Source organism: Sinohyriopsis cumingii, unplaced genomic scaffold (genome assembly GCF_028554795.1).
Source record: "Sinohyriopsis cumingii isolate HCF-2022 unplaced genomic scaffold, ASM2855479v2 utg000160l, whole genome shotgun sequence".
NCBI classification, from domain to species: Eukaryota; Metazoa; Mollusca; class Bivalvia; order Unionida; family Unionidae; genus Sinohyriopsis; species Sinohyriopsis cumingii.
In genome coordinates, this window is record NW_028315873.1 from 12,009,611 (window position 1) to 12,153,789 (window position 144,179).

General features: G+C 35.8%; 5 protein-coding genes and 1 long non-coding RNA gene across 9 annotated transcripts; 3 read left to right on the forward strand and 3 right to left on the reverse strand.

Annotated features, from left to right (window-relative positions):
• The first annotated feature begins 7,676 nt into the window (after nt 1-7,676).
• Nucleotides 7,677-8,330, forward strand: LOC149774789 (uncharacterized). Its single transcript, XM_089945006.1, has one exon. The coding sequence runs from the start codon at nt 7,677-7,679 to the stop codon at nt 8,328-8,330; it is 654 nt and encodes a 217-aa protein (XP_089801132.1).
• A 2,785-nt stretch (nt 8,331-11,115) lies between these two features.
• LOC149774790 (uncharacterized) lies at nt 11,116-12,716 on the reverse strand. The gene is made up of 2 exons (XM_089945007.1): nt 12,359-12,716; nt 11,116-11,213 (listed from the first exon to the last, which is right to left on the reverse strand). The coding sequence occupies exons 1-2, from the start codon at nt 12,714-12,716 to the stop codon at nt 11,116-11,118; spliced, it is 456 nt and encodes a 151-aa protein (XP_089801133.1).
• A 22,700-nt stretch (nt 12,717-35,416) lies between these two features.
• Nucleotides 35,417-76,819, forward strand: LOC149774791 (uncharacterized). 4 transcript variants are annotated; one of them, XM_089944806.1, is made up of 9 exons: nt 35,417-35,538; nt 35,804-35,948; nt 52,442-52,595; nt 53,189-53,279; nt 64,502-64,570; nt 68,205-68,281; nt 69,758-69,808; nt 74,560-74,633; nt 76,360-76,819. In XM_089944806.1, exons 2-4 carry the CDS (start codon nt 35,832-35,834, stop codon nt 53,221-53,223), a joined length of 306 nt encoding a protein of 101 aa, XP_089800932.1. In that variant the 5' UTR covers nt 35,417-35,538; nt 35,804-35,831; the 3' UTR covers nt 53,224-53,279; nt 64,502-64,570; nt 68,205-68,281; nt 69,758-69,808; nt 74,560-74,633; nt 76,360-76,819. The 4 variants fall into 4 exon arrangements, with proteins under 4 accessions (XP_089800932.1, XP_089800928.1, XP_089800931.1 ...); XM_089944802.1 differs by having other exon boundaries at nt 52,442-53,279; XM_089944805.1 differs by lacking the exon at nt 53,189-53,279.
• Nucleotides 76,820-87,616: 10,797 nt separating this feature from the next.
• On the reverse strand, nt 87,617-107,248 carry LOC149774792 (uncharacterized). The gene is made up of 3 exons (XR_016416731.1): nt 107,115-107,248; nt 90,674-90,787; nt 87,617-87,835 (listed from the first exon to the last, which is right to left on the reverse strand). It is a non-coding gene; the product is annotated as an uncharacterized LOC149774792 (long non-coding RNA).
• Nucleotides 97,277-100,714, reverse strand: LOC149774793 (uncharacterized). The gene is made up of 5 exons (XM_089944945.1): nt 100,357-100,714; nt 99,926-100,195; nt 99,463-99,741; nt 98,660-98,791; nt 97,277-98,429 (listed from the first exon to the last, which is right to left on the reverse strand). Exons 1-5 carry the CDS (start codon nt 100,712-100,714, stop codon nt 98,068-98,070), a joined length of 1,401 nt encoding a protein of 466 aa, XP_089801071.1. The 3' UTR covers nt 97,277-98,067.
• Nucleotides 107,249-123,198: 15,950 nt separating the features above from the next.
• LOC149774794 (uncharacterized) lies at nt 123,199-127,987 on the forward strand. Its single transcript, XM_089944914.1, has one exon. It carries the CDS (start codon nt 123,331-123,333, stop codon nt 124,963-124,965), a length of 1,635 nt encoding a protein of 544 aa, XP_089801040.1. The 5' UTR covers nt 123,199-123,330; the 3' UTR covers nt 124,966-127,987.
• The last annotated feature ends 16,192 nt before the right edge of the window (nt 127,988-144,179 follow it).

The following is a 144,179-nucleotide window of genomic DNA, read 5'->3' on the forward strand; positions in this document are numbered from 1 at the left end:
TTTGCATACAGGCATCAGTGAAGGTCTCCTTACATGTTCTTAATAGCTTTCTTATGCATTTAGGTGTCAGTGAAAGTCTCCTTACATGGTCATGACAACAAGCTTTTCCATACTGGTGTCAGTGAAGGTCTTCTTACATGCCCATGACAGCAATCTTTTCCATACTGGTGTCAGTGAAAGTCTCCTTACATGGCCATGACAGCAATCTTTCCCATACTGGTGTCAGTGGAGGTCTTCTTACATGGCCATGACAGAAATCTTTTCCATACTGGTGTCAGTGAAGGTCTCCATACATAATCATGACAGCATTCATCAGCACGCAGATGACAGTGAAAGTCATCTTACATAATGATGCCATCTCTCAACACAGAGAAGGTGTTCGAGTACAGTGGTGGTTTCCCCTTGATATATGCATACCTTGATATTGGTTCCAACATGGTTTTTCAACATCGACTTTGTTTCTGAGTATGTTTTCTTTGATATCAACTGTGAAAATGATCCAAATTACATAAAAGCAGGCAGTATTTATATTACTAGATCTGTTCGATTGTCTTAAGATTTCATCTATTGGAGTAATCGGTTATGTAATGAGAATCGCTAGGAGCCTGCTATATGTCACTAGGAATGATGTTCCATACTAGTGGACCAGTTTATTGAAAACATTTTTTAAAACAATTCCTTCTTTGGCCTTGGTAAAGTATAATTTTTACTTCTAACACACCTTAATTTGGAATACCATCAGCATATATTTGATGAAAGATGTTTCTTTACTTAAATGGACAGGACTGGCTTTTCTGGATAGTATAACTTTATACGTTAGTTTTGTTGTTGTTGCAGGGTTTAACGCCATTTTTCAGCACATGATAGACTGTGCATGGTGGCCAGTATTAATGGTGGGGGAAAAACCCCAGGAAGAATCACTGACCCACGAGAAGCTACTTGCAAGCTTTCTCACGTACCCACACTGGCTGAATCCTAGCCTCGAACCCATGCAGACAGAGGTGAGATGGCAGTGATCCATAACAGAGTGCAGACCACTCGGGGCCCCCACATTAGTTTTGCCTTTCTAATAAATATTCTTTCATGTATTGTTGCAATTTTTATATTATTCCTTGCAACCTGGAAATTGTCTATACATTTATCTAGAATTATATGGCATGACATCTTTTTTAGTCTTAAAATTTTCGTTATGTTTGGATTATTGGTATTTCCCTAAAACATATTACAATAGTTCAGATGTGGCTAAATATGACTTTTATAAAAGATGACCCGATACTGAAGATGAATGTATGTTTTGATTTTCTTCAGTAGCCAAAGACAAGAATTAATCTTTTTTGAAAGATGTTTAATGTGAATAGACTAAGATTGTTATCTATGAATACACCAAGAGTTATGACATGAGAGGTCATATTAAGGCTCACATTGTCAAATAGAGCCTGGAGTTTGCCGCTATCTAACCTTGCTCATTTTTGTTGTGTTGTAACTAGTAGGGCTTTTGTTTGTTTTTCTTTCTGTATTTATGATCATACTGTTTTCCTTGCACCATACTTTAAGTCTGTTGAGAGCATCTTGTAAATTATTTTCAAGTACCGTTTTGGTTTTACCCATCTCAGTGTAGTATCATCTGCATAGAGGTCAGTGGAAGAAATTGATGTTTCTATCTTAAGAGGTAAGTCATTGATAAATATAATGAATAACAGAGGTCCATCGATAGAGCCTTGTTGTACTCCACAATTAATACTTTTACTTTTAGAAAGTTGTTCATTTAAAGGAACGTTTTGCAACTATCAGTTAAGTGAGAAGTAAACCAGTTTATGGAGTTTTCATTGCATTGATAGATATTTAGTTTTTCAAGCAAAACGTCATGGCCTTCAAGATCAAAAGCATTACGAAAATCAACCATAATGGTGCCTACCATTTCTCCTTTATCTAATGCTTTCAGTCATTTATCAATCAAAGATGTAAATGTAGTTTCACATGAGTGAATGGTCAAAATCCAGGATGATTATCAGTAACAAGATCATAAATGTTCAGACAGTTGAGAAATGAATCGTGTGCATGTTTTTTTTTATTTGGAAAGACAAAGAAGGAAAGAATAGAGATGGGTCATCTTTTGTTCCAGCTTTATGCATTGGTGTTACCTTGGCAGTTTTCCTTATCTGTGGATATTTATTAGAACTAATAAGTTCATTACAAATGAAACCTATAATCTCTACTATTGCAGGTGCGGTTACCTTTAGCAGTCTTGGTCCAATCATATCAAATCCAGTAGCTTTACAATCATCCAGTTTTTTGAATATGTTTCAATGCAAATTCAGGACTCATTTCAGGAATTTCAAACTTCATATTATTTGGGACTTTTTGAACACATATCTTTTGAGTTACAAATGATCAGATATAGTTCTGGGTTCTTTGAGTTTTTCATTAATTTGAAAGAAAAAATCATTACAGATATTTGAGATGTCAGTTGGATTAATGGCCTAAATACCCTCTTGATTGAGGGATAAAAATTAAGTTACTGTTACACTTCCAAACTCTTTAAGAACTCTCCAGACAGCGTTTGGTTTATTTCTATTTCCATTCTGGGATTTTTTTAGTACGCTTGTTTGGCTTGACGTATAATCTTATTAACTTTTTAGTATGCTTGTTTAGCTTGACGTATTATTTTATTAACTTTGTTCCTCCAAATTCTATATTCAGTTTTATATCCAGGAGATTTTAGTTGGTCTCTGCTTTATGATCTAAACTTTTTGTTGCGATCCAGCCTGGTTGGTGGTTTTCATCCTGTGGGCTTTTAAAGGGACATGTTTGTTTACTGTTTTTATGAAAAAATCCGTCCAATTATCTAAAACAGCATCAATATCTGCAAAGATTTGGACTGAATAGCAAAGCAGACTGATCTGAGAAAAAAGGTATGTTGATTGTTCTTCGCTTCCTGCTTTTTCATCAGGAAGAAGATAAATTCCATTCTTCCTAGTGTCCACCTTTTGATTACTCATCAAACTCTAAAACTATAAAGCCATTTTAGATGGGGTGGTTAGGCAGAGTTTAAAGATCAACAATATTAAAGCCGTTTGAGAGCTAATGTCCATTTGTGCGGGATATATTTTCATTCTACAAAATAAAATGCATCTGACATCCAAGGACCAATTTATCTATTACACAGCTCTGAGCTGTCAAAGCCATCATGTTTGGTCACAAATTACTTGAACTGTCAAAGTCATCATGTTTGATCATGTATTACATGAACTGCCAAAGTCATGGCAATGTCGCCATGATTGTTCCATGATGAACTCTATAACCCAGATCTGATAGGTACCGAATATAAATTTATTAAATTTACCTGTGGCACTGACTATAGCATCTTCCCCCACCTTTGTGCTCATATCTCTACAGCATTGTATCTTACTCTAATTGAACAAAGGAACCTGATGACAATGGAAGAAAGATCATATGATGGGGTAAAAATGCAGTTTCACACTTTATTCTGTCTTCTTTGCAACTAGAAACTGTCTTAAATATTGTAGCATGTACTATATATCAGTTTTAAACTATTTCTTTTCTCTTTTTGTTGCAACAGAAACTCTTTACCACATCCTCATATGGAGAGCTCACCAGTCCCGAGTATCTTCACAATGAAATATCTGGACTTTAATGGACTTCTCGCTGTCTGTGTAGCCACTAGCTGAATATTAAGAGGAACTGGACAAATCATAAGTGTGGAATTTGTGTCTTTTGAAGTTAACTATTGTCAGCAGATCAACATGCACTTCATTGCCAAGGTTACAAACTAACATAAATAGAAGTTAACCCTTGTCAGAAGTTTTTCAATGTGTACTTCACTGACAGTGTTTGGCAGGGTTACAGATCTAACATACGTAGAAGTTAACCCGTCAGAAGATCAGTGTGTATTTTATTGACTGTTTGGTAGGGTTACAAATCTAGCATATGTAGAAAAAAATGGGAAGCAAAACAAGTGGGCATGGGATCTGTTGGAAGAAAAGCTCAGCAAAGCTTCTGGAAGCTCCTGTATTTGAAGAATTTCCATGGCATAATTTTGACCATGTAACTTTAAAGAAAACATACTTAGGGAACTGTTCTGTTTGTTTCTTATCCGTTTGGGAGTGTGTGCCACACAAATCAGTATTATCCAAAATGGAAGTGTGGACATTTTTGTTGTGGAAATTATGACGTTCACTTTCATAGTTGTCACTTTGAATGAAGAATGACCTAGTGTTCTGTTATTATAAAAAAGATTGTTTTGTTCTTCAAATATGGTACCTGGTAATAGCATCTTAGAGGAACTACTACTGCCTCACAGATCCAGCTCTTCCCTGCAAACCATTTTAGTTTTTATACAAAAGCTAAATGTTATTTACCCACCTGGTTGGCAGTTAGGGTGGTCTCCCCTAATACCAGAACTGGCGCAAAGACCCGTTAATATCGCTATGCCAGTCTCACAATTTTATTTTATCTATATGTTTAGTACAATTATTTAAAATGTTGCGTACATGTACCTTGTTTCCAATGATTACGTTGCCTTGAGACGGTTCCTCCTTGAAAGCACATGTCGGCTTTGAATGAGATCAACCGACACTCATTTCATCCATTGTGATGATTATTTCGACTCGTCACTATGTTTCGAGTAACTGTTAGATAATTATGCATTATTAGATGACAATATTTTATTTTGCCTTACTTGTTTACAGTGTATTTTAATCAAATATTGCCTCCCGGAACGTGTTCCGCTAGGTTTGTAATGGCGCCATTGCTCACAGTACTTTAGGTTGCAGAGAGCGAGGTGGTAGCATTCTCATTTCTAACCCGTATCGGAGAACCTTGAGTGTCCCTGTTGTTTATGTTTTTGTAAACATCCAAGGTTCTCCAAGGGTATAGAAAGTATAAATAAGGCCCCCGTCCTTGCAGACGGAAGGCTGACAGCATTGAAGTCATAACCGTCTGTCTCCTTTTGGACCAAAATTCTAAATCCAAATTTTTATCATTCATGACTACTTTAATTTATGTAAAAAACATCTCTGAAAGTGTTATGTTATTACAATATCGAAATTCGGATCTGTCCGGATTTTGATTTATACAAAATTCGGACTTGTACTGATTTAAAGTTATCCAATTTCAGATTTGTCCAAGGTTCGGATTTGCCCAGATTGTGATTTATACAAATTTCAGATTTATCCAAAATTCGGATTTGCCCAGATTTTGATTTATACAAATTTCAGATTTATCCAAAATTCGGATTTGCTCAGATTTTGATTTATACAAATTTCGGATTTATCCAAAATTCGGATTTGCCCAGATTTTGATTTATACAAATTTCGGATTTATCCAAAATTCGGATTTGCCCAGATTTTTATTTAATCAAATTTCGGATTTGTCCAAAATTCGGATTTGCCTAGATTTTGATTTATACAAATTTTAGATTTGTCTAAAAGTTCGGGATTATCCAGATTTCATTTAAAGGTTTTATTTTACAGAATTTCTATAAATAGGGTTAGTACAATCCGCGACCAATAGAATTATACTTTGATGTTACAAAAACATAATCTTCACTATATCAAATTTAGTTTATGAAAGTATTTATGCTAAAATTGTTGTTTCTTAAAATATACATGAAAACTTGTGTATTGAAATTTAATCTTGTTTGGCTTATGTTGCATAGAAGATGTATGGTCATGAAGTAAAATTATTATTGTGTATGTCAATATAATTGTGATCTTGTGAGTATTAGAAAAAGGAAATAAGAGAACACAATAAAAAGTAAAACATAATTTATTCTGTATTTATTTACAACATAAATAGCACACATTTCTTCGTTCTTTCTCTATAATCTCCTCTGTCATTCTAGCCTTGTATTGTACAGAAATATCAATACAAACACCACAATCAAGATGCTACATTCATTTCACCTCAAGCCAATACCAGGCGAACCCAGAATATGTTATGACTGAAAGAACCAAAGCAAACAAACAGTCGTAACAAATGGTGTCAGGTGTGGGGTTCTGAAAGAAGTTTTGTATATTTACTTGTTAACCAGGTATTGGTGGTGAAAACAAAATGGATGAAAGAAGCAAAAGCAATTCCCTAGAAAGTGTTTGTGGAGGTGTATCTCCCTCCAGTGAAATTGATACTGAAAATGAAAACAGAAATATGAATGAAAATTGGGAAGTGAATACTTCCTTTGAGGAAAGGTTGGATAGAAATTTGAGTCAGTTTGCACATGAGGTGCAAAATACAATTTTGTCTATGCGTGAGACAACGAGTATGCAATTTGAAATGTTTCTCACCAACTACATGAAATGCAAGAAAGGATTGAAAACGTAGAAAGTAACTCGTCTATTAAAGAAAACTCAAAAGCAAATCAAGTTTCAAAAGAAACAGAAAGCAAAGTGGTAACATATTATGTGCATTCATTCCATTAATTGCCCCAGAATGGTGGAACACACACAACCCCTAAAATCAAACCTCATTTATTTGATGGAAATATTGACATTGATGAAAATCTCACTCAATTTAACATTGTAGCTGAAATCAATGGTTGGAATAATCACGAAAAAGCATTGTACCTAGCTAGCAGTTTTTTTCCGGGGTAGCACGTTCACTGCTCAGTGAATTGGAAAATGAACAGAGAACAAACTACGATACTCTAGTTAGAGCTCTCATCAATAGATTTGGTTCTATACACAGAGCAGAGATCTTTCAATCAAAGTTGAAATCTCGATACCAAGAAAATGGGGAGACACTTTCTGAACTAGCTCCGAATATCAGAAAACATACAAGATTAGCCTATCCTTCTGCAAGCACTGATGTGGTTGAAATTTTAGCAATATAACAGTTCACTGAAGCTATCAATGACTCAGATATAAGATTGAGACTTGGGGAACATGGCCCAAAGACCATGTCAGAAGTTGAAACATTTGCTGTAAAACTAGAAGCACACAGAATAGCTGATAGACAAAGAAATAGAACGGTTGGTTCTGTTCAAGAGAATTTTGGTAAAGGGTGTGAAGATTGTAAACACAACTGTGGGAGTAATGAACTCAAACAAAACTTCAAAAAGCTTACTGCAACAATAGGTGAACTTGTTCAACAAGTAAAATTAAACCAGCAAAGCAATAAATCACAAAATATACATGGTTCAAGATGTCAATGATAGAAATGATGCTAATCAGTCAAGGGAAAGATCTGGTGGTTTTAACCATCAGCAAAATAATATCAAACCTAAATGGGAAGATAACTCAAGATATAATTCAAATTACAGATCAAATTATGACAATTCACGAAGATTTCAGGGTAACTGGAGAGAAAACAGAAATCAAGGTCCGAGGCAAAACCAGGAAGACTGGAATGGGGCGAGCATAGGGACCGAAACTCGTCCTCCTCTCATATAGGGTCCCCAATAATTAAGCTTAATAGTCTGGGAAAGGATGAAGGATACTTTGAATTGGCCACAGTAAACCATAACGAAATGAAATTGCTTTGTGACACAGGGGGAAGTGTATCTATTTTAAGACAGAGTGTTGTAGAACAATGGTCATATCCACCAAAAATCAATCCAGTAAATAACAAATGACTGACAGTAACTGGAGACACTGTACCATTTTTTTTTTGGTAAAGCAAATGTAGATATTAAATTTGGGAATAAAGTATTTAAAACTGAGATGCTTACTGCAGAAATTCAACAAGAAGAGATCCTGGGAATGGACATCATGAGGATAAACAAATGTGACTTGATGATAAGCAAGGGATGTTTAAATGTAAATGGGGAAAAGGTTACATGTTTCTTTAACAATGTAAAGGGACCTATTTGTTGCCGGGTGGCAGTTACTGACACTGTTGAAGTTCCTCCACATTCGGAAATTATAGTAAACAGCAAACCATTAGGAATTGTGGGAAAAGGCTCCTATGGATTGATTGAACCTGCAGTGAAATTTACTGAAAAGACAGGACTGTTGGTAGCCAAGGTCCGAGTTGATCCTAATAGAAACACATTACCCATTAGAATAGCAAATTTTGGAACTGAACCATACAAAATCTATAAAAATACAGTAGTAGCTGAATATCATCCTGCATCAATAGATCATTGTACCATTTTTTACTCAAATAATGTCTCAGAAACAGATGGTAAAATGAATGAAATAATGCCCAAACACCTAACAGACATGTTTGAAAGTTCCTCAAAGAATTTAAGTGATGAACAAATAAATGAACTAAGAAATTTTCTGATTAAAAAGCAGGATGTTTTCTCCAAAGATTTCACTAACATAGGCCACACTACACTAACCCAACATACAATTAACACAAATGATGCTTAGCCAATTAGATTTTATCCATCCACTAGCAAAATGAAAGATTGCCGAAGAAGAAATTGAGAAAATTGCAGAAGCTGACATAATTGAAAAATATCCCCAAAGTCCTTGGAATGCTCCTGTAGTACTGGTAAATAAACCAGATGGATCTGTTAGATTTTGTTGTGATTTTAGACGCTTGAATGATGTGACAGTCAAGGATTCACAAACTTTACCTCTTAATGATGATAGTCTTCATGCACTTTCTGGTTCAAAAAGGGTGGTCTTGCCTTGACATGAAATCAGGTTATTGGCAATGTGATATTAAGGAAGAAGACAGACCAAAAACTGCTTTTCAATCCCTTGTGGTGAACAGTGGATGTGGAAAAGAATGGCATTTGGTCTTTGCAATGCACCCGCCACATTCACCAGATTGACACAAGTTGTATTTTCTGGTCTAATATGGAAAATTTTGATCCTGTATTTAGATGTTCTGATTTGTTATTCGAAAACATTTGAGGGTCAGCTTGAAAATCTCACCATTATCTTTGAGAGATTGCGACAAGCCAGTTTGAAATTTAATCCCAAAAAGTGTTGTCTTTTTGAGAAGCAAGTTTCTTTCTTATTTGATAACTGAATCAGGTGTTGGGACCTTGCTTGAAAAGATACGAACCATTAATAAATGGCCTGTGCCAAGAAATGCCAAACAAACCAAAAGCTTTGTTTCCCTGTGTTCTTACTATAGATCATATGTTCATAGATTTGCAGATATTGCTAAACCTCTCCATCAAATGGCAGAAAAGAATGTAAAGTTCAAATGGACTTTAGAATGTCAAAGGTCGTTTGATATGTTGAAACAAGCTTTAACAAAAGCTCTGATACTTGCTTTCCCAACTGAAAATGATCCATTCATCCTTGAGTGTGACTCTTCAAATATTCGACAGGGTGCTGTACTATCACAAGTCCAAGATGGAAGGGAGAAGGCTATCTGTTACTTTAGTTAATGTTTTTCAAAACCTGAGAGATAATACTGTGTAACTAGCAGAGAGTTACTGGCCATTGTAAATGCCATTAAACATTTTCACAATTATTTGTATGGTCGTAAGTTCACAGTGAGGACTGATCATAGTAGTTTGAGATGCCTTTTGCACTTTAAATTAGTGGAAGGACAACTGGCCAAATGGTTAACATTTGTGTCGGCATATGACTGAAATTGAGTATTGAAAAGGAAGGATTCATAAGAATGCAGATGCATTATCAAAGAAGACCATGTCATGACATCATCTGTAAATATTGTAATAGAGTGGAAGAACGTTGTAATGAAACAGTGTAAATTGACAAAAACATTGATATCTGCAAAGCTGAAAGTGTTCCTGTTTTATCCTGTAGTGTAGACAGAAATAAAATAGTTGACAATGTTGATAGTGTCACCTGTAAGGATGAAATACATTTTGGTATAAATGTGGTTGGTCAAAGTGTCATAAACGAGATGTGTACAAAGAACTTACTCTATAGCATGATACTGTGTATGTTCCTAATTTTCCAGATGGCTTCAGATACGATGGCAACAATTACTGTCCTCCTCTTTTGCTTGCTCTCAATCTTGGTAGAACACCTATGCAAAAGAAAAGAATGTGAAAAGAATGATTCTAAAATTCATATAGGTCAAGTACGTCAGAAACAGAATAGTACAGAGAAGTCAAAATATAGCACTGATGAATTGAGTGAAGATGAAAACACACTGTAATATGTCTAAAGAGATTAGTACTGAATTAGAGCAGGCTAATAACAGAAATACACATAATAAATGTGCACCTGATTTATCAAATGCTAATCCTGAAAACAGTGACTTAAATGGATGTTTGAAGCCTCAATTAAATGATGGTGGAAATTATAAAAGAAATAATAACACAGAAATTGACCTAGAGAAATTTGACATAGGAAATTTGGATCTCAATGTTCTAGCAAAGTTACAATTACAAGACCCAATTTTAAAAACTGTACATGACTGGTTGAAAAGTAAGAGTAAGCCTGATTGGGCTGATGTCGCTAAGTATGGCCTAGAGATGAAGTACTTTTGGTACAGATGGGAATCTCTGTGTCTTAAGAATAATGTTTTATACAGAAAATGGGAAAGTCGTGATGGAAAGGAAATCACATTTCAAATTATAATACCAAGAAGTTTGAAAACACTTGCTTTGACCCAAATGCATAATAGTGTTAGCAGTGCACATCTTGGTATAACCAAAACCCTGCATAAAATAAGGCAACGATTTTTCTGGTATGCTTTAAGAAGAGATGTAGAGAATTGGTGCAATAATTGTACAATTTGTGGTTCAAGAAAAATGTCTCAAAAGAAAGCAAAGGCTCCACTTAAACAATACCTTGTGGGATTACCCATGGAAAGAATAGCAATTGATTTTATGAGACCTATACCAAAATCCAAACAGGGTAAAAAGTATATAATGGTAGTGGCAGATTATTTTACAAAATGGACGGAAGCCATTCCATTACCAAACATTGAAGCACAGACTGTAGCAAAAGCATTGACTGAAAATTTCATATCCCGATTTGGTGTATCATTACTCATACACACAGATCAGGGATCTAATTTTGAAAGTAATTTATTCCAAGCAATGTATCAAATTCTGGGTATTAAGAAAACCCGAACAACTACTGCAAGACCCCAATATGGTATGGTTGAAAGAGCAAATCGTACAATAGTGAATATGCTTTCAGCTTTTGAGTCGGATTATTAAAGAGATTGGGATGAATATGTACCTTTGGTGATGATGGCCTACAGGTCTTCAGTTCATGAAAGTACTGGGACCAGCCCTGCAGCAATGACATTTAGAAGGGAGATAACTCTACCCATTGACCTCATCCTTGGTGATCCTGAGAAACAGCCATCTGAACGTCAGAAATATAAAACTGATTATGCAAATGAACTAAAAGGGAGACTGAATGAAATACATGAACTTTTCAGAATAAAAATGCAACTTTCTGGTGAAAATATGAAAAACGAATTATGATCTGAATCTCCATAACTACACTGTAGGTGATAAAGTATGGTATTATGACCCCAAAAGAATAAGTGGCTTGAATTCAAAATTACAAAGACCCTGGAAAGGTCCATTTGAAATTATTTCGAAATTTAATGATGTGCTATACAGAATACAAGAAAGTCCAAAGCTTAAGCCAAAAATTGTACATCATGACAAACTTAAAGCATATCATGGTGAAGTTATTTCTCCTTGTTTGAATATTATTAACCACTAAAAAAAACAATAAAAAAACCAATGGTTTCAGATGTACAAATTTTCACACATAGCTAATTCTGCTTCTCTTAGTATCCGATGTACAAATTTTCACACATAGCTAATTCTGCTTCTATTAGTATAAGTCAATTACTGATTTGGTTGCTTAGTGAAGTTTACTGAACAAGAATTGTTTTGTAATTGAATGAATGTAACTTTAATAGTTGGGACAAGAAATGCTCTCCGGGGAACGGGCCTGTTTCTCCCTCGAACCCTTGCATATTCTCCTAAATTACTGTGATCAGATAACATATTTAAAGCAGAAAATAGTTTTTCTGGTAAAATGTTTCTTTAATAATATTTACCCGATCATAATACATGTAACCCATCGACCACTCCAGTTGCCAAGTGGTTAGAGCAGGGGTATCCAAACGTTTTGCAAAGAGGGCCAGATTTGATAAAGTGAAGATGCCAGGGGGTCAATAGTTCATTCTGATGTGTTTTTTAACCACATATATATATATACACTACATATACAAATGCAAATATACACTGTTATAGAACAATAAATAAATAAAAAGCAAATAAACAATAAATAAATAAAACAATTTTCATTGTCACAATTATCTTTATTTTTTAAATGGCAATGAAACTAAATATAAGCCATTCAGGCAGACATGAACAACTCTAAAAACGCAATTCTGCCTTTCATTCATATCTGGAGAGTCAGATAACATTGAACTGTATGTAATACCTTAAATTTTCTACCATTTTCATGACAGCCTTTGATAAATGTACCTTCAGGAAAAGATTTGCCATGTTTAGCTATTAACAAGGCCACTTCGTAGCTTGCTTTGGTGATATTTTCCTTTGACTCACAGGCCCGCGTGAAGAATAGCTGTTGTGATGCCAGAGCAGCTTGGAGTTGCTTCACTTTTTCAGCGCGGTCACTCCCTTTTAGATTGTCGTATGTGTTAGCATGTTTAGTCCGGTAGTGTCTCTTTACGTTGAAATCCTTAAACAAGGCAACCGTCTCGTTACAAATGAGACAAACACAATTGCCTCGATTTTCAGTGAACAAGTACTGTAATTCCCATCTTTCCTGAAAGCGGCGGCCCTCACTGTCAACTTTCCTATTTTTCTTTTCAGTCGCCATGGCAGAAATGAGCTGAGAAGGGTTCGCGTGCTAGAGGGCCATACATAATACATTATATGACTGAAGCTGCGGGCCGTATAAAATCTTACAGCGGGCCGTGATTGGCTCGCGGGCCGGACTTTGGACACCCCTGGGCTAGAGCTTCCACCTCTGATGCAGAAGGTTGTGTGTTTGAATCACGGTCGAGTCATACCAAAGACCTATAAAAATGGTACAAGCAGCTGTCGCACTTGGTGCTCAGCATTAAGAGGTTACTTTTAGGACTGGTCGGCCTGGTGTCAGGATAATGTGACTGGGTAGGACATGATGCTGCATTTCTGAGGTATGATGCCCCAGTGTTAGACATCACTATAAACTGTCACACTGCAGACATCCTAGTGATATGACTGAAAAATATTAAAAACTATGTTAAAACTTAAAATACATACACAACCCTTCCCACGGTTACATCCATACAGATTGCATACCTTCTGTTCCTGATGTAACTGAAATGTTCATGGGATATGGTGCCGATCCTGGTATCAAAGGGAGATTACTCTGTTTCCTAGGTAGGAGATAACTTTAAGTTTAGTTTAACTAAAATGTTTTGCTCTGGTATGGCTGGAATTGCGAGGTAGTAGTGGTTCTGATAACGTATTATGTTTGGGTAAGGATTTTTGAAAAAAACATATTTTATTTTTAAAAAATTGGTATCTACATGTATTATATAATATCAGCAAGCAAATAGTAAAACAATGTTCTCGTAATTTTTGACAATTTAAATATTGCATTTAACATGTCGAGTTTGTTCCCACTCATAAGCGTTAGGTGCTGCTGGGACCGCCGTTGGAATGGCATTAAAGAAAGCAACAAGAAAAGGATTTTATAAAAGAGGACTGGGTCTAAGATTATCAGGATCTCACCGAGGAAGAGGTCTGAGGCTTCCAGGAACACTTCGTTAATTATTCCAGCATCAACTTTTGATTTACTTGATGCTGCCAAACAACTAAAAATGAAAAACTTCAGAGGTGTTTTTATGCTAGATAAATTCCCACAGCGACCAAATGGAGTTGAAACGGGTATTATTAATCTTGATGATAATTCAGGACCATGTATTCATTGGGTATCATACGCAATTTATCCACGTGGAATCGTTTATTTTGATTCGTACGGGTTAGCTCCACCACGTGAGTTTATCAAGTATGTAGCGCCACTTCACGCAAAAGTTTGGTATTCAACGCTACCAACACAAAAAATGACAGATCCGCCAATATGAGGCATCGAAGTGATTAAGGTTATTAATGCTATATCAAAGTCTTCCAATGCACCTCATAAAGTCGTGCATGATTTTACAAGTAACCGTTTCGTTTTAAACAGATCTTAAATTATATAATTGTTGATATTTACAGAAGATCTTTCTCTACCAGCGTTGCGAAAAAAATCGACGATACTGATCTGTCGAAGTACGCGACTAAAGATGAACTTTCTGATATTATGAATCTTGCTGGAGTTGACTGAGATGAAGTTGTTGTTTTTCAGAATAAATACGGTGTTTTAAAAACGATCAACATTAAATGGAATGATATAGTTCGACGAGTAGTCGGTGCGGTCATGGATAACATTCCAGTATTTACCGACGGTGGTAGAACCAGAGACTCATGTATATAGTTTGCAACCATCAGAGATGAAATTGCAAGAAGCGTTGCTAATCGTTTGAAAAACACTGGCGGCACAATGACGTACGAACTCAGCATGAACGGGAATAAGATAGTGGTTTTGAGAAATCCAACATCCGACGAAGATGCCGCAACGAAAAAATACGTTGACATTAACTACAACACCGTAGATGGTAAACTATCCACGTTGCGGGCCGAGTATGATGTTCACGTAAGTGCGTTTATAAATCTCCGTAGAAATTTTCAAAAACTCAATAAAATCGCAGATAAATCCTTTGGTCATCCGTTGACCGTCGATGCAAAACTCTCTGATATCAAGACGAACATTGACACGATTAAAAAAACACTCGAAGACATCGTAATTGGGATTCCTGAGATCGTTAACAAAATTAGTCTGATTGAAATTTCACACAAGCAGATTACCAACATAGCAAGCACAGTATCATCTGGATTCTCGACCTGGTCACAGCAAAATAAAACTCTCAAACATACCGCAACAGTTACTGGTGTGTACAGGCTGTCTGTGTTCAGTGCTGCACAATTTTCGAGATTTTCACAACGTATCCATGGCGGCATTCAACTGATAAGCTTCCTGGAGTTGTGACTATCATATTAAATGTTGTTGTTGTTGTAAGGTTTAACGCCATTTTTCAGCACAAGATAGGCTATACATGGCGGCCAGTATTAATGGTGAGGAAGAACCCGGAAAACCCCCAGAAAGAACCACCGACCCACGAGAAGCTACTGGCAAGCTTTCTCACATAACCACATTAGCCGAATCCCAGACTCGAACCGACACAGACAGAGGTGAGATGGCAGTGATCCGTAACGGTGAGCGCTTTAGACCACTCGGCCACTCGGGGCCCCGTATCATATTAAATAAAGGGGACGAAGAATTATTTATTCTGGAAGCAGCTGATACGAAATTAACCGCAACATCTTACTGGTGGTGTCTAGAATTTGTAGCTGAAACACATCAGTTAGTTACTGTATAAAGTATAATGAGTACCTCAATCTACGTTCAAAAATTCAGGTACAATCAATCACGTGAATGGCAAATAAAATTAAAAGATACCGTCGAACAATACACGGTAAAAATAAAAAAATATCGTAGACGATTAGTTATCGTCGACGTAATCGTTTATTCAGCATCCGCTGTTGTTGCTGGAGCCGGTGTGTTATTATCAACAATGACAATGATGGCACCAGTAGCCGTGACAATCTGTATTTCAGCTACAACAACAATTGCAGGTGTTCTTAATATCATTGCAAAAAAATATGTACTTGCATGAATGAAAAGTTGAATGATTATATGATAAAGTTACACACAGCGACAACAGCATATTCCAAGTTATCTTCGCTGTCATCAGCAAGTGTTTGTGATGGAATAATTTCTGATTTTGAGTTTTCAGAAATGATTAAAATATATCACGATGGCACTGCTATTAAAAGTACAAGTATATTCAATAATGACATCACAAGAGCTACTCCAACAGATCGTGACAAGCACAACTCCGCCATGATGATCTCAGTAAGTTCGACTAATCCTGAATTTAACGTCAACTTTCCAACTGCGATTCCAGTAAAGGAAATCGCACTAGCACAATTACGAGTATATTACAGCTGGCCAAACATCAGATCAAAATCATTTGGTGGATTGCCAGCAAATAATTCGCTTGCATTTACTAATAACAACAAACTTGATGGAACACCTGACTGTGCTGTTGTTGGGATACCAAATGCAGTTATCAGATTGAACAAATTAATGATGAATTTCAGCGCAGAATAAAATGAATAACCGGAAAAGAATCAAAAATATCAATTAAAATTCATGAGCCAACTTTATCCTCTGCAGTTGAAATACACTCGCAAGATTACGTCGTTGATATTTTTCAACCATCATTAAGATTCGTACTAGTTTGGCCCGATGTTCCACTGATGTATGAAAATCCACCACCACCGAAAGAAGATGAATTTTTTACTAACGAATCTAAAATGATAACTATTCCAAAATATCGATTTTCTTATCCATTTCCCGCATGGACAGATTCTATTTCTGCTGCTGGAATAGAACCTTTCCCATTAATAATACCTACCCTTATTGATATTGATCAAAAAACTTCTTACTGAAAGATATTCCAAAATAATGGTTAGTAATACTAAAACTGAATATACAAATACATCCATGACATTGGTACAGTTATTTAAAAAAATATATCCTAGAGTATCCTAATAACGATCTGAAAAGGAAAATAATTGAAACAATACAACCTTTAAATCAAGTTTTGTCAGACATTATGCAAATAAGTATCTCGTTGATTTTATAAATTGAAAAACTAATATAGGTATGCGAGATAAAAGTATCAAACAAACTTATTTTGATCATTAGTAGTGAAGTGGGGCACTCTAGGGACAATGGGAATTACCATTAAAAACACCCTGGGTCACTCTGGGGACTATGTAAATTTAACATGGGAAAAATTGCTGGGTCACTCTAGGGACAAGGGGAATTTAACATGGGGAATAGAGTTTGGGTCTGTCTAGGGACAAGGGGAATTGAACATGGGGAATAGAGTCTGGGTCTGTCTAGGGACAAGGGGAATTGAACATGGAGAATAGAGTTTGGGTTTGTCTAGGGACAAGGGGAATGGAACAGGGGACTATAGTGTGGGTCTGTCTGGGGAATAGATCGTGAGACTGTCTAGGGACAATGGGAAATTTCACATTACGGAAACCCCTGGGGGGATATAGCCTCAAGGGAATTTAACATATGGAAATTGAACATGGTGGGTCTGTATAGCGTCAAGGGGAATTGAACATGATGGGACTGTCTAGGGACAATGATGGTAGAGGGTCAAACACAACAGAGACAGAGACATACATACACTAGTACAAGCGTGAGATTTATATATAAAGCATTACCAAGACATGAAATCTTGCTGGGGTGTTCAAAAATTTGCATAATTGTAATGATGCTATAAATAGCTATAATCAAGGAAATGCTCAACGACAAAATGGATGTGACTAAAAGTAACGCTAAAATGACGAAATTGTCCCAGAATTTAAAGGAAAATAAACATATCCCTGAAAAATAAGTTACAATGGTTTAGACTAAAATGGATAAAATTAGTAACTACGTACAATATCAACTTATGTGACGATCGTGGATAAACACCCATGTATCTATTTATAGCTATAATCAGCTGAAATTCCTATGAAATCTCACTATCTATTTATAGCTACAACTTGTGGGTTATTCCTTTGGAAAACCCCACTATATTTGTATAGCCTCAGCTTGAGTGACGTTCCTGTTTATGAACTCTACTAGTACATATGTATAGCTACAACCTGTGGAAAACCCAAAGTCCATATTTATAGTCTCAAAATTTCCAGCGTCAGTGACGTCACTGTACTGGAAACTAGGGGATAAATGGCAACAGTGTTGCAAGTGGCTGACCTGAATACGCGCTACTGTAGGTAGGTAGGTAGAATGTATTTGATAGGGATAAACGGAGTTTTATAGGGACAAACAGTGACGAACACACACACACACACACGCGCACACCACAGAGGGAAGAAGAAACAACAAATCCAAAATATACTATTCACACAGGGAAGAGGAAAAAACAAAGAAATATATTATCCAGACGTTCTTACACTAACATACACACACACACACACACAGATCGAAGAACAAAACCTAAATTAAAATATACTATCCATACAAGCGTACGCTAACGCATACAAACCCCAAATATACTATCCACACAAACGTACGCGAAAGCATACAAGCCCCAAATATACCACCCAAACAAACTTACGCGAACGTATACAAACACCAAATATACTATCCACACAACGTCGCTAACGCATACAAACCCCAAATATGCTATCCACACAACGTCGCTAACGCATACAAACCCCAAATATACTATCCACACAACGTCGCTAACACATACAAACCCCAAATATACTATCCATACAAACGTACGCTAACGCATACAAGGGCCAAATATACTATCCAGACAAACGTACGCGAACGCATACAAACCCCAAATATACTATCCACACTAACGTACGCGACAGCATACAAACCCCAAATATACCATCCATACAAACTTACGCGAACGCATACAAACCCCAAATATACTATCCACACAACGTCGCTAACACATACAAACCCCAAATATACTATCCATACAAACGTACGCTAACGCATACAAGGAACAAATATACTATCCATACAAACGTACGCGAACGCATACAAACCTCAAATATACTATCCATACAAGCGTACGTGTATGCATACAAACCCAACATATACTATCCACACAAGCGTACGTGAACTCATACAAACAAAAAATATACTATCCACACAACGTCGCTAACGCATACAAACCCCAAACATACTATCCATACAAACGTACGCGAACGCATACAAACCCCAAATATACTATCCAACAAACGTACGCGATCGCATACAAACCCCTAATATACTATCCACACAACGTCGCTAATGCGTACAGACCCCAAACATACTATCCAGACAAACGTACGCGAACGCATACAAACCCCAAATATACTATCCACACAACGTCGCTAACACGTACAAACCCCAACATATACTATCCACACAAGCGTACGTGAACTCATACAAACAAAAAATATACTATCCACACAACGTCGCTAACGCATACAAACCCCAAATATACCATCCACACAACGTCGCTAACGCATACAAACCCCAAATATACTATCCACACAAACGTACGCGAACGATTACAAACTCCAAATATACTATCCAACAAACGTACGCGATCGCATACAAACCCCTAATATACTATCCACACAACGTCGCTAATGCGTACAGACCCCAAACATACTATCCAGACAAACGTACGCGAACGCATACAAACCCCAAATATACTATCCACACAACGTCGCTAACTCGGCAAAGTGCTTAAGATTTTTCAGTTTTTTTTTTATTTCAAGCCCTACAAAAGGAGACCAAGTTTGTCTTGAAAGAGGATTGAAACTCTAAATTACACGGGCGTGAAGGAAAAAATCGTTGTGTTCATTCTAATCATGCTTGCTGTATCTCTTTGTGTTTTAGAGGTCATATTTCTTCTTAAGTAAATACGCGCATCAATAGACAGACAGATTGGGTCATCATCCTTGAGGTTCACTGTACTTTCGGTTCTTTACTTCATACAAACCCCAAATTTATTAGTTTGAAGAAAAAAAGATAGCATGCCCCTCAATACTGTAACACGTCTGTTCTGACTCTACCGACGTGAGTGTGAGTGTTTATGTTAAAATGTTTAAGTAAGATATAAAAAAATGGTCAGCATGAAAACGCGAACCATGAACCATGTGAAGCTCAGTATTTTGATGTGGTAAGAAGAAATAGTACAATACACAAAGAGGGCTTGTAAGTTCACATTCCAGTCTGTCTGCACTGTAATGGTAACAATGCAAGAGCGTTGGGATTATTATGCCACACAGTCCCAGAACAAAACAATGCATCACCTGTTGTAAGCCATTTCATTGGCTATACTTATTTTCTTACCGCGTTCACTTCGAATTGACTTGACGAGAATGGCCATGCTTTACTGGGTCTATCCTATAGGCGATTTATATAAAAAATTATTTAAAAATATTAAATGAATGCACGAACAATGGTACCATGGGCGATCCGATGGAAATTGTGTCCGTCTTATTGCAAAATACATCAACGTTTCATTTAACCGTGCAGATCGCTAGAACAAACCTCTAATAATACACATTTTGAAAAGTGTTGTGTGACACGGATCGCCATTGTCGCTTGGTGTCTGCTTTCTTCTTCGAAAAGAGATCGTTTCGTCTTGACTATAAAAATTTAATTTGACTAAGTTTTACGCACTACTTGAACTCATACATTTCACGTTGTAGGTGTAAGCCGTCGTTCTCAGTTTTCTGGAAGTTCGTTTTTGCGTTTCTCAGATGTGGTACTATTTGTTATGGACCGAAAGAAATTTCTTTTGGCGTGAATCAGGACTCGTGGTTTTGTGGCAGTAATGGAGAGCATTGATTAAAGCTCAGTTATGTCGTCTTCGAAATCGCTGACACGGATTTGAGCTAACACTTCAGGTCTTGTGTGAGGCGACACGGCACGTCATTGCCTTTTACTTTCTCAATCAAATCGTTTCATCTTATTGCAAAAATTACATTTGACTAGGTTTCATACGCAGCAGGTCCCTGTATATAGGGAGAGTGTCTTAGTGTCAGAGTATTCATTCCACTCTCAAACGATCAAGAAGATGGAAGAGTCAGCACAGATCGACCTGCTGGTCAAATATATGCTAAAAGTCATACGAAAGCATAATTCACAGGCGAAAGTGGCAAGAAAACTTACTCTTTTGGTCGTTGATTTGATGAGAGTCATACGAAAGTGTGTAAGTGCTGATGAAGTTTGCTATATCTGCAAAGGTAAATGGGTATTTGTCTCCAGTATACCTGCTTCGTCTAAGAAAGAGAGACAAAAGTCAAGATACCTAATATCGTTGTCAGGAGAAAGGACACTTGGATTAAGAGTGCCCTAAGAGAAAAGAGAAGAAACAGAAACAAGACAAAAAAGAGAAGAGGGATTCAGAAGAAGATGAAATTAAAGATGAGGAAGAACTTGTGCCAGTGAAGACATGGAAATGGAAACATTGACAACGTGAGCTGATGCGTTGGCCCTGATGTGAAATTTCATACTACCTTCTAAAAGAGAATAGATCAGAAAGAAAACGTAAGTGTCTCTTGGTCTTGACATTGTATGATAAGGATGGCGTGTTTTGTTTTTACTCACACTTATGAAATTGTGCTCTTTCAACTCTCTCTATCCCTCTGGATCATGTTTTAGTTAGAAGTGAAATGGAAGGATGTTTTCCTTTACGCACGCTCTTTAGGCATGCAAGTCGGTAAACAATAGTCAGTCTATTCCTCCATCATTTTGTGTCTTGATGTTTCCTAAATCACACACTGATGCCATAAAATAACGAGTTAAATGGTTTTGTAGTGTTGGGGGTGGGGGGTTGGGTGTAGGTGTTTGTCAGAGTTGGTCATTGCAGGTGAGGGCTTAAGTGCTTTAAAAAACTTTTTCTTCTTCACTCTATGTTGATGGAATATCATGGGTTATTTTCTTCACTCTTTGTTGATAGTATATATAAAGGGTTATTTCTTCACTCCGTGTGGATATTGTATAATGGTTTTTTTCTTCCCTCTGTGGTGTGTGTGCGTGTGTGTGTGTGTGTTCGCGTGCGTTGTGTAGATCGTATATTTGGTTGTTTTTTTTCTTCTTCCTCCCGAGTGTGGATAGTATATTTGGGGTTTGTATGCGTTAGCGACCTTGTGTGGATAGTATATTTGGGGTTTGTATGCGTTCGCGTACGTTTGTCTGGATAGTATATTTGGGGTCTGTGCGCATTAGCGACGTTGTGTGGATAGTATATTAGGGGTTTGTATGCGATCGCGTACGTTTTTTGGATAGTATATTTGGAGTTTGTAAGCGTTCGCGTACGTTTGTATGGATAGTATATTTGGGGTTTGTATGCGTTAGGGACGTTGTGTGGATAGTATATTTTTTGTTTGTATGAGTTCACGTACGCCTGTGTGGATAGTATATTTGGGGTTTGTATGCGTTCGCGTACGTTTGTATGGATAGTATATTTGGGTTTGTATGCGCTCGCTTACGTTTGTATGGATAGTATATTTGGGGTTTGTATGCGTTCGCGTACGTTTGTATGGATAGTATATTTGGGGTTTGTATGCGTTTGCGTACGTTTGTATTGATATTATATTTGGGGTTTGTATGCGTTAGCGACGTTGTGTGGATAGTATATTTGGGGTTTGTATGCGTTCGTGTACGTTTGTATGGATAGTATATTTGGGTTTGTATGCGCTCGCGTACGTTTGTATGGATAGTATATTTGGGGTTTGTATGAGTTAGCGTACGTTTGTATGGATAGTATATTTGGGGTTTGTATGAGTTAGCGTACGTTTGTATGGATAGTATATTTGGGGTTTGTATGCGCTCGCGTACGTTTGTATGGATAGTATATTTGGGGTTTGTATGCATTAGCGACGTTGTATGGATAGTATATTTGGGGTTTGTATGCGTTCGCGTAAATTTGTATTAATGGTATATTTGGGGTTTGTATGCTTTCGCGTACGTTTGTATGGATAGTATACTTGGGGTTTGTATAAGTTAGCGTACGTTTGTATGGATAGTATATTTGGGTTTTGTATGCGTTAGCGACGTTGTGTATATAGTATATTTGGGGTTTGTATGCGTTCGCGTACGTTTGTATGGATAGTATATTTGGGTTTGTATGCGCTCGCGTACGTTTGTATGGATAGTATATTTGGGGTTTGTATGCGTTAGCGTACGTTTGTATGGATAGTATACTTGGGCTTTGTATGCGTTAGCGACGTTGTGTGGATAGTATATTTGGGGTTTGTATGCATTAGCGACGTTGTGTGGATAGTATATTTGGGGTTTGTATGCGTTCGCGTAAATTTGTATTAATGGTATATTTGGGGTTTGTATGCTTTCGCGTACGTTTGTATGGATAGTATATTTGGGGTTTGTATAAGTTAGTGTACGTTTGTATGGATAGCATATTTGGGCTTTGTATGCGTTAGCGACGTTGTGTGGATAGTATATTTGGGGTTTGTATGCATTAGCGACGTTGTGTGGATAGTATATTTGGGGTTTGTATGCGTTCGCGTAAATTTGTATTAATGGTATATTTGGGGCTTGTATGCTTTCGCGTACGTTTGTATGGATAGTATATTTGGGGTTTGTATGAGTTAGCGTACGTTTGTATGGATAGTATATTTGGGTTTTGTGTGCGTTAGCGACGTTCTGTGGATAGTATATTTGGGGTTTGTATGCGTTCGCGTATGTTTGTACGGATGGTATATTTGGGGTTTGTATGCTTTCGCGTACGTTTGTGTGGATAGTATATTTGGGGTTTGTATGCGTTAGCTTACGTTTGTATGGATGGCATATTTTAATTTTGGTTTTATTCTTCGATCTGTGTGTGTGTGTGTTAGTGTAAGAACGTCTGGATAGTATATTTGTTTGTTTTTTCCTCTTCCCTGTGTGAATAGCATATTCTGGGTTAGTTTTTTTCTTCTTCCCTCTGTGGTGTGCGTGTGTGTGTGTGTGTATTGGTCTCTGTTTTTCCCTATAGAACTCCCTTTATCCCTATCAAATACATTCTACCTACCTACCTACAGTAGCGCGTATTCAGGTCAGCCACTTGCAACACTGTTGCCATTTATCCCCTAGTTTCCAGTACAGTGACGTCACTGACGCTGGAAATTTTGAGACTATAAATATGGACTTGGGGTTTTCCACAGGTTGTAGCTATACATATGTACTAGAGTTCATAAACAGGAACGTCACTCAAGCTGAGGCTATTAAAAGATAGTGGGGTTTTCCAAAGGAATAACCCACAAGTTGTAGTATAAATAGATAGTGAGATTTCATAGGAATTTCAGCTGATTATAGCTATAAATAGATACATGGGTGTTTATCCACGATGATCACACAAGTTGATATTGTAAGTAGTTACTAATTTTATCCGTTTTAGTCTAAACCATTGTAACTTAATTTTCAGGGATATGTTTATTTTCTTTTAAATTCTGGGACAATTTCGTCATTTTAGCGTTAATTTTAGTCACATCCATTTTGTCGTTTAGCATTTCCTTGATTATAGCTATTTATAGCATCATTACAATTATGCAAATTTGTGAACACCCCAGCAAGATTTCAGGTCTTGGTAATGCTTTATATATAAATCTCACGCTTGTACTAGTGTATGTATGTCTCTGTCTCTGTTGTGTTTGACCCTCTACCATCATTTTCCCTAGACAGTCCCACCATGTTCAATTCGCCTTGACGCTCTACAGACCCACCATGTTCAATTTCCATATGTTAAATTCCCTTGAGGCTATATCCCCCCTAGGGGTTTCCGTAATGTTAAATTTCCCATTGTGCCTAGACAGTCCCACGATCTATTCCCCATGTTAAATTTCCCATTGTCCCTAGACAGTCCCACGATCTATTCCCCAGACAGACCCACACTATAGTTCCCTGTTCCATTCCCCTTGTCCCTAGACAAACCCAAACTCTATTCCCATGTTAAATTCCCATTGTCCGTAGACAAGCCCAAACTCTATTCTCCATGTTCAATTCCCCTTGTCCCTAGACAGACCCAGACTCTATTCCCCATGTTCAATTCCCTTTGTCCCTAGACAGACCCAAACTCTATTCCCCATGTTCAATTCCCCTTGTCCCTAGACAGACCCAAACTCTATTCCCCATGTTCAATTCCCCTTGTCCCTAGACAGACCCAAACTCTGTTCCCCATGTTCAATTCCCTTTGTCCCTAGACAGACCCAAACTCTATTCCCCATGTTCAATTCCCCTTGTCCCTAGACAGTCCCAAACTCTATTCCCCATGTTCAATTCCCCTTGTCCCTAGACAGACCCAAACTCTGTTCCCCATGTTCAATTCCCCTTGTCCCTAGACAGACCCAAGCTCTATTCCCCATGTTCAATTCCCCTTGTCCCTAGAGTGACCCAGCAATTTTTCCCATGTTAAATTTACATAGTCCCCAGAGTGACCCAGGGGTGTTTTAATGGTAATTCCCGTTGTCCCTAGTGTGCCCCACTTCACTACTATCATTATAAATTAATAGAAGCTGAATTACGGACATTTATATTACCAGGATTTGAAACTGAAAAGAATCACTCAACGATATTATCAAATAAAACTTTCCTAAAGTACTCGATGCGTGGGAACAAATGACCCCACCTTCAGTTATTCTTGGATACGATAATAATCCATATGGAGGCGGACGTCACGTCGCACCAAAAATAGTTAATATAACATCAACGATCACGGTTAATCTCGTTTGTGATGTAATCGATGGCAGCTATCAAATAGATCTTGGAAAGTCGAATCAGGCTCAACAAGGAAAACTTTTATACACATTCACTCCGCAAGTACCCCCTGGGAATTTGATCGTGCAAGAACCAACCAATCCTGTTTATGTACGGTGTCATAATAGTGTCTTTTCACGAATAAATTTCAATCTCACCGATCACCTTGGATGCCTAATTGACCTACGTGGAGAGGAATTACTTGTAAATCTGTATGTGAAATTTTAAGATTTTTATCGTGAAAATAATCTTCGTTTTCTGAAATTCATGAAATTTAGTCAAATTTGTCACTTTTTTCGGCTATTTTTCTTTGAAAATAAACTAAAATAGCCGAGAAAATGACAATCGGATTGTCGAAAAAAATATTTCTGATGATAAATATTACAGAATATTTCTGATGATAAATATTCCTGATGATGATAAATATTACAGAATACTTCTGATGATGATAAATATTTCTGATGATGATAAATATTACAGAATATTTTTGATGATGATAAATATTTCCGATGATAAATTTTACAGAATATTTATGATGAAAATTATTTATGATGATAAATATCACAGAATATTTCTGACGATAAATATTACAGAATATCTCTACTCAGCGCTGACAGAAGACAAACATTCATTTTCACTTTCACCAGAGTTACTTTGTACCGCTTCACGATCTGGCATAATTTTTCTTAATTGTCTTTTACGAGTATTAATTGGGGTTTTTCTTGCCTGGTATTCACTGGATAATTCTGATCAAATTTTTTCTATTGCGATATAGAGAGGAATGAATTCCTTCACTTGATCATCTTATACTGTAATTAGGGACTGAAATATCGCCGTCTGAATTCGTTTTACGAACTTGTACTCGGATGGTAGTGTGTATACTCCCTGAGTTTTAGGTTCTTCTAAAATTTCAAAATCAGAAATAATTTTTTCGGGATTCAGTTCATCAGATATATCAATTCCGTTTTTTTTTAATTCTAGTTTTTTAATAGCAGAAATAATATCACTGATTTTTTCATGGTTCATTATACAGTGTATATATATATATATATATATATATATATATATATATATATATATATATATATATATATTGAATGTTGACATAAAATAAACAGTAGCATGATGAGTGGTTATCAATTCATGGGGTCCCTATCCTTCAGGCCTTTGTATCTTTCATGGGTCCTTTTTAGAGATCTTTCTTATGGTCTTCTCGGCACCCCACGACCGTTTCTTTTGGCCGACATTATTTCTGAATGTTTTTGTCGGGTGCCCTTCAGTGAGATTTAGAGCTTACATGCACGGTACTGTTTATTTTTGGGGGCGTCACAAGTTCTTTCATAAACATGCCTCCAGCGAATTTTCTAAGCGAAACGAAATGTTAGAATAATCAGAAGGTTGTCTATGTCTTTTCAATTTCATGCACACCTCCCCCAGGATCAAACCCCAATGCAAGTGCAAAACGCACTCACCACGTTTTTCTGACGTGGTGAGGAAGTGTACATGAAACGCTTTCGGGTTGGCGCCCTCATCTTATATAAGAAAAACTCTATTATCGGTACCGTCGAAAATATGTCTGTTACGAGATTCGAACCACTGACCCCAGAAGGATAATTAGCCACGCTACCACTGCGCCATGTTCTAATCTACTGGTATATGTTTCAGAAATTATTATATAGTTAACCGTTAACAGAGAAATCAATATATTATAAGGTTAACCGTTAACTATTCTCAGTTGGATGGCAAAATACAACTGAATTTTAGTTCTGAACACACGAATTCAGATTTGAACGTATTTCTACCTAACAAATCAGATTTCAAAACTTGGATAATATATGTACCCAAATATAATTCGGGAAACGTTGTGGCCACTCGTTGTTTTGTTAGCTATAATCACTGAAAAAATACAGATGAATCAAGAAACCGAACGAATTTAATAAAACAAAAATATTGTTTTCTTAAAAAAAAATATTTTCTTCTTAAAAAAGAATATTATTTCTTATTTACCCTTACACGTACCGTAATGACAAGTACAGAGGAAATAACAGTACTCTTCCGGTAAGCCAATATCGGCAAACAAGTATAGTTTTGTCGAATTAAGATTATAATATTACGATTTCTCAACTAACCACTATGAACATTTAGACGAGGCGTAAGTGTAACATTCATTCTTATCTTGCATGCACAACAATTGTCAGCTTCACCAGAATGTTTGTTCGTGATAGTACGTGGTAATATTCATCTGCGTATCTATATTTATCCGTAAATATGTCTGTAGGTTTGTGACATGGTCAAGGGGACATAACTCTATTGCACGCGTTCCTCAACGGAGTTATCTCCCTTAAAAAGTTATAATTTTAGCGATGCAGAATACAATTTATTTTTTAAAATAAATGGATTCTAAATATTAAATCCTACCGAGATAGTTTATATCTAACAATAATGGAAGATGATTTTCTGTTTATATTTTTTGAAGGAGCGGATTTGTATATTTTATTTGCTACTCTTTGTACTGAAGGAATGCAGATATCAAAATATTTTGCAGCAGCATTCATTGATTGAAAAATTCTCTCTTCACCAGTCTCTATCTTTATGGATACAACTACTTTGGCACTCTTATTACTACAGCCAGTATTTTCAAATCTACAATTTTGACTTTGCGTGACAATTCTCAGATTGGATAAAGAATTGTTTTGAGGGTCTCTGTCAATATGATCGATCACAAGACCATCCTTGATCAACCTCTTGTAACACTCGTATGTGAATCGATCACAGTAACATTTTTTCTTCCAATCAACACCAAACATGAGATAATCATGATTATTAACAAAACCAACTGATCTTTTCAACCTACAGTTTCTGGTGTCATAATTTGTCCCGATGATTATTTTGAGAACATAGGTAGATAATCCTCTGCACACTTTATAACCCTGTCACTGTCATTATTTTTCTTATCATAATATCTCTTGAGTTCCCTGTATTTGTTTACCACCACACTGTGCACACAACTGTGTTTTGTCTCCAACCCCAACACCACATCGCACGGTATTGGTCCTAAACTTCCATTACGAATGCTTTGCAACTGATACCCGCATAATTCTTTTACACAGGATTTATTACAAGGAGTCAGTGAACCTATCATCAGCCATTGGCATTTACCTTTTGCTTGAGACATTGTATATATAATATTTCAATTTAAATGTTTGTCTTGAATAGAATAAGAGCGAATTCGAGAGATTATCCAGGATCAAGCCATCTAAAGATAAATTTAATCTCGACGGAATATATCCTGACCTGCCAATAAAAGATCTATTTGATCCGAAAAATATAAGTTTAATCAATAAAATTCACGACGCGAAGAAAGACTTTCACAAAGATGGTGTATCTCACGTATGGTCAACGTTCAAAATTATACGCAATGACAAAGTCATCGACGAAGTCATGAACGACAAATGAGCGGTAACTATCATTAACAACCTTGACAATCGAAAATATTTCTTCAGAGTAAAAAATGTTGTGCTAACAGAAACAGATAATTGGATTATCCTTGACAAATATGATCCTGTCTATCATAATGAAAAAATTGCCATACTGAGTAAAAATTCCAAACCAGGAATGGAGACTGGTATTGACAAACAGTATAATGAGCGAGCGTATCCTGTAACAGCAGTTTATGGAATCTATCCGATAAATGAAAAACCAAGTGTTGATAATCTGAAGCCAATGAAAATTTCAAAAATAAATTGTGTAGCCGAACGAGTAACAAAGCATTTTATAAATGCGATGCGTGGAAACGGTCTGACGGATCTACGACGTGAAAAAATAAACGTATGGGCTGATTCAGTCAAGGATAAGAGAGCTACAATACGCGATCTTGCTTAGTTAAAAAAAAATATTAAAATTTCCAATAACCGTAAAAACAATAACAGTATTGTATGAATTGAAATATATATCGAAAGGAGCTCCGATCAATATCTTTGATCATAACGCTCACGCGTGGACCAGTGCAGTAACAGTGTTTCCACGAGATCGAATTGTAAGATTTTACCCAGAAATATTTCATTTTACTAATGAAATAAGTAAAAACGATCCTGTGTCAGTGTGGTTATTTAAAAGTTCAGATGATGAAAAATATGATCAATTTGTACGACCTAACGGTGAAATATACCGTAAAGAATCCCTCCACGAAGAAATGAAAAATCTTGCGCAGAAATTCTCAACAGAAAACATTGACCAATTACTAAATAATTACTTCACTATTCCGTCAGTTGCAGCTCACTTTGCAAGAGAGAAAAATTCGTGGGAGCCAACACGATTTGAACTTCTCGAAGACGTACAATTAAGTTGTTGTGAATACGGACACGGCGGATTGTGGAATACCAAGTATAATTACAACGACGTTATTTCTGTTTATATGGTTGGGTGTTATCCGGGAAGTTTTCTTGGAACGAGGGAGTGTTCTGGATACTTTAAAAGATTTGGACACCCCACAAACGAGATGACAAGAGTATCGATAAATGGGCCATTACCCGATTTTGATTTAACCGGATTCACTCGTATTGTATTATTCGAGTTTGCTAAGAGTCTTGATCCTGTTTGTTATATTTGGTTTGGTAGGCATTTTTCAGAAAAAAATGCTGCGCACCAATAGTGCTGTTACGTTATATGCTTGATTGTAAAATATTTATATCGTTGATTGTAGGTGAGGCAATTATATCATATCAGAAGCAGACCGAAGTTTGGTTACCATCGGATAAAACCGCAATGGATCTCGGTAGAAGAATTGTTGGTAAATTCATTCAAGGTGGAGCATATGAGCATAAACGACGTTATGCACAATTAATTCTAGATGATGTTTAATACGATTTTATAATCGCCAATATAACAGCGAGAAATATATTTGTAAGTTGATAAAACGTTTATTTATCTGACGGAACACGGCTGGGTACAATTGTTGGTTATACTGTTGGCGAGTCACCTCAGTATACTCTTTAAAGATCTTCAATGCTCGCTTATGTTTCTATAAACGTATTATCGATGATAAATAAAATCCCTGACACTGCAGTCAGAGTTGCAACGGATTCGTTTTATATCGAAAAAAAAAAATACTCGAGATTACTCGCTCGTTCAACAAACACTGATGCATCCTGGGGTTCGTGGAGAATAAAAGAAGAAATGTTATATAATTATTTCGAATCCGCAGATGTTACGATTAAGGATATTTATTACAAAAATAATCAGATATCAGAATTATCATCTGCGGCATATGTGTATGATCCAGTATCCTAACATAAGACCGTTTATCTAAACGGACCTGGCGGTTCTGGTAAGATGACTTGAGCGATCTAATCACTTCGACATAATTCAGATATGGTTATTTTACCACCTACACACAGACTAGCAGGAGAAATGAAACAACTAGGAGTGCAATCATGTACCTATAACAGCTTTTTTCTATACAAGGTTGACACAAGGACTCCTGATAGAATGGGAGAGAAATATATTCCAAAGATTATAATTTGGGATGAAATATGTACAGTGTCGTTAGAAACATTAAAAACATTTCTTGATTTTTTTTTGATTTTTTTTATTTAAATACAGCTGTGATAATGTGTGACGATCACGGTCAACCACCAACTTTTGTTGGACCATCTCCACATGATTGGTAAAAGAATTTTGTTGATTATTATGAAGAAATAAATGATGATCATAGAGCACTTGATGTAGAATTAAGGGAGGTTAAAAAATTAATCAGACTACAACCGAATAAAATTCAATGTGAAATAATGCGTGAAATAATTTCAGAGACTTCAATGAACGACTTTCTGCAAACATGGAGACCAAATGTTTCAAGTAGAAAAATAGTTCGTGATACACTTCAACAGCGGTTGTTTCAGTTACATAAAGAAAAGTTTTCAGAATTACCAGCTCCGCTGTGTTATCGACCAGCAGATACGCGACGTCAGAATATTGACGTTGATATAGCAGGACCCTTGACAGAGTCAAGGAAACAGAATCTAGTATTAAATGATATTATTTTAGTTGATGTCAATATTGTTGAGGATGCGCTAAAAGCAAATAAATCTCCATGGACGTTAGGATACGCGATGACAATTCACTCATCTCAAAGGTTAACTATTTCTGATACGCGAGTTTGGATTGTCGATGATCGTATCGAATGGTCAAATTTAGTTTATCTCGCAGTGTCTAGAGTCAGAAGAATATCTCAGCTGCGGATAATTGTCATAGACGCTACAGAAACCACTGGCGGTGTCCTCGATGATAGTGATATAATAAGAAAGAAATTAGCTGGTTATAAACAGTGTGACAAAAAAAAAAGAAAATAAAAAATAAAAAACACCCGATTTTGACCTTAATGTTGAATTTACCACAGCGCTGAAACAACAGCAGAATAATCATTGTGCGAGCTGTAACGCAGTAATGTTGTCGCAGTACTCGAGTAATAATCCAAGACAATTCACCGTAGACAGAAAAGATAATATTCTTGGTCATACACGAAAAAATACGATATTGACCTGTCTTGAGTGTAATCGACGTAAAGGTGCTAGTTAAGAGATCGCATTGGTAATTGCGTGTCTTCGGGAATCACCTGTATTTGCTCACGTGTAAATCCAAGTTGAGGAGCAGTTGAATCCAGTCTTTAGATTGCTGGTCTACCTGTGGATCTTGTTATACTAGATATCTTGTGCATCGTAATGCTCCAAATAAGATCAGTCGCTCTTTTATTACCACCTTCAACCTCACCGGGTTCATATAAATATCTTACAGTCACTGGCTGTGCTGAAAAATCATGCCATTGTACGGGTATATATTTTTTTAAAATTGCATTAATGGGTTTCATGTTGGTTGTTCGAGTAATCTCATTATTTAACAGTTATTACACTTGGTAATCTTGCAACCCATTCGCAAGATCTCGTATCCTGAATTATTCCTTCGCGTATTCGTATCCAAATAACCGCTCAGCAAGTGTTCGATTAAATCGTTCAACAATTGCCTGATCACGACGAATATAAGTATGCCCTCTTCTAATTTTAACGTTATGTCGCTTCATCAAACGATGATACTGGACCAAGAAATTCTTTGCCAGAATCAACCTGTAATAGTTGTGGCCATCGTAGACCACCTCGTTGATAAATTCGTTCAAAAGCAGAAGTTACTTCAGATGATGTTTTAGTTGATAATGGTTCTGCCTCTTTATACCTACTTGCAGCGTCAATGACAGTTAATGCGTATTTGTATGTTATTTGACGTCTTCCAAGTTTGATAGTATCGTGTGATAAAAACAAAATATCTGCTTGATGAACTTCATTAGGAACACTAACATCGAAATGTGCGTACTGAATTCGTTTCGGTGGTGGTAGATACACTGGCCATATTGCCTGTTTGGTTAACCATTTTTCAGCAGTAGAACGTGTATCATTCGCTGCTATACCTCTCCAGTATCCCCCTTGGACTATAATAAATTGATTCCATTTATAACAATTAATTAATTAATTACCATCCCCTAACGCCAGTTTGCTTTTCATCGCAGATTTTACCAACCAGTTAGATAATGATTCTCTGATATTTGTTTTTTTATTATATTGAATTTAATGAATGAATCAACTTTACCTCTGCAATATGTCTATCTTGTAGGTTTTTATTTGTATAAGCCACACCATGAACGTGACATGCTTTATCAATATCATGTTTTGGCTGATCTTGATTGTCAAGCCTGATATCAAGTCGAGTACCAGGACCACAATAAATATATCCTGGTAGATGTTTTTCTCCAGGATATTTAGCCTGGGTTTCCTGGGAATTTTGACATTAATGTAGCAATATCACCACCGTCTTTACGTTGAGTTCTGGGTAAAAACGAAAACTTCTTCCTCTTACATATTGCACATCTTCCAACATATGCTATTCTTTTATTTTTTGTTGTAACAGTGGATAAATCAGTAGTTGGAGTTTTAGTTCTACAACGTAAGCAATATCAATTCATATAATTAGATATAATATGGATATCATTGATTTCTCAGCGACTCGAAAGCAAGAGCCTGTCAAGCACCATCCAGCGCTACCAAATTCTATCCAAATGATAATAATTGGTCCATCTGGATCGGGTAAGACGCAATTGCTATTTAATTTAATAATGAGATGGCTAAAGTGGGATAAGTTGTATTTGGTAGCTCCGTCAGCTGATGTTCAGAGATGCTATGATGTACTTAAAGGTTTTAATGAAAACGCAAGATTTTTGGATAAGCGCGGTGATAATGTCATCGAATTTATAACCGATATTGATGAAGCGCCGTCTGTTGATGAACTTATTACTAATTTTACTAATTTCGTTGTATATGATGATGTGATGCTGGACAAACAATCGAATCCAGCTAGGATTTTTTCTCGAGGCAGACATAAAAATACTGATGTGATTTATGTTACTCAGCGATACACACAAATACCAATAGTTGTGTTTAGTGGAATAGACACACATACGTTGCGAAATATTCATCAAACTTGGTGTGACGGTGACATGGATATAATTAAATTTAAAAACTTCTTTTCACGAGCACAGTCAACCCCACACGGATTTATAACGATAAACTTACAATATCCCAGAACAAGATATCGTGTGGGCCTTGATACAGTATTTGGTTAACAGCGACAGAGAGTGCCCGGCCTCAAATTGGTTCGTTTTCGTAATATATTACGCTCTTGAGGAGTTTTCAGTCAGAGAAAAAAAAATAAAAAAAATGAACTAACCCCCAAGAGGAACTCTTAGAGAGGGAATCCTCAACGTGGTTAGTTATTTTGATTTTTGAAGGTATTTACGTCATTTTAATCTTTTTTTTTTTAGGAAGGCTTATTTCGGTATTTGGACGTTTCTAAAACTGATCTGTTCGCCCTCTCTGCTGCTACGACTAAGTCAGCAACATAGTCGACGACTCTGCGACCCAGTCGGCGACCCTGCGACCAAGACTACTACACATTCGACGACCCTACAATCTAGTCGGCGACACAGACGACGATCCAGTCGACCGCTCCGGTGGCCTAGAGGTTAGAGCGTCCACCTCGGATGCGGGAGATCGTGGGTTCGATCCCCGGCCGAGTCATACCAGAGACTTAAAAAATGGTACTAACAGCTGCCTCGCTTGGCGCTCAGCATTAAGAGGTTAGTGTTAGGACTGGTCGGCTTGGTGTCAGGATAATGTGACTGGGTGGGACATCATGCTACATGTCTGCGGCATGATGCCCCAGTGCTAGACATCACTATAAACTGCCACATTGCAGACATCGTAGCGATATGACTGAAAAATTGTTAAAGCTACGTTAAAAATCAAAGTCACATCACATCACATCACGATCCAGTCGATGACCCTGCGACTCAGTCGACGATACAGTCAGCGACCACAGGACACCCATTCGACGACTGAGTCGGCAACCCAGTCGGAGGCAAGAAGCCAGGAATAAGATGTGTGCCAGCTGGGGTAGAAATCTGTCGCACTCTGGAGAGTCAGTTCTCAAACAGATTCAGCAGGGTATCACTCCAAATACAAAGACCTATCATAAAGAACCCCGAGATAGCGATATTCGGGTAGTGTAGCCGAGTTTCTGCTGAAATAATATTAATAATCCTAAGGAATTAAAACGGCGTTCCTCTCTCAATTGATTTTGCAATTCAGTCGTTATGTCATTTACGCTTTTAACGAAATTTATGCTTTATTTTATGTCGAGTTTTTAATTCATGCGACAACAAACAATTTAAATATCTAAAATTGTATTTATTGTTGATTAGAACGTGCTTAATTATCCAAAACCCGAGAAGCACTCTCATTCTGATGATTGTCTTACTACAGTCCGACAATGTAAGACATCGACCCTGAAATTTATGTCTTGATGTCTAACATTGTGGGACTAAAAAGTCTCAAGAACCATTGATTTCAGCCTTGATGAACATTCATGCTGGCCTTTTCCCTTTCCCCGATGAGGGGACTATTTCGTATTTCGCCGACTAAAACTACAAAGCTTAAATTTTCCATAACACCGGTTTACCGGAAGTTGACGTTTTTTCTATGCCCACGTGTATAAGTGTTGCGAATTCCTGCAGTTTTGATATTTCACAGCTACCGTGTGTCACTGATGGTAGTGGAGCAAAGCTCTTCAGCCTTAGATAGAGCACAGCGATGTAAAGAAACATGGCTTAGTTAAATTATAAACTTTAAATTTATCAATGAGCTTAAAGGAATTTATTCTCTGATTTTGTTGATCACGCACTCTCACAAATTTTGGTCATATCATTTATCTATTGTGTATGGTTATCCTTTGTTAATAATATCAATCCTTTATATAAAGGACCACTACAATTACAGAAAATGCCAGATCTTTTTATTAGAGCCCTTTGTAGAGAATGTAATAAATACAAAAGTGACTAACAACTTTCTGTATTCCAGAAAGCATCTTGATCATTGATGCAGTAAAATGTCTGAGGCAAAGAAGAGACGAGTTCCAGAAAATGGGAAAAGCTCTTTAACTGTTGCTGAAGACAAGCACTCCAGTGACCCTCAGCATGAGAAAAGACCAGTTAGGAAGGTAAAGGTGCTTAATAGAATAAAACATAATTTTGTTTTTATGTTCAAATATCGAATGGGCATTATGAAGAAAAATAGTAGGTATGGGGTAGAGTTTAAATATTTCTTCCACACCCATTTTTGGAGCAATATTTTTTTGATGATTTACTGCATTGATATCTTTATTTCTGTTGGAATACCCCAGTACATCTTGCATTGTTTGATAGTACGTTGATGTCAATATTACGGCTGGAAAATCCATGTGTATTAAGATCCATTTGCTAAATATTGTCAGACTGGTTCCCTACTCAGCAAGAGAATCCTCAAGTCTCAATGATGTTTCATTTAAATAATTTTTTATTTAGTTGGAAAATTGTTAATAATTTGTTCATCATTTTTGTTTATTATTTTGCTGATTCAGGTAAGAAATATAACTGACAGATTTAATACCAATACACAAATATGTATCATTACTCTTTGCAACATAGACATTGCATGTAGAAGACAAATAGACATGGTTGTCATCTGTATTGTGTTATATATCATCAAACTTGCATTGTATCATGGTATGTTGTGTATTGCGGCCCACGTCATGTGTTCTGTCATGGCATGTAGTGTATTGCCACCCAAGCCATGGCATGTTGAATCATGCTTTGTAGTGTATAACCACTGAAGTCGTGCTCAAGTGTTATCAATTACAAATCCAGCCAATGGAATTTTTAACATATTTTATTTACTGTCATTATATAATGTTGATTACAAAATATTGATACGACAAACATGCATGCTTTATTTAAATGATATCCACATGAAAGACTGAATATTATATAAATGCTATAATTTAAAAACTGTATTCAAGTATAGGATTATTTTTTACAATTGAATTTAAAACTATGTCACTTTCTGATAGACCCTGCTACCACATTTTAGTATGGAACAGAAAGTGCTGCTGATACAAATTTAATATTAAGGATATTTTGGTAACTGCCATCCATGACTCACATCCTAAACCACTAGCTGGGGAAGCAGCAGGGGGGGGCGAATCCGACATTTTGTCCAATCGTCATTTGGCTTAATTAGTACTTTCTGCACTCAGCGGATCCGGTGTCGTCAGCGCCTGGTAAAAAGAAAACGACGTCGTCGTCGAGGGGATCGTCCGGACGTCATTTGGTTTAATTAACACCTTCTGCGCGCCGATCTCAGCGTCGTCAGCGTCCGGTAAGCACAGCGACGACCGCGTCGATGTCATCGCCCCCCCCCTGCTGCTATGATCTTACAAACAGAGTGATCACTAACTCCTCCTCTTGCAGATCAATTAGGTTATTTGACTGATCGGTAATTCTAAAATTAATTCTCGTTAAAAACCGATTATGGCATCGCATATAGACCGGATTAATCGGACTCTCAACGATTAAAAATCCCGGAGGGGCTGTTGGTGAAAACGAATAAAGGATATATCCCTGTTGAGCTTGAATTGATTGCTTGGTATCCACCTGGTAACTCCCTTCGATAACATCACACACTAGATTAATCGCTATCACCGATGCGATATTTACGTTGTACGGGGCAATATGCCTACCACCATCTCCGTTATCGTGTTTGAGGATATAAGTTGATGAATCGAGAAAATCATTAAGAGACTTTCTTAGTTCTGGCGCGTTGTATCCTGGAAACTTGAAATCGGGTAAATCGGCTTCTGTGATATTATACTCGGTTAGGAATTTTTGTTTACTACCATCGCTGTTATCGGATATTATTTTAACGACTCGTTCATTGATATATTCCATGTCTGATATAAGTTGATTTAACACCTCAACGTGTTTTAGTTCTTTTGTTTCCCGTAGCTGTTCTAGTTGTAATTGGTAATAATGATTAATCTCGGCAAACATATCAGTGATATCACTTAAAATAAATGTTAATATGGCGACCGATTCAGTAGTTTTCTTATGCTGAAAATACCACTGCATGATATTCCTGTGTTGAAATAAAAACCAACTGGGTGATAACGTGCTTTTTATAGTAGATAAATTATATAGATACCGGGGGGTAATTTCATGATACGATTTCTCATTCGTGTGCAAGTCCGCGGGTGAATTCTTAGGCCATCCTAGTATGGTTCTTATTGAACTGTTATAAATATCAACCATACACCCCGGTGTGCTTATTTCAATCGTCGACGATAACGTCGGTTCATGAACCGTAATAGCGATTTTTGATTCCTTTCCTGTGATAGATTTTATCCTGCGTTGAAATTCCTTATTGATTTGTTCTATTTGGTATGACCCAGTTGGTATTGTAACCTCATTCCAGTCTGGGGTCCCATCGGGCTTATTTGTCCATGCAAAAACCAGCGAGTTATTAGGTTGTTGTCCGTTAAATGCGTCCGCTCGGATATTAGGCCAACTGTGATATATTCGCAATTTTGCCAGCGCTATTTCCTTCACTGGAACCGGCGACGGGAAGTTCACACTGAATTCTGGCCTCGTTGACGTTATCGATATCATATTTGTTTGTACCGGAGTGGTATTCTCCGCGATCCGCTGAAGTAATTGAGACCCTTCGGGGTTCAGCGACATTATTATTATTCGTTGTTTTTAGTGTCTAATTTCAACAACCAGGTGGTTCCGGCTTCCAGTTGAAAATCCTCGATTTTTGACATCGCGGAGCTATACAACTGGACCATCGTGGAGAATTCAACATCGGATATGAACAAATTATCAATCGATAACGAGATCAACCCGGATAATTTCGAGTACGCGTCGGATACTATTTGATGTTTTACTGTATACTCGTCGAGTTTTTTCTGAAAACACGATGATATCTTTTTAGTGATTGCGTTGGCGACTCCAGCAATTGTTGTCATCGCGGAGATAGCGATTGGAACAGCGATCGGGGCTATCGTGGTCACCGTGGATAAAATAACACCGGTACCGGCTACTATACCCGACACCGAGTACACGACCGCGTCGATGGTGGTTATTTTTCTGCGGTATTTTTTTATTTTTGCGCGGTATTGTTCGGAAAGCGTTTTCAAATTCGCGGAGAATTCTTTTGCGGTATCGAATCGATATTGATGTGACGTCGGTGATACCTCTGATTCAATTTCCTTGGTGGTCATTTTTATTTTAAAAGAGCTAGTGTTTTTAATTAATTAGACTCGCTACAAATTCCACATACCATGTGATGTTTGTCCTAAATAGACTGCTATCAACGGCCTTAATTATAAACCGTTCAATTGTATCCTTGTCAATGATTGTTGACACTGTATTGTTAAACCCGGATGAACTCGACGATGATATACTAAACTGCATCGCCGAAATCAATGTCAATCGATAAATGCCCTTAACAGTTGCGGTGATATCTACTGTATTCTGTGTAGGAGTCCAATCGAATGATCCATGCCGAATTGTGTATACTATGTTGATGATGTTCTCATGAGGGATTTTTATTTTTTCGAATCGCTCTGCTACTCTCGGTAGTCCGTCTTTAATCGCTTCAACATCAGTTCTGATTGTTCCTATTTCCTGTGTATGCCCGTCTATACTTTTTTTGTTCGCTGCAACATTAGTTTTGATCGTTTCTATTTCCTGTGTATGCTCGTCGATATTTTTTTTGTTCACTTCAGTATTAACAGCGAGTGTATTTATTTTCCTTACCCACCTGTCTATATTCCCTCTGTTCGCTTCAACCTCGGTTCTGAGCGTTACTATTTCCCCTGCACGCGCGTCTATACTCACTGTGTTCGCTTCAACCTCGATTTTGAGCGTTATTATTTCCTGTGCATGCTCGTCTATATTCCCTTTGTTCGCTTCAACCTCGGTTCTGAGCGTTGCTATTTCCCTTGCACGCGTGTCTATATTCTCTTTGTTCGCTTCAGCATCAGCTTTGATTGTTTTTATTTCCTGTCCATACTCAGTGATATCATTTATAGTTATTGTAATCTCATCCAGCTTGACATTTTTTTTACCAAAGAATTTATCAAAGTTGTTATCGATCCTGTTAACATTTTTTCGTAACGTGTAAAATTGACCCGACAGCGTTGTAAAATCCAAAATAGCATTCCTTATTGTTGCAAGATTCGGTTCGGTTACCGTCGGGGTCCCGAAAAAACTAGCGGTAGTGAGTTGTATATCGGTGATAGATTTTTTCACCTGCGCGTCAAGTTCGGTCACCGATTTATCCAACCTTGTAAAACCGTCTCGGATTAATGTTATCGTCGATAGATGTTCACCCGGTTTGAGTCGTCCGTCGCTGGTATACAACGCGATAGTGTCTTCGGCGGCGTTACGCTGTCGTGTTAAAACGTCATCCAGCGACACATTACTGGATTTCAATTTACCCTGGCGGTCTTGAAATACGACTATTTCACCTGGGTCAACACTGGTTAAATTCAACGTATCAGCGATTTCATCCTCGATTAGTTTTATTTTGTCATCGGTGGCGGGCCTTTCCGTGGGTTTTTTCAGCGCCGAAACCGGTCGTCCCCAAATATCAATCATCGTTATTGTAAAAAAAAACGGCGTTTCTAATTAACCCGCCGGGCCTCTACGACCCCACTAGTGTATTCGTTTACAACCACATGAGGTGGTTTCCGCGATGATGAAATCGCCGCGAGTACGTTCAATACTTCACGGCCGCATATCGGCGGGTCGCTTAACTGCTGTGTTGGCAACGTGGAATAAAAAACCCGGGCTGAACACGCCCGGATATACCGCATGAACTCTTTCGGCGGGGCTAACCCGTATGAATCAAAATAGACGATCGCACGCGGATCAATCGCGTACGCAACCCAATGAGTTCCCGCTCCGGAGGACCCATCGAGGTTAATTATGCCGGTTTCAATATTCCTTGGTGCCGCCGGTAATTGATCCCTCATAAAAACACCTCTGAAGTTTTTTATCGCTAACGCGTTTGCGGCGTCTATTAAATCAAAATTAGACATGGGAGTCATAGACTCTTGCGTTAATAAATGGTTCCCGGTAGTCTTAGACCCTTTCCCGAGTACCATGAATACGGGGTTCCCGGTAGTCTTAGACCCTTTCCGGCTACGGGTCGTTTTTTTTATAGCCTTTCCCGGTTGCCTTCTTCAATGCCATCCCCGCCGCGGTACCAACGGCTCCTAACGCCGCCGCCTTAGCCACTGCTGGTGCGGCCGCGGCAATCAACGCTGGAATCGCGGCTAACAACGGAAATATCCCACCGGTCTTTTCCATGTTTTTAATCGCTGCGGCCGAGAAATCTACCTGAACACCCTTTTTATTCTTCATCGCATTATTGAAATGTTTTATTTGACGCGCCGTCAACGATATCTTATGATTACCACCTGCCATCTGTGACGGCTTCAGCGTTATTGTGGTTCCGCATTGTTTAGCCGACTTTGATCGTAATTTCTTGACTTGACCATCAGTCAACTCTACACTGACGACACTATACGACATTTTATTGTAAACGCGTTTGTGCTTTCAATTACATGTTTTCTACTGGCGCATCAACGATTCTCATTCGTCCACCAACACCTTCCAACAGCATTGATTTATCGCTGAGAATGACAGCAACCGCTCTGTAATTAACACCACCCGGGGCTATACGAGCTCGGAAGTGTATATCAACGACGGATTGTCTCGTTAAATCAAGATGTTCCAGCGAAAAATAATAAATCGGATACAGTTTTTTAAAATCAAGTTGTGATATTTGCAAACCAGTGTCGACGTTTTGATCACGACCCATGTATGACAGCAATCGATGGTACACACGTGCGACATGGTTGTCGCCGTAATTAAGCTGTATATCCTCGGATGGTTCCTGTTGTCCGTTTATTCTCAGCGAAACATCCCTGACTCCTAATTGATCAAATATCATATGGCTGTGTTCTTGACCGCCCAATCGTTCCCTATTCTGTAGCGCTATGAATATATGACGCGGGGCTGAAACACCCTGTTTTGATGCCAGGTGCCATGTAAACGTGTCGGCGACGTTATCCTCTTTAGCATCAGTTGTTACCGCTAGCCAACTCAACAACGATTTCCCTCCCTGTTCCATAAATGATAACAATCGTGCTTCCGTGGTAACTGATGGAGTCAGCACCGGCATCCACAATGCCATTTTAGTTAAAACAACCTTACCGGCAGCGACGCCAGCAGCATGCCATATTGCATTGTTATCATCGCCCCTTCGCGTCAGCGCGATTGTATGCTTGGCCCCATAGATAACTTTTCTGACATTTCTGCAGAATCCAAATATGTGATGGAGTGGAATCGCGCATGAAAACTTTCGGCGTGGTCCTTGCAACATTCCTACTCGTGCTGCGAATCCCATATTGTAATTACCGTTAAGACTTTTTATAATATTGAAATCAGTGTCCGGTTTTGCTCTGCGGTCTGGATTGGCTGCTTCAGCCTGATCACCTGCGGTCTCTTTTTTCGCCAGCACGTTAACGTACTGAATATGGTCAGCGTTATCGGTGGTGTCCTTTGCAAACATCATAGATGGGCCCGCCGATCTTGTATAATCATCCGAGTATCTCGCTAACCCAATTATCGTTGTTGCAACATCAACCTCGCGTTCTATTGATTCAATTTCTCGCCCGTCAATAAGATATCTGGCGCTCTCAAATAACGCCATGATACCGTTGTTAACGAAACCAACTCGAACACGATCGTCATCTGCGTATGGTGCATTATCGGCGGCATTTGTCACGAGTTCTCCCTCAATTTCGATAAACGCTTCACATGGCAGAAAGTATCTACTGGTATCTTGGACTTGAAGTTCAATTCGCGATCGTAGGTCGGGTTGCGCTGCATAATAAGAATAATATTGATAATCGCGGACAGAATCATCCCTGCGCACTGGGGCATCCATATCAAACGCGGGATCAGCGGTTCGCGCAAACATTTTATTATTTATCATGTTGATGTTTTCAATTGCGATTTTCTTTGAATTCTGTTTAAGACCACTCTCCCGCTATTGCGTTCATGGGCGCGTTGGTGGATGACTGAGCCGCCAACGACTCTAGTTTTTCTTCCACGGCGTTATTTATTACTTTACTGACATTTGCAGGCATCACCGTCGTTGATGGCATCACCGGTGGTTTCTGTTTTTTTCTTGAAAATCTCTTGGATTTCACCAACGACATTAGTTTGTCCTTTGCTGCAGAAAGCGCCTTTCCGGCAACGTCTCCAATAGCACTAATACCCTTATCACGAATAACATCAATAGCCTTCATTCCTAATTGTTTGGCTAACGGCGCTACTTTTGGAGCCATTCTTGTAAATAACCCCGCAATGGTGCTACCGAGACCATCTCCATAGTACGCGCGGTAAACAGGCAATCGCGAGTTTACCACGTAGACGAGTACTGGTTTATCGTGGTTGTAGTGTATGATCATCTTTATTATAAAAACACCGGTTTTTCAATTAGTGATTGTGATCATCACCCCTCCCCACCGCCGTGTGGAAAACCGGAATAAATTTTATCAAAATTTCCTGGGGTTTTTGCCCTCGATAAAAATCCGGTTTTTTTTTCCGGTTTTTTCTTGATTTTTGGTCATTTTTGGTCGTTTTTTGTTGCCTATAGTCGTTTTTTTTCGATTTTTCAGCAAAAACATCGATTTTCTCTAAATGATTTCCTGGGGTTTTTGCCCTCAAAAACCAACCAAAAACGGTCAAAAAACGACCAAAAACGGTCAAAAACGGTCAAAAAACGACCAAAAATGACCAAAAACGGTCAGAATTAACAAAAACGATAATTTTTTTAATCATCCACGAGTTCGTCTATGAGCGTTCGATACGCACTAACGTCCATGATACCGCCCGTAAATAACCGCTTGCAAATATCAGCGGCCTCATTGATTATTTCCGGAGAGTTATTTCCGGCTCGTTTTCCTCCGATTAGTACCTCTAGCCGTGATATATCACTGAGAACACTGTTAGGACAGGTAACGCTGTAGGATTCTTTGCCAACAGAGTATCCTTTTCCCTTTTTTTGTTTTACCCTTTTTTCAACTTCCTTGTGGAATGCGTCGTAATCGGGGCCATCACCACGTAGTAATGTATTCTTGTATTCACTCGCTAAATACACTATTCTTGTCCAATCCTTTAACGACTTTATATTTTTCTCGTAACCGCTATTGATATGCTCCTTATCTCGTATGCTCTTAGCAAAATTGTTGGCGGTAAAATCAATTAATTCTCCCCTGCTGCTGCTGAGGTCTCTAATTTGATCTATTGTGCTCTTCTTGAGTATATTCCCCCTTTTCTCTTTTTTTTCCGGTGTTTCTTCCGGTGTTTCTTCCGGTATTTCTTCTTCTGGTTCTCTTGCGGTGGCGCCTGGTTCTTCCTCGTCGGCCATTGTAACATAGGGTTCTTGTGGTTCGGTTATAGCGAGTGGTGGTGGCCTCCGTGTTGTAGCAGCCGCTAGTGTTTCTAAAGACCTTTTTGTTTGTTTTGTCTCCGCCGCTATCTTTTCAAGCGCATCGAGGACGGGTACAGTTACCGCCGTAACATCTTTGGTCGCTTTAGTTACCGGGGCAAAGAGTTGTTCGCTTCCAACAGTAAAATCGGTTTGTAGTTGTTGCCGCGTTTGAAGTTGCTCTCGGACCCTGTCTCGTAACGGTATGAACTTTTTAAGCGCCGCTAGCCGCTCTCTGGCTAGCAGAGTAGTAAGTGATTCGCCTACCATTATTGCAATTGCGAAGCAATTTCTAATTTCTCGCCGGAGTTTTCGTCTATAATCCTTCTAATGTTTTTGATCTTACTAGAAATCTCCCGGCGTCGTTCATAAACACGTCCGAGTTTTTTTCGTATTATTTCAACGGCAGTGAATAGTCCAATGAATGCATTTGCGTCATTGTGGTACAAGTTTTCATTGATCGTATGTTGTAATCGTTTTATAAAAAAGTACTCGCGGGCCAGGGTAAAACGTCCCCGTTTTGATTGCTCGTTAATAATTTCATAATCGGATAATATTTTTTCACTGTCGAGACCATCAGATAATTCAATTCCTTGATTTTTTAATTTTGAAATCTCGGCTAATATATTATTGATGTCTTCGATATTCATTATTCCTATAAAACATTTTGTTTTTAAATAAAAAAAAAAATGAACCCCCCGCGTATCAATTCCGAAGGTGTTTAATAATTCGTTTTCTTCCGGAATGGACAATTTATTGTCATGGCGACTTCGTCAGCGCCATAGGCGCCGGTGACTTCGTATCTATATATAAAAATCGAATTCTATGCCCGGTCTTTTTTGAGATTGCTGTTTGATATACTCGTTCTGCTACTTTTCGTATTGAGGCGATACAAATGTCAAAGTATCTACTGGCTTCATTCATCGACTGAAAAGTTTTTTCTTCGTGAGTTGTTGTATCAAATGACTTTACGGGTTTTGCTTTCTTTGGGTATTTACCGGTTTGGCCTTTTTTGGTATTTTGACTCTGCGAGACAGCTTGCAGGTTTATAAGAGAATTATCAGTCTTATTATTATTAATATGATCAATCACAAGTCCATTTTCGATTAATCCGTTGAATACCTCAAATACCACCCTGTGAACAAGATAAATTTTCCCCCCGGCACCAAATATCAAATACCCGTGATTATTTACGGTACCAACCGGCTTCTTCAGTCCGCGGTTTCTGACAATGCCGTCGCGAGATGCCTCGTAATTGACGAGCACAGGATGCGGCTGAAATTCTTGGTCCATTTATATAATAATACTATTTGTCTAATTTATTATTTGGTTTAATTATGAATCTTTCAACGTAGTCTTGGGGGGTTTTGATGACGAAGTCAGCGGTGGGGTCAATGACGGCGTTTTTAATTCGCTTGTCATAATAGCGTTTTAGTTCCCTGTATCGCCTTCCGCCACAATTAATACACAACTGCGATTTTCCTCTTACACCGACGTGGCAAACCAAGCACGGGAGGGGGCCAAGAGAACCATTACGAACGCTTTGTAAATGGTACCCGCAGAATTCACCTCTACATGATTTATTGCACGGGGTTGTCGACCCAATCATCAACCATTTGCAGTGATTCATTATACTATATTCTTTCATTTAAATACTTGTTTTAATTATATGGATGAGTTCGAGAGATTAGCAGCAATTAAGCCCTGGAAAAATATTAAGTTCAATTTCGATAGAGTCCTCAAGGACACACCAAAAGCGTTAATAAACGATAGAACCCTGTTGAGTAAAATACGCGATTGTATCGATGAATTCAAGCGTGATGGTGCATCTCATAGTTGGTCAACATTTCGAATTGATGGCGTTGTTGATGCTACAATGAACGACAACCGCGCAGCAACGATAATATCACAACTTGACGGTAAAAGGTATTTCTTCAGAGTAAAATTCATTGTCCGGGTGGAATCAGGTGATTGGATCATACGTGATAAATTTGAACCAGTTCTCAGCGACAAGAAAACAGTCATTGTTAGCCGCGACTCCAAGCCGGGGCTGTTAACCGGAGTTGACAGACCATACTATGAACGAGCGTATCCTGAAACAGCAGTTGTTTATGGAATATACCCGTTAAATAAGAAACCTGATATCGGAAAACTAGCGCCGATGAAACAGTCAACGGGGATAAATTGTGTAGCAGAACGAGTAATAGAGCATTTTACAAATGCGTGTCGAGGAAACAAATTGACTGATTTACGACGTAGCAAAATCAACCAGTGGGAACTAACCGTAAAAGAGCGTGGAGCGACCATCAGCGACATAGCGAGATTAGAAACATCGCTGAGATTTCCAATAACCGTTACAACGATAACCGGTGAAGTATTATACGAATCGAAGTACAAATCAAATGGAGCCCCAATCAAAATTATTGATCATAACGAACACGCATGGACGCCCGCGATCACAGTGTTTCCACGGGATAGAACAGTAAAGTATATTCCCGAAGAATTCTCCCGGGATGGTTTTCTCGCGGAGAGGAAACTATTTGATGCTATTGCTTGTTTGTGTAAAAACGACCCTGTATCAGTGTGGTTACTTCGCAGCGCTGATACCTTTGATCAGTTTGTAAGACCAAACGGTGAATTATATCGCACTGAAGCGTTTCACAACAAGATGAAAAAAACCGCCATGGAATTTGAGGAGCATGATGAACAACTGCTAACAAATTGTTTTACGATTCCATCGGTTGTAGCTCATGTTGCAGCGTGGAAAAATGCGTGGAGCCCAACGCGCAAGGAATTTTTACCGGATGTACAATCCAGTTGTTTGGAATACTATCACGGTGGACTATGGAACACTGAATACAACCGCGACGCTATGATCTCGGTTGATATGGTTGCCTGTTATCCAGCGAGTTTTCTCGGGTATGGATCCGCCGCTGAGTATTTCAAACGATTTGGACACCCCAGACATGAAATGACTCGTGTTGCTATTAATGGACCACTGCCTGATTTTGATTTAACCGGATTCGCTCGCATAGTATCATTTGAATTCGCGGCAGGACTTCATCGCTGTTGTTATATTTGGATCGGTAGGCACATGGCTGAAAAGAAGTGGCTGCCAATAGCGCTGCTACGGTATATGATTGATTGTAGCATGCTAGTTTCGTTGATTGTCAGTGACGCGATTATATCATACCGGGCGCAGACTGAAGTCTGGTTACCAGAACCGGAGCGTCTAGATAGCATAATTGACGAATCCAGAAAAAACATCGATGCCGACGAGGAATATATCATCGAATGGTCCAGGAGGATATTCAACCAACGAAACCACGAGGCAAAAGATCTCGGTAGAAGAATAATTGGTAAGTTCACACAAGGTGGAAAAAACTGCGATTACAAACGATATTGCTCACGGCTGATTATAGATGACGCAGAATATGATTTCGTAATCAAGGACGCAGTGGCGAAAAATAGATACGTGAACTGCGAAACAGCTTTCTTGTCCAATGGAACAAGGTTGGGTACAGTTGTTACCTACAGCGATGGAGACAGCCCGGCATACCCGCATTTGAGGGCGTCTATGCTGGGTTATGCCGCTATCAATTTATTCTCGATGATAAATAGATTCCCCGACACCGCGGTTAGAGTAGCCGTTGATTCGTTTTATGTTGAAGTAGCGTATAAGGAAAACGTAGCCGGGTTTACTAGTCCGGACGAGAGTTGGGGTACATGGAGAATTAAAAATGAAATACGACGCGATTATTCCCCGTCAGCAGATGTCACCGTTGAAAACAATTACCTACGCGGCGATAAATTGTCAGAATGGTCTAATGCACCATCGTGTTCTGATCCAATTTGTAGACACAAGACGGTTTATTTAAGCGGCTGTGGCGGGTCAGGAAAGACGACTCGGGCAATTGAATTATTTCGAACGCGGGCAAGTATAATCGTGCTTACACCGACCCATAGACTAGCGCGAGAGATAAAACAACGAAATGTTGACGCCATTACTTATCACAGCTTTTTTCGATACAGCGGCGGTGAGTGGACTCCTGATCGAATGGGTGAAAAATTTATTCCTGAAGTTATCATCTGGGACGAAATATGTACTGTTTCGTTAGATGTTTTACAAATGTTTCTTGAGTGGTTACTGCGCGCGAATACAGCGGTGATCATGTGTGGCGACCATGGCCAACCACCACCATTTGTCGGCGAGGGTCCACATAATTGGTTGAGCGGGTTCGTGGACTATTATGAAGAAACCGATACTGATTACCGGGCACTTGATGAACAACTGCGCGGGGTTAAAAAATTAATCAGATTACAGCCGGATAGAATTCAATGTGAAATAATCCGCGAGGTGATTCCGGAAACGCCGTTAAATGAATTCTGGGAAACATGGAAACCAAACGATTTGATTGTAGCGAGTAGAAAGATAGTCAGGGACACACTTCAGCGGAGGTTGTTTACGTTGCATAAGGAAAAGTTTCCAACGCGTCCAGTGCCGTTATGTTATAGACCCGCGGACACACGGCGGCAGAACATTGAAGTTGAAATCCCGGGCCCGACAGCGTCGGGGACAAAAAAACAAATTCTCGTGCTGAATGATATCGTGCTCGTTGATATCAGCGTCGTCGAGGACGCGCTACGTGCTGATAAATCCCCGTGGACGCTAGGATACGCAACAACAATACATTCCTCGCAGGGACTAACCATCACGGATACAATTGTTTGGATAGTTGATAATCGCATCGAATGGTCAAATCTAGTCTATCTTGCAGTGTCCAGAGTACGGAGGATAAATCAGCTTCGAAGAATTGTTATTGACGGAGTCAGTGACGAAGTCAGTGACGGAGTCACCATCGATGCAAGCGTCATTGATAGAAAACTCTCGGGTTACCGCCAACAGGATAAAAAAAAACAGCGGCGTTTTGATATTGATGCCGAATTAATAATTGCGTTACGACAACAACAGAATAATCACTGCGCGAGTTGTAATTGTGTAATGCGCTGGCGTTATTCGGATAAAGACGCTCGCCAATTTACCGTGGACAGGATCGATAACAGTCTCGGTCATGTCAAAACCAATGTGAGGTTGACCTGTCTTGAGTGCAATAGACGCAACGGCGCTAGTTAAGACCACGCGGGGGTAATTGAGTATCGTCAGGTATCACTTGTAGTTGCTCGCGTGTAAACCCCCGCTGTGGGGCAGTTGAATCCAGTCTATAGATCGGTGGTCTATTAGTTGATCGTGTTATCGTTGATATGTTATGCGTGGTAACACTCCAGATAGGATCAGTAGCTCTTTTTTTACCGCCTTCAAGCTCTCCTGGTTCATACAGATATCTAACAGTGACATCGCCGAGAATCGGCTTGGAAACGCTATCTATTTTTGATCCTCTGGGTATATACTCGTATTTAATCGCGTCGCTGGGCTTCATGTTGATTGCTCGGGTAATCTCGTTATTTAACGCTGCAATTACGCCTGGCAACCTTTTGACCCATTCACGAGATCGTTTTTCTTGGATGAATTCCTTCGCGTATTGATATCCAAATAACCGTTCAGCAAGAGTCCGATTGAATCGTTCAACAATTGCCTGATCACGATGTAGCGCAGTATGACCTCGTCGTACCGCGACGCTATGATGTTTCAGCGCTGATAAAACAGCGCCGCGAAATTCACTACCAGGATCAACTTGTAATAGATTTGGCCAGCGCAGAGGACCTCTTCGATAAATTCTTTCAAACGCAGCGGCTACTTCAGTTGCTGACTTTGTTTTTAACGGCTCCGCTTGTTTGTATCGACTCGCAACATCAACTACGGTTAGCGCGTATTTGTAACCGTTGTCATGCGGCAGAAATAGTATATCAGCCTGATGAACTTCATTAGGTACGCTGACATCAAAGCGCGAGAAGTTGATTTGTTTAGGCGGTGGTAGATAGATTTGCCATATAGCCTGTTTGGATAACCAATTAGGCGCAGTGGCCTTTGTTACCTTTGCAGCGCTTGCAAGCTTACCAATTGCGGCCTTCCCCTTCCAGTATCCTCTCGGAGAATAATAGATGGATTCCATGTTGTTATTATAAACGCTAGCGTTTTCAATTACCAGCGCGAGAAGCTCCGCTTCCAATCATTAATTTACCTTTCATAGCCGATTTTACCAACCATGAGGCCAATTTTTCTTTGACGGATTTATCGGGAATAGCATTTAACGCGTGAATTAATTTTACGTCCGCGATATGACGCTGTTGCAGATCGCTACTTTTGTAAGCAACATCATGAGTATGACACGCCTTATCGATAGCGTTTATTGGATACTCACCGGGTTTGGGCTGATTTTGATCATCGAGTCTGATATCTAATCGTGTTCCGGGGCCACAGTAGTTATATCCTGGGAGGTGTTTTTCTCCTGGATACTTTGCCCACGGGGTTCCGGGGAGTTTTGATAACTTGGCTGCAATATCACCTCCTCGCTTTTTTTTAAAACATCCCCGGGTTTAATAGAAATAAATTTAAATTTCTTTATACCGCATTGTACACACTTGCCAGTAAGCGCCGATCTGTTATTTTTTGTTGTAGCGGTTGTCATATCATTTGTGCCAGTACGCACTCTACACTTTACACAATATAGATCCATAATTTATGTATAGAGACATGAATATAATTGACTTTTCAGCGACTAAAACAAGAGAACCAGTTAAGCATGTTGCAGCGTTACCAAACTCGATCCGGATGATTATCATCGGACCATCTGGATCCCGCAAGACGTAATTGTTACTCAATTTAATAATGAGATGGATGAAGTGGGATAAGTTGTATTTGGTTGCTCCTAGCGTAGATGATCAACGATGCTACGAGGTGTTGAAAGATTTCAACGAGAATGCATCAGCGATCGCTAAAAAAAATGTTATTGAGTTTATTACAGATATCAATGATGCACCAGGTATCGATGATATTGATGGCGACGTTAACAATCTAGTCGTGTACGATGATGTTATGTTAGACAATCAAAAAAACCCAGCTAGGATATTTTCCAGAGGCAGGCATAAAAACACTGACGTGATATATGTCACTCAACGATACACTCAGATTCCAAAAGTAATCAGAGACAACTGTAATATTCTTGCTGTATTCAACGGCGTTGATACACACACGCTACGAAATATTTGGCAGACATGGTGCGGCGGTGACATGGACTTTAATGGTTTTCGAAACTTTTTTAGTCATGCTCAGTCGACCCCACATGGATTTGTAACGATAAATTTACATGACCCTCGGACACGATATCGTATCGGACTTGACCAAATATTCGGTTAAATTGCAAGCAGCAGGGGGGGCGATGACATCGACGCGGTCGTCGCTGTGCTTACCGGACGCTGACGACGCTGGGATCGGCGCGCAGAAGGTGTTAATTAAACCAAATGACGTCCGGACGATCACCTCGACGACGACGTCGTTTTTTTTTTACCAGGCGCTGACGACACCGGATCCGCTGAGTGCAGAAAGTACTAATTAAGCCAAATGACGATTGGACAAAATGTCGGATTCGCCCCCCCTGCTGCTGGGGATTTACAGAATGTGGAAGCTATCTTGTTTCTATGGTAATCATCTGCAATGTGGGGTGGGTCCTAGTTTAGGCTTCTTTCCATGTCGTTCCTAGGATAGAGATAGATGACAGATATATCATATTTGTACTTTTTCAAGAGTTTGAAAACCAAAGTGTGTATATGCGGTCATATCAGGAGAAAACACACACACACACGCATACATACACACATATATATAAATATAACATAGGTTTTGGATTTTTACCTCTTTTGTCACAGTCAAGAAGCAGGTACTAAGGGAGATTATCAATACATGTAACAAAAATATAGAGATCTGAGAAGGCAGGCCATTTAAGTTGCTGTACTCATTTTGCAGCGCAATTCTGAATTATCAGTTTATTCACAGTTCCTGTGTTTACTTTAGGGTACACCATAACTTGTTCATGTTGACCTTTAGGGTACACCATAACTTGCGACATAATCTTCTATACCTTAATTTGCTGGCTTTCAGTGTTGAAATCTTCAGAAAGCTTAACTATATCATATTTGTATGGCTTTGTTTTATTTCAGACCCACGTGGATCAGATCAAGGAGAGTCAGTCACGAGGTTTCATAAAGCATGTTGCCACGGCAGCAAAGGTTTTGGTGGCCATGTTACTCATACCACCATTTCTGAATTATGCAGCATTGCAAAGGGAGATTACTCATCTCAAACCAGAAATAGGTACATGTATGTTGGATCATGAACACAGTCTGCATAAACTTTCCTACACTGATTTTAATTAGCATAGTTTTAAATCCACATATCTTTATAACAACCACTTCACTGCTAAAAATGTTTTTGTTTGTATAATGATGCATATTCAGATAATTGCATGGTTTATTTAATTGCAGAAAATATGCCTTAAAATTCTGGTACAGTTACAATCATTATTATTTTGTATAAAGTAAAATGTCAGCTATCTTTACCTCACATGGGTGTCAGCCACTTGTGGTTAATTAGTTATCTGGATATTATAGTTTTTGTGGAAATGTGTGGCTGTCAATGGATATATCTGGAATTAATTAGTACAAAATTTATATTGTTTCCCATATATGTATTGGTAATTATGCAAATATTAATATTTGTTTGAAATCTGACATGTTTAAGAGCAGAAAGGGTACAAACAATAAAATTAATGTTAGGATATAATAGATACATTGTGGATTATGGAATACCCACTCAGTCTGAAACATTTTCACCAAGTCTAGTGGAAATCCACTCAATCTTGCAAAAGTCTTTCACAGGTTTTATTGGAGCTGTACTATGTTTTATAGCACTCCTCGCTGATTCTGTGATGTTCGTTTCATGAGTCAACACACTAACCAAACAGATGGGAGAAAACCCAACACCATAAACCCGATCATGGCAGGTGCCAGTGTCATATCATTAGCTGTACAAACAATAGTCATTCTTGTGGTATTTATCAGTCGCTTAGCTAGGGATTCATGAAGAAGAATGAATGTAACATATGAGGTTTTAATCTACTTGGATATTTTCGAACATAATCATATACATCATAAAATTTTCCTGGCATTAAAGTACATCCCGGTTGATTTACTACATATGTACATACCTGCTAGCATATACAGAAGTGGAAATTTACATACAGTTCTGCATCAAGCAGTGACTTCCATGTTCTTGCTTGTATTTAGTTATTGTTAGTCTGTGAAATTTGCTCTGATATTCCTTGGAATTAGAGCGTCTATTCCGTAATTTGAGTATAAGCAAAAGGGTCACTTACTTGTCCACAACCTATGTTCCACTTGAGAAGTAGGAAAAAAAACCACTTGTCTGTGACTGCAGATTAAATCGATCCCAAGCAACACTTTTTTAAAATTTCAAAGCTTTAGAGTTATTCCATATAAGCAATGCTTACAGATTATGACATAACTTCACAGTATATATCATGGTCTATCCTTGGCTATGTACACGAATGTTGTGCAATATCCTTCATAAAATACCAAATACCTAATTAATTTTTAAACGATACATTAACAAAATTAATGAATGTATGAATAAAAAGGGGATATGTAATAAATACAAAACCACATAAATGTTTTGTTCCGAGTCATTGAAAGAACTATGATATGGGGTAGGAACATGTCTTGGGCCTGACTGCCTTGACATTCCTAGCTTGTATCAACTAGTTTTTTTCCCTCACTCAGAACAAAATACACACACACACACACACATATATATATATATATATATATATATATATATATATATATATATATATATATATATATATATATATATATATATATATATATATATATATATTATATATATACTCTTTTATGCAGCTGTTGATGGGCCCAGAGTGGTCTAAAGCACTTTCCATTACGGATCACTGATATCTCACCTCTGTCTGCATGGGTTTGAGTCTCAGATTCAGCCAATGTGGGTATGTGAGAAAGCTTGCCAGTAGCTTCTCGTGGGTCGTTGGTTCTTTCCGGGCTTTTCCCGGGTTCTTCTTTCACCATTAATACTGGCCGCCATGCATAGCCTATCGTGTGCTGAAAGATGGTGCTAAACCCTACAACAACAACAACTACATATAGTTTTGTCTGTATATGGCATAGTGATCAATGAAGTTCTATCGTATGTGACATAGTGATACATGTGGTTCTAATGCATGTGACAACGATGCATGCAATTCAGATACATATGACATTGTATATGCAGTTCTAATTCATGGATATTTAATTTGCATTGTCTGTTGTTTTTTTTTTCATTATGTGTTATTGATAATATAATATGGTATGTTGGATTTGTCTTTGTCCAAAGTCAAGTTCATTTTCTATTTGACCTGAAGCCTTGATTTTCTTAATTCTATAAAGAACTAATACACCTCTCACTCGATAACTTGCGCACAGTGGGGTCCACAAACATAGGCCGCACTATAAGCGAGGGCGCGAGTTACAGCGGGACCTCTAAAAATTGAAAAAAGCAGCTTAGACATCAATAAAACCACAGCAGGGGGTACGTGGTATGGAACTGGGCTGTTAATGACTGAATGCTCATTTTACACTCACGTCGATAGTAATTGTTAATAACACTCTTTCAATAATAAAAGTGTTAGTTTTTCTGTATAAATAAAATTTATTTTCAAAATATCCAATGAAAGATCGTTCCAGCTGGTTTCAACAACCATCATGTGCATACGAAAATTTATGTGTATTACATCACTGCATTTTGCTTTCTTGATTAGTCTGGTTCCCGGAGTGCATTTAAAAATATAATGCCATGTCTGGAGAAAAAGTTGCAGGAAAATAGACTAACTGTTGATACACCACCAAACAAGATTCTTTTTTTAAAAATAGATATTTATTTTGTGAGACAATTGGCTACATCACATCTCAATTTTTCTATTGTTCAGTTATTACAGTATTGATATCGTGATTTCATTGAAAGTAAATAGTGAAACTTCTTATCATCCTTGAGGATATCTCTAAGTGCCAGTTTGGGAATTCAATGAAACTCCATTGCCCACAATGGTCCATATCTGTGAAACCAAGCTCTTTGTTTTACGAAGTATTTGTTTTGCTTGGTTGCCTAGATGTCTTTGATCACAGATATTATTGAGTTGGTTAATTTAAAGTAGTTTAATTATGTTCCATACACAATAACATTTATAACAGTGTTCGACTGATCAACTGAAGTGAGGTCACCCGACATATGGCGGGGGCTGCTAGAATTTAAGACGGATTTGCATGCCTTTTAACTTTTCTTTTATTCCACCTCCTTTATTTGATTCAAAATACATAATTAACGTGATAATATAAAGGAGGCCAGCTTTTAATTCAGTTCAACAATACAACAAATGCTTCTACAAGTCAGTTATGAAAGCATGGTCGGCACTTAATTAGGTTCTTGGAGAAATGCATGCGGACATAGCTGTTATGGTAGATTGACACATTTTATGTTTAATACACATTGCATTTATGATGATTACACTTAAGAGGAACTAAAAAATAAAATTAAAACACAAATTTCACTTAATAAAAATTATTTAATTGTCATTTAAATATTAATGTACTGCCTACACTTGGTGTCAGTAACATTTTCGTTAAATGTCTTTAATTATGGTGTACCAAAAATGTCGTTTGGAAAGAAAATGTAACCAATTATATGACTTTTATTAAAAGTTGATGATTTCAAAATATTGATTAAAATTTCCAGGTCCAATAAACCGTTTTTGACCATAAAACGAATGATATATCATTGTTTCAGTTAGCAATTTTGATTGCGATTTTCTTCAAGTTCAAGAAATGGGGATCAATTTTGTTTGTACTTTGTGGCTTAAAAAATGGGATCCACGCCTGACCCTGCATTATAAGTGGGTTCGCGAGTTATCAGGGCACGAGTTATCAAGGGAGTGGCGTACATAGCTAAAATATTCTCTGTGTGTATGGGTTAATTATTAGCATTACATGTATTATCTTTGTCTGTGTCAAGGACTTTGTGTTTACCGTGTTCTTTATTATAATTATTTAATCAAATAAACATTGGGAACATCGGGAATGTTTTTTTCCATTAGGTAATAGTTGTTATTGGAAAAATGTTAATTATGACCTGAGGTCAAATAGAGGACTTTATAATCTTGTTTTTCTAGAAATTATTCTTTTGTGCAATAAGATCTGAGCAGAATCAGTTGTATTTTTGATGTGACCAGTGGTTCATTTTTGAGCAGGAGTTATATTTATTCAAATTATTTATTCACTGGAAATGCAAAGTGCTCAAAAAAAATAACCCTTTTGGAAATAGAGACTTGAGTTTATAGTGAAATTTCGAATAATAATATATTCTTGGATTGTATTATTGTAATCCAGCAAAATACTTTTTTGCACATCACCACTACAAAAGCCACTACAGGCACATCAAACTTCCAGTGTTGGATTTTATTTACATTTCTACTTTAATCATTAGAATGTATGTCTGTAATTCTAGGATTATTTGGGATTTAATTAGCAATACTACTAGTTCCTTTTTTCCATTGTTATTCGTTATTCTAAGGAAATACATTATTTGTTGAATTTTAGAAAGCCTGTAGCTTCTTACATATGACAGTTTAATGCATACACATAGCTGCCAACCCTCACGAATTTGGTGTGAATTTCACGACTTTTTCAGCAATTCACGGATTCACGCCGCAAGCCAAAAATTCACGAATTCTCCAATCCTCAATTATTTTAAATTTTTAATAAAATAACCGATTTCCCGTTAAGCGCTAGACGCGATATTAGTAGATCTACAGCCGATTGGCCCGGTAGCAAGCATTTTAGCCAATTTTAATCTGTATGTATAAGAGTAGTTTTACAAATGCTTTTGAGAGAAACCAGGGCCTAACCGGAATTTTGCTCTGCGCAAGCGTCACTAACACTGATTTGAGTTACGGTTCAGCATCGCATGTACGATTTTGAAAACGTCTTCACCACTAAGAAAAAAGAACTCTATTACTCAAAAAGTGAAGTTTAATTTGGAATAAATAAAAAATTGGCCATGCATTCTGCCATTAAACATCGATATTCATCATGCTTTTTGCACTCAGTGCGACATCGCAAAGACGATGTGAGGAAGCACGTCGGTTGCATAATACACATAGAAGTTGGGAAAATTAAGAATTCGCAGATTTCAGCTCCGGAATATTTTAAACAATTGGCGGAGGAAATGCAGGCTACCAACACTGAAGCATTATTTGTGAGTTTTCTTGTCGAACACAATCTACCTTTATCAGCTGGAGACCATGCTAAACATTTGTTCTGACAAATGTTGCCAGACTTGAAAATCGATTCCAAATTTTCCTGTGGAAGGACCAAAAGTGCTGCAGCTCCTGTGCATTCCTCACAGCAACAGTGCAAGCGAAGTGTATTTTCTCTTGTGAGGAAAAATAAGACTTTAGCCGGCAAGAAGTCTGAACTGTTTAGAAAACAAAGTTACAATCAAGCAGTTGAGGAAGTTTAAGTCTGTCACAGTATCATGTCTTGATAAATAAATATTTCTGCATATATGTAGTGTTTTAGTTTTATATTGCGAACTTTATATAGTGTAGTATTGACGGTCAGAGTGGATGGAGTTATTGTCATGGTATTTTTCACGAATTCTTGTCTAAATTCACGACTTTTTATCCCTACTTTCACTAATTGTGAGCCTGGAAGGTTGGCAGCTATGCATACAGCATGCAGTTCTAATACATACGATGTAGCGGTTTATGCAGGTCTAATACATATGACAGCTATACATACAGTTTAATGCATACAGCATGCAGTTCTAATACATACGATGTAGCGGTTTATGCAGTTCTAATACATATGACAGCTATACATACAGTTTAATGCATACAGCATGCAGTTTTAATACATACGATGTAGCGGTTCATGCAGTTTTAATACAAATGGTGTAGTGGTTTATGCAGTTCTGATACATATGGTGTAGTGGTTCATGCAGTTCTAATACATATGATGTAACAGTTCATGCAGTTCTAATACATACGATATAGTGGTTCATGCAGCTCTAATACATACCATGTAGTGGTTGATGCATTTCTAATACATACCATGTAGTGGTTGATGCAGTTCTAATACATACCATGTAGTGGTTCATGCAGTTCTAATACATACCATGTAGTGGTTCATGCAGTTCTAATACATACCATGTAGTGGTTCATGCAGTTCTAATACATATGATGTAACAGTTCATGCAGTTCTAATGCATATGATGTAACAGTTCATGCAGTTCTAATACATACCATGTAGTGGTTGATGCAGTTCTAATACATACCATGTAGTGGTTGATGCAGTTCTAATACATACCATGTAGCGGTTCATGCAGTTCTAATGCATATGATGTAACAGTTCATGCAGTTCTAATACATACGATATAGTGGTTCATGCAGCTCTAATACATACCATGTAGTGGTTCATGCAGTTCTAATACATACCATGTAGTGGTTCATGCAGTTCTAATACATACCATGTAGTGGTTGATGCAGTTCTAATACATACCATGTAGCGGTTCATGCAGTTCTAATGCATATGATGTAACAGTTCATGCAGTTCTAATACATACCATGTAGTGGTTCATGCAGTTCTAATACATACCTTGTAGTGGTTCATGCAGTTCTAATACATACCATGTAGTGGTTCATGCAGTTCTAATATATACCATGTAGCGGTTCATGCAGTTCTAATGCATATGATGTAACAGTTCATGAAATTCTAATACATACGATATAGTGGTTCATGCAGCTCTAATACATACCATGTAGTGGTTCATGCAGTTCTAATACATACGATATAGTGGTTCATGCAGCTCTAATACATACCATGTAGTGGTTCATGCAGTTCTAATACATACCATGTAGTGGTTCATGCAGTTCTAATACATACCATGTAGTGGTTCATGCAGTTCTAATACATACCATGTAGTGGTTCATGCAGTTCTAATACATACCATGTAGTGGTTCATGCAGTTCTAATACATACCATGTAGTGGTTGATGCATTTCTAATACATACCATGTAGTGGTTGATGCAGTTCTAATACATACGATATAGTGGTTCATGCAGTTCTAATACATACCATGTAGTGGTTCATGCAGTTCTAATACATACCATGTAGTGGTTCATGCAGTTCTAATACATATGATGTAACAGTTCATGCAGTTCTAACGCATATGATGTAACAGTTCATGCAGTTCTAATACATACCATGTAGTGGTTGATGCAGTTCTAATACATACCATGTAGTGGTTGATGCAGTTCTAATACATACCATGTAGCGGTTCATGCAGTTCTAATGCATATGATGTAACAGTTCATGCAGTTCTAATACATACGATATAGTGGTTCATGCAGCTCTAATACATACCATGTAGTGGTTCATGCAGTTCTAATACATACCATGTAGTGGTTCATGCAGTTCTAATACATACCATGTAGTGGTTGATGCAGTTCTAATACATACCATGTAGCGGTTCATGCAGTTCTAATGCATATGATGTAACAGTTCATGCAGTTCTAATACATACCATGTAGTGGTTCATGCAGTTCTAATACATACCTTGTAGTGGTTCATGCAGTTCTAATACATACCATGTAGTGGTTCATGCAGTTCTAATATATACCATGTAGCGGTTCATGCAGTTCTAATGCATATGATGTAACAGTTCATGCAGTTCTAATACATACGATATAGTGGTTCATGCAGCTCTAATACATACCATGTAGTGGTTCATGCAGTTCTAATACATACCATATAGTGGTTCATGCAGTTCTAATACATACCATGTAGTGGTTCATGCAGTTCTAATACATACGATATAGTGGTTCATGCAGTTCTAATACATACCAGGTAGTGGTTCATGCAGTTCTAATACATACCATGTAGTGGTTCATGCAGTTCTAATACATACCATGTAGTGGTTCATGCAGTTCTAATACATACCATGTAGTGGTTCATGCAGTTCTAATACATACCATGTAGTGGTTGATGCATTTCTAATACATACCATGTAGTGGTTGATGCAGTTCTAATACATACGATATAGTGGTTCATGCAGTTCTAATACATACCATGTAGTGGTTCATGCAGTTCTAATACATACCATGTAGTGGTTCATGCAGTTCTAATACATATGATGTAACAGTTCATGCAGTTCTAATGCATATGATGTAACAGTTCATGCAGTTCTAATACATACCATGTAGTGGTTGATGCAGTTCTAATACATACCATGTAGTGGTTGATGCAGTTCTAATACATACCATGTAGCGGTTCATGCAGTTCTAATGCATATGATGTAACAGTTCATGCAGTTCTAATACATACGATATAGTGGTTCATGCAGCTCTAATACATACCATGTAGTGGTTCATGCAGTTCTAATACATACCATGTAGTGGTTCATGCAGTTCTAATACATACCATGTAGTGGTTGATGCAGTTCTAATACATACCATGTAGCGGTTCATGCAGTTCTAATGCATATGATGTAACAGTTCATGCAGTTCTAATACATACCATGTAGTGGTTCATGCAGTTCTAATACATACCTTGTAGTGGTTCATGCAGTTCTAATACATACCATGTAGTGGTTCATGCAGTTCTAATATATACCATGTAGCGGTTCATGCAGTTCTAATGCATATGATGTAACAGTTCATGCAGTTCTAATACATACGATATAGTGGTTCATGCAGCTCTAATACATACCATGTAGTGGTTCATGCAGTTCTAATACATACCATATAGTGGTTCATGCAGTTCTAATACATACCATGTAGTGGTTCATGCAGTTCTAATACATACAATATAGTGGTTCATGCAGTTCTAATACATACCAGGTAGTGGTTCATGCAGTTCTAATACATACCATGTAGTGGTTCATGCAGTTCTAATACATACCATGTAGTGGTTCATGCAGTTCTAATACATACCATGTAGTGGTTCATGCAGTTCTAATACATACCATGTAGTGGTTGATGCATTTCTAATACATACCATGTAGTGGTTGATGCAGTTCTAATACATACGATATAGTGGTTCATGCAGTTCTAATACATACCATGTAGTGGTTCATGCAGTTCTAATACATACCATGTAGTGGTTCATGCAGTTCTAATACATATGATGTAACAGTTCATGCAGTTCTAATGCATATGATGTAACAGTTCATGCAGTTCTAATACATACCATGTAGTGGTTGATGCAGTTCTAATACATACCATGTAGTGGTTGATGCAATTCTAATACATACCATGTAGCGGTTCATGCAGTTCTAATGCATATGATGTAACAGTTCATGCAGTTCTAATACATACGATATAGTGGTTCATGCAGCTCTAATACATACCATGTAGTGGTTCATGCAGTTCTAATACATACCATGTAGTGGTTCATGCAGTTCTAATACATACCATGTAGTGGTTGATGCAGTTCTAATACATACCATGTAGCGGTTCATGCAGTTCTAATGCATATGATGTAACAGTTCATGCAGTTCTAATACATACCATGTAGTGGTTCATGCAGTTCTAATACATACCTTGTAGTGGTTCATGCAGTTCTAATACATACCATGTAGTGGTTCATGCAGTTCTAATATATACCATGTAGCGGTTCATGCAGTTCTAATGCATATGATGTAACAGTTCATGCAGTTCTAATACATACGATATAGTGGTTCATGCAGCTCTAATACATACCATGTAGTGGTTCATGCAGTTCTAATACATACCATGTAGTGGTTCATGCAGTTCTAATACATACCATGTAGTGGTTGATGCAGTTCTAATACATACGATATAGTGGTTCATGCAGTTCTAATACATATGATGTAACAGTTCATGCAGTTCTAATACATACCATGTAGTGGTTGATGCAGTTCTAGTACATACCATGTAGTGGTTGATGCAGTTCTAATACATACCATGTAGTGGTTCATGCAGTTCTAATGCATATGATGTAACAGTTCATGCAGCTCTGATACGTATGATGTAGTGGATCATGCAGTTCTAATACATACCATGTAGTGGTTCATGCAGTTCTAATATATACCATGTAGCGGTTCATGCAGTTCTAATGCATATGATGTAACAGTTCATGCAGTTCTAATACATACGATATAGTGGTTCATGCAGCTCTAATACATACCATGTAGTGGTTCATGCAGTTCTAATACATACCATGTAGTGGTTCATGCAGTTCTAATACATACCATGTAGTGGTTGATGCAGTTCTAATACATACCATGTAGTGGTTGATGCAGTTCTAATACATACGATATAGTGGTTCATGCAGTTCTAATACATACCATGTAGTGGTTCATGCAGTTCTAATACATACCATGTAGTGGTTCATGCAGTTCTAATACATATGATGTAACAGTTCATGCAGTTCTAATGCATATGATGTAACAGTTCATGCAGTTCTAATACATACCATGTAGTGGTTGATGCAGTTCTAATACATACCATGTAGTGGTTGATGCAGTTCTAATACATACCATGTAGCGGTTCATGCAGTTCTAATGCATATGATGTAACAGTTCATGCAGTTCTAATACATACGATATAGTGGTTCATGCAGCTCTAATACATACCATGTAGTGGTTCATGCAGTTCTAATACATACCATGTAGTGGTTCATGCAGTTCTAATACATACCATGTAGTGGTTGATGCAGTTGTAATACATACCATGTAGCGGTTCATGCAGTTCTAATGCATATGATGTAACAGTTCATGCAGTTCTAATACATACCATGTAGTGGTTCATGCAGTTCTAATACATACCTTGTAGTGGTTCATGCAGTTCTAATACATGCCATGTAGTGGTTCATGCAGTTCTAATATATACCATGTAGCGGTTCATGCAGTTCTAATGCATATGATGTAACAGTTCATGCAGTTCTAATACATACAATATAGTGGTTCATGCAGCTCTAATACATACCATGTAGTGGTTCATGCAGTTCTAATACATACCATGTAGTGGTTCATGCAGTTCTAATACATACCATGTAGTGGTTGATGCAGTTCTAATACATACCATGTAGCGGTTCATGCAGTTCTAATGCATATGATGTAACAGTTCATGCAGCTCTAATACGTATGATGTAGTGGATCATGCAGTTCTAATACATACCATGTAGTGGTTCATGCATTTCTAATACATACGATATACTGGTTCATGCAGCTCTAATACATATGATGTAGTGATTCATGCAGTTCTAATACATACCATGTAGTGGTTCATGCAGTTCTAATACATACCATGTAGTGGTTCATGCAGTTCTAATACATACCATGTAGTGGTTCATGCAGTTCTAATACATACCATGTAGTGGTTCATGCAGTTCTAATACATACCATGTAGCGGTTCATGCAGTTCTAATGCATATGATGTAACAGTTCATGCAGTTCTAATACATACGATATAGTGGTTCATGCAGCTCTAATACATACCATGTAGTGGTTCATGCAGTTCTAATACATACCATGTAGTGGTTCATGCAGTTCTAATACATACCATGTAGTGGTTCATGCAGTTCTAATACATACGATATACTGGTTCATGCAGCTCTAATACATATGATGTAGTGGTTCATGCAGTTCTAATACATACCATGTAGTGGTTCATGCAGTTCTAATACATACCATGTAGTGGTTCATGCAGTTCTAATACATACCATGTAGTGGTTCATGCAGTTCTAATACATACCATGTTGTGGTTCATGCAGTTCTAATACATACCATGTAGTGGTTCATGCAGTTCTAATACATATGATGTAACAGTTCATGCAGTTCTAATACATACCATATAGTGGTTCATGCAGTTCTAATACATACCATGTAGTGGTTCATGCAGCTCTAATACATACCATGTAGTGGTTCATGCAGTTCTAATACATATGATGTAGCGGTTCATGCAGTTCTCATACATACCATGTAGTGGTTCATGCAGTTCTAATACATACCATGTAGCAGTTCATGCAGTTTTAATAGAGACATTTTATTTCACAGCATTCTCTCAGTTAATGATATTCAACATGAAATAAAAAATGAATTTTATGATGTTGTTGTAGGAGAGCTGTATGACATTGGCTGGGGACAGAAACTCTTCTTAACCTGTTAAGGAAAAGACCCTCCTGCAGGTATTCTGTTATAATATGTACACTCTACTACCTTATAAGTCAAGATTTAAAAAAACAGAACACAAGAAACATTTGCATGATGCAGTTTGGGTCTGAGCATATAAACCACAATAGGAAAAAATCTGGTATTGCAAGCAAAATATAAATCTCCCCAAAACATGCCTATTTTGTACAGCATGAAGTCTGTGGCTGGTGATGTTAGTCCACAGAGAACTTTGTGCTAAAAGCAAAGTCAGTTATTAAAAATTTACATATAAGCCAGCATATGCAGTAACAGTAGAAAATATTCTTGTACAGTACATAGATGTTTTTGGCTAGATTCACTCCAGTTTATTAACGATCATATACAAATTATCATTTATGTACATTTTATAGATGAGGTTGACTTGTATTGAGATATAGTAAATGCAAGTTTTGAGTCCCAATAATTGGTAACGTTTGAGATAAATAGGTTACAAGGACTCATTTTGTAATCAAAGTTTAATATACACAACGGAGCAGTTAAAAATCCTGATTTAAGGTTACCTAAAATTTCTGATATTTTGCACTGAAATGTTGAATTATTTTGTGGACTAGGCAATGGTTTCCCCATGTAATTTCATTTTCTGGATATTTCAATAATTTTGTTCAGTCTTACCCATTGTCAACATGTGTTTTCTTCAGTTATTAACCTTTGTCTGTGAGAATTTTCTTTTAAATCTAGTACAGATTTGATCTATGCTAATTGATGAATATTTGCCACTTGTTTTTGGAACCAACCATATTCCTTGTATCATTAGCACAAACTCAGGTATGATCTATGCTAATCATTGGCTGCAACTTGCATTAACAAATGAAACATGTCTATAAAAAAAAATAATTGTCTAGTTTGCAGCATTTGCTGAAGCAAATCACCACCTGAAATTTTACATTTTCTTTGGAAAGCAACAGTGCTGGCATAGCATAATTGCTAATGAGTAAGGCATGGCCACCAGGGACTAGCATAATGTTCTCTCAGCTCATGGTCAGTATGCTGAATACATGGCCACTAGGGACTAACATAATGTTCTCTCAGATCATGGTCAGTATGCTGAATACATGGCCACCAGGGACTAGCATATTGTTCTCTTAGATCATGGTCAGTAATCTGAATACATGGCCACCAGGGACTAGCATAATGTTCTCTCAGATCATGGTCAGTGTGCTGAACATATGGCCACCAGGGACTAGCATAATGTTCTCTCAGATCACGGTCAGTATGCTGAATACTTGGCCACCAGGGACTAGCATATTGTTCTATTAGATCATGGTCAGTATGCTGAATACATGGTCACCAGGGACAAGCATAATGTTCTCTCAGATCATGGTCAGTGTGCTGAACATATGGCCACCAGGGACTAGCATATTGTTCTATTAGATCATGGTCAGTATGCTGAATACATGGTCACCAGGGACAAGCATAATGTTCTCTCAGATCATGGTCAGTATGCTGAATACATGGCCACCAGGGACTAGCATAATGTTCTCTAAGATCATGGTCAGTATGCTGAATACATGGCCACCAGGGACTAGCATAATGTTCTCTAAGATCATGGTCAGTATGCTGAATACATGGCCACCAGGGACTAGCATAAAGTTCTCTCAGATCATGGTCAGTATGCTGAATACATGGCCACCAGGGACAAGCATAGTGTTCTCTCAGCTCATGATCAGTATGCTGAATACATGGCCACCAGGGACTAGCATAATGTTCTCTCAGATCATGGTCAGTATGCTGAACACATGGCCACCAGGGACTAGCATAATGTTCTCTCAAATCATGGTCAGTATGCTGAATACATGGCCACCAGGGACTAGCATAATATTCTGTCAGATCATGGTCAGTATGCTGAATACATGGCCACCAGGGGCTAGCATAATGTTCTCTCAGATCATGGTCAGTATGCTGAATACATGGCCACCAGGGACTAGCATAATGTTCTCTAAGGTCTTGGTCAGTATCCTGAATACATGGCCACCAGGGACTAGCATAATGTTCTCTAAGATCATGGTCAGTATGCTGAATACATGGCCACCAGGGACTAGCATAAAGTTCTCTCAGATCATGGTAAGTATGCTGAATACATGGCCACTAGTTACTAGCATAATATTCTGTCAGATCATGATCAGTACGCTGAATACATGGCTACCAGGGGCTAGCATAATGTTCTCTAAGATCATGATCAGTATGCTGAATACATGGCCACCAGGGACTAGCATAAAGTTTTCTCAGATCATGGTAAGTATGCTGAATACATGGCCACCAGGGACTAGCATAATGTTCTCTCAGATCATGGTCAGTATGCTGAATACATGGCCACCAGGGACTAGCATAAAGTTCTCTCAGATCATGGTCAGTATGCTGAATACATGTCCAGATATCAAATGGCCAAATTAGACTTGCATAATGTTCTGCCAGATCAGGTCATAATGCAGAATAAAGGATTTGGATTGTTGAAGGTTATAATTGATTGGCAGTATATAAGAATACAAAAAACACATTGACCAGTTTCTAAAACATTGTCAGGGTTTTAGTCATTTTGTTACATGAAACTGATTATTTGAAAATATAAAATATATGAAATAATTTTATGGTTTTCATGACATATACATATTATTGCACAACCTTTGTTGCAATATACCCCAGGATAAAGTAGCCTTGCATAAAAACAGTATGCTTTTAAGGTTGAATGCCATTATAGTCAGGCTAACATGAATCATAATATTTTCAGGGCAGTTATGTTTTAATAATTCAGCCAAAAAAAAACTTTATTTAGGGAAAGATTATTGACTTTAAAAATTTATATTTAGCTAATCATTAAATCTTATAATATTCATGGATCCAATTTGCTGTGTTGTATTTTATCAAAGATTGGTTAATGTATTTTATGATTAAACATAATGACATAATGGCATTTCAGTAGTATCTTGTTTCTTGCTTAAACATAATGACTCGTGGCATTTCAATAGTATCTTATTTCATGCTGAGATATAATGACTCATGGTATTTCAATAGTATCTTATTTCTTGCTTAAACATAATGACTCGTGGCATTTCAATAGTATCGTATTTCATGCTTAAACATAATGACTCGTGGCATTTCAATAGTATCTTATTTCTTGCTTAAACATAATGACTCATGGCATTTCAATAGTATCTTATTTCATGCTGAGATATAATGACTCATGGTATTTCAATAGTGTCTTATTTCTTGCTTAAACATAATGACTCATGGCATTTGAATAGTATCTTATTTCATGCTTAAACATAATGACTCGTGGCATTTCAATAGTATCTTATTTCATGCTGAGATATAATGATTTGTGGCATTTCAATAGTATCTTATTTCATGCCGAGATATAATGACTCATGGCATTTCAGTAGTATCTTATTTCTTGCTGAGATATAATGACTTGTGGCATTTCAATAGTATCTTATTTCATGCTGAGATATAACAACTCATGGCATTTCAATAGTATCTTATTTCATGCAGAGATATAATGACTTCTGATATTTCAATGGTATTTTATTGCATGCTTAAACATAATGACACATGGCATTTCCTGTAATGCTTTTTTATTTTAAAGTAAAATGTTTTTAATTTTGTCTCCTACAGTTGTCATGGACGCTCCCACAGGTATGACGTCTGATGTTTGGACCTTGGTGTGGACCAAACTGGCCATGTACTCTAGGGTAGGTAGACCAGAAAACTTATGGTATAGTCTGTTGACTGTTGTCCGTCCATCGGTTAGCACATATTTAATATCACAACTCTGAAACTACTTGGATGATTCCCATGACACTTTATGCATCCATTAATGCCATGATGTTATTGGTTCCAGATGAAAATGGTGCTGCTCAGACATCCAACACTCTAGAATGGATGGGCATATCAATATGGGGTTTTCAGAAAAAGACTTTCTATGAATTATAGTTGGATCGTTTAGGGGCCATCTTGAAAATCTTGTTATTGCAACTCATCTAGAATGGAGAATCATTACAGTTGAAGTTTCTTGTGAATGCAAGGTCCTGTATGAAAATTACATTGGTCTGATATCCCATACAGCAACGACATTGACCATCTTGAAAATCTTACAAGTTTGTTATTACTGATCCTGCTGAATTTGTGTTTGTGTCAATATGGGAAATTAGTTGTCTTGTCAGTATGGGAAATTTGTTATGTCAATATGGGAAATTTGTTTTTGTGTCAGTATGGGAAATTTGTTATGTTAGTATGGGAAATTTAATGTTGTGTCAATATGGGAAATTTGTTGTCGTGTCAATATGGAAATTTGTTGTCGTGTCAATATGTGAAATGTATTGTGTCAGTATGTGAAATTTTTTTGTCATATCAATTTGGGTAATTTGTTGTGTCAATATGGGAAATTTGTTGTCCTGTCAATATGGGAAATTTGTTGTGTCAATATAGGAAATTTGTTGTTGTGTCAATATGGGAAATTTGTTTTCATGTCAGTATGGTATTTTCACCTTAAAACTTCTTATGATATCATGTTGGTTTATTTGAAATGCTGCCAATGTTAGTGTTAAGTAAAAATGGTAAGTATTATTAATGATATTTTGTCTTGTTAATGTTAAGTAAAAATGGAAAGTAATATTAACATGATGTTTTGTCTTGTTAATATTAAGTAAAAATGGAAAGTAATATTAACATGAGGTTTTGTCTTGTTAATATTAAGTAAAAATGGAAAGTAATATTAACATGAAGTTTTGTCTTGTTAATGTTAAGTAAAAATGGAAAGTAATATTAACATGAGGTTTTGTCTTGTTAATATTAAGTAAAAATGGAAAGTAATTTTAACATGAGATTTTGTCTTGTTAATATTAAGTAAAAATGGAAAGTAATATTAACATGATGTTTTGTCTTGTTAGTGTTAAGTAAAAATGGAAAGTAATATTAACATGATGTTTTGTCTTGTTAGTGTTTAGTAAAAATGGTAAGTAACATTAACATGATGTTTTGTCTTGTTAATATTAAGTAAAAATGGAAAGTAATATTAACATGATGTTTTTTCTTGTTAGTGTTAAGTAAAAATGGTGCTGATCTAATTCCATGATGACAATGTTGTTATCACTACTTCTGAATGATAAATAATATTGCTGTGGCGTTTTCATCTGAATACTTATTATGTTTATCATTTTTGTTTCTAGGTGTGTGTATATGACAGAGCAGGCCTAGGTTTCAGTGATAGGCCTCACCAGGTATGTAGCACTGGACAATAAGAGGAAGGAAGTTCCTGCCCATTTTAGGTCATGTCACACTGGCCACTGGGCTGTCAAAAGTTGCTTGCATACAGTTTGGCCACTGAGCTATCAAAAGTTGCTTGCATACAGTTTTTCTACCATGATATAACCAGGATTCCAGCCATTTAAATGTGTCAAAAAGTGTGAGGGTGGGTTTATTATTAGAGAATTGTGTCCTAAATAAATAGTTGATACAATTATGTACAGATGGGATGGGTTTATTGTCTAGCATAGACCAATCATCAACCATGGGTTGTCATCAGGCATGGGTTATTATTAATCCCTACTCCTCCCTGCACTATTTGAAACTTAACCTAGTTAAACAAATAAATCTTTTAATGGGCTTTAAACCTTTGAATGGGAAGGTTGTGCAGGTGTTAAAATTCTTCATATAGAAATTCCCCTCCCTACCAGACAACAATGATCTGTATCTAATATAGTTATGGATTCCTCACTGGTAACGATCTTCATAGAAATTAATTATGTTATACAATTGATGGAAATGCTATGTGGTGGTTGAAAATTCAATTATAGAATCTTTACCTGGGGTAGTATTTCTATATGGATGGTAATTCAATTATAAAATCTATACATGGTGGTAATATTTCTATATGGATGAAAATTCAATTATAGAATCTTTACCTGTCTGTAATATTTCTATATGGATGAAAATTCAATTCTAGAATCTATACCTGGTGGTAATATTTCTATATGGATGAAAATTCAATTCTAGAATCTTTACCTGTCTGTAATATTTCTATATGGATGAAAATTCAATTCTAGAATCTATACATGGTGGTAATATTTCTATGTGGATGAAAATTTAATTATAGAATCTTTACCTGTTGGTAATATTTCTATATGGGTGAAAATTCAATATTAGAATCTTTAAATTGGTGGTAGTATTTCTATAAGGATGAAAATTTAATTATAGAATCTTTACCTGTTGGTAATATTTCTATATGGGTGAAAATTCAATATTAGAATCTTTAAATTGGTGGTAGTATTTCTATAAGGATGAAAATTCAATTATAGAATCTTTACCTGTTGGTAATATTTCCATAAGGGTGAAAATTAAATTATATAATCTATACCTGGTGGTAATATTTCTATACGGGTTAAATTTCAATTATAGAATCTTTACCTGGTGATAGTATTTCTATAAGGATGAAAATTCAATTATAGAATCTTTACCTGGTGGTAATATTTCCATAAGGGTGAAAATTAAATTATAGAATCTATACCTGGTGGTAATATTCCTATACGGGTTAAAATTCAGTTATATAATCTATACCTGGTGGTAATATTTCTATACGGGTTAAAATTCAGTTTGATCTGAAGAATAGATAAGATACTGGGTCCATGAAAGGTCAGTGTGAGCATGAATACGCATCCCATTTGGTACACAAATTTGGTGACTAGGTAGATGCATAATGTGGTACATGAATATGGTTGCTAGGTAGATGCATCATGTGTTACACAAATATGGTGACTAGGTAGACATACTGTGTTACACAAATATGGTGACTAGGTAGACACATAATGTGGTACACAAATATGGTTACTAGGTAGACACATAATGTGGTACACAAATATGTTGACTAGGTAGACACATAATGTGGTACACAAACATGGTTACTAGGTAGACACACAATGTGGTATACAAATATGGTGACATATAACAAACATTGGTATACACATATAGTGACATAGTAGACACATTGGTACACAAATTTGGTTACTAGGTAGACACATAATGTGGTACACAAATATGGTGTTTAGGTAGACACACAATGTGGTATACAAATATGGTGTTTAGGTAGACACACAATGTGGTATACAAATATGGTGTTTAGGTAGACACACAATGTGGTACACAAATATGGTGACATATAACAAACATTTGGTACACAAATATGGAGACATAGTAGACACATTGTTTAGTACATACATGTAGGTAGGGCTCTACAGTTTCGTATTTTGCATAGGGTTAGAATTTTAAAGAAAAAGAATTTCCATGGCTTTCCTCACTGGTTATACTTACGATTTTAAACAAAGACCATGTATATTTTAGGTATAGTTCAAAGAACCTTTAATTTCCTTTATTTTTGGTGTATGATTGAAGGGTGTAATATGGGTTATAGAGTATACAGCTTGGCCTTACTCCAGATGTGCACCTTACATAGTGCTAGCTCCACTTGACCATCTTCACTTCGTGAACTTCAGTGGTAAATTGTATATAAAAAAGAGCCAATAACTTTTTATTTACATTTTTATATATTTGGTAATTCATTTATTGCACTTTCAGAAGTTGGTATTGTCTAGTCTAGCAAAATTCATTTTCCTGCTAAGCTGCTAAGCATAGTGTACTTTAGAAAAAATCAGGCTGATTTTTGGAGCACAAGGTAGCAGTCATTCTAGTCACCACTGTGCTTAGATCATGTACTATTTCCAAAAGTACAATATCCACATTACATTAATGTATCCTAGAGGTATGCCAACATTCTCTCCATTGTGCATGTTTCAAATGCAAACAACTTCACTTTACATACATCACTCTCTAAAAAGTACATAATAACTAGTGAGTGCCCCCATAGTGACATAAACATATTTTTGGGACATAAATATGGTGACATAGTAGACATAGTTTGGTACACAAATATGGTGACATAATAGACGCATTGGTACACAGATATGGTGGCATAGTAGACACATTGGTACACAAGTACAGTGATATAGTAGACATGTTGTTTGGTAAACAACTATGGTAACATGGTAGTCACATTGTTTGGTGCATAAATATAGTGACATAAACACACTGTTGGTACATAAATATAGTGACATAAACACACTGTTGGTATATAAATATAGTGACATAAACACACTCTTGGTACATCAATATTGTGTCAAACACACTGTTGGTACATCAATATAGTGATATAAACACACTGTTGGTACATAAATATAGTGACATAAATGCATTGTTGGTACATAAATATAGTGACATAAATACATTGTTGGTACATAAATATGGTGACATAAACACACTGTTGGTACATAAATATATTGTGTCAAACACACTGTTGGTACATCAATATAGTGATATAAACACACAGTTGATATATGAATATAGAGACATAAATGCATTGTTGGTACATAAATATAGTGACATAAACACATTGTTGGTACATAAATATAGTGACATAAACACACTGTTGGTACTTAAATATGGTGACATAGTAGACACACTGGTACACAGATATGGTGGCACAGCAGAAAAATTGGTTCACAAATATGGTGACATAGTCACTTTGTTTGGTACACAAATATAGTGACATAGTAGACACATAATTTGGTATCATTATGATGAGCGACACATGATTTTGTATCATTATGATGACAGACACATGATTTTGCATCATTATGATGACAGACACATGATTTGGTATCATTATGATGACAGACACATTATTTGGTATCATTATGATGACAAACACATTATATCAGGGGTGCGCAAACTACAGCCCGCAGGTCGCATGCAGCCTAGGAACAAGTCATCATTCGCACTGACTCTGTTTATGTTATTCTTTTAATAAATGTGCTTCTTTTGAAGTTTAAGTTTGTTTTCAAATATTAACAACATATTAGCAACTGAACATTAATTATGATGTTATTTAGAAAAACCTTTTGCTTTTGCTATTTCAAATATTAATTATTTTACTTAATGAACTATGCGGCCTGTGACAAGGTGTAAATTTGTGTATGCGGCACTTGCACTGGAAAGTTTTCCCACCTCTGCATTATATGGTATCATTGTGATGACAGACACATTATTTGCTATCATTGTGACGACAGACACATTATTTGGTATCATCATGGTGACAGACATAGCATTTGGTATCATTATGATGACAGACACATTATATGGTATCATTGTGATGACAGACATTATTTGGTATCATTATGATGACAGACATTATTTGGTATCATTATGATGACAGACACATTATTTGGTGTCATTATGATGACAGACACATTATTTGGTATCATTATGATGACAGACATTATTTGGTATCATTATGATGACAGACACATTATTTGGTATCATTATGATGACAGACACGTTATTTGGTATCATTATGATGACAGACACATTATTTGGTGTCATTATGATGACAGACACATTATTTGGTATCATTATGATGACAGACATTATTTGGTATCATTATGATGACAAATACATTATTTGACAGACGCATTATTTTGTATCATTATGATGACAATCACATTATTTGATACACATGTATGGTAACATATTAGACATAATGCTGACATAGTAGACACAGATAGAAATATAAATAGAGGCATCTGAAACAGTAATTGATGAAAATGAAGGAAACTTGTACATTTTTCTTCACATATACAATAATAGTCACACACTTCAGGAGATTATTGCATATATTTCATTTTGATTTTTTTAATTACTTTTTGCTACTGATCATCCATTTTGTTTGATGCTGATACTTTTATTTGAAATCTTGTTTAATCGATACCTACATTTGAACAGACTTTGTTTTCTTCAAAGTTACCATATCAGTAGTCCATTCAGTGGTCACATAGTAGATATTATGAGAAGGAAGTTAAAAAATACTATCCAATCATTTTAGGAAGAAAGTGATTAATTCAGTGAACTTTTTCTTTCCCTGCAGAATCATACAGATGCCGATGGACAGGACGGACAGAGTAACTACAAAAACAAATGAACCCCCTATACAGTAGAAAGGTAATTACAATTCTGATAGCATCACCTAGGTGCACATGTGGATCTATAATAAAAACTTGGGCATTATTGTTACTGTAAATTAGTTTAGTATACCCTGAAATCTTGAAAATCTTTATTTGGTTCCATTTGTCTGTCCACACATGCATATATTTGTCTGCTCATCCCATCATTCATACATACTTCTGTCTGTCCATTCATATGTATATATTTACAGATGTACATCTGTCCTGCTCATCCCATCATTCATACATACAGTTGTACTTCTGTCTGTCCATTCATATGTATATATTTACAGATGTACATCTGTCCTGCCCATCCCACCACAGATGCATATGTATATCTGTCTTGTCCATCTCACCCTACATACATCTGTACAACTGTCTTGCATAACCCACCATACATACCGCTGTCTTGTCCATCCCACCATAAATACATCTGTACACCTGTCTTATCCATCCTGTCATACATACAGCTATACATCTGTTTTGCATATAGCGACCACTCCGGTGGCCTAGTGGTTAGAGCATCCACTTCAGATGCAGGAGTTTGTGGGTTTGAATCCCAGCCAAGTCATACCAGAAACATATAAAAATGGTACTAACAGCTGCCTGACTAGGTGCTCAGCATTAAGAGGTTAGTGTTGGGACTGGTCGGCCTTGTGTCAGGAAAATGTGATTGGGTGGGACATCATGCTACATGTCAGCAGCATGATGCCCCAGTGCTAGACATCACTATAAACTGCCACACTGTAAACATCGTAGTGATATGACTGAATTTTTTTTGAAAGCTACAAGTCCAAATTAAACACACGTATATACAACTGTATTGTCTATGTCCATCCATACAGCTATACATCTGTCTTTGTCCATCTCACCATTTATGCATACAGCTATATTGTCTCTGTCCATCCAACCAGCTAAACATCTGTTTTGTCAACCTCACCATTCATGCATACAGCTATTTTGTGTCTGTCCTTCCACACATACAGCCGCACATCTGTCGTGTACATTCAAGGAAGCTTGTTACCATGGTGACACAAAACTAAACATGACAAAGACAAACAAGATTTTGTAGGCATATTTCTTTCCCTATATAGATGACTTGATTATCATGGAAATTGAGGATTTTACATGCATTTTTTTGCTTTACCTTTTGAACTTGGGCTTTTTAAATTAGACCTTGTCATCATCATAATGCAACAAGTGCTTGACCAAGGCAAATTACATTTTTTTAAAGTGTTTATGTTATATAAGTCCTGAAAATTCTAATTTTATTCTTAACGCTTAAGTTTAAGCTTGTGTTTGATTAAGTTTTGAAAACATGACTCCTGATTAGTTTCATTTTGCGATTAAGCCAGGATCCCTGATCTACCAGTGCATACTAAACCAGCATATTTGGTCTGTGCAGTTTGCTAGAGGCAATCAGTGAAAGTCAAACCTCAAGCGATTCTCTAAATGATTTATCGATACGTCGATAAATTTCATGAAACACTGTCAAAAGTAATGTTTTGTTTACATAAATATATCTGATTTTGAATGTTTTATAAACAGAAAAAGGACAATGTATTGATTAATCATTTAGAGAATCGCTTGAGGTTTGACACACTCATATTATAAAATCTGACTGATTTTCATTATTTTTTAGTATCATTTATCTAAAATCTGAGCGATAATCAGTAAAATAATATTCTGTTATAATATATTTTGTAATTTGTTTTATTTTCTAGATAATATTCCCGTCAATGCGAAGGTTTTCTTCCATTCGAGATAAAAGTCAAGACAAATGCTATATCTGTCAACGGAAAAGGCATTGGTCTTCAGAATGTCCACAATGTCAAATCAAGACAGGTGTTAAAAGAGACAAAGGTCAAGATGCCTGTTATCATTGTCAAGAGAAAGGATATTAGGCTTCAGACTCTTATAAGAAAAAAGATAGCCGATCCAAGAAACAAGAGGAAGAGGGGGAGAGGGGTTCCAAACAGGAAGAAGAGGTACCCTACAAAAAGGTATAAGAACCTATACCTGTAAAGAAAGAGAAGAAAGTGAGGAAGAAGAGGAGAAGGAAAAACCTGCGACAGTAAAGAAATTCAAAAAAGGAGACAGTGAAAATACTAATGAACGTTTTAAATAATGTGTTGTGAAATTTGATTGTCACTTTTACGAGAATATAACAGAAAGAAAACACAAGTTTCTCTTGGCTTTGATTTTTATAATACTAATAAGATCATACACTCACATACTCACACACATACATCGTGGAAAAAAAAAGGGATTTAGTTTTATTTGATTTTTGCAAACATAGAGTAGTCTCTATTTGAGAAAGGTTGGTTGCCCTGAAAAGGACCGTTGGTTGTTTTACTTTGGGTTATTTTATTAAAAAAGAATAAGTCAGGAATGGTAGATAATGTGCTTTAACTGTCTTATCCCTTTACCACAGTCAAGATCTACTTCTTGACCTGCTAATGTCAATGATTTGGTAGAAATCATTAGTGTTGGTATCTCGGGTGTAGAGGGAGTGTAAACTGTAAATGGGATTTGAGTGTTTGACTGGGAAGGTCTTTTTCTCTTGGGTCATACTAAAGAAGTCTGATACATCTTTTTCAGACTAGTTAATTCTGCCAAAATGTCTAAGAGTACCGTGACCTTTTGACTTTCACCATCCGCCTTCTCTCCTAGACCTTGCTTCTTGTCTGCTTCTTCCGATCATTTTCTTCTTGCCTCTTCTGTTGAATGAGAAACGCTTGTTCTGCTTCTTTCTGCTGTTGCAAAAATTTCTCCAATTCTTATATCTGTCCCTGTTTTAATGCTCCACAGCTGGTGCACTCCAATTCATCGTCTTCATAGTTTCTGTGGTGTTTGAACTCTGTCGCATCGATTCATTGCGCACAGACGCTAGCGCATCTATATAGGGAATGAGACATCACAGTTAGCTCTCTTCAGATTGGAAGACAGATGCCACTCTGTGACTGAACTTTGTAACACATGTTAGGATTGCGTGAATGGAATGAGGAGAACCAGTTATTTATGGAAGAGTGGATCGAAACGGTTCGAGTTCTTTCAAACTCAATCCATTTTGATCCACTCTTCCACTATAAATAACCGTGGTTCTCCTCATTCCATTCAGCTGTTCCCATCATAAGATGTGGACTAACGTATAATCTTCTATGCTCCTGCTGTTCAACCCAGTCTATCCCATGTATGTCAAATCACCATGGGCTATCGCTCAGATCACCGATATGTCCCATTGGAAACGAAGGATATATGTGGAGAGACAAGGCTGTCTGAAGCGAGTCTTAATCTACGGTCCAGATGTCAGACGAAGTTTGAGGAAGAGAAGAAGACCTGTGAGATGCACTTTATGTAAACTGAATGATGTTAACAAACAAACCAAAGGCGTGTTTCAGGTCCACTCATATGTCTCAAGAAGACGTCTTTTCTCTGTTGCCTAAAAAACTTGTGTTGGTTGTATAGTTGTTTGTTTGTATATGTTTATGTCTCTAACCATGTCTCTTTGTTTATGTCTCTATTTTGTTTGTCCCTAGAGTAGCGCGTATTCAGGTCAGCCACCTTTCAACACTGTTCCGCCCAATAGCGGTCAGCCACTTGCAACATTGTTACCATCGTTTCCCCAGTGTTCGGTACCGTGAATTGTTGCTATACATTCCCTATGTTAAATATCCATTGTCCCTATACAGGCCCACCCATGTCAAAATCCCCTTTGTCCCTACAGTGCCGGGACCCTGTTTTAATACTAAGTCCCACTGTCCCTATAGTGCCCTGCTCTGCTAATAATATAGCTGAGAGGATCTACTATAAAATATATAAAAACTATTATTTTTGATTGTAAAGGAAAAAGGCTTCAGTTTTGACAAAATAACTAATTAGTGAGTGAAGACTCAGTGGCTAATCATAGCATGTATGTCTATCTACCATCATATAACAAAACATTCCTCAGAATCACTACAAAATCTTAGCATTCATTGTCTGGTTTTACACCAGAATTACACTATTAATCATTATTTATTTTTCCTTTGATATACAATTATTTCTGACCAACACAATCTTCTACTTATTATATGATCCAGTTTGCGAAACCTCTTATTATTTATTGCTAGTATTCTCTGAGTGTATATTTTTCTTTAAATCCTGTGTCTCTTTTCTTTGATTTTGGAAAAGTGAATGACAAGATCATGATCTACAATTCCCAGCATGTATGCAATATTCACCTTCTTAGGCTGATAAATATCAACTGAAATTCTCAGTACCAGATACACTAGAAAGGTGCTGGAGTCCATTTATGTGAAATCGATGAGAACAAGCCACACTTGCTGTATAATCCAATTTCTGTAGGAAATACTGTAGTTAGAACTTTGTTTTATTTATCTGTCTGTCTGTCTGGTTAGTGTCTAACAATGACATTAAGATCACAAAAAATTTAAGTGTGAATACATTCTTAACAGTTACGTCCTATGGCAAATTGATTAAGAAAACACTTTAGAAATTGTGTAAATGAACAAAAAGTAAGAACCAAAACATATGCAACATTGCAAGAACTGCTAGTCTGTTTGGCTAAAAGGATTAAATCAAATGTTCCAATTTTCCAGCTATCCATTTACAATTTTATAAGAAAATCAAATATAAGCTGACATTTAAAATGAAATACCAAGTTTCACCTGTCTTTGACTCTATTTTTGATGATGCATACATTGTTAGCTTTTATTCAAAATTAATTCGACCATTCTCTTTTAATTTACCTGACATGCTTGACAAAAGCAAAGAATCTCATAATAACATAATCAACAATATATTAAACAATTAGACACATTTCTCTTTTCAAATACAATTTTTTCATGTAAAAGAGCAAAGTAAGGAGAAGATTAAGGAAACAATCAGATCATTGGGTAGGAGATATATTCATCAAGCTGGACAATTTAGGATTTTGCATCATTTTCCAACATAGACAGCAACAAGAAAAAAAAGAACTTAATAAACAAATGACACTGTATGCAGAGTCTGAAATTGTGTCATCAATGAGAAATGTTTTAAACCCATGTGCCAATCCTCAGTCATAAAAAGTAATATTTGAAAATGAACACCAGGTTTATGGCCTTGCAGAAAGAATGAAAAGGTTAGAGGAAGAGGTTATATCTTCTTTGACACCAAGATGTGGGTCTTTGTTTGGGGCCTTTACAAAACAGTTCTTGATGAGAGGAAACATGATTATATTGTGTCACAGTCTGTTTTTTTTTTATATATATGCATACTATGGCCTTTGAGTATATATTTGTGTAACTAGGATATCAACTCAGTCAAATATATATTTATATGTATATTAAAGTATATCTTTAAATTAGGGTAAAATATAGATGTAAAAATGTGAATGAGAGTCGAAAGATAAATTTGAACATTTACACAATTTTAATTTTCTTTTTCATATCATCTGTAATGATTTTCTGAATAAAATCATATATTAATTTTGATGCTATATATATCAATGAGTTAGTTATGCCATTTTATTCCCCTTATACAACATGCCATATGATAGTATGAAAACAATGTGTGTAAAAAATGCCCAAACTCAATGGAGAAATTAAAAATCTTGTGGCATAGAAAAAAAGTTATATAACAAAATTTTGTTCTTATTGTTATTTTATAATACAATTAAGGCAAAAATTAAGAAAATGGAGTTTTGCATGCTTCTTAATACTGATGTCAGAGCCTTTTGACCTCAGGGAACCTCATTCCATCCTTGTTTAAACTAGAATTGAATATGAGTAAATTTGGCAAATGTCATATTTAGGTCAGGATTGGTAGAACATTATTAGAAGTATTTTGGTGAACATGATATGATGATCCATTCAGGAGTACTAGCAGTAGTGTAAAAAAGATTGGTAGCAATAATCGATGAGAAACACCATCGTCATTTAGGACCAAATAGACCATGGGATGAATGGGTATGTAAGGTTTTGGTGGAGTTTAACTTGTGATGATGGACATGTGATGCCATACAGATGACAGATGATAAACTATCACATAAGCTCTTCTTGTGTCTGACCACTAGAGCTAAAATTTTAATTGAGGTTCAAATATTGTTGATGGTTGTCATGACAGCAGTGTCTGAGGGGCATTATTTTCATTTAGCTTGAACTAGACTTTGAGATAAATGTGTGTAATGATTACTGTAATCCTCGGGAAAACAGTATATATAGTACAGTTGTGCCAATGGACATGTGATATCATAATGATGAAAGATGAAGGAAAGAAGGCCATCATTCTCATAAGTAGTTCAATCAGAACATCCTTAGCATTTTCCATCTCAAGCTAGAACAAACCATCCCTTTTTATCATCATAATAACTTCACTGACAACACAATTGTATTTAATCAGTACCTGCAATGTAGCCAATAGTTTTAAGCTTCAAAAACCTAATGATTTCATCAATCTTCTTTTATTAAAAAGTTTCAAAATTTTATGAATAACATTCCAAGTTAAATGGCCAAGTATAACATCGATTGTTCAAGTGTTGTTTAGCATTGTTTTCAACATCTAACACACTATAAGAATATGTTCTTCACACCTTTAGCCAGATGTTTATCTGCAGTTTCATGACAATTACATCTGATTGTCATTCAGAAAGTTAAAGTTATTCAACTCACACATGGAAGAAACAAGTATATTCCAACTGTTAAGATTTTCTGGTCTATGACAAAAAAGATATAAACTCAGTTTAATAAATTTATTCTGGTAGCTTCTGTATTATGGAAATACTACAAAATCAAAACAGCTAGATTTTCTGTCAAAAAACTACTCGACTCCAAATCTTATGAAAAATATATGCTGACCAACCAAAAGGCTGTTATTATCTATTAATAGTAAGGTTTCCATATAAAAAGTAATGCTTTATTTCTCAAAATAGTGAGTTGACGTTTTATGATGGAGGGGTTTATTCCAGTTTTAATTGTTTAGGTCCAATTCGCAACACAAAAGTTCCAGAAATATCATGAATATCTTATTTGAATTTCTTTTCCCTTTCAAGAGGAATAAACATGGATTTTCTATATTAATAGCTTCAAATGAAAACATGAACAACAGTATTGTAAAATGCTTAACGATTATTACCAACAAAGAAGTGTAGACAAAGAAACAAAATATCATTCAATATTTAAATCTACTTCAGCTGACTACACAAATATGTCCATTTTGGTCTGCTGGGAGAAACATATTCATTTTCATCTTCATCATATAATGCACAACATCCATTTATGTCTTTATCACATAATATCAAGTTTAATACTACAATTGGCCCCACATTGAATACTAGTAAACAATCCACAAAGTATCTTAATAACATACATCAGTGTTTACAAAAATATTTAAATTTAAACCATTATAGAAAATATCTCAAAAATGCATCACAAGGTATATAAAACAATCTTGAACATTTTTGGAAATATTTCTTAATACATATAAAAACTTTCAATGAAATTGAAGCTTTAGAAAATCTTTTAACAAAATCATTCTTTCTTATATGAATGCATGTTCTGAACAACAATCAACAAAAGCTGAACACATATATTAACACAAAACATGAAATAATGTGATTTTATTTGGTTAAGAATCCTTGCATTGAAAATAAAAATGCCGTTAGAAAATGTAAGGAAAAGTTGTTTAAGCATGTGAGGTTATTTACGTTACTAAGTCAAGTCTTCAATGTTCAAAGGAACATTTTAAAACTCTTTTAGCATATTAACTGCTGTTATTAGGTTGGGGAATTTCCAAGCACCTGGAAAAAAATAAATCTAAAACCTATACTGAGGTTGAAATTTTGAAACAATGCACACATTATCTAATTCAGTATATACATTTGAAATTATACAGAAATCTTAACTTCCCCTGCCCCCCAAACAAAAAGAGACAGATACAAAGGTATACTTGAAAAAATCTTGAATGCCTTAAATAAATTACTCTATACTCTTATTCATCATCATCAACTGCTCCGGTGGCCAAGTGGTTCAAGCATCCGCCTCAGATGCGGGAGGGCGTGGGTTCAATCCCTGGCCGAGTCATATCAAAGACTTACAAAAATGGTACTAACAGCTGCCTCGCTTGGCGCTCAGCATTAAGACATTAGCGTTAGGACTGGTTGGCCTAAAGGTATGTAGGTATGTTAAAAATCCAAATCACACAGACTCATTCTTTCATTCATTTATTTCTTATTTAATCTGTTAGTTAGGACAAAAATTAAAGAAAACAAGATTAAAGTTAGCTAACATAATGATTATCATATGCACTTGTATATATGCTACCACCTGACATAACCTGTATAGAGATCAAAAGATATTCCTAAAAACACAAATAATTAACTAACAGATTAAATGAGAAATAAATGAATTAAAGAATGAGTGTGTGTGGTTTGGATTTTTAACATACCTTTAAAAAAATTCGGTCATATCACTTCGATGTCTGCAGTGTGGCAGTTTATAGTGATGTCTAACACTGGGGCATCATGCCGCAGACTTGTTGCACAATGTCCCATCCAGTCATTTTGTCCTGACACCAGGCTGACCAGTCCTTACAATAACCTCTTAATGCTGAGTGTCTAGTCTTTGGTATGACACATCCAGGGTTAAACCTGTGACCTCCCACATCCGACGTGGATGAAAGAATGAACTGCTGATAAAGTTGTCATACAAGCCTAATCAAATATGCTAAATACCCTCTTTCCTGCTTTCCTTCTTTCCTCATTACTGAATATATGTCAGCATCCAGATTTCCACTACTTAACCCCCACCCACCCAGAACGTATGAACATTGATGGGGAGGGAGGAGAAAATACAATATGTATAATACATGTCATGTCTATTTCAGCTATATCATTCAGTTTGGAAATTCTTCATGATCAAAACATATCCATTGCAATACTGGCTATTGTTATTGATACAATGTGGTTCAAGGTTTAGGTGGTGTATGTTCAAACATAACAAACTGCATCCAACTCCTTCAGAAGGCTTAGACCTGTCATCTTTACAATTAATGCCACTCTGCAGACAAAATTCTGTCAACTGTTTGTTTCTGGGTCTTTTGCATAACAATAATCCATATGATCTTTTATTTCCAGAACCTACATGATTTATTATACATGGGTAAAAAATTTAAAGGTATACAAATCTGAAAATATTCACCATTTAAACTTTTCATATATTGCTGTACTACATACATGATGACATTCAAAGCAAGAGGAAAAGATGTGCAGCAATGTTTTGGTTTATTGATTCCTTTGAACCTAACCCCATGATTACAACCCTCATACTCAAACTGAGACCAAACAAAACGTCTCATTGATACATGGCTTGATACCTTGGATGTAGTAAATTTCGGTACAGTTTGAGGCTCTAAATGGTTTTTTAAAATAATTTTGCTGCTCAATATACATCATTACAAGTGTCTTTCACAAACTTCAAAAATATAATTTTGTATTTTGTTGGCTTTTTTAATTTTTTTGTTTGTAAAAGTAGGCAACACATTTTATGACAAGACTGAAAATAAGAGAGGGCCCAGTCTAAAATTAGCAATGCACTGGGCGACAGACTATTCAATTTTTTAGTATTACTATTCAAACTCTGTGTTCAAAGTATACCAAACTCAAACCATCCGAGTGTTCAATGTATCCCAACTTAAAGTATCCATCTTTGTTCAAAGTATCCCAAGCTTAAAGTATCCATCTGTGTTCAAAGTATCCCAAGCATAAAGGATCCATCTGTGTTCAAAGTACCCCAAGCTTAAAGTATCTGTATGAGTGTTCAAAGTATCCCAAGCTTATGAATCAATTAAATTCCTGTTCCATCAAGTATTGAATGTGTGTGATATTTCAGTTGTTTAAATTAAGGCACTTTATCACTGGGATATAATGCATGCTTAGATGTTTTTCAACAAACTTTAAACACTGATGCCAAGGTGTCCCTGCTGAAAGAATCAAAGTTCTGCAATGTCAATTGTTTTATGCTGTTTGAGTTCTTTAGTAATCCAATAACAATCCATTCACATCTTTAATCCTTTCTCAATTACTTCTGATCACATACAATATAATCCAAACATTATGTTACTTTCTCTATAATCAGAAATCAAAGGGCCATGCTCACACAAGCCAATTCACAGTTACATGATCACAGGAATCCCTGCTATAAATAAAAATCATTAATCACATGGTATGAAGAAAGTAAAATTTTATGTTCCTGAATCTGTTTAATAATAATTCTGTCTACACAGAAGATTTCAAGGAGTGCTTGGAGGAATGGGAGATAACCCTCATCTCAGGAGGAAAGCCCTCTTGACCAGGATGTTCACATGTATGCAAATAGTGCTGGCATTTTATAGTGAGTAGAGTTATTTCCCTTGTTTCTCCCAAGAAACATTAAGGCCACAATAAACAAAGCCTTCGTTGATACCTATAATAAAACAAATGCATTCCAGATGTAAACTGGAGTAAATTTACATACATACAATTTCCATTATCTTTCTGAAAGGATATACAATGACTACAGATATGATAGAAAATCAGTACATGATGGTGATTGATGCCCTTCCATCTTTAATTAAAGACAGAGATAAAATAATGTCAATTGATTTTTTTAAACAATGGCTTGCAAATATAGCCTTTGCAACCAAAAAAAATTAATATGAAGTAACATATGTCAAATATTAGTTTTAGAGTTCAGGAAATTTTCTACACTACATCAGTCTCTGAAAGATGATGACATGATACTCAAATGAACTTTAACTTAAAGTAACAAGAGTCATCTGGATACAATATAGCTGTAACCAGTCTAAAACTTACTTTTTCTATAGTAACTTGGTTGTAACTTATGTTTTCTAAAGGAACCAGTCTGTAACTTATGTAAAGACGTAAACAGGACATATTCTTTGCTGGAGTACTCCTATATTTGTATACTACTTATGCTACACTTTTTTCCATGGTAACATAAAAAATACAAAATGCAGAAATTCAAAGTAATAAAAGTATATGCACCTTGCTTGACATGTGTCATAAGCCTGGGTCAAATCTCTTTAACAGTCTGAGAGCTGGGTTTAGCAAATGAAAGTGTTTATGGACAGAAGCACAGAGGTGGACAAAATGGCTGCTCCCCACACACACACACACACACAACACCTCTATCACACATAGAGGGAATGGTTTGCCTTTTGGTTTGAAACCCACATTCAACGCATTAATCGCTACATCATGCAGTGAAAAAAATGGCCTTTCCCAATGACACGCTGAGGCATCCAATCAGGGCTGGCCTAGATCTATAGTGAACCTGTATCCCTGGACTAAAAGTCTGGTAGTCTAGCGACTGAGTTAATGTGGTGCCATACCAGGGGATAACAAAATATTAATTAATTTCCTAAAGGAAAGTAAATGAACATCGCAAGATGACTCATTTACTCATACTTGAGTTAGAGCTCTTTCTGCAAAGTCTGCAAAGTGCTGGATACCCTATGTCACTCGTGCCAAATGAATGATATTAGGACTGTTAAAAAATAAATATTCAAGTGATATTAAAGTACATAAAATATACAGAAGCTGAAATTTCATTATCTAAATAGGAAAAATTAAGAGAACAAATATTAGGAACTTACTGTTCATCATGTTTTCTATATCTAGTAATATATAGTGTTATATATAATGCAACTACAAACCTATGTCCAAAAAAATAGCATCCTGTTTTCAGCTTTATCTGTAATTGATAACATTAGCACGATGTGAGGTTTAATGCCCTACCCTATCTGCAGAAGGTGCACACAGTGTTTCCCAAGTCCATACATCACCTCACTTATCATTATTGTCACTCTCATTACCATTCAATAACATTAGAAAGATTGCATGGATTGAAACTAAATGAAACTCAACTGCATAAAGTTTGATTTTCAACATTTATGATAAAATATAACTTAATCATAGACCCACCCTCAATAAACCTTTGCTTTTCAAATGCAATATACTATGGGGCCATCTGTTTGTTTGTTTAATGGTTTTTTAATATACTTTCAACAAGTTTAGTCATATCGCTATGATATCTCCATTATGCCGCGGACATGTAGCATCATGTCCCACCCAGTCACATTATCCTGACACCAAGCCAGCTAGTCCTAACACTAACCTCTTAATGCTTAGCACCATATGCGGCAGCTGCTGCTAACATTTATATAGGTCACTGATGTGACTCAACTGAGATTCAAACCCAAGACCTCTCATATCCAGAGCAGACATGCCAACTAATTAGGCCACTGGAGTTATGGGACCATCTGTGTTTCGTTGCAATGTCAAAAACATTTCCTCAGCTAATAATCAACAACACATGAGTGTGTGCTAACAATGAAAAAGAGACTTGTATGCTGAAATTTCTTATTTTTTTTTAAGTACCTAAAATTTCATATCTTTTTGTATAAGGCACACATTTTAAGAGAGAGATAAACATATATTGAAAAAACTTCAAACAAAAACATCCAACTTGAAGCAATGATGTTGTAGGTTTAACGCCATTTTTCAGCACATGATAGGCTATACATGGCGGCCAGTATTAATGGTGGAGGAAGAACCCAGGAAAACCCCGGAAAGAACCACCAGCCCTCAAGAAGCTACTGGCAAGCTTTCATACATACCCACATTAGCTGAATCTTAGACTCGAACCGCCACAGACAGAGGTGAGATGGCAGTGATCCGTAACGAAGAGCGCGTTAGACCACTCGGCCACTCGGGACCCCCCTGAAGCAATGAATATTTATAAATAATAGCAGTGAACACATAACTAATAGCTTAATATATATATAAATAATAACAGTGAACACATAACTAATAGCTTAATATATACAAATAATAACAGTGAACACATTTAATAGCTTAATATATACAAATAATAACAGTGAACACATAACTAATAGCTTAATATATACAAATAATTATAGTGAACATGTAGAAATAATAACTGTGAATATCTATTAATAATATCTAATATTATCTATAAATAATAATTGAATGCATATGTAATTCAAATGTTATCTAAATTTAACTTTAGTTAACTTACCAAGCAGACTACCTCCTCAATTAACTTATAACCTAGAAATTTCCACAACTCCTACAGTCAATCATTTCGAACTTGTGGAAGTTTGATGTATACGTTTCCATGAATACTCCAACTATGATTTCTGAAACAACGAAATCAATAAATTTTGAAACTGTGAGAACTATGTTGAAGCTTATGATAATATGACAGATTAGATTAAATAGGCACAGACAACAATATCCTTCTCCTTTTCTAAGCTATTTTTAACAGCACCAGTCCCAATACACCCATCCTAAAACAACACTTTGATGGGATGGATTAAACTTCTAAAGTCTATTGTGAACATCCATAACTTAATATTTTGTGACATCACACATGACTTTATGAAATCACACATGATTTTGTGACATCACACATGAATGCATCCGCAAACGAATATATGACTGGTCAAGATCATTTTGCCCCTTCCATTACTTTACGAAGAAGAAAGAGAGGAATGAGTAAAGCATTATTTACTTAGAACACACTCATTCAGAAAGCCTGTAGTACTATCAACCTCTTCCTTTTCTTCAGGCCCTTCTGAAAACACACTGAGATTTTTCCATTGGGAACAATATTTATTACAAAGAATACGAAGAGAAGCAAAAATAACCACTTGCATGTTTTACATATAGGAGCTAAATTCCAAGACAGTCGATCCTGCTTTATTTAGAGCCCCCTCTTATAATAAAACCATACTGAAGCAGGAAGTGGCCATAATAAGAGAGGTGGCCTTTCTAGCAGGGAATCACTCAGGTGTGATTAATAACTAAACACAAAGTACATATAATAACGTAATTTAACAATCACATGCATGTCATGGAATCCATGTTATAAAACATTAAAGACAAATAACATGTCAAGGAATCCATGTAATAAAACTTGTATTAAAGGCAAGTAAAAGGTCAAGGAATCAATGTAATACAACTTATATTAAAGTAAGTACCATTTAAAGGAAACCACGTGATTAAACATATTAAAGGCAAGTACCATGTCGAGGAATCTATGTAATAAAATTGACATTAAAAGCAATTACCGTGCACACTGGAGTCTGCCTGAGTTGAATTTGAACTTCTCCTGGGTTACATGTAAATGGATTTGCCTAGCTCAGGATGGTTATTAAGTATGAAATTGTAGAAAGAAAGGTGGGAATTCTTTCAGTAATGTGAAGATCCCTGGCCCAATCAAGCCATTGTTAGAAATCATCTAAACGGCATTTTATTTGTGACTCAACCTCATCGGTAGTAGTGTGTTTTGGATATACATTTAAACATTTAAGTTTCGAAAATATACTTAAAACTGACTTAAAAGTGAAAAATGTTTGCATCTTTAACTAAATGTAGTATCATCCAATCCTAAATTATAATGTTTGTAATGTTAGATATTGTGGATGAGACTTAAGTACTACATCTTACGTTTTCAAGCTCTATAAACTTTTGTTGAGACCACAATATCCAGATGTAAAAACACAATAACTTAAATTTTACATACCCTTATTTTGTAAAGAAACCATGGTAACAAAACTGCACTGCCCAAATAAAGAAATATTCTTGGGAAAGCAAAACAATGTAGCACGTTGAGTGCTGGATCAGTTACACAATTTTGTGTCCTATGTCCCCTAAATTTTGACCATGCATGCAATTTTTCATCAACATAAGAAAAAAAATAATCCATAAATATGCCTACATCTTGTTACTTGTGGGTTTCCATCCATGTCTCTGCTGATACCAGCAATAGTCATAGTTGTTTTATTTTTAAACAAATGATATGAAAACATCAACAATGTTTAAGGTATTGGGTAAGAAATGTAATTCTAGCTCTAGTGTGGAAGAAACCTCAGCCAATGAGATGTAAGATTATGTCATTCTATAAAAGAATATCATTGTATAAGGCAATGATGATGCCCTGTATATGTTTAACAATCTGAATAAAAATAGTGTCAATCAATTATGAGATCACCTGTTTAATATGCATAGATCATACATACTGTAACATAAAACTCATTCAACATCCTAATCATGTTAATGACAATCTAATAAGTGTGATCAGATATCAGATTAGAAGTATAACTGCTAGAACCTTGACAATATCAGCTAATCAGATCACATAATTGATATGCATGGCGGTCCTTCATTACAAAAAAAAAAAACTTCACTGAGGTCATGATATAATCTTTCATACGACATCAATCTAAATCAGGTTTAAAAGAAAACTAAGCCTCTATATTGTTCACAAGTGAGTGTTGATGGATGGATGCATGATACATAACTAAAAACAAACAAGAATTAAATTCAAAATCGTAAGCATTTTCAACCACTATAATTAAGTCGTCAAGGCAATTTACAGCATGGGTTTTGAAAAGTATCTTTTTGTCATCAGCTTTAAAGTGGGAATTGTAACAAAACCTTTAGCCATAGATGTAACTACTGGCTAGAGGACTATTAGTTTTAAATATTGTCTATCCCATAATGTTGGAATAATACAAAATACCTTGGTTTAAGATCTGACTTCTAAATAAAGGAACACTAGTTTTCAATATAGCCTATCCATGCTGAATGATAACCTACATAATCTATAACTTTCTTTACTCAGTAAATCTTAAAAGTTTTACAAATAGACTACAATATTGTGGTAATTCAAATCCTTCATTTTCTATTTCACACATTAGGAAAGCTCTTTTTATTCTATCTCTTTGATCATTCCAAATGAAATTATGAAAGATTTTTTAAATGTCTGGACAAAAATAATTAATGCATTCAAAACAGTAGCAAGCAGATAGAAAAGTAGTGACATGGCTACAGGTTTAATAATGTACACTTCTAAAAACAGACAGATTTCTTGGACCAATTAAGAATAATTTTTATAAATGCTCAAGATTTCTGAATAAAGAAAAGTGTTTAAAAGTAATATAATTATGAAGTATTCAAACTCAGTTTTATACCTAATACTTTAAATTGTCCAGTTCCATTCCAATAAGCTTCCCATGGGATACCAGTTCTCTACTGCATCCCTCACTGGTTCCTAGCTATGCAACCTCTGACAGGTTTTAAGTAGTCTGAAAGACAGCAATCTGCAGTTAGTGCCATGACCAGTAGTGCATGTTCAAGAGATAGTCTGGTGCCATCTGAAATTGTATTGGTACCATCAGCATACTGACTTATACTGGTATCTGCCTCAGATAAATGAATTCCTCCAATATGTGGGTTTACATTAACTGCTGTGTCCAGGATGTTTAGACAACGAATGAACAGACCTTGATAGAGGATATCTCCTTGCTGTACTCCATACTGTATGCAATAATGGACAAAATTGATTATTACTTATGCAGCTGGATATACTAGAACATAAGATTTAGACCCACTTGAATAATTAATTTCTGAATCAGGCAACATTATTTCTATCTACTATTGAAAGATCAAGTGCCATTGCAATGGAAATGGGCCTGTTCAAAATTTTGAAAACAATAGTATAACTGGAACCTTCACTTTTCTGTATATTTCATGGTATCATGAACAAGCCATGCATATTCATCATTATCTATTTTTAAGAAGACTGAATGCGAATTTCTAGCATACAATCTTTAAGACTACAAATTATTTGTTTCTGTGTGAATACAGCTGAGAGTCAAAAGCATAGTTTGAATGGAGATTTTGCCATAATAGCTTATTAAACTTAACTGTAAAATCATTAATGCCTGGAGATTTACTATTTCATATATTTTTTCTATCCCTGAAACATTTGACCCAAAAAACTGATTCATTGTTCAATCTCCTTAAAAATGTATTATTTATTTTGTTTGCATTAGCTTCTGAACTCAAATGTATGGTAAAGAAAATTGTTGGCTCATTCCAATTGCCTACAATAATGGAAGAAATAGTATTAGTGTATATCATTTTACTTTCAATATGTGTTCAAAAAATTGTATAAACGTTTGGTCTAGAATATGCAACTTAAGTGAAACATTTGTTTTGACAGTTATATCCCAACTCATGTAGCTGCCATTGTCACTGAAAAGAGATTATCATGCACATTGAATTCAAGTGTGCTGCAAACAAATACTGCATCCTCTCTAGTGGTATAGGATTCATTTTAAGTAAAATATCATCTGTAGACCGACTCTGCATTTTTATCACTTGAATATCTATCTACAATACATATAATACCAATATCAGAGCAATTGCAAAATAAAATAAATTTTATTTGGCAAGATCTTTTTTTGAACTCAAATGTATGCAACGTGACAACAAATTCCAATACATTTACTAAGTCTGTTAAGCAAGACGACAAAGTATCAAGCTACACATTTTTGTAAATAACAGAAAGTCTCTTGCACTTGGTTAATTCATAGAGAGTTGTTTTCACATACATTCAATAATACTACAACTAATCAATGGTTAAACACATGACTTTGCCTCCCAACAAACTTAAAATTTTCACAGCAGAAAGCAGTTCAATTTATGCAAAAGTGTATACTAGTATATAATCACTTCTATTTATCAGCAGTGAAACTAAATGTAGAAATTTATCCCTACAGTATTATCATACCATCCCGTTTGTTTGTACCCCACTACCCATTTGAAAGACAGAAGACATCAAGGATTCAAATGATACATAAAACTGTATCATTTCTTTCACTGATTTATCATTTCTAACATGACTGTCACCAGGGGGTCTCAAACACTGTCAGCTTGTTGGTGTTTTGAATCAAACAGGAGTTTCTTTGGAACACAAGAATCATATCTGCGTGGGCCAGTCTATGTTTTCAAGCAGCAGATGTGATGTAGTTCACCGTCTTTGAAAATCTCAATAACGTCAGTAAACTTTGGATTTACATATCTTTGAATGCATTTATATAAGAGTTCCTCCTATTTGTTGTTCAGTTTGTTTTGGAAATATCGTAACTAGACACTGCAAATATTGGTTGCTAAATACAGTGATTCTGAGAAAGACTATTCTAAATACCTGAAATGGACAGCAAGCAGTCTGGCTGCTTGTTTACATCAGGAGTTTCCGTTAGCACTGAAATGAAAATAATCTGACAGTATTAGGTACCCCTAGGCGATAATCAGGTTAGATATATAAATCAATGAATGAAATGAACAATTTTTTTGAAGCCTTTCATTTTTAAAATCGGCTGAGGGTTCAAAAAAGTGTGAGGGTATAGAAATACTATAGTTATTGGGTGTGTTTGTGATTTTTAATGTTGCTTTAACAATTTTCAGTCATATCACAATGACATCTGCAGTGTGGCAGTTTATAGTGATGTCTAACACTGGGGTATCATACCGCAGACATGTAGCAATGTGTCCCACCCAGTCACATTATTCTGACACCAGGCCAACCAGTCCTAACACTAACCTCTTAATGCTGAGCGCCAAGCGAGGCTGCTGTAAGTACCATTTTTACAAGTCTTTGGTATGACTAGGGCAGGATCGAACCCATGACCTCCCGTATCCAAAGCAGATGATCAAAGCACTAGGCCACTGGAGCAGTCTCTACAGTTATTGGTACTGAGAAACAACTTGGTTGTGTAGTATAGAGTATCTGACATTACTTGTGACTGATCCCTAAGCCATGTGCAATATGGACATGAATTTGGATCATCCATCATCACATATTTCATAAAAGAAATTTTTCATGTAACAACTCTAGCAAGTAAATGGTAGTTCCGACTTTAAATAAAAAGTCTTAATATACATGTAACTGTGATAAGCTACAATGAAGGATAAAGGGATCCTAATACTAGTACTAAATGACTTTGTGCTGAAGAAGATGACGTATAATAAAAACGTTCAATTTATTATTAATTGTACCACCTTTATGTCGCTGGTCAAATATAGTTGTCTCTATTACATTAGGAAAATTATCAGACACATAAAAAGGAACCATTAAAATATTGTATAGTAGTTAATTTCTCTCTCCATTTCAGTTTTGTGTATATGTATTTATGGCAGCTCACTATCCCTCCAAAACTACAGAACTGGTTGGAGCTTTAGCAATGTACTCTCCTATGTCCAAATGCCAAAGGCTTTTATATTTTTAAGATACTGCCATCCTTTAGTACTATTGTATCACCCACCAGATAAAATAATTTTAAATCAAGGTTTCTCTTCTTCCCCGTTCAGCCGTTGTCAATATTATTTATTTTTCCTTCCTTTTTCCAAAATTTGGTGCTTGGGCTTTCACTCCCCTCCCTTCAGGCATAAGATCAAATTTGGACTGGTTTCCTTGCCTTGTTTCCCCTGAATGGGATGGAGAAATATATTTTATCTGATAATAAATAAATTTTAGTCACAACTGACTTTAATTTTGTTTGGAGTTTGAATTGTAAATTTAAAATGGGGCTTGGGGGTTCATTATTTACACAGAGCAATTCCTGACATTGCTTGTTATTGTGCGACATGACAGTCTTATAGTGTTTGTCAGCAGGACATGGGTGACAATTAGTTTTCCTATATTGTCTCTATATCTGTTACTCAGTACTGAACTTTCCACATCGTAATAATCATATTCCAATCTAAAATACCTTCACAGATGAATTGACGGTGAAGTTATTGTCATAGGTTATCTGACATTTCTTTGACAGACTTGACGTAAACATGGCAACATGCAATGGATCACAGATTTCACTTCCAGATCATCACCAATCCCTGATTACTCACAGTGCACTGTCACTGAAATACACACAGACAACCGCACCATAATGCTAAAATTCTTCAGAATAAACAATTACTTTTAAATCGATACCAATAATGCCTAAGGACAACTCTTCTATCACCACCAATGTTAGTGGAAAAAATGTTCAAATAATAGACTTTTGCATGCTGACCACTCCAGTGGCCTAAATGGTTTGAGTGTCTGTCTCAGATGTGGGAGGTCACAGGTTTGAACTCTGGCCGTGCCATATAAAGGCTTATAAAAATGGTACTAGCAGCAGCCATGCGTGGCACTCTGCATTAAGATGTTAGTGTTAGGACTGGTCGGCCTGGTATCAACATGATGCCATATGTCTGCAGCATGATGCCCCAGTACTAGACATCACTATAAACTGCCACAATGCAGACATCATTGCAATATAACTCAAATTTTAAAAGATGTTTTAAAAATCACAAAATGCAACACATATTTGCATGCCACACCTATTTCGACTCTACACACAAAGTCTTTTTGAATATCACACCAAAGATCATGACATCTGTCAGAAAGTGTATAGTGCTGGTGTTGCACTGTGTGCAAGTTTTGGTCCAAGTGCTCTTGCGAACCAAAAGTAGTTTTTCTATATCTTCCTTAATTGTAGGAATTTATGTGTAGTAAGAACTTAATTGTACATGTAATACAAGATATGTAAGTTAATTCTATCTGAAAATACATTTGGAATATAAAAAGACTGATAAATTAAATTTTAATTGAAATTTAAATAAACATTCAAATTTAGAAAACTAAATTTTAATGAAAAATTAAATTTTCATACAAATTTTTAAATCCAAACTGACAATTTTGTTAGACAGAAAAATTGTCTAATGAAGGTTGTTTAAAACAAGTGGTAGCTTCGGTCTGTACAATACGAAACAATCTGTCTAGAGGTAATAAAGCAAGACAGCTCACATTGATTTTTCCAGCAAATTGCAATATGCCTATTCAAATGCATATAGGTGTACACATTAAAGAAACAATTACATGTGCTATGTTCCACATTTATTGTGTCGGGTACTTTGCCAGTTGTTAGTATAAATAATAGAGCACTCAAAGTTCCCATTTTGGTGGGACCAGTACTATATTTGTCTTTTGGTGTGACTTCTTACTGCCTAAACAGTGGAACTGTGTAACATGTTCTCTCGGTTAAAGGGTTCATATGTACCTTCAACAAAATGAAACTATCTTAACACTTTCTTCAATATTAGTATGGTATTATTCATTTAATTCACGAAGCATACTTTAACTTAATCCAATTTCAGGATTCCTGGGTCCATAGCATTCCAGCCAACTGAAATGTAGGTCAACTGAACTTGTGTGAGAATCTGAATTTAGTACAAAGAGGACAAAAGATTAATTTAAGTATAACTAAAGCAGTATGACTTAGTGAAAAAGTGCTGATATGATATTTCTGAACACTTGGCCTCTCATTTCCCTGTCAGTCGATCAAGAAACACACTACACAACGATACTACTTTGGCAGTAGTATGTCCCACCCAAAAGCATAAAGACCTGAGGAGACAACTTATATTGTAGGACTACCCCCAAATGCCTGCGTTTGTATGTAAAGTGCAAACGTTTTGTCTTGCACAGTGCTGAAAACATCAGATAGCCTGATGCCTGGGGCCCCTTTAATTTTAGTTCGGGCCCGTCCTGTATTCCCAGTGAGATGCCCATCGGGCTTGTCGAAAAAAATAAGTTTGCCTGTGGAAACTTTGATTGCACTGATGAAATAAGTAAATGTGCCTTCTAGATGTTGGCATACATGCCATAATACAGTGCAATCTAAATCAGTTTACCACTGTCCTACGTGAGATTGAGATCTGATTTTAATCAAATGGAAGCTTTGCTTCAAATATGTTTTTGCACTCCGAGACCTTTTGACACGGTCATGTTTCTAGAAAACACAATTTTTAGTAATCTTAAAAAAAAAATATGAAAATTCAGACTATTCCTGTTACATGTACTATGTATAAACACTGAACTGATATCAAACTGATAGCAGTTTAAATAGCGGCAATTTGGGGGGGGGGGGTAGGAAGGGGAACACATAGTGGTCAGCCATGAAATTTTATGGATGAGGGTCAAAACATCATTAAAGGTAAAATTGGGGAAGGCAACTATTGCCCCCACCCCCTTGCCCCAATGTGCAAGCTAACAATTGGGTAGACCAGCAAGTTGCTCTCCACCTTTTTTTTTTCTTTGACTGGCGGCGGAGACCAACGTTGTTCTGCACCAGTCGTGCTGATACGTCCGAGCTATGTCACCTCGGATGATCGGACCGCGCGCTATTAATTAATAAATTTATTTAGACTAACCTTTGTATCCAGACGGTAAGTATAATCCCTGTTCTAATGATCCACAACGTTAAATCCTTTAGAACACACACTTTTTTAGTATAAATCCCTGTCAGAACAGAACACCTGTGTATTCATCGGCTGTTGACCTTAGATCTGAATTACCCACGCATGCGTGTAAAGCAGCATCACCACAAGGTAAGAGTAACGCGTGAAAACCGTCTAGCGAGGCATATTTCACTGGGAATTTACTGATGCTTGGGTGGGAACTGTGTCGTTACGGCAGAAATTTAGGAGATAGACAGAGAGAGAGACGTCATGTCAGAAATGTGAGATAGAGTGAATGATAAATAAATTGTAAAAAGACCACAAACTGTATTCAGATGTGAAAATATGCTACACAATAATAATAATAATAATAATAATAATAATAATAATTTATTATTATTATTATTACTGTGGTAGCATCTTCAATCATATTTAATAACATTTACAATGGTATAAATGGATTTTATGACATACTCCATACATATCTACATATTAATACTTTACATTACTTATAAGAAGAACATGATTATTATGATGAATATTATTAATAACATTTGCAATGGTATTTATGAATACATACATACATACATACATGCATACATACATACATTACTTATAACATGATTAGCATGATGAACTTTATTAATAACATTTACAATGGTATTTATGAATACAAACATACATGCATACATACATATATACGTCAGTTATAATTTTACACCATAACTTACATGGATAATGTTATATTTTAATCAAAAACAATAGTTTCTTCTTCCCTTTTGACCACTGGTCTTCAAAATTCCTTGATAATTCTGTCCTATGTCTCTTTATCCGTGGAGAAATGATACATTTCAATTAAACGTGACTTTGCTGATTTTTCGCCTCTGTATACTTGGTCTCCCATTTCTTCAACCAACCAGGACCAAATATTAAATACAGCACTGTATGCTATGAAATAATAATAATAATAATAATAATAATAACGATCCTTTTCATATTAAATATTCCCTCGCACTGCTGGTATCAGACCATGTACATCCGACTCACTTCCCTATCTCCTGTTTTGACTGCAAATATAAACTTTCTCCATCATACTAAAATCCCTCGCGCAACAAATCGTTACTTATAACATGATTAGTATGATGAACTTTATTAATACATACATACATACATACATACATGTTAAGAAATAACATTACTTATAACATGCTTAGTATGATGAACATTATTAATACAATTTACAATGGAATTTATGAATACATACATACATACATACATACATGCATACATACATACATTATAAATTGACATGTGAGTTGGCGGTAATTTTGTTTCTTTTGTCAAATTTGCGTGATAATTTGTTTATGTGCGAGATGTATATGTCTGGGTTCTTTATTCTTGCTAATGAGCGGAAATTCTGATAAGCTCTGTGATATCTTCCAGGGATTTCTCTTAAGAGTTCCTCGTCCTTCAGTACTCTGACGAAAGTTTCAATATCCTTTCTTCGTGAAAACTTTGATTTTCCTGTCTGGAAACTTTCCGATTCGGAGACTGTTGTAGAGTATATTTCATCTAGAGCATGGCCAACCCCACCAGCCAACTTGCTATGCCTGTCCAAAGTGGCGTCACTCAGCTGATGACCGGCCGTTCGTAAGCTTTCTATAAAGATAATAAAAGTCAGCATTAATATTTTAATGTCCAAAATTAACATTATGTGGTAGTTTCCAAATTAATGAACACATACTATATTAGACACCAATAACATCATGCTAAAGTCGTATTTCCACGAATTACAAAAATACTGCATATACTAAGACTTCATATATTTATAAAACACAATTCTTCCAATTTAAAACGATTAATAACAATTCCGTTATCAAATGATTTACCTTTGAACTCCTTGTTCAAAACTTCATTGACTAGGTTAACCTCATCATTGTTTCCGGCCCCTCCTCGAAGATTAATTGTTCTGTTCCTCATCAAGTCTTGCTGCATTCTCTCTGATACGCACCGAGATAAGTCTGCAAGAATTTAATTTGCTTTGTTACTTAGGACTGTTCTCTCATTGTTTAACTGATTCTTATACAAATTTACTGTTACTGACCCACAAATGAAATAAAGATGTTATATACTACCGCAGAATGATCACACTAAATTAAAACTATTTTCTTCAGAATATTTGATATATGCATCTGATGATTCTGATATAGTCCTAATGGGTATTCAGCTGTCACTTCCTTGATGTTCCAAAATTATATTAAATATAGGTGACTTGTTTTTAAATAAATGAACCGATAGAATCTTTACTGTGGAACTTTTGTAACATCCAATTAAACACTTGTTATAACTTTTATAATTTATTTTGACATGACATTTTAATATTTTTTGTGCAGTAACCCTAAAGCAAACACTAAGTATCGCAAACAAAAGGACCCAAAAAATATAATGCAGGAGTTTTTTAAAATTACTTTATGAACAAGTAAGTATTTAGTGAATTTTTTTTGTGATGTGTTTTATCATGGACAACCGTTTTGTTCTTTATAGTCGCTGGGATAATGAACTAATATAGAATAATTACAGTAATAAAAGGCTTCAATATAGGTTGTTCCTTCATAGATGTTAGATGGAGTTAGCTTGACCTAATTAACATATAAATACATTAATGCTCTGAAACAAATATAACATGGCTTACTTGCAATTAGATTGTGCCCCAGGATAAAGTATTTTCTGTGGTTATTGTTGTGGAATTTGACCATGTCTTGCTTCCAAAAGGACACCATTGATGGGCCATCATTTTCTCTGACAGCATCTCTTCTTACTTTATCTTCCATCCCTCTGAATAGAATTGTCTTTGTATACTCCAACTTACGGTCGATAACCTTTTCACTTACATAGTCTTTCTTGCTCTTCCCTTTCTTAGATTTCCTTCTTGATATCTTTTTGCAATTTTCAGAGCAAAACCATTCTTCGTCTGGAAATGAAAACACATGTATCTTACATAAAAATGAGAATATGAAAAAAAAAATTATAAGTATGTCAATATGACCATTATTATAAAGTAACAGTTGGGGTATGATTTTAGATAATGCCATATCTTTTCTATTGATAAAGTTCCATGAGATGAACATTAATGAAGAGATACATTATGTTATTACCACTATCTGGAAGCTCTTTAATCCCTTTGCATGAAACATGAAACCACTGATGGTCACATTGCTGATTGGAACATTCGACCATTGGTTCTTCTTTGACCGACTGGCACACACAATAAATCTTCTCCTCTACAGTTTTCCTGCATGTGTCACCGCACACCCACTCATCTGGCAGATTGTCTTCCTCTAGGTTAAAACAACATAGATGGAAAAAGGAGCCTCTAGGGCAGGATCTATTCAGGCATTGTATCATCGGTTCATCTTCTCCCAGATCTGGAAATAATATATCTTCGTATTTAACCATAAACCAAACTCAAGAAAATATTGAACAAGCATAAAACAGTTGGTCATGCAATGTCACTAATTTTAAATCCATTTAAGTTTTATCTTAAGATCCAAAATGTTAGTTCACTAGCTCAAACAAATCTACGTACCCTCTTTGCATATACAGTATTGGTAACTATCTCGCCCAGTCTCTTGAGCTGTGGTCTGCTCCAAACATTCTGGTATTGGTTCCCAAAATATGTCCACCACTTTCTTGCATATTTCTTTAAGATATGATGTTTTGTCCTCATTACCCAAGTCATCCATGTCATCGTGAAGATTGTCCAACCCTATAACCTGCATCGCTGCCAGCACTAAATACCCATCTGTCACGAAGTTAAGGAACTCACTAGCATAATTGAAACAGGATCCCACGTGTTTCGAAACGGAAAGATGGTTAAAAACATTTTTTAAATGAAACAACGTTCCCTTGTCAGCTGCACTCTTCCCATCAAAGAGCAGGTCCATTGTATCCTAGTTGATAGAGAATGAGAGTATATATATATATATATATATATATATATATATATATATATATATATATATATATATATATATATATATTGTGTGTGTGTGCTTTAATCCATGATGGTACCACATAAACTTAAGCATCCACGTTTATCGGTTTTGAGTTTGTCAGGAGATATCTTTGTATTCGATAAGACCAAAACTGTTATTAGTTTAACAATGATGTACATTGATACTGATTTTGACTAAGTGAAGCACATTGGTACTGATGTTCATCACTTGTGCAAAAAAATAGAATACGGATAATTTTGAAACAATAGAATCTCCATCATAAAGCTGTACAAAACAAGCTATAGATGTGTATTATTCTACCTGAAGCAGTAGCATTCTTTTGTGAAATTCTCCAGGTGATGGCACCAAACCCTCCAATCTTTGTACAGGATTCCCAGCATTGGATCTTGCATTTGGAGCATCCATGTGTCTTTCACAAGACAGGCCATCCCCCCAGCACACTATGGGATACACATGATTATCATCTCTTCTTGGAATATAATCATGCAGCCGCTCCAGTATCCTAATAACACCTGCGGTTGTTGAAGGATTTTCTGGGATCACACCAATATTAAGCTGTGAAATGGAATACAGTTTTATTACTGTACTGATACCAAGCCTTTATAACAGAGTATGCAGTTAAAGCGTTTGAGACAAAAATAATTTTCTCCACTTGCTATTGTTGTATTTTTGCCACAAAATAAATACGCACACTCTCTTACTTTGAACATATCAGAGTAAGAAAAGAAAAACAATTGCAAATCTAAAACTGAGTGTACACATATCTCATCAGATCGTAAAAGTAGATTTGTTTAAACTGGTATTGTTGCTGTACATGTTGAGCGATGTTGTTGTTGCTTCTTTTTGTTTTGTTTTTTGCTTGTGCTCTCCTTTCGACCGATCTTCGATTATTGTAAGTATTCGTTATATCACCAATTCTCTCTCTCTCTCTCTTTCTCTCTCTCTCTCTCTCTCTCTCTCTCTCTCTCTCTCTCTCTCACACACACACACACATACACACACATATTACATAAATTCATATCGTATCATTTCGCGGCTAAAAACACTTGTCATCATTGTAGGGGTGAAAATTTCAGACCAGAATTTCGAGAGATTTCAGTCCTGAGAAGTTTCACTGAATGTCCTTGGATTGCGCTCACAGCTACAGCTACCTCAAAAGTGAAAGAAGATATATTTAAGTATCTTTTGTTAGACCCAAGTAGAACAATCACGATCGCAGTCTTACCAGATAGGTATTTACCCCACCCCACATCACCCACACCTCTCTCTCTCATTTATCTGTGGTCGTCTCGGGAATTCTAGCAATGTTAAGCAAAGAGGTCTTTGAGCCAACTCCCTTTGTTCTAAAATTAAAGGATTTTATATCTGTAACTTTTCTCCCATCGCCTGTTTTTGCGAGTATTGCATAAAAATTCAAAAAGAGTTTGAAGAAAATTTATTTGTTTTGTTTTTTATTGCAGTTGATCTTTTCTTTCTTGATAATTGCATACTTAAAGTTGTTTTATTTTGGCTAGTACTCCCCTTCTTAGGCATGACACCTTTCAGCTGGTTTCCTTGTCATGTTTGAAAGTAATATTTCTAGTGATCCTTGCCATGGATCTATTGTATAATGTGTGCTATAGGTGTGTGTTGGTATACTGTTCTGTATTTGCTATAAACCTTTAATGTTTTTGTTTGGATTGGCTGCATGTTTCTAATCGTTATAGTTATACTCTGCTCTTCCCCAACCTCGATTTATATTGGTTTTTAATTGTCTTGGTTAATAATTTATATATTGCATATACAAGCCCGTACTGTATGTTTGCTATAGTAGCCACTTTAAATTAAAATTTCTTTCCCGCATCTCATCCTTGCATCAGTAATATAGTTTATAATTTCATCATAGAGTTTCTTATCAATAATATTATTAATATATAAAATATTTCTCCATTTCGTCTACACTGTCTCCCATTGTATCATTGGGTTTGTGATTTCTACCCCAAATTGAGTTTTCTTAGGAAACTCCTGCATTATGATTGTGTGTATCATCCCATCTTTCTTTTCCGTCCATTATTTTGTTTTTATATCTGCATCTCATAATGATATCTTTTTTTATGGTTCAAATTTCTTGGTGGCTTTATGAGTTTGGTCAGTTTGTTGTTTTGCAGATTTCTGGTAGAGTACTTAACATATATCGGTACAAATAAATGTATAACGCTGTCCATGCATAGTTTTTCTCTTTATTCATATTTCTTATCATATTTAAGACAATATTCGTTTTCCTATATTGGAGTAGAGGGTAGCCCAAACCTCCCACCAATTTTGCTCTCTCTCTCTCTCTCTCTCTCTCTCTCTCTCTCTCTCTGCGTTGACTTAATAGACCCAAGTGCTCTTTAATACCACCTCTTATAATTACCTTGGGAATAAAATGAATGACAGTGATACAACAATATAATCTTGAGTATAAAATTGTTATACCGTGGAGAACAAAGGAAAGCATCTGTTGCTATTATCCAACTATCCAAATTTTACATAAAAGGGTGGAGTGTATATTACAATGTGTATGCGAGGTGTTCTCCAGCTATTAAACAGATTAACGCTTCCTGCTGTGCAGTGCGGCGACAGGAGATCAAAGGAACTGTCTCCACCCTTTTATACATAATTTTCGGCTTGGGGAAAAGAAATACAATTACCTGTATACGTCCTCTTTAATACTCGGCCACTCGTACATAGCCGAATGGCCGCACACGAGCATAATCCAAATTAAGTAAGTCGTCCTGGATTGCTTTGGGCATCATTGCCTGACGCCACCTCCACCTTCCACGCAACCCCACCCCCAACGCTACTAAAGATAAGTACAAAGAAAAAACAAAAATTAAAATAACTAAATAAGAATAGCCTTGCTACATCTAACATCGGTTATAATCTCATTTATGTGATCTGAGTGGAGCCAAATAAAACGTAAGATGTTTGATAAACTTGTTACACTGACACTTATACCTGAGCAACATGTAGTAGTCATACACAGGAGAAACTTTTCAGGCATTTTGTAATCATTCTTTATTACGACAAATAGTAATATACATAGTTTGTAGAACTCCTAGTACTAATAACAATAACAATTTTGCAGGCCTAACATTTTCCTAGACATTGCTGAAGCATCTGCAGACTGTGAAGAAGAACTCAAGTGGTTTCTTCATCACATCAAAACGACGAGGCTGTCAGCCAAGAAGACAATTATTTATTGCAGGTACATATATAATACCACCACCACAAATGCGACAGGAAATATGTATTATTATTATCATTAGTAGTAGTAGTAGTAGCATTGTTGTTGTTGTTGCTGTCGTAGTAGTAGCAAATTTCTTTCTTTTCATTATTAATCATTGTCTTTTTCATAATTTTCATAAAGTCGCAGCAGTATGCTTTAGAAGCACGTATTACCCCACGCTTGTCAGTAACTCAGTCTGATATATTCAGCAAGTTTTGATATGTTGTTCCTAAAAACTGTCCGTTTTCTTTGTGTATTTCATAGCTCTCTCTGTCACCATTGTGTGTGTGTGTGTGCTTTAACGGTCCTTTAAAAACATCAATAACTATTTCATGATGAGGGAGCGAAATGTCTTTCACGATGACACATTGAGGGAGTCGACCCGTGCTGGTCTGCTATATTGAATTAGCTACCCTTGAATTGCTAGTCTGACCCTCTAACAACTGAGATACCACGGCTCTAGTCAAATACTCATCAATGAAAATGTGTGTGTGTTCGGCTTGTTTCGCGAGGGATTAAAATATAAAGGAGAAAGTTTATATTTGCATTCAAAACAGGAGACAGGGAAGTGAGTCGGATGTACATGGTCTGATACCGGCAGTGCGGGGGAAATTTAATATGAAAAGGATCGTTATTATTATTATTATTATTATTAGTTCAGAACATACAGTGCTGTATTTAATGTTTGGTCCTGGTTGGTTGAAGAAATGGGAGACCAAGTATACAGAGGCGAAAAATCAGCAAAGACACGTTTGATTGAAATGTATCATTCTTCCACGGATAAAGAGACACAGGACAGAATTATCAAGAAATTTCGATGACCCGAAAGCATAATTCGCTGTCTCGTTGCTACTGTAGCATTCGGAATGGGGATCCAAATCAGCGATGTAGATATCGTTATTCTTTGGGGATGCCCAAGGAGCATTCTGAGCTATTGGCAAGACATTGGGAGATGTGCCAGAGATGGGAGAAAAGGTTATGCTTGTCTCCTACCTTACAGGACAAGCATGATGAAGACAACAATAGATGAAAACATGATAGAAGTTGCGAAAAATCGTCAAGTCTGTTTAAGAAGAAAAATTCTTGAGGCATTGTGGATCCCCGAAATGGATAAACTTCCCGCTGGCCTAGAAGAATGTTCCGCGGGAAAATGCAATATATGCTCTTGCGACAAATGTAATTGTTGTGTAAATTGTTGCAAAACTTGTCAATGTAGTGGTCAGAAGGGAAGAAGAAACTATTGTTTTTTATTAAAATATAACATTATCCATATGTTATAAGTTATGGTGTAAAATTATAACAGACGTATATATGTATGTATACATGTATGTTTGTATTCATAAATACCATTGTAAATGTTATTAATAAAGTTCATCATGCTAATCATGTTATAAGGAATGTATGTATGTATGTATGTATGTATGTATTAATAAAGTTCATCATACTAATCATGTTATAAGTAACGATTTGTTACGCGAGGGATTTTAGTATGATGGAGAAAGTTTATATTTGCAGTCAAAACAGGAGATAGGGAAGTGAGTCGGATGTACATGGTCTGATACCAGCAGTGCGAGAGAATATTTAATATGAAAAGGATCGTTATCATTATTATTATTATTATTACTTTTATTTCATAACATACAGTGCTGTATTTAATGTTTGGTCCTGGTTTGTTGAAGAAATGGGAGACCAAGTATACAGAGGCGAAAAATCAGCAAAGACACGTTTAATTGAAATGTATCATTTCTCCACGGATAAAGAGACATAGGACAGAATTATCAAGGAATTTTGAAGACCAGTGGTCAAAAGGGAAGAAGAAACTATTGTTTTTGATTAAAATATAACATTATCCATGTAAGTTATGGTGCAAAATTATAACAGACGTATATATGTATGTATGCATGTATGTTTGTATTCATAAATACCATTGTAAATGTTATTAATAAAGTTCATCATGCTAATCATGTTATAAGTAATGTATGTATGTATGCATGTATGTATGTATGTATGTATTCATAAATACCATTGCAAATGTTATTAATAATATTCATCATAATAATCATGTTCTTCTTATAAGTAATGTAAAGTATTAATATGTAGATATGTATGGAGTATGTCATAAAATCCATTTATTCCATTGTAAATGTTATTAAATATGATTGAAGATACTACCACTAGTAATAATAATGATAATAAATTAGTATTATTATTATTATTATTATTATTATTATTATTGTGTAGCATATTTTCACATCTGAATACAGTTTGTGGTCTTTTTACAATTTATTTATCATTCACTCTATCTCACATTTCTGACATGACGTCTCTCTCTCTGTCTATCTCCTAAATTTCTGCCGTAACGACACAGTTCCCACCCAAGCATCAGTAAATTCCCAGTGAAATATGCCTCGCTAGACGGTTTTCACGCGTTACTCTTACCTTGTGGTGATGCTGCTTTACACGCATGCGTGGGTAATTCAAATCTGAGGTCAACAGCCGATGAATACACAGGTGTTCTGTTAAGACAGCGATTTATACTAAAAAAGTGTGTGTTCTAAAGGATTTAACGCTGTGGATAATTAGAAGAGGGATTATACTTACCGTCTGGATACAAAGGTTAGTCTAAATAGCTCGGACGTATCAGCACGACTGGTGCAGAACAACGTTGGTCTCCGCCGCCAGTCAAAGAAAAAAAAAGGTGGAGAACAACTTGCTGGTCTAACAATTGGGATGCACCATTTCTCCCTGTGAAACACCTTATTTTCCCCCAGGACAAGCCCCCATTTTTATATTCCAGTTAGCTGTGGCTAAACTACATAATAGCAAAGGGACAGACTTAAGTACACAAGCATAAGGTCAGTGTGACTAATTAACAGTTAATCCTTATCACTGCATTCATCTTGTGAAAAGGATTGCCTTTGGGACATACTTCAAAGAAACCATGTGATATAGTGTGTGTATATAAGCACCAGCAACTGATTGGCAAATAAACGATGCAATATTTTGTTTTAATGTTCAAATCTGCAGTCAAAAATTACCATACATGTGGCAACTGTTTTCCCACGTTTCATATCCCACCTGATTTCCTTAGGTTTAACTCTTAACACATTAACCCCTGGAGCTTTTTGTCATTTTCGCCTGAAAATCGAGTAGGAAACACATTTTGAAAGCTATTTCTGAACAGACTCGAAAACACCAAACCCCCGTTCATCTTTCAATAACATACTGCCTAGTTGTGTTAGAAACATCGTTTTTCATTGGCTATTTGACTCGCGCATGAGCAGAAGGGTAAAAGTCTAAAATCCGGACACAAAATCGGATTCCGACCACGGGCGAATTTTGGGTAGAAAAAAGTCGGGTCCAAAAAATGAGTTTTTTTAATCCGTCTTTTGTAGTGCAATTGATATTCCAGATTATTTGGTATCATTGTAGAGCTCCATCTGTCTACCTTTTTATAATACCACCACGTTAGTGTCCCATGCATGACCATGACGCTACAGAGCTCGGCAGTAGGCTACTACCTCCTGCCCCGTTAAGTCATCGCTAAAGGTTAATGTGTTAAGGCATGCGCTAATGCTTGCTAAATACTTCTTTTACTATAAACAAGTTCTTTGGGAGCACATATACTGCATGGTATATTTTGTGGAATAGCAGATAACTCGCCCCATGGAGAACTCGCCCTGGGAGAACTCGCCCCATGGAGAACTCGCCGTTGGAGAACTCATCCCAGGTTTCAGAAGAAGTCGCCCCATTGTGGTCGGAGAAGTCGCCCCACTTCGCCTGGTGAAGTCACCACAAGGATCATTTATATTAATTCTGAGATGGCGCCACATGGTTGTTAAGGCTTTATTGTTATTTTTCTTCAACTTAATAACTTGATGACATGGACATCTATAACCCGAAATCGACTGAATTGGCGATGACCGTCAATAAGCCAAAGGGTTATAATATCATCTCTCTAACTGAACAGTTTAATCTGATTGTTCATTGAGATTTGCTAACCATTGACGAATGATACTTGAACTCGATAAAAAGCATCATTGACGCTTACTCAGGAAATGCGGTTGCTACTGAGTTCATCATCATGGCTAATGTGCAGAATTCGGACTGCTTCTGAAAGCTCACTTGTACTACGCCCATCATTTAGTTGATTTCTTCTTTTTTGCCAGTGTTCGTAATTGTATTAATTCTCAAAAAAACAAACTATTTAAAGTTGAACGAGAAGTTTAAAAAATATTTTACTACTAAATTGCCGATGCAAAATAAACGAGAGTACGTTATTTTATTAACACCACGATCACGCGTACTAGCGGGATTTTGTTACCTTTAATGCATATTTGAACTGCTCGACGTACTTGGGACATAATGAGAAGATCATCTTTAAAAACAAATTTAAATGTCACATTTAAATCCTGGACTAAACTGAATAATATTTCACATGGTCCGAATCAGCTTGGAAGTTTGGAGAATCAGCCAGGAATCTTGGCCAATTCAGTCAGTAATTTGTACAAATTCAGCCTGGTCCGAGTTTGAGAGTAATTACCACATAAATGAATAATGTTAGTATATTAGATGTATCAATCACGAAAGTTTAAAGTTATATTCGTTTAAAAAAAATCTCGTGGTTATCCGGTGTGTGTTGTTATAGGAAATTTAACGCTTTTATATGAACAAACAGACTTTCAATTATAAGTGATTTATTGTCTTTTATCAACATCACTCAAACAAGATGAATGCAGAATGGGAAGGAAGGGTTTATTATACAACGAGTGGAAACAGTCTTGTAAGTGAGGAAGAAAAATGCATATTCATCCGATTCAGTTACATACAAAATCAAAGGTGCATAATAAATTGATGTTGATAACATTGAACGAAAAAGCGTAAACATGTCTTTAACGTTATTTCATTTGGAATTATTTTTTATTAATTCAAAGAGGGAGATACAAAAAAGTGCCCAAAAGTTTAGGATTGTTCCAGTAACCATGTTAATATAATTTTACAATATAATTATCATAGTTCAACAACGATCCAAAGTAAGGATTTCAAAAACAAATACTTTTTGCTACCAATATTAAAACAGTTTTACCGTATAGCTGTCGGAGATGAGCACTGATGGAAAACAACGGCTATATATCCCATATTATTCAGTACCAAGCAGATAATCGTCTAAGAGAATGAAAAGACTTATCATCCTTTTGATCACTGTAATGTCGTCATTCATTAGATTATATAAAGACTTAATTTCGTCCTTAGAAATATTACTATGATATTGCTGTTTTATGATTACCAATTAATCTCTTTTGTGATCGCGTATATATAAAATTCCAAATATGAATCACATAAAAGATGATTTAATTCTGTTATAAAAATATATCTTGGTGATAAGTTTTGGGGGGACTTCTCCAATCAATCAGGGCAACTTCTCCAACCACTCTGGGGCGAGTTCTCCATGGGGCGAATTTTCCCATGGCGAGTACTCCATGGGGCGAGTTCTCCGCATACCTATTTTGTGTTATTCCTTCTTTTTATTTAATCGCTATAATTAAAGAGAGATGTGATTTTGTTTGCAGAGAAAATTATACAGCATTCACAGTGATCATTCATGGGATTGAAACTAAATGGTGTACATTTTTTTATTTATTTTTTTACTACAGTACTCAGTAGGACAGCTGATTATCTTTCCATAAGTTTGACCAGTTGTCAGTAAGGTTAACAAAATATAAACTGTTATTGTAAAGGTGGAAAACATATTTTACAAAAAAGTTTGGTATTCGAAATATGCAGCGATCACAGGGGCTCGTTACAAAGAAAATTTGGAGTATCCGTCCTTGAATCAAGGGATGGGGCTTCTAACCTGTTACACTATATTGCTACAGGTTAGAACCCCCATCCCTTGATTCAAGGACGGATACTCCAAATTTTCTTTGTAACGAGCACCTGTGCAGCAGCGATGGTAAACATTATGTTCAACTGAAAAGATTGTAAAGTACACGTTCACCTTATTTACCACTTGTGCAGTTGCATAAACTTCAGTTCCTAACCCTATGAAGCTCAATGGCATGTTGTTATCTCTCAACTTGACGTAATTCTTTGAATTGTTTTCCATTTCACATGACGACGTCAATCATATCTTCCATACGCTCAAATTGACACGTGATGTCCAATAAACGTAAATGTGTCCGTTCCTGTTGTTATTTATAAGAATCTGAATATTCCTTTTTATTCTTCTGTGCTGATTATTATCACTTTCAAGAGGCTTAATTTACGTTTCATCTACAACATGCATCGCTTGATGAACGCCATGCATAAAAAAATTTATGTAATCAACAGTTTGTTCATGCATGAAAAAATATGTGCAGTTTAAAGCGTCTGAGGTACTGATGTCAAGTGACCGGTAGTCACCAACTCTAATATGAAGCCCGGATCAAAATCAAACATGGATGAATCAACTACCTGGATTTTTCTGCAACAATCATTTTCCCGTAGTTTTTGCTTTTATTCCGTAAGTCCGTATTGTAAGAGTCATTTCGTAAGACTTACGGCAAAATCGTAAGAGTTGGCCTATCTGCTATCATCCAACACTCTATTTTGATCCTAACATATTTTGACGCAGTGTCATAATCTCAATGTTCTCGAGAGAATGCATATCTCAATGACGTCTCAACCAAAAGATCTGCTTACACTGATCGACATTGTCACGTAGTGAGAAATATTTGTCAAAACTTGTATCATTATCAGTTGTGATATGAAAGAAAGATACATACCATGGAGAAGAAAAATAAACAACAACTAAATTTCACTAATTTTCGTTGTTTCAAATCAGTAAGTTTTCATAAAAGTCCTTATCAGCTATTCTGATGCGCAAATTAACTTCCACCAGAATGAGTGTCCAGTCTGATACACGACACGTGTTGGTCATGTGACTCACAGCTGAGCACTGCATCAGTAACGAAGTTTAGAATGGTGTATGTAAAGTTTTAAGTGGATCTGTCATTAGTGATATCCTGGGGTGCTTCTTATCTTATTACAATTTAGGGAAATATGCATGAAACATTATTTTGTATTTCATATATCTCCTTTAGTTTTATCATTTGATCGATATGCAAGTTTATGTTAACAGTGAATTTTCAATCAGCCTTTGAAGAAAATCTAAATATTTAACTAATTTTGAAAAATTTAACTTATATAAATTGGTTTGATAATGGTAAGAATTAGAGTGAATCAAAATAAAACCTTGTGTCACATTATGTCTTCTGCCTCTGGTTAATTGCACCTTTGGAAACGTAATCTGTGAAGGATGAAAAACGGTTTTAAAGTTCCAAAACAGTATATTCAGTGACTGACATTCTGTAATTTCACACTAAGTATGTATTGTAAAAAAGCCATCCGTTAAATCTAATGAGTCTATTTTTATTATATGTAAACTTTTATCAGAATACAAGCACGTTATTTCCCAATTTGATTTTTTCAACAAAATCTGTTCCAAACTAATTATTATGACAAAGATAAGCAAAGTTATGTAAGTAATGATAAGTTAAATTTCTTAATGTAATATTTCCCATAAACTTAAGAATTCTATGTGCTATTGATGTTGCTCTACAATATATTTTTTTCACCAGAGCGTGTATAGAATGGTGTCACAGGAAGAAATGACACGTGTGAGGTACGGAAAACTTTGTGACATGAAACACGATCATTAAGACATGTGATCCTTTGGTTGAAAGAATACATCGAAGATTATGAAGGGATATACCATTGTCATTTGTTATCCAGACTATGTTAAAATTACAAATGTTTCTGAAGTAATAATACCACTATGAAAAAAGTATATTTCTGAATAAGTGAAAGTATAGTTTTAGTGCTCAAGTGCGTCAAAACCGAAACGTCCAGGATACTAGGATATGGTTCCATTTTACTTGCGTGTCTATGTCAAGGAATGTTTTTCAAGAGACGATTGATAAAGGTTAATCTTAGTAAGTCATTCCATAGTAATTCAGAGGGGCTCATACATAGTGATGGGGGCACCATAGGGCAATATGGTTTATATGAGGAAAAAGTGGCCCGGCACTATAGGGCAAAATAAAAAAGTAGGGCAATAGGGTTTATATAAGGAAAAACGGGGTCCGGCACTATAGGGCAATATGGGGATTTTAAACATTGGGCCTGTCTAGGGACAAGAGGAAATGAACAGGGGTGACGTCATGGTACTGGACACTGGTAACAATGTTGCAAGTGGATGACCTCAATCAGGCGGAATAGTGTGGCAAGGGGTCGTCCTGAATATGCACTACCCTTGGGACAAATAGAGATATAGACATAGAGATGTGGTTAGAGATATAGACATACATAGATTTATAGACATAAATCTATCACCCACACAACTATACAACCGACTAAAGGAAAATTTTAGGCAAGAGAGAATATGAATCTTTTCGAGAAAATGGAGTTGCACTGAAAAGAGCCTTTGGGTTTCTTCTTCATCATCATCTTCTTCTTCCTCCTCCTCTTCTTCTTCTTCTTCTTCTTCTTCTTCTTCTTCTTCTATTCTCTTCTGATCATTTTCATACTCCTCGTCTTCCTTCAACTCTATCTCGTCTTCTTTTCTCTGTTCATTTTCTTCTTTTTTAAGCTTATCATTGTAAGCTATGATTTGCTCTTTTTCCTCTAGATCATCATTTTCTTCTTTTTCGTTTTTGATCAGTGTTTTTAGTTTTTCTTTGGCCCTCCTTAAATTGTTGATTTCCATCTTTACACGATGCGAATCATAGCGCCCATACTCAACTCTCACCAACATTTCCTCCACCATTTCTAAATCGTCTGAGACCTCATTCAACTGTTCAGTTTCTCCAATATATTGCTGGCCGTCTTTGTTATTCAGACTTGAATGACGCGAATGATGAACGCTACACTTTATATACTTGAAGCAAGGACGTGAAGGAAAACATCCCCTCTCATCAGTAACCCATATCACCTACCAAACAATCCACAGAGATAGTAGTGCTAACTTAATATATTTTTTTTACAACCCGTCACACTAACACCAAACGTATGTGCGCACACATACATACACAAAAACAAACACACGCGCATAAACTTACGCGCGCAAACGTACACGCCTTCCAAACGCATTGTGTTAGCTTACAATGTGAGAGAATGAGTTGAAATCTCGCAAAATAAACTATCTCTTACACCACCAAACATATTGCATGGAAAACCGCTATTATCTATTCATAGTCACAACATTTTGGAAAGTCTATAGAAAAACCCAGTATCTACTTATAGTCACAATTTGTAGGAAATTCCTAACGAAAAACGCTCGTATCTATTTATAGTTACAACTATTTAAGGACAGTCTATAAAAAAAAAAAAAAAACTAGTATCTAGTTATAGTCACAACTTATAGAAAATTCCTTTGGAAAACCCCGCTAACTGTTTATAGTCTCGTCTTGTAAGAAGGTCAAATACACAAACATAGTATCTATTTATAGCTACAACTTGTGGAAATTCCCATTGGAAAAACCCAAGTCTATATTTATATCCTCAAAATATCTAGGCTCAATGACGTCATGGTTCTAGACACTGGGGAACAATTGGCAACAGTGTCGCAAGTGGCTGACCTCAATCGGTCGGTTACTAAGTAACAGTGTTGCAAGTGGCTGACCTGAATACGCGTTACAATAGGTAGGTGGTAAAATGAATTTGATAGGGACAAAAAGGTTTCTATAGGGACTAAGGGAGTTTTATAGGGACAAACAACGACCCCCCCCACACACACACACGCATACACACTCACACCAACTGTTATGTGTTAGCTTAGAATGTAAACGAAGTAAATGAAATTTCACAAAATAGACTATCCCTTACACCACAAAGTACAATATCCATCACATTAATTATGCCATTTAAAATACCCTAAACACACTGTCCCAAATTTAATTTTTTAATCTCAGGTTGTAAACGAAGAAGATAAAATCTCACATAAAAGCTAGCATTTACACCACAAAAGTATTATCCATCACACCACTATGCTATCCAACATGTTATACTCACTATCCAAAATGTCCACAACGTCAAAGCAAATGAAAGCAAAGAAAATACAGAAGTAAAGAAAGAATAAGGCAAAGATACCTGTTATCACTGTCAGGAGATAGGACGTTGGTCTTCAGAGTGCTCTACGAATAAAAAGAACAAATAAAAGAAGCAAGAGGGAGAGGAAGAAGAGGAGAGGTCTTGAGAAAACAGGAAACCCCCATATCCGACAAAAGGCATGAAATCAAGACCATGAATTGAAAGTGGAGACGCAGAAGAGCAAATGTCATTTAATAAATTTAAAAAGAGAGACAGATTGTGAAAAGGAGAAAATAAAGTCTTCTGACGTGTTATGAAATGTGATTTCAAAAAGGTGAATTTACCTAAAGTAAAGGTAAGCGTCTCTTTGTCTCGATTTTATACTATTGATGAACACACGCACACCACCATTTGAGTTGCTGACTTTGCAACAAGGTAGTTCATTGATTAATGTCGGATGCTATGATTGTCACTGATCGTTAATGTAAGGAAAGAACAACATGCTCAGTAACAGTGAATATGTGAATTATACACCCATGTGCTTTTCTACGGTGGATTCTACGATTTGTCGAAAAGACCACGTATATGAAAAAATTTGATACGATTTATACAATTAGTTAAATACATTTGAGTGGTGATTTAGTGAGATTTTTCGGTACTTATGATAAATAGTAAATTATGTTGTTTTCTGTATGACATTTGAACACCGGAAAATTAGGTTTTATCGTTGTATAGTGTAGTCATTCGCAAAGAAATGGGGTGCGTCGTCACCAGGATAAAAGTAGACAGCCATATGTGGCTGGTGGTCTTCAAAAGGGTGAATCATTAGTCCAGTTCTAACATTTTGTACATTTTCCTTTGAAAACCAAACCAAAATCAAACCAAAGACTTACAAAAATGGTACTAACAGCTGCCTCGCTTGGCGCTCAGCATTAAGTGCTTAGTGTTAGGACTGGTTGGCCTGGTGTCAAGATAATGTGACTGGATGGGACATCATGCTACATGTCTGCGGCATGAAGCTCCAGTGCTAGACATCACTATAAACTGTCACATTGCAGACACCGTAGCGATATGACTGAAAAATTGTTAAAGCTACGTTAAAAATCCAAATCACATCACATGACATCCTTTTAAGCCGTTAAATGATACCAAGAAAGTAGTTAGAGATTCATTAAATAACAAATTATACAAAACTCAATTAGCAATTGTAGCGGAATAGATAAAAAAGATGTGCACAGGACCATATAGGCGAACTAGGTGGTCTAATAACGCCGCCTAGCTTTAAGGGGACCAAATCAAACAGAAGTGGATTTTTCGGATTTATGAAGGGGGCGCAAAAGTCACATTTGAAGCCAAAAATATTGGAGAGGTCCTGAATGTACAACAGGTACATAAAGACATGTGCTAAGAAAATATGAAAATATTCCTGGCGATTCATTTTGGGGATTGTCATAATAATTAAGACTGAAAATTCTGTAATTAAAATGTTACTAAAATATATGGAGAATTGAGTCCTTGTTTTCCTTGTAACGTGCCGGTTCTGGCCAATGCAAGCGTATCCCTGCCACGTTTGCAGGACCTATTGTTGTTCATGACGGACTTTAATTCATTTTATCTGCAAACAGTATGTGCAGAAAACAGATAAGATTCAGTTTACCTCTCCTTGCCACTAAATGGATTGTATATAAGTGTCAGTGGCATTTCATTTTCACTATATAGAGTCCATATTGGGATACACTGCATCAAAGTCTGTGGACAAAAAGGTCAGGCATGTTTTTATTATAAGTTATCCTTTACCCACCCACTGCTAATTGGCGCATGATACTTAATTGAAAGAAACGGGATATCACTATAACCATACTTTGTAGCCATTTGTTCACATAGTACCATCCAAAACCAACTTGTTTAATTTGTGTTTTACCAATATCCCTTAAGACTCTCATCTGTCACCTTATATCATATCTAATGTGAAGGTTATTTAAAAGAAAACAATGGAAATGGAATCGATTGTATATTACAGTTGCAATGCACAATATTCAATACAATATAATTGCGTGGACGAGGGAAATTATTTCGGATATAATATTCTCTAAAATCTTAGATGCAATATATGCAAAACAATCATTTACCCTCACCACCTCGTAGAAGAGGTTTGCTTTTTCGTCTTAATCTTTGGCAAAATTGAGTATGGCATATACCACCTCATATCAATTAATCGGTAAAATTTATAAATAGATTAGAGATGATAGTTTTTAGATTACGCAGTGGGAAATATGCAACATTAACAAAATGTCGTTTATCTCCGACTACTGGTAAAAAATATTTGTAAAATTATTATATGACCACATTGCGAGTTAAGCTTGAATACAAAATAACGATTGCTAAAAATCAAATCCCAATTACTAACAAACAGAAACTTAGAAGAATATATTTGCCAGGTTTGATTAGCGAGCTTTCTCCATGTTCCGCCATTTTGTTTTGATCACATGACAATATGGAGTCGGCGTTCAGTTTTTTATTGGACTGACAGCTCTCGTAGTAAACCTATGGAAACATCACGATATTTTAAACATTAAGGAGTTTTAAATTTCTAAATGTTTATGACTAATGCTTTATTTATCAGCATAAACATATCCTTGCTGCAAGGTACTGTGTAGAGAAAACCAAATAAGTCGGGGCATTTTAAACATCTACGTGTGTTTGAAACGTGTTTTCAATTTAGCACTAGAATAAGCTGCTAAATTCAGTAATGCATGTTTCAAAGGCAAGTGTGTAAAAGGACTGAAATTCCATGAATAAGAAGTTGTCTCTATCCTTTCACGTACACACATGATGAGCTCTCAATAGATTCTTTTAGCTAAAATTAAGATTTCAACCTATCCTGGCCAGCCAAAACTCATACATGAAATCGGGTCACAATTAGTACTTCCTGTTCATTACCCACGATTGTAGTTCTAGTCTTATTTTGGAGCATTGTTTTTCTCTCTCATTTAAGTGTTGATAGAAGAGTTATATTGATGCATTTCTGGTAGGGTTTTAAAGATACTTGTTTATTCTTGAGAATATAAGCTTACGGTGTGGTTGTCCGTGCATATTTCGCCGACAGTGCACACTTAGTAATAAAGCCTTGGCGATGATCCAGAAGTGAAAACCGTGTTCCTTTGCACGTTGCTTTGTTTACTGTCCAGCCTCTCCACACAAAAAATGACGGTCATCCTATGACAAGAACTTCACTGTGACGGTAAAGGACTAGTGACTCCCAGTCTCATTATTTACGTAAACGCGCGCGTTACGTCACTTTCGATCGGTAATCATTATTAGAAGAAAAAGTAACAGACGCTGAACAAATAATTACAAATTCAACAGGTAAGCTGAAAAATAGAAAAAGGATTGAACCATAAGCCCTGTGAATCTTCGGGGAGTCGTGACCTTTGACACTGATGGTCTATGCCTTTTCTAGTTGTCATATCAAAATATATAAAATTTGTCCACCTGCACAAACATAATAAATAAATTTCTTACCTTCAAACATGCCATGTCCTTAAAAAAATAATGACACTCGTTTCTTTTTTATCTTATAAATTCCAATATCAAGTATGGTATTGATGTCTGCTTCTGGCATCACAGTACCAATTGTTTTTCCATATACCTCAATGCTAATGTTTTGTGAAATAAATATACTGTCTATCCTACCTCAGCATGCATGTCACACACTTCATAGAAAACAATGTTAGAGTGGCAATTTAACCAGGACAAAACCAGTTATTCCGATGCATTTAAGAGAGATAACTCTACTGGAACTAGACAGGGGTAAGAGTTATCTAGTCACAACACATTTTCAGCCATGTGTTCCACATTTTTTAAAAAATCATAAAAGATACAAAATATTTTAATCTCACATGTTGCTCGACGTTTGTAAGTCTAACATAAAGTATAAATCTTACATAATGTACCAGTTACTTCTAGTTGTGCTGCTTATTTCTGAATACAATGTTCACTACACCTGAAGCTCTGCCCACCTGGGATTGTTCAATTGGTACCGTCTGTCTGTAACATGGTATCCGCATGTACTACTTGCATCATTCCCGTGCTATAGTCTTTTTCCTTATTTGATACTGAATATTGTCGCTTTTCAAAACTTATACCTGTTTTAGTTTTTATTCCACCTGGCACATACTATGTCCTAATGACCATGGTAATCAATCAATAACTTTAGCAACATTTGCTGAAATACTTCTTTGTAAACTTGCAGACATGTATTCACATCCACACAATTTATATCCGATTAACATTGTGGATAGACTTGCAAAGAATACAGACATTTTCCTGTTGTATGCAGTTTCAAATGTAACAGTTTAAACACAAATGTCTAAAAGTTATGTGTGGTACAAAGAACTGTGAAATAGTCAGTCAAAGAATGCCTGTGTTTTTGTTCTTTGGAGCCATTGAGTCAGTTGTGCTAAGCAGTAAACTATTAATATTCCACATCAGATACCAATAAATAAAATAAGACACCTATATTTTAAGATTTGAAATGAAGTGAAAGCACACAAACACATGCTTTTTTTCTCTTTACATCTTTATACAGAATGCAAATAAGGTAAATCTATGAACTGGATGAGCTTGAGGTTGATATTTCTGAAGTCAAGAGAGGCAGATTGACAGTAACTCAAGCTTCCCGGGATTTCGGGATCCCTCGGAAAACTATTGACAATCAAGTCCGAAGTGTATATAATAACCATAAATTTGGACCTAAGAAGAAACTGAGGAAGAGGAGGCTGCATTTGTCTACTACTTGGAATATATGACCCAACAAGTCTTTCGAATGTCTCGGATGATAGTCAGGCAGTATGTAACACCATTAGTTAGTACACCAGACCATGTTCAATCTAAACAGAGGTCCATCTGATCGGTGGTTCCCAAAATGTTTGGAGAGACCAGAGAACTCACTGGAAAAGAGCCAGGAAAACAAGTTCGTTCCAGATCCAAAATGGCAAATCAGAATTTGATGGATCAATGCTTCACACTTCTAATGAATACTGTTGACAGATTGGGTTTGAAAGATAAACCACACTGCATATTCAATGCAGATGAAATAGGTTGTAGCGGTAAGGAAAAGGCACATCAGAGAGTTATAGGCATAAGAGTCCAACATGCATAGCAACAAGTTGTATCATCAACTGGTCATATAACAGCCCATTTATGTATTTTTGCTGATGGAAGGATTCTGCCAACCTTTCTGATTTTTTAATCATTTCCTCATACCACGTACAGGGATGCTCTACCCAACAACTGGCACTATAGTGAATCTGGATACATGGATTCGAAACTGTTTCTGGCCTGGTTCAAGGATCTGCTTCTTCCAAAGTGTAGTAAAGAAAGGCCAGTTCTACATGTCTATGATAATCACGGCAATCACATCAACTTGCAATTGGTAAAGGTTGTACGTGAAAACAACGTTGAACTGCTTGGTCTATCTCCACATACAACACACATCTTACAGCCCCTTGATGTTGGCATTAATGGTCCACTGAAACATAAATTTAGCACATTGGAAACTAGCCATGGCATTGTTCAAGTATTGAATAACTGTGTTCACCAGCAAAAATTAAGGAAGCGTTCAGAAAATCATGAATGTACCCAGTTAATCCAGATGCTATTGACAAAACACAGCTGATAAAATCACCAAGTCAACATATGAAAATGTATCGTGCACTTCAGCCACAAAAGTAACTCAGCCTAAGGTTTTGGATACAATAACCAAATGTGCTACATGTGGTTCTTTCCTTGATGGTAACCCTGTAGTGAAAGAAGGCCTGATTCCACCATCACTCTCTGACATATTTCCTCCAGTACCAGCCAAACCCCAGGCAGCCAAAAGGAAGCTTGTTAGAAAAGCCACAGTCGTAACAGCAGATGATTTTTGTAAGAAGGATGAAGAGGAGAAAAGGGGAAAGCTGGAAGTTGAGAGAAGGAAATAGATAAGGAAGAAGGAAAAAAGAAACAGGAAAAGGAAAAGAAATCAAAATTGAAAGAAACAAAGAGAAAGGCTCAGGAGTTAAGAAACAACATTATTTTTAAAAAAAAACAATGTTTGCAGAAGCTTTAATCAAGAGGAGCAAATAATATCAGACATAAAAGACAAAGGTATTATCTGGATAGAATAAGACAATTGTAACATGTTAATAAATTTGCATTCTAAAAGCCTCATGCTGAATTCATTTTTATCATATAACAGAAAAGAATGGTCAAATGCTATAGTAAATATCCATGTAATGTTTCATTTTTCAGAAGCAAATATCACTAACTGAATTTTGTTAATGTTTGCTTAATAATGTTTTAACCTGACTTATTGATTTTATTACTAGTTTTCAGTGCCTCTGTCCTTGTAAAATATTGATTATCCAAGTTATACTTTGACTTGTTATTTTTTTTGTTACTTGTTAGCAATTGGGGAAAAATGGAAATATTACATGATGAAATAAACATTGAAGCATGGAATAGTATGGAATAAATAAAATGGCAATAATAATAATAATAATAATAATTAATAATAATGATGGTTTGTGGGGTTCTATCCTCGTAAATAAACATGAACTGCAATGGAACGGTATAAATATATGTAATAATCAAACATAATCAAAGTTAGCCTTTATTCATTAACTGGCAATGTTTAGCATTATTGTGTATATACAAATTTAGAACCATCTTTGAAAAGACTTCTAAAATGTCTTATAACAGATTATATGACTTAAATGTGAAATAATAATATTTTCTTCATTAAATAATTAGTGTTCCTAAAGGATGGGAATGATCACCTACGTGATTTGGTTATGAATGCTTGAATACACAATGATGATCTAAGATCTAGGTAGCATTTTTATGGAACGTTTCCTTTCGTGCCCCAAAATATAAATACCCCCATTTACCCTCTTTAGCAAACTCTGCCATGGTGAAAAGCGCTTGCGCAATGACCGTATTGCGTTATTTTGAAAGAGAATACTATATGTTGCAGGGGTAACACATTTATGTGCAATTTTACAATATAATTTGTTCAAGTGAGAAAGTAGGTTACACTTTTATTTACCCAAATTTGCTAGAAGTTTATGATATGTATGAATATAGTCAATAAACATAGCGTTGACCGTTACTAGTCCTGAGTATGACGTCGAAATCTGAATTCGATGGTAATATATTATCCGGGCGAAATGTCCATTGAAGTGGGGCGAAATTTCCATTGAAGTGGGGCGAAATGTCTTGGGCCGAAACGTCCATGGGACGAAACGTCCAGGTACCATATTATCCCTGTTACTAAATTAATATTATAACGGATCAAAAACATAATAAAAATTGGACGTCACTGGTCCGACGCCAGTAAAAAATATACAGCAAAATTAATTTTTGTCCTGTGTCCACATGAGCTATTATCCAGTCTGGTTTCCATTCTTCCATATCATTGTACCGTGATTCCCATAATGAAATGTAGCGTAGGCAGCACACTAATCAAGTAACCAAACTAGCGCCTAAACGGGGTGCATAGAAACACCGGAACGCACTGAAACGCCGGAACGCACCGAAACTCCGGAACGCAGTAGAGAAGAAACACCGGAACACACATCAGTTATATCGTATATACCATATCGTATATTGGTGGTGTATGTATAATTCATATTTGTGACATTTAACAGTAGTTATATAATAAATTAATATGTAATTTCTTTTCTGCAAGTGATGCAACATTAAACTAAAAAGAAGCTGGAAACTGCGCATTTTGGCGACAGTTCTTACAGTAACAAAATTTAATATTAACAGCGTGTAATGCAATTTATACATGAGTTTAATGCTTCAGCTCTTAATAATAAAAACATATTATTATTGATTTAATATTAATTTCTTAAGTTGATTATTATGTTGTGGTTATTACTTATTAACGTTTCTTATTAAGTTCCGAGATGTGTGAGAATTCATCATGCGAAACAGCTGTATGGTTTGAGTGTAACTATCATGAATTATGCGTGCAAATGGTCTAAATGCAAAGAAACATGCGATATTGGCGTGTCAATTCATTTCCGTCAATCGTTGGCCTTTTTTAAACCTCTTCTGCTATTTGAAGAAGAGTATGGGATAGTGGTAGAAATGGGTTTAATACACGAAGACAAGATTTGGATCATATTTCAAAATGTATTTGTTACATATAACACACAAATGTTTCAAAATTAATATACAAATAAGGCTTGCCCACTCAGAAATAAAATAATATTAAATGTAGCAACAACATGAATAAACACATACCAATTTATATCAATTAAATTGATGAGACTTTGGCCTCAGCGTACAGCCTCATTGCCAAAAAATGTATGAATCGTTGTGCAGTTTTACCCGACGAGCAGCATTAGCCAATATGCCATATATACAAAATAAATACGGAAATGATTTGACATGCCATATTTGCATCTATCTTTATATTTAGATCATTAAAATAATTGTCCGCGCATAAATCTTGATACATTTCCACTGTACGGCTATTTATTTTCATTCATCCCGGCATTAATAATAAATCATACTTTGTATTTATTAGTAAGAGATTAAGCATTATAATTATGTAACAATTGTATTAGACACTATTAATAGTAAATGTTCAAAATTTCACAATTTTCAGCTATGGTATATGCGATATTGCGTTCCGGTGCTTCTACTCTACTGAGTTCCGGCGTTTCGGTGCGTTCCGGTGTTTCTATGCACCGCCTAAACGCATAATTGTCTAAACTCGACCATAAAGAAATATATTCAGAACGACTATCGTCTTTGGTGTAAAACAGATGATATGAACACGTATAATATAAGAACGGGATATCTTCTAGCACGACGAAAGTGACCATGGCAACATCCAGAGCTGATTTTCAAACCGAGGAGAAGCAAAATTGTCCCATTTGTTTGGATGATTTGAAGATTCCAAGACAGTTGCCTTGTATGTACTCTTTCTGTGAAAAATGTTTGCAGGACTACTTGTCGTCTCAAGAGGAAAAAATAAAGAAATTAACAAATCGAGTGTCCGATCTGTCGACAAAGTGTGTGTTTTTCAAAACAAGGTAATCCTGTCCCAAGCTTGGCATCCCAATTTCCAATAGATGTGATTTTACAGTCCATACTAAGCGATAGTAAAGTGAAAGTAGACCAGCCCTGCGAAGCTTGTCACTCTGCTGGAATTTCAAGCCATGCACAAGATATGTGTATGGTTTGCGAGGAGGCAATGTGTAAAACTTGTTCAGTAGTTCACCGAAATGAGAAGATTTCTAAAAATCATGTAATAATTTCCATGGAAGAATTTTCGAGCAATCCACAGAACGTAATGAAGTTTGCCAAAGGCTTTAGCTGTCCAGAACACAATGGAGAGGCGATTGATTTTTATTGCAAAGATCACAAGGCTGCTTGTTGTAGTGAGTGTTGTATTGTCAGCCACAGAAACTGTGCCAGTGTTTCAGAGTTAAAGAAAGTACTACCGAATTTACTGCAGGAAATTGACTCGGACAGTATAAATGAACAGATGAAAAAAATTGAGACTCATCTTGTAAAGTTTACAGAAGTCAATGAGTCCAACATCAGTCTTCTTGAGTCCCAGGTGAATGACTTGACCTGTCAAATCAGAGACCTAAGAAAGAAAATAAATGATGTATTTGATGAATTGGAGAGAAAAGTTAAGATGGAAGGACACAGGATTTGCAAAGAAGAGATAATACAAAAACAGGAGAAAAACCATCATTGTCAAAGTCTAATCAGCTCAATTAGAAATTCACTTAAGCTCCTTGAAACAGTAAAGAAATATGGTACAGAAATGCAGGTATTTCTTTTGACAGAAAAAATGGCATCACAACTGTCTTCTTACTTAGATCAGATTCAAGAAAAGTTCATAAAGATGGAGACCACCAAAGTCTGTTTAGAAGTGAATCCCAAAGTCAAATCAATGCTGTCAGCACATCCAGATCGTTTGGCAAAGATAGTAAGCAGACGGAAACTCAAAAGTCTGCCTTTTCCATGTTTCAAGAGACCATCTAGAGGCTGTCTGGTTCAGATGGATAGAATTATTGAGACCAAGGATAACGACAATATGTTACCTGACTATTCAGGTATCACATATTTGTACTCTGGTTCTATGGTGCTAGCCGATTATGCTAACCGTAGAGTGTGTTTGGTGGATTCTTCATACAATTCAACTATTAGCTACAAAATGCTAGACAGTATATTTGACATATGTGTTGTGCATGATGACGATGAGGTAGCTGTGACTTTACCATGGGAGAACACAGTCCAGTTCCTGTCTGTCAGGAATGGGAAGATCACACCCACCAGGCAGGTATCCCAGAAATATTCATGTCATGGTGTTGCTGCTGCTGGAAAGGGAAAGATTGTTACATCTGGACGCTGTAATGATTTAGAAGGTATATACTTCTGGAGCCTCATTAGCAGTGGAGGGAAGGAAGATTACTGTCATAAGTTGAACTGTCAGTGCTTTCGCTCATGGACCCATGTCGCTATGGATTCATCCTTCAATCATGTCTACATGACTGTGAGTCAAGCCCATTTACTATACTGTTTTGACCTTACAGGAACTCAGAAGTTTGTCTACCGTAATGACACTCTTAAGGAGCCTCGTGGTGTTGCTACAGAGAAATGTGATAATGTGTATGTTGTTGGGTATGTCTCTAACAACATCCATCAGATAACATCAGATGGCGTTGTTCTTCAGGTCATATCTGCTGGGCCTCTAGTTAACCCTCAAGCTATTTGCTTTAGTAGGGACGGTGATAAAATTCTAGTCGCAAATGATTCAGACGGCAAACTTTACCAATATCAAGTAAAGTAAATGCTTGTGTTTTATATTTGTAAGCTGGTATGACTGTTATGATGAAATTGATTTATCAAGATGTAAATTGGTCAGATTCTTTTCCTTGAAATAATATTAATACTGTTTATATTTTGAAATTAATGAAAATACTTAATTATTAAATAATGTGTAAATCAATTTCATTGTAAATAAGAAGAAAGATCTTGAAGTCGTAAAGAAACTGCATATGGTACATAGTACAGCCAGTAGAGCTTGAACATACCAACATACATACCACATTAACTAAAATTATATTGGGGACCAACAATTTAATTTTCAGGGGCAGGGGCCTGTGATTTTTAAACAATTTGCAGCTCTAACACAGCTGAATAATATCCTGCTCGGATTTATAGCAAAATAACATCATGTCATATCCTTTACATTTCAAGACAAAAAATGAATTATAAAAAAGAAATAAAATATCTCAGCTCAAAACAAAATGCCCCTCTCCCCCCAAAATAAATGATCATAACATTAAATTAGAAGAATATGTCATGGCAGTGTTAATTGTTTTATACGTCGTCTTCTAAAAACTGTAAATAATGTGGGATGATGACTTTTACACCATAGTTAACATGCTGACATTAGAGAGCTTGTTGATAAAAATAGGATGTGATGACACTGTATCCTATAATTTGCTTGGTAGACAATAAATATACCAGAAGAGGAAACTTTGGGTGTGATGTCAACATTTGGTTAAGACATTTATCAGATATGGCCAGTAGCACACTCACTGAACAAAACAAGAAAATATTTAGTGGACTACAGCAATGAAACAAAGGTCAGATGGAAAATAAATGATCTCGTAAAATTAGTATCGGTCTTACCACGGATGCACTTCACACATCATACACTAACAAGCAACATAACAAAACATTTATTATATCCTTTTTATCTGAAATTTTTACAAAAGTTGGATTTGGCCCAAGTATGTTTCTCAATATCCATTTGGCTGCCATGACAGCATATGCGACATATGCCATACATGTGATTCATGTTAAAAAATATAACATATTAAAAACCAAAATATATATTGGCATTATTTTTAATGAATACAGAATAAAGACTTAAAACATCCATAAATTCATTACAAGATTTTCCATACATTTTGCACTGTTGGAAACTACCAAAGAACCAGTACAGTGAAAAAGTACAGTGGACCATTTACCACTGGAATAAATATACAGTGTTAAATAGGTGTCCCAGTAACATCACACCCGTCTAAGTCAGACAGTATGGGTGATCTATTGGTCTCTTGTTGAACTCGCGTATGGCCCATGTTTAAGCATGCATTTAGGAAATTTGTTCTAATTCTTCTATAATTGCTTACCCCCGCCCAATTTGTTGAGTAAGAGATGCAGGTGTCATTGGTCTGACAAATATTTAGAGTCTTTTGATACATTAAAGACCATACATAGGAGTGCACCTGTTCTTTCACCTCAAACTTCATACAGTTATTTAAAATGTTTGTTGATGCAGGTGGTGTAGGGGTTGGTGGAATATTGATTCAAGAATGGTGTGGATAATCCAGTGTGCTATTTTTCTATAAAAAAAAAACTAAACAGAGAATTATCCACAATTGAGAAGGAATGCTTGACTTTGTTATTGGCTTTGCAACTCTTTGAAGTGTACATTAGTCAGCTTCTTCTCTGACTATTGTACTCAGTGACCCCAAAACCCCGTTCTTTCATGAACAAAGCAAAAACAATAATCAGAAAATGTTGAGATGGAGTTTGATGTTGCAGAAAATACAGCATTGACATTAGGTACATCCAATGTAAAGTTAATCTGATTGCAGATACATATTTATGTGAATAGATGTACTATATTGCTTTATGTATTTTTTGTGTTATTCATACGACATAATCAGCCCTTGTAATTTGTATTATTAGAGTATCATGAATGTTTGACAAATATGTACAAGAAAGCTTTTTTTATGTAATTCTTTTTCGTTCTGAGAGGAGTTAGTATGCACATCTGTATTGCATTTAGCTTTTGTCCATGATTGCAGATTGTAAGGTCATTTGTAAACAACATATTACATAGCTAACTTTTTCCATGATTGTAGATTATACTTTAAGATAATGATCATTTTTGTAAACAACATGTTTATTTGGATATGAATTCAGGGCATTGGTTTATCCATTAGAAAAAACCATGGCCTTCCTGACAGTTGTCATTTAGTTTGCTAAAATTTAAGTAAGCAGACATGACCTTGTTTAGGAATTTGCTGGAAAATTTCTATTGAAAATGACCATCATTAGGTCTAGGGAATTTGTGGTGTCATAAGTCATGTGGGAGTCTGTACATATGTATATGTTTTAACCTAGTAAATTTATTTCATTCTTACTTGAAGTTAAATCTCTAAAATCATTGCTAGTTGTGTTTAGATATACTTTGAGAGGAATCATTCATTGAAAAATTATTCTTTGAAATAACAAAGTGTTCTCTGACATTTTGCACACAACAAATATTTTGAGATTATTGTGAATTCATTCAAGGTCAATATTGATTATATCATTGTGATACAGTAAGATTGCTTTCACATCGGCTCAATCAAGGCTATTGGCACATCAGCACATTCAATGCTGGAATTCAGTCGGAACACTACACCTTTTGACTTTAAGGATTTAATTCCAATACTCTAAGTTCCTTTAAAATTTTCTCAATGTATTCTAGGAAAATAAATATTTTGTTGAATTTAATAAAGATGTTTAGTTTTACTTTTACATAGACTATTAGAGTTATAGCAATATAAAAACATGTGTCAGGTACACGGTTCAGATAAGAGATAAGTTCTTCACAGTCTTCGCTTTTCATTTCCTGATATTACTGATGGTGGACACCAACTGTGCAAGTCAGCATCTTGATCACATGGACTATCAGGTTACTTGATAGTCAGCAATAATTTCTTTTTTGACCATCCTTTGCATGCAGATGGTACGGAAAGTTGTTCTTTTGAGCCATGGTGTTATAGCCTTCAGAACACTTGCATTTTTTTTTATATTAATTCCATGTTTAAACAGAACACCTGCACATCCATCGGTTAATGACTATAAATTTAAATTGGTGATGCATGCATAGAAAGCATTATGAGTCTACAGACAGATATGTTCTTTATGTAGCTAGCTCATCTGCTAAACTTAGTTTGGGAAATATCCCAATGATTACAATACCTCAGATTGTCATTCAGAGAGTCGACATTATTCACCTTGCACATGAAAGAGACATGAATATTCCAGATATTAAGATTTTTTTGTCTTGCTAAAAGTTCAACCCAGTTTAAAGTACATTCTAGTGGTTTATGTATTATGGAAATAGTAGAAACTTAGAAACTCTAAACAGCTTAACTCAATAAGAAACAAAAAAAAAAAATGAGCAACCAAAATGTTGTTTTTGTCCATCAATAGTTAGGTTTCCATTTATGGAATAATGATTATTACTCAAAATACTAAGTTTTCTGATGGAGGTTTTTTCTTGTTTATTTGTTTTATGTCTAATTTCTCAACACAAAAATACCATAAATCACATTTGTACCTTTTTTGAATTTGTTTTCTTTTCCAGAAGAAATAAAGTAACATGCAATTGCAATATTATTAAAGTTTGATAATATGAATAACAGAAATTTAACATGTGCAACTTTTATTATTCAACAAAGAAGTACAAATACAGAATAATAGATACCAAAATCTCGGTATCTAATAGATGACTACAAATGACAAATTTCCATCCAAGTGGAGACAAAGAATACCCATATTTTTGTGTATTTGTAATGTATTTTTGCACATCTTCTCTCCTCAGACACTAGGTCTTGCACCTAGTTTCTATATCATGGCCCCTAAATTTTAGTGATCTTGACCATGGGTCACTCTATTGTGTTGTGTGTGTTATATGTATATGCTATATTATTATAATCATGCTGTATCATGTTTGTGTGATGCATGGCCATTTTATTCATTTTAATTTGTATTACACTTTTATTTACTATGTTTATTTATTTACGAAAAAGAAAAAATGGTGTAAGATACAATATTTGTATAAAATGATGTGACAGTTCTCCAGTTTCGGTCTAGTAATTATTTTCTAAATAGCAACAAGATCAGAGTTTTTGTATATAGCATGGTATTATATATATAGAGAGAGAGAAAGAGAGAGAGATAGAGATTTTCTTTATTGCGTCATTGTATATGCATTTACCCAGTCTTTATCCCCATAGTAATTGTATACTGTGAGAGGCGTTAGAAATCATTCATCACGGTGTCATGATTAAGATAATTAAATACAAAACTTAGCAAAGATGAATTCAGTAGTGACAATAACAGTTATCTTCTTGTCCAGTGTCTTCATTACCTAAAGATGTAGTAAATACCTAATATGAGAGGGAGATAATTAGGTTACCAAAATATAAAGCTTAATACAGTACTACATTTGGTCTCATTTGGAAACCATGCAAAAATCCACAAAGAATCTTACTAAAACATAAAGTGATTTTAAAATATAAACCATTAAATAAAATCTCACAATAAAAATCATCATAAGGTATAAATAGATCTCGTAAAGTTTCTTGAATGAAAACAGGATTGTCTCTTTTTTTCTAAATGTTTGCTCTGAACAACACTTGGAAAAATATGCACACATATTTTTACACAAAATGTTAAATACACCTCTCCCTCTGTAGCTTGCGCATAATGAGGTCCAAAAACATAGATCGCACTATAAGCCAGATGCGAGTTACCAAGGGACTTCAAATTTGAAAAAATAGCTTTGACTTCAAGACAAACGAGGGGGGGGGGGTATCGGCATTAGGGAACTGGGCTGTTTAATGACTGAATCCTCATTTTTCAATCACAATGATAATAATTTTTAATAAAGTGCTTTTTCTAATGAAGTTGTTACTTATTTTGTTTAAATGACATTTATTTTCAAAATGTCCAACATATGAAAGATCGTTCCAACTGGTTTCAACCACAGGAGTCTGATGTTTGATCAATAAAGTACGACGAAATCTCTGACAACATGAAATCACCATATCGGTAAACAAATTATTTATATTACTGAAAAGGTGATTTAATGTTGTCAGAGATTTCGCCATACTTTATTGATAAAACGTCAGACACCTGTGGTTTCAACAAATATCATGTGTAAGCATACAAAATCTGTGTATTACATCACTACTTTTTGTTTTCTTGACGAGTCTGGTTCCCAGAATGGTGTTTAATATTATCTTGCCAAATCTGAAGTCCACATAGCAGGGAACTAGACTAACTGTTGAAACACCAACAAACAAGATTCCTTCTTTTCAAAAACACGCAAAATTTATTTCGTGACACAATCGTCTACGTTGAAACTCAATTTTTGAAGTGCTCATTTAGTACAATACTGATGTTGTGAATTAATTAATTAGAATTAATAATGAAACTTCTTATCATCCTTGAGGATATCTCTAAGTGCCAGTTCAAGAATTCTCTGAAACTCACTTGCCCACAATGGTCAATATCTGTGAAATCAAACTTTGTATTTTTCGAAGTATTCGTTTCGCTTGGCTGCCTTGTTATCTTTGATCACAGTTATGAAAGAGTTAGTTAATTTAAGGTAGTTTACGTTACATGCAAAATAACATTTTAAAGTGTTCGATTGACCAAATGAAGTTAGTTCACCCTACATACGACCGGGGCTGCTAGATTTTAAGATTTTAGAATTTTCCTGTCTTTTAACTTTTCTCTTTATCCCACCTCCTTCATTTGATTCAAAATACATATATAATGTGATAATACAAGGGGAGCCTAGCTTTTAATTCATTGCAACAATACAACAAATACTTCCGGAAGTCAGTTATCAAAACATGGTCGGCACTTAATTAGGTTCTCAGAGAAACACTCGCGGACATAGCTGTTATGGTAGATTGATGCATTTTACGTTTAACTACAAAATGACACATTGCATTTATGACGAATACACTTATAAGAAACTAAAAGATAGAACTAGATCACAAATTTAAATTGATAAAAAATTATTAAATTTGTATTTGTTTATTACAGTCCTGCTTCCACTCGGCGTGAGTTACATTTTCATTGATCAAAATTTCCTTGCATATTATTAACTGCGGCATACTATGAATGTTGTTTGGAAAGAAAATGTAAAAAATTGTATGACCTATTCTTAAATTTGATATTTCAAAGCATTGATTATAATTTCCAGGTCCTATCTACCGTTTTTGACGATAAACCAAGAGATAAATCAAAGTTTCCGTTACCAATTTTGATCGTGATTTTCTTCAAGTTCAACAAATAGGGATCAATTTTTGGGGGTATTTTCTGGTTTAAAAAATAGGATCCATACCTGACCCCGCATTATAGGCAGGTTCACGACTTATCAGGGTGCGAGTTGTCAAGGGAGTGGTGTAACATTATTTTTATATCCTTACACAGAATGAAAATAGTGTCAGAAAAAATAAAATAGTTGTTTAAGAATACAAGAGTTATTTCCCTTATACTTTTCTAATATTCATTTCTGGAAGGAACATTGCAAAACTTACCATAGTAACTGCTTTGACAAAGACGACAAATTTCCAAGACTCTTTGCAAAAATACCAAGAGCAACTATGAGTCTGAAATGTTGGAAAAATGCAAACTGCATCTGATTCAGCATCTAAATTTGAAATAATACACACACACACCCTTGCAATGGGTATACTGAAAAATGTTACTATTTACTCTTATTTGTTATCATCATCATTATTTTTATTATTGATGGAAAAATAGGTAGAACAAGAAATCATCACATACCACTTTCAAAAAGAAAGAAGCATATTATCCAGCATTTTCCCCCTCGAGTTTGGTTACATTCTTAAGACAGTTTGGTAAGAGTTATTTCTAAGATATGTAAACTCATTATGTCTGTCACAAAATTGTATGTATCTATCGGTTATTTATTATTTGGATCAAATACATGTACTTGGGTTGTGTATTTATGTATACCTTTACCAGAGGGTGGTTTATTTATATTGTATATTATTTTGAAATGGTGAGTTCAGTTCATCCCATGCTGCACCAGCAAAGTGCTTACGATGGGAAAATTGATATACCTTGATCACACAGCAGTGTATGGCTACATAGCATGTGTATAAATTACCTCATCGTAGAGTTAAATATCACATTACAAGGAGTTTTGTCAGTGAGCAGCCCACTTTATGACACACAATCTCCAGCTGTCGAAGTATGTGAGTTAAATATTATTTTCCTATCTGTATTATAGGATATAATTGTTTTACTATCACAGTTATCTTGCCTTTTAGGTAATTCTGACTTGTTAAATAATGCAATGTATAGTCTAATTCCTAGTTTACCTGTATGTAACTTAATTCGCAATAATGTTTTATTTATTCAGGAAGGGAATGTGTTGCATTAAGTACTATAAGATTCTTGTCAGACACATGTTCACTTCTGTACCTTATTATCACCTTGTACTGTAGTCCCGATGATATAATTTATGGAAAATAATCAACTCAGGTTTACAGTACGTAATATCATTATGTGCTGTTATACATGATCATGTCATTTATATACACGGATTCGCATATTATATTTTCAGCTGACCGATTTGTGATTGATTGATTGATTGATGGCTGGTGACTGGTGAATGGTAACTGGTGAATGCTGAGTCTATTGCTGAAGGAGTGAAAGAGGGATAGAGCAATTGTTATGCTGTATCTCCGTATATGCACCGTATTGTAGGTGTTTAGCCATGGTGCTAATTTCGGTTGTGTTATAACCAGTGTGCTTCTGTCAGCAGGTGGCGTTGGCCCAGAAAGTAATCACATGGTGAAGAACCAAGGCTTCGGGACCAACATGTGTACAAAGAACAAGAGATTCTACAGATCTTTATGCAGACAAGGAGGGGCAGACCGTTCGTGGTGGCTCTTCAACCATTCGACAGTATGAAAACCATTTGGATTTGTGTTCGACTCCACGAGATAAGTGTCCCAATGTTTCATATCATATTTCACTATTTGAGTGGGAACTTGTCACATTTCACGATCTATGTGAAAACTCGTATTTCACTTTTTGAGTGAAAACTCATATTTCACTATCTGAGTGAAAACTCATATTTCACTATCTGAGTGAAAACTCGTCAGTTTTCATTGTCTGTGTGGAATCTTTCTGAATCATTAATCATTGTATCTGTTTACTATTCAGGGTTTTTCTCTTGCATATCAGTTCATTGTTCATTTAAGTCACAACAAATTATCAGATTTGTGCATATTTTGTTAAATATTCAATATTTGGATTTTGTTGGTTTATGAATCAAAGCTTTTTTTCAATGAATCATTCATAAATAAGCATTGTATTTTTGTAAGCTCCAAAAGTGTTCTGTTATAATCCTATCCCAACCCAGTTCTCTTGTTACAATCACATACTAACACTTAAATAAAAGTGTAAGAGTAAAACAAAGAAAAAATGCACAATGTACCAGATAATTAATGAATATACTGACTTAAACCCATAACAAATATTTACAGCAAAATAAAAAAGTGCATATTATGGGTATATGAAAAACTTGAACTGTTAAAAACATTAAATAAATATTTCTCACCCAGATTTCTTTATATTTTATTCTCATTTTAAGAAAATTCTTTCCGTATGGATCTTTAGTTTTCAATAATGGTTCAATTACATATAAACCCATGAGCTACCTAAATACAACACAATGCAAATAATCCAAATGGCACCTAAAACCAACAACATATAATGAAATCATTCTTCTTCTTTGTAGTGATGCAAATCCAAAATAAATAAAAATCTTAAAACAATAAAGAATTTGCAACTATCAAGCTGACAAAAAATAACTTTTCACAAAATATGCCCTTTTCAATATCAATATCTGTTATATAAAATTTGTGTATTTAAAAGAAAATACCAGGTGACCTTGAAACTCTAAAAAATATGACAAATAAATCATCTAGACCATTCAGGTGGCCTAGCGATTAGAGCGTCCATTTAGGATGCAGGAGGTAGTGGGTTCGATTCCCGGCTGAGTCAAACCATGATGCCCCAATGCTAGACATCAATATAAATTGCCACAATGCAGACATCAGAGCGATATGACTGAACAATTGTTAAAGCTACGTTAAAAATCCAAATTACACACACACACAAAACAAATCATCTAGTAATATATCAATATTTGAAACCACAACATAAATATGCATCTAAAGATGAAAAAACATTACAAGATTAATAAGCGCTTTAATTTTATCCCCTTTCCGCCTCCTTGGGTTACAAACTTCAATCGAAGATATTCTGCAATAAATTGCTTTCAAACTGTTTGTACATTAATTTTTGTAACATCCATGGATCTAGGTATATGTAAGTTTTTAATACTGCAGTATCAGTTTCTTCCTCCACAAGCAAAAACCAAACTAAAAAGCACTAGTTTCCTTTGTCAAAAAATGTTTCTTAAATATACACGTATGTGGAAGTTATTTCCTTTTGCAACTTTCAAGTTATCCATTTTGATAAAAAGCAAAGCATTTTCTATCATATTAAGTTTTTTAGTTTCATGAATTTCCATCATCATTTAGAAAGGTCATGACAACATCTAGTCCATTTTGAAAGAATTAGAAAATGAACAATATAAACTTGAAAGGATGACACACCATGTTAACTAAAATAAATCCAAAAAGTATGAACAATTCATAAAACATAACAAACTAAGTCCTCATACTCCAAGGTGTATTAATTTCATCCATGGAAAACAAATTACCATTTTTCTAATTTGAACAAATATTACGCCATGCATAACACAGTGATCAAAACTCTATTTTCACAAATCATTTCCTTTCTCACAAATAATAAATTCAATGGACAAAAAGTGATATTCTTTATGTGACTTTTGATTCCATAACAAAATATTGATTGTCGAGTTTATAAATAAAATAGCACCATTGGAAAATGATGTTTTATTAAAAGTATAGTTGGAACAAAGGTACATATTTATAATAGGACATGGTCTTCTTGTTGCTTTATAGAAAGGTAAATGGAATAGGAGGTAAATGGAATATAATCCATTGTGCAAAGTCAGGATATCATTTTAACAGACTTGTACCCACACTCTTTCAGTTTCAAATTGAATTACTTCTCATACATAAGTGAATGCAATCCTTACATCAACTTAAATTAAAAATGAATTCTTAAAATCCTTAGATAATGAAACTGTGTTTGAGTGTTGTCATTTATTTGTTAAAATGTACCATATGAGACAGATTTCAGTTCTTGGGTTGCTTCAATGCTTAATTACACCCTGTCCACTGTCAAAAATACACATAAAACAATCACATCACAAAGTTCATATTTTAAAGAATAAATCTTTTCCTTTATATCAATACCATGATTATCAAAAACCAAGATCGTGCATTACTAGCAAACAGAGAGGAAAAGAATCCAAAAATAGATATGGATTACATTTGTGGGTACTGACATGGAATTTTCATCACAACTTTTTATATAAAAAAATACTTTATATTTGAGGAAACAAATGCAAATAAAATACTGCTGCAAACTTTCGTATATTCATATCATATTTTCTTTGATGCGATTATGTTAGAAACTTAAGGAAGGCCATAATTGTCTGAAGTGACTTTACCAAATTTACATAGGTTAATTGGAACTATAAATCTATTATTTGACATAAACCACGAAAAGTCTGCACTAGGAAAAACAGAATCTGTTTTACAAGCAAGAAATATTCCACATAACAAAGAGATCATAGATCTGACTAATGATTAAGTTGCCTTGTTGCATGTACTCCAGAGACAAGATGAATGGATGCAGTGATGAAGCCAACATGTCTCCAATCAGTTGCAGCACCAGACTGTATGGACATATCTGGGTCTGCTAGAATTCTGCTGCAATGCTCCAAACCAAGAGTGAAAAAAACTGAAAGAGGAAGAGGTGAATCAGCATGATGAAATATGTATAATAATGCAACTTTTGAAATATGTAACATTCTGATATTCATGGCAATTGAAACAAGATTTGTGACAGACATAATTTCTAAATAACTAACATAAAGTACCACAAATGCTAAATGATATGACTGCCCCATGTTTAATAGTACTCTCTGTAGATATCTACAACTTTTGTTCGGTCACAGGAACCTTGAACACTGAACTTTTTAATGCCATATTTGAAGTCTGTCTTCACTGCCATAAGTGCAAGACATCCACAAAAGTTTACTCCTACATCTGTGTGGAAACCATTTTATTTTTTCAATCAGTGACCTTGACCTTTAATCTTTTGACTCCAAAATCAATAGTTTTTTTAGTTTTCTCCAAGTGCAACCTATCCACAAAGTTTCAAAGCTGTCGATGGTAGAGTAATCTTTGTAGTTCCAGTCACAGTGACCTTAACTTCTGATATTTTGTCTCCAAAACTGAAATGATTGTTCCTTACCCAAACTGCAGGAAAGTCTCGTAATTGTAGATGGTGTGCAACTCAAGTTATTGCATGGTCTTAAAATGGGTGACAGACTGATGGATGGATAGGCATATGTATAACTTCATTATATACAATGTATTCATATCAAGCATATACAAATGGAGACTTTACTTAAAGTAATAAAATGCCATTGTTGAAATGAACAAGCTCTATGAAGTGGTAAATACCAATAAACTTGGGATAAATCCTGTTGATGTAAATATTGTTCAAGTTGGACACACAGATTGGCAACACAAGATTTACCTTTAGTAGAATATCTGCAATTTGCTTTCAAAATTGCATGGAAAGAATCTTTGGAGCTAAATTAAAGTGAAGTGGTTGTCAAGCTGAAACTAACTCAGACAAATGTGCTACTGTGAAAGATCATTGGCAAATAAATGTTGCATTTGACGCAAGAGACACTGTTACTCACTATGGGCATGAAATAAAGACTTGACTCATTTCCAGCTCTTGGAATTGCCTAGGAATTGGTTACAGAAATAAATAACATTGCAGTAGCAACAATACAAACCAAATTATGCTGGAATGGTTAAAAAGCCTGTGTTCTGTAGGGGAGAAACTTTTCTGTGATGCTGTTCCAGTACTGCTATTTAATGTGTGAACATATCCATCAGTGTCTTATTCCATAAATGTTTTCACTGTGTGAGAACGTTTGAGGCAAGTGCATGCAACAATAAAGAGACTTGATAACAGATTTGGAACACCAGTGAAAATATAATCACACAGGAACTACACTTTCAAGATTCTTAGATCATTGTAGCAAATAGCTAAATATGCACAGTACTTACAAACATCTATATCCAACTCTTCCAAAACCCAGGGAAAGGCACGCCAAATCTAATACAGGTTCATTTGTGGTACAGAACTCAGTCAGACTGACTACCAAATAGACCATCTAAACACTGAATTGAATGGAGTCCTCCTATTCGCTGGTTTAGCATTAGACCAGGACACTGTAACCAAAACAACAATCTTATTCAGTGAGGAAAATGACAGAAATAGTTTAAAAATACAGTATACAAAAACGTGCAAATATGTTGTAGGGTAATCCATGAATAACATAGGCATATTATAAACACGTGTGATATGACACTACTTGATAAAACCTGTGCCCTGTATCAATCTATCAGCCAGTCATCCACCCCTACCCATCCATACAAATGAACATTTGGTGTTCTTATTGGGGTAGGGGTGGATGAAGTATACACACACCTGTAATGGATTTAACTTTTAAAAAAATTCATTTAGTTTGGAAATCTCCATGCCCAAAACATTTGCCATATCTTTTGCAGGACATGGACTTAAATGGCTATTGTTGGTTATCAATGTGGTTCATGGTGGTCAAGATTCACACAAACTATGGCAGCATAAATAAAATGTATCCAACTCTTTCCAAAGGATTAGACTTCTCCTCCACACAAGTAATGCCAGTCTGCAGATATGCTTCATCTGCCAAATGTTTGCTGCAAAGTTTCTGTAAAATAGTTGATATTATATATTTGGTGTGATATTCCTCATTCAATGTCTACAAGAAATATTATTTGTGGGCAACATTATTTTTAAAATTTTAATTTTGAACTTTCATATGGTGTAGTACTGCATACATGATCTCATTAATAAGCATAAAAAATTACAGATAGAAACATGCAACTGTTTGGCAAAATTAGAAGAAAAGTTAATTGTTTAATTAAAATTGTATTTATTGGAAATATTAATGAAACCAATTAGTCCTAATTTTTACAAGTCTCTAATTTTAATTGTATTTTAACACTCAATGTATGCAAACAGTCAAAATTACAAATATAAATTGCACAAAAATATTCCAACTAAATGTGATAAGAGTTCAGTGCTTTAACCAGTTTTGACATCCAGTAAACTAATCTGCCTTCTTTACAATAATTGGACTGACATTGAAGATTTACTTTACTGGTGCTTAAGACAGTGGAAGACGAGAAACAGTCTTGCACAAGTTAGGAAAACAGTGGACATGTTTGTAAGGAACACTTACACAGACAGTACCACAAGAAGACGTAATGACCATGACACTTTAAAATATGCAAATTTTACGTAAAAGACTCTGAATTCAATTTTATGAATATTCCGGCTTCGTGTCTAATAGCAATGTACTAACTAGGTAACACAACAACACCAGACTAATCTGTCATTCTGCCTTTTTAATGAGTGTATTGTCTAAAAAAACATAACACAGAATAATTTGCTACTGTATCTTGTTCATAAGTGCAATAAATAAATAGTTCAGCAGCATCAGAATTCTCCATCATTAACTGTTAAAATGCATTCTATCTGAATAATGCGACACAAACTCAATACTTCATCAATGTATGCTAAAACGTGTACTATTTAGATACACAAAAATATCTCTAAAACATAATACTCCTTCTTTGTGATAATGTTATCATAATACTCCATCACTGTGTCTGCTACAGTGTGTTAACTAGATTATATACCCGAAGCAGAATACTTCATCACTGTCTCTAAAACATAATACTCGGTCTTTGTGATAATGTTATCATAATACTCCGTTACTGTGTCTGGTACAGTGTGCTAACTAGATTATATAACAGAAGCATAGTCACTGTTTGATAAGAGCATATTAATTTGATAATACAACAGTATCATAATATTCCATCAATGTGTCTGCTAAATCGAGCAGCACCATGGGTGACATTTGGACATAGTACACAATTAATTTTACTATATGTTCTCTACATTTATTTCTCAGTACTGACCTTTCCACTGTGTGACAATCAATGCAAATCATATGTTAATCTAAAATACCTTCAAAGATGACTTCACGGTGAAGTTCTTGTCAAAGGTTGACCTGCTCTTTTTTTAGATGATTGACTGTCAACATAACAGCATGTAAACAGAACACATATTTCACTTCCGGATCATCACCAAAGCCTTATTACTCACTGTGCACTGTCGCCAAATTACATACAGACAACAACACCCTGAGCTCATAATGTCAAGAATAAACAGTTACCTTTAAATCCCTACCAAACATGCATAAATAAACTCTTCTATCACCACCAAAATGAGAGAGGAAAAATGTTCTAAAAATAGACTAGAACTACATTCGTGGGTACTGAACTGGAAGTATTAATTGTGATGTAATTCCTGACAAGCTCCATGTTTTATGCCAATTTTACCTATTTCAACTTTATACATGAAGTCTTTTTGAATTTCCTTGCAAACAAAACATGTGACACCTGTCAGAAAGTATGTAGTGCTGGTGTTCCACAGGGTGCAAGTTCTGGTCCAAGTGCTCTTGAAAAACCAAAACTAAATTTGATATATCTTCCTTAATTATAGGAATTTTTCAATGCAGTAAAAACCTAATTGTGATACAAGATAAGCCCTGTCTGAAAATATGTTTGAAATTTACAACTATTTTTAATGACAAATTAAATAAACATTAAAATTTAAAAAAATAAATTTTATTGAAAACTTAAATTTTCATACAAGTTTTAAAGCACAGTTTGACAAATTTTAGAAAGAAAAGTTGACTAATGAATGGTATTTAAAACAAATGGTAGTCTGGGTCTGTATAACTCATAACATTTTCCCCAGGGGTAGTGAAGTATCATAGCTCATAGTGATTTTGGCAGCAAACCGCAATATGCCTGTCCAGATGCATATAGGTGTACACACTAAAGAAACATTGACAGGTGCTATGTTCCACATTTATTGTGTCAGGTATTTAGGCAGTTGTTTCCATAACTAATAGCACATTCAGATTTAAAGTTCTGATGGGACCACTACCATGTTTTATAGCAAAAATGCATTCCATTTCAATGTCAATAACAACAAAAGGTGGCAATGGGATAGGAAAATAGTTTCTAGGGAGGTTCTACCTTACTGAAAAATGGTGCTGATCTCTCTCGTGAAAACCTAAGCCATGTCTTTGAGGTGCCATATATCAGTGTGGTGATATGAACTAATCTTGGTCACTTATGGCAGTACACTGCACATGCCCTTATGAAACCATGCTATTACCACCAGACTACTGGAGAGCTTCCAAGCTGATCCAACTCTAACACTTTGTGCCAGATACCAGGCTAGACCTGAAAAGATACAATATGTTTCACTTAATTCTAGAAAACAGTAAGATCTATGTAAATGAAGTTAAAATGTGTTAGATATGGTGATTTCAAATTAACATTAAGGTTGCAAGCATGGGGGAAAATATTCAACTTGACAGAGTGACACTCAGAAATGTGAAGCAATGGCCATGTATTAAAGTGTTAAATTCATCCTAAAAATATATGAGGTTTCTAGAAGCACATTTAACCATTTACAAGTTAAATAACTAGTCAGGTAGACTATGTATCATAAAGTTTAAGGCAATGTTGGGGCGGTGAGGTTTGATCATTGGTGCAAACATTATTACATACCAGTATACAGGAAAGTCAAGTGACAATGTACTAAATTAGAATGTGTTACTATAAGCAATCTTATTCATGAGGGAAATAACAATTTTGGATATTGCAAGTGAATACAGCCAAATGTGGTCATACAAATCAATTATAGGTACCAATAAATCCTATATCATCAGCCAAATGTGAAATTCTGATCCCCAAAACTTGTAAACAAGGATGAAAATTTGCATGTATGGGACATATACAATGTACTTGTTAAGATCAAATGCGCAAACATAATTCAAATGATCTGTTTGAACATTTATATGGTATTTTTAAGAGTGTTGGTTACCAATTATTAAGCTCATTGATTGAATGGAATCAGATATCAGCTGATGTTTCAATACTGCACTCTGTCAATGTACTAAATTGAAATGTTGCCATACATAGGCATATTCATGATGAAAATAACATTTTGGGATATTTTCAGTGCACATAGCCATAAATGTGCCTTACAGATTCACTATAGGTACAATGTCAGCCTATATGATGTACTGAATGTGAACTTTTGATCCCAAACATTCTAAAATGGATGGATATTTGTACATGTGGGATATGTAACCATGTACAAAGTTAAATTCAAATAATTTGTTTGAATGTTTCTTATGTAATCTTTAGGGTGTCAGTTAACAAATAGTATTAGTAATTAATAATGCATAAATCAAGATGGATCATTAGAATTCCCATAACATCATATAGGCCACAATGCCACACTACACCAATCAATATCTTAACCTAACTGAACAATAAAATGGAATGTATTTTGTGTTCAACTTACATCATTTTGCCTTTTTCTTACATCCAAGGGTAAATATACCTGGGGGAAGCATATTTTATCCCTTTGACCTGTATTTCATTCTCAGACAGTTTAAAATGATTTAGTAGAGAACTTGAGTAGGTTCTAGTATAAAGTTATCATCGCTGTCATCTCACTAAATACCTTATAACTATGTTTATAAACAATTACTGAAGGCTATACAAGCAGATGTGTGTTACTCAGGAAGTGACCCCATCATAAACACATAAATTGGCTTCTTGGACCCCTAATAAATAGTCTGAACGGCCAATACAAATTATAATTTTGTCTTCATGTATTTTTAATGAAGGTCTCATTTTGACTACAAAGATATTTTCTCTGACAAAATGTGACAAAAATCCAACATTGGAGCTTTTATATGGTGTAGGAATATATACATGCTGATAACATTTAATATGATTCCCAAAAATAGTATATATGTGCATTTTAGGTTTTTTTAAAATTATTGTTTATATTTTTTAAAAATTTTATTAAAATTTTTAAAATAAAAATTAATTTTTTACTTTTAATTTCATTCTTATATTTTAAAAGTCGATATACATGACATATTAAAATTTCAAGTGTTTATCTTTAATAATAAAGATTTTATACCAATTTAAACTTTGCTCCAATACTGCCCTGACAGGACATAGTACACAATTAATTTTACTATATGTTCTCTACATTTATTTCTCAGCACTGACCTTTCCACTGTGTGACAATCAATGCAAATCATATGTTAATCTAAAATACCTTCAAAGATGACTTCACGGTGAAGTTCTTGTCAAAGGTTGACCTGCTCTTTTTTTAGATGATTGACTGTCAACATAAAAGCATGTAAACAGAACACATATTTCACTTCCAGATCATCACCAAAGCCTTATTACTCACTGTGTACTGTCGCCAAAATACATACAGACAACAACACCCTGAGCTCATATTATCAAGAATAAACAGTTACCTTTAAATCCCTACCAAACATGCATAAATAAAACTCTTCTATCACCACCACAATGAGAGAGGAAAAAATGTTCTAAAAAAAGACTAGAACTGCATTCGTGGGTACTGAACTGGAAGTATTAATTGTGATGTAATTCCATTTGCTGTACTTGATACTTTTTCAACCACCGATTCACTTTTTCCAATAACCACGAGGACTGTAGTATTTTTTGTGCAACGCCCGCTCAGAAATCATTAGATAATATATTTTACCTCCAAAGACTGGATTTTGTCCCCTTCCCTGTTAAATCTTAGACTTTATACCTATATTGATGAGCCATCTGGCAATTCGTTCTTCGAGTGAAGGCTTAATTGTATTGAAGTCATGTATGAGATCTATATCAACACGTTGACATGCAATGTTTTATAAGTAACATGCAGTACTGACACGACTTATAAACGACTTATAAATTCTTTGCCAGACTGATCGATTGTTAGAATTAAGTAGCACATCAAACCGTACACCAAACCCACATTAATTGCATCCAAGAATGTGTATTTAACTCCAAGGTGTTCGCTGTAGTTTTACTAACGCGGGAGTGACATAAAGCGTCATCGACTTTGTTCAAACTTGCGTTTCCTAGAGGTTTTTACAAACATGAACACAAGTTTCCGAGATTGCGCCTCTACCATAACATGTTTAAAGTCCAGCTGGATTTGTAAACGAGTTGTATGCAACATCGAACACAATATGGCGACATAATTGTATCTGACAATAAATGTATTATTTAACAACTGACATGGCATCAAGTTAAAAATAAAACGAAAATGCTTTTTAAAATAAAACAACTCAAAGATTTGAAAAGCACTTTTCCGTGCTGGCAAATCCAAGACCACTCAAGCATGGTGACTTGTTTCCAAACTCAGTTCGCTCGCTAATCATTGATAAAGCTGGATCAGAAAAAGAAACAAACTCAACTGTTGTTGAACCTGATTATGAATGGGTTAATGTGGGATCGTCTGTATGTAATCGAGCCATTGGCAGATGATCAGCCGTGTCATGATGCACTCAAAGCGCTTTAGATGTCGTTTAGATGAAAATTGTCCACTGTTGCCGCCACTTTGCCGATCTGGATTCAAGTGCCAATAAACTTGTTGCATACAACGATGTGGTGCTTGAGTATCCAATCAATCCAGCGAAAGGAATTGCCTATTCCGACACAAAAATGTATCTATGATATATCTGACACAACGATACGCACACTGTAACATAATCCGAGTCAAATGCAATATGATAATGATATTTCGTGGTATTGAAACGCAGACGTTTCATGGTATGAATTTCGTAACATCTTTGTGGATGACACTCACGAGCCGTATTGTTTTCTCAATGTTGATTTAACTGGGTGACCATGCATGTATCGGGTCGGTTTGGATCAAACAATTTAATAATCACGATAAATATATTAAATGTCAAATTCGGCCAGTGATGTCAAATCAAAGTATGGACAGCGACTCGGC

What these genes read in the sequence shown, in the direction of transcription:
- LOC149774793 (XM_089944945.1), bottom strand. Translation starts at nt 100,714, where the DNA reads ATGGACCTGCTCTTTGATGGGAAGAGTGCAGCTGACAAGGGAACGTTG. An exon ending in TAAAGAGCTTCCAGATAGTG is followed by an intron (nt 99,742 to 99,925) that starts GTAATAACATAA and finishes TTTCATTTCCAG; the next exon opens with ACGAAGAATGGTTTTGCTCT. An exon ending in TTTGAACAAGGAGTTCAAAG is followed by an intron (nt 98,430 to 98,659) that starts GTAAATCATTTG and finishes TTATCTTTATAG; the next exon opens with AAAGCTTACGAACGGCCGGT.
- LOC149774789 (XM_089945006.1), top strand. Translation starts at nt 7,677, where the DNA reads ATGCTTACTGCAGAAATTCAACAAGAAGAGATCCTGGGAATGGACATC.
- LOC149774791 (XM_089944802.1), top strand. Translation starts at nt 35,832, where the DNA reads ATGTCTGAGGCAAAGAAGAGACGAGTTCCAGAAAATGGGAAAAGCTCT. An exon ending in GACCAGTTAGGAAGGTAAAG is followed by an intron (nt 35,949 to 52,441) that starts GTGCTTAATAGA and finishes GTTTTATTTCAG; the next exon opens with ACCCACGTGGATCAGATCAA.
- LOC149774794 (XM_089944914.1), top strand. Translation starts at nt 123,331, where the DNA reads ATGTGTATGGTTTGCGAGGAGGCAATGTGTAAAACTTGTTCAGTAGTT.
- LOC149774790 (XM_089945007.1), bottom strand. Translation starts at nt 12,716, where the DNA reads ATGGCGACTGAAAAGAAAAATAGGAAAGTTGACAGTGAGGGCCGCCGC. An exon ending in TGGCAAATCTTTTCCTGAAG is followed by an intron (nt 11,214 to 12,358) that starts GTACATTTATCA and finishes TCTGACGTTCAG; the next exon opens with ATGGCTGTTTCTCAGGATCA.